Source organism: Mus musculus, chromosome 8 (genome assembly GCF_000001635.26).
Source record: "Mus musculus strain C57BL/6J chromosome 8, GRCm38.p6 C57BL/6J".
Taxonomy (NCBI): Eukaryota; Metazoa; Chordata; class Mammalia; order Rodentia; family Muridae; genus Mus; species Mus musculus.
In genome coordinates, this window is record NC_000074.6 from 60,161,731 (window position 1) to 60,305,909 (window position 144,179).

General features: G+C 38.7%; 1 long non-coding RNA gene and 1 pseudogene across 2 annotated transcripts; one reads left to right on the forward strand and one right to left on the reverse strand.

The window, feature by feature from the left end:
* The first annotated feature begins 34,107 nt into the window (after positions 1-34,107).
* On the forward strand, positions 34,108-82,455 carry Gm34623. 2 transcript variants are annotated; one of them, XR_870452.2, is made up of 6 exons: positions 34,108-34,285; positions 53,337-53,447; positions 78,500-78,686; positions 79,803-79,955; positions 82,160-82,231; positions 82,378-82,455. It is a non-coding gene; the product is annotated as a predicted gene, 34623 (long non-coding RNA). The 2 variants fall into 2 exon arrangements; XR_001778753.2 differs by having other exon boundaries at positions 82,189-82,231.
* Positions 100,532-104,155, reverse strand: Gm19230 (predicted gene, 19230; annotated as a pseudogene).

A 144,179-nucleotide genomic window follows, 5' to 3' on the forward strand; every position in this document is an offset into this window, starting at 1 on the left:
TTCTTCTCCTCCTTCTCCTCCTCCTTCTCCTCCTCCTCCTCCTCCTCCTTCTTCTTCTTCTTTCTTCTCTTTCCTCTCTCTCTCTCTCTCTCTCTCTCTCTCTCTCTCTCTCTCTATATATATATATATATATATATATATATATATATATATATATCACACACACACACACACACACACACACCTGGAAATATTTAAGATTCTGTGGTAGATTGAAAGTAATTGACTTCCATACACCCATAAGAGTGGCCCAATTAGATTGCAAGCTTGTACAACCACTCTGGAAATCAGTCTGGCACTTCCTCAGAAAATTGGACATAGTACTACCGGAAGATCCAGCAATACCTCTTCTGGGCATATATCCAGAAGATGCCCCAACCGGTAAGAAGGACACATGCTCCACTATGTTCATAGCAGCCTTATTTATAATAGCCAGAAGCTGGAAAGAACCCAGATGCCCCTCAACAGAGGAATGGATACAGAAAATGTGGTACATTTACACAATGGAGTACTACTCAGCTATTAAAAAGAATGAATTTATGAAATTCCTAGACAAATGGATGGACCTGGAGGGCATCATCCTGAGTGAGGTAACCCAATCACAAAGGAACTCTCACAATATGTACTCACTGATAAGTGGATATTAGCCCAGAAGCTTAGGATACCCAAGATATAAGATATAATTTGCTAAAAACATTAAACTCAAGAGAATGAAGACCAAAGTGTGGACACTTTGACCCTTCTTAGAATAAGAAACAAAACACCCATGGAAGGAGTTACAGAGACAAAATTTGGAAGTGTGACGAAAGGATGGACCATCTAGTGATTGCCATATCCAGAGATCCATCCCATGATCAGCTTCCAAACGCTGACACCGTTTCATACACTAGCAAGATTTTGCTGAAAGGACCCAGATAGAGCTGTCTCTTGTGAGACTATGCCAGGGCCTAGCAAACACAGAAGTGGATGCTCACAGTCAGCTATTGGATGGGTCACACGGCCCCCAATGCAGGAACTAGAGAAAGCACCCAAGGAACTAAAGGGAACTGCAACCATATAGGTGGAACAACAATATGAACTAAGCAGTACCCCGGAGCTCTTGTCTCTAGCTGCATATGTATCAAAAGATGTCCTAGTCGGCCATCACTGCAAAGAGAGGCCCATTGGACTTGCAAGCTTTATATGCCCCAGTATAGGGGAATGCCAGGGCCAAAAAGGGGGAGTGGGTGGGTAGGGGAGTGGGGGTGGGTGGGTATGGGGGACTTTTGGTACAGCATTGGAAATATAAATGAGGTAAATACCTAATAAAAAATGGAAAAAAAATATATAAACCATCAAACGACAAAAAAAAAAAAAAAAAAAGAGTGGCCCAATTAGCAGGTGTGGCCTTGTTGGAGTAGGGGCCTCCCCAATTAAATGTTTTCATTTATAAGAGTTGCCATGGTTATGGTGTCTTTTCACAGCAATGAAATCTAAACTAAGACAGGTTCCTTATGAAATAACCCAAAATCAAATAACCCATGAATCAGAGGTGTTTGTGCCAGCTTTGCCTATGCTACACATTCGATTTGACTACAGTCTTGGTTATGAACATATAGCATCCATCCCTTGCTCTGTGTTTACTACTATAACACATGACACCAACAACCTCCATCTCAAATATTTTGACTCAAGTTTGAGACAACTGAATTTTGTGAAATTTTTGCTGTGTAAAATTTTCTTATCTTATAAAAATCTAACAGTTTAATTATGAAAAAAGACTTTATTAATGTTTCTATACTCATTGCTCAGTATCTAAGTAAGAAATTAGTAATGCCTTAGAACGTATTTGGTTAGAAAGTTTGATATTTTTATATTTAGTTTATTTTTAAAAGCTGAATAGAGCTTCTTTTTAAAATGTAAATGAGTTTTAGCTTGCAATTAGGACAAAATTGACAACCACTTCTGAGAGGACCCTAAATATACTTCTGCCATTTCTGTGTTGAGTGTTTGTGAGAAGCGGTGCTTTTAGCAAAGAGAATAATAAAATCAAAATATTAGTGAACATGGAAGAAGTGCTGAGGATACTGTATTTTCTACATTGGAAACTAGTCTTCCAAGATTTGATACTTTGTGTAAACATAAGCATATTTATCCATTAGTATACACATTCATTGTTGTCTTTAATAAATTACATACACATATATACACAAACGCTATATATATATACGCATATATATATATATGATTTGATACAAAAGAATTGATTGAAAATGATGTTCTTTGTGGGTTGTTATCAGTTCACATTTATTTCTGTCTGTTCTTATTTGGGGTCGTATAGAAATTCCTTAAGTGAAAGGGAGCTGTGAGTAGATACAATCAGGCAGCTTGTTGAAACAGAGCAATGTGGTTCTGATATTGCATTTCCAAAGACTGCACCCAATATTTCTGACTCTCTAGGTGATCGAGGTAATTAAGAATTCTACTCAGGGAGATACTTCAATGGACCTAATAATAAGTGTGTGCCGATTATACTAGCTTTCATTCTTCGAAGATATGTAAACAGTCAAAGATAACCATAGGTTAAACAAAACTGTAAAGGAAAAGTAGTTAGATAATTATGTATTAAAAATAATCAGAGAAATAGAGGTAACTCAAGAAAGAGGTTAAATAAAAGTCTAATCAAATATCTAATCAAGAGATAGATATTTCATTCCCCCCCCAAAAAAAAGCCAGATGCAATAAGGAGAAGGCATAAAACAGAAACTAAGCACTGAAATGTTAAAACAAAAAACAAAAAACAAAAACAAACAACAGAAATGAGATCATGAGGTAACAATCAATGAACTTTAGACTCCTCTGAAATTTAAAAAAGGAAAGACAAATACATGCAAAGTAAGAACTAAATTATTATCAAATTATATAAAACTCTTTATTAATTTTTTATAGTCAACACCTTACCATGACATGAAAGTGTTAATGTAACACTGAATACCATATAAGTGTTAATGTCCCTGACAAAGTAAAATTAAATGAAAACTCTAGTTGCCAAATGAGCAAGAAACTTGGAAGACACACTAAAGTCAGCAACTCATTCAAAATTTCAATTGGTAAGATCATGAGCACAGGAGGGATAGATATGATAGCTGTTTACACACTAAAAGGAAACCAAAACTAATTATCATAATAATACACATATGAAGAACATGGAGAAAAATTCATTCTGATCAAGAAGGGGTGAGCTGAGTTCTTTTTCAGAGTAGGGAGGCACTAAGGCATTAGGAGTATTTTTAAGTGATTCAAGCAGAAAATTTGACATTAAACACACTGTCTACAGCCATGAGGGCAAGCATAAAAGGCAGAAAGGTAATAAGCATTTACAGACTCTAAGAAAGAAAAAAAAAGAGATCGGAAATTGGTTGCTTTAATCTAAAGCCATTTATGCTATACAAAGTACAGTTTCCCTATGCTGTGGTATTCTTTTAAAAATTAATAATTACAGGTAAATGTTCTTTCATATAGATAATCAGTTTTGTGGATGTTCAACATTGAATGGATCTGTCCATATCAAATTCCTTTAGGTTATGGATTCAGAAAACAATAGTTAACAGAGAACTTTTTAAATCAATGGAGTAAATCCCATAGACCACAATTTCCAAAACTAAAGTAGAAAAATCTGCAATTACTACATCTCTAGAAGTATTCAAGCAGTAGTACCAAGAGGTATATTTATGATATGCCATGATAGACAGCAAAAATGCTTCCAAGACTACAGCTTAGACAGAAAGTTTGAGCAAAGACTTGAGACCTCAATAAAAGCTGAAATTAGTAGAATGTTGCTCAGGAGACATACCTGAAAGTGAGGCAACCAGAAATAAATACTCTCCTACACCTACTAGTCAGTGCAAAACTCCTTTATCCTGTTTGTTAACACATTCCGTCATTCTTTGGGACACCATCAATTCCCTCCCTAAACCTCACTCTACCTGGAAGACTAGAAGGGAGAATGTCTTCCATTATTAAACTGTATCTGTACTCTAAAGGGAACAATGTCCTTCATTATTATATGGTATCTCTACTCTGCTGGACCATGTCCTTCATTGTTACATTGTATCTCAACTCTGAGGGAACAATGTTCTTCATTATTGCATTGTGTCTCTACTCTAGGGGACCATGTCTTCCATTATTACACTGTATCTTTACTCTGAGGGACCATGTCCTTCATTATTATGCTATATCTCTACTCTGAGGGACCATGTCCTTCATTATTACATTATATCTCTACTATGAGGGAACAATGTCCTTCATTATTATGCTATATTTCTGCTCTGAGGGACCATGTCCTTCATTATTATGTTGTGTCTCTACTCTGAGGGACCATGTCCTCCATTACTACATTGTGTCTTTACTCTCAAGAGACCATGCCCTTCATTATTACATTGAATCTCTACTCTGAAGGATCTCAAACTTATTCTCAATTTTTCTAGGTAACTGGAGTCAGGCCTCTTAAAAGAAATGGAGTGATCTTTCTGGTTAGTGGCCTTGGGAAAAAGAACAAGGTGATATTTATCATATGTATGATTATATAAACCTGTACATATAATCCTACATGCATATATGTGTGATTATACATCCATAACAGGAGACCCTGATACTCCCTATCTGCTATTCTTTGGGATCTACCGGTCTATATAAAATATGTCAAGGGTTACAATGGGGATTTGCCATTTTCCTGATGCTCAAGGGGGAATGAAACAGTTCATTATTTTAAGGAAACAACCAACTATTAACATTCTCTTTTCAAACTTCAGTGAACGTTTTCCTGTAGCCTTGTCAATAACAAAGCTCTCATTTATGAGTAAAGTTTCAATTATGAAAATGCTACTTGAAGAAAAATTCACTTAGCTCATGGACATATAAAAATCATCAGAGTTCCATTGTTTAAATATGAACTATCCACTGTGTATAAAATAATAATATGGGATTTTAACCTATAAAAATAGTGATAGAAACATGTTGGTGACCTTGGGTTACACCATTGTTTGCAACAGAAACAGGTATTTACTGAACCTTAGAGATGAATGCTGACATTCAATCACACCTAGATAGAATAAGCTTTTTTTTTTTTTTAAGATTTTTGGGGATACATTTTCTTTATTAAAAAATGGATGTTTTATTTATTTACATTTCAAATGTTATCCCCTTTCCAGGTTTCTCCTCTGCAAGCCCTCTATCCTATCCCCTCCTACCCTGCTTCTAGGAGGGTGCTCCCCCACCCACTTAGCCACTCCTGCCTCAACTCCCTAGCATTCCTCTATATTGGTACATCAATCCTTCACAGGACCAAGGGCCTCCTCTCTCATTGATGCAAGATAAGGCCTATTCAACTCCTTCAGTCCTTCCCTTAGCTCCTCCACTGGGGTCCCTGCACTCTGTCTGATGGTTGACTTCGAGTATCTACATCTATATTGGTCAGGATATTCTGTCTTGTTTCCCTCATGGCTAACTATTCTCAACAACAATTTTACCATAAATTACCACTAATATGCATTTTAAATGACCAAATAATATTAATATTAGCAACTAAATGCACTGGCTCAGTTATACAAATCCAGAAATGAGTTGATTCTAAGCAGTCCTTTGAACTGAGGGACTTATAAATAAAGAGCACCTTTCAAATTATACCAGTACAGACAATTGACAAGCATGTATGCATTTCCTCAATTCTACCCCAAAATGGGCACTCAGAATTTGATATGGCAACCAGCCACACAGTGAAGAGCAATAGAAAATGCTGATCCTACATATTTTAAATCCTCTTTTTATCAAGAAGGGAGCTTTTTATTAATGGACTAGGTAGCAACTTCAGTATTTAATTAGATCTGATTTAATCCCTTTTCACAGAGTGTCACTTCGCAGGCAAAGAGCAAGTTTGGCTTAATGAAGCTGCTATAGGAGAAAAAGTTAAGTTTCAAAAGCAATAAAGCATTCAGCTGATACTTATTCCACTGAAGACACCTCAAGGAACCTTTGAATTGAAGTCCTTTAGGAGGAAACATTCAGAACTCTGACCTTGTGAGTCTACTACTTGCCTTTGATAAAGAAAGAAAAGAATATTCTATTACGATGCTCTCATCCATCACTTATATTCTTTCTGGTGAGAAAGTGAGCAGGGAGGAATCAGAGGTGGGTAGACTGCAGAAAAGCCATCCATGGAACAAAGTGAAAATGGAGCTTAGATCAGTTCATGGAAACGGAGAAAGCTGTCAGGAGGACGGTTTCACTCTGTGACCAGAAGAAAGGAAAAAATCAGTGAGGAGGAAGGAGGGTGGGGGAGCCGCCACAGCACACTGGGCTCCTGGGGTTGTGACCTTGTGAATGATGGAGAAACCTGTGGACGTGTGCTGCCTGCAGATGCCAGGGAACTTGAGTGGCAACTGCAGCCTCCCACACATTTCAGTCTAAAACAGAGGGAACAAACTTGGCTGTGATGAATGTGTGTTGACATTTTCACCTGCTTTACACACAAATCAATTAAGGCAGGTGGGGGGACTCAGGGACATGCTGGCACTCTACTACATAATCAGAAAGCATTGATAGCATTAAAAATATTACGGAGTAAATGTGATCAGGAGGGGAACTGATCACTACATATGTTAACTGATGTGAGCTAAGGAAGTATGAGATTGAAAAATATTTTAGAGAGATGATAATCTTTTGCTATTACTGTAAGAAACTTTATTTCTCAGACAATGTTAAGCATTATAAAGGCACTTTTAAAAACTAACCATTATTAAAACATATTTTTCAATCTAGGAATGAATAAAGTATAAGAGAAGTTGATGTTCACAGTAATATAACTCCTTTGAACTTACAATTAAATTGAAATGTGAGCTGAGTTTATTTTCTTTTTTTTAAGACTAATTAAATTATTTTATTTATATTAGTACACTGTAGCTGTCTTCAGACACACCAGAAGAGGGTATCAGATCTTGTTACAGATCATTGTAAGCCACCAGGTGGTTGCTGGGAGTTCAACTGAGGACTCAGTGCTCCTAACCACTGAGCCATCTCTCCATCCCGAGATTATTTTCATATCAGCTATTACAGCACGATGGTAAATTTTTGCTTAAATAACAAGAAATTATACTCATATAAAAACTACATTCTTGGGCCCAGAGAGATGGTCCAGAAATTAAGAGAACTTGTTGTTCTTATGGAGAACTCAAGTTCAGTTTCAACATCCACATGTTGACTCAGAATTATGTGTTAATTCCAATTGCAGTGTTGCAATGTCCTCTTCTGGACACATAAGCATCAGGCACACACATGATGCACATGTGCAGGAAAAACACTCAGACACATAAAATTTAAAATATAAATTATCATAATATATTACTAATGTAAAGTATATTTTCAATTGTTATTCATCTATTATTCATAATAACTTAGTTATAGGTTTTTCTGGGTTTTCTACAATAAAATTGATAAGCTGTATAAAATAACCAAAATAAAGCATCAAAGAACCTCCACAGTTAGATCAATAGGTTTTTATTAAGTGGAAGAAAAAAATAAATGGGTATAGATAAAACTAAAATAACTATGAAATTATATAATTTTTCTAGTAAAATACTCACTGATAAGTGGATATTAGCCCAAAAGTTCAGAATACCCAAGATTCAATTCACAGACCATATGAAGCTCAAGAAGGAAGACCAAAATGTGGATGCTTCAGTGCTTCCTTTTAAGAAGCACTGAACAAAATTCTCACAGGAAGTATTATGAATCAAAGTGTGGAGAAGAGACAGAAGAAGAGACCATCCAGAGACTGCCCCACCTGGGGACCCATCCCATTTACAGCCACCAAACCTGGACATTATTGTGGATGACAGGAAGTGCTTGCTGATGGAAGCCTGATATGGCTGTCTCCTGAGAGGCTCTGCCAGAGCCTGCCAAATACTGAGGTAGATGCTTAGAGCCAACTATTGTTCTGAACAAGGGGTCCCAGTTGAAGGAGTTGGAGAAGGTACTGAAGGAGCTGAGGAGGTTTGCAGCACTGTTGGGGGAGCAACTGTGTCAAACAGCCAGACTCCCACACACACTTCCAAGCTCCTGGGGACTGGACCACCAACCAAAGAATACACATGGAGGGACCTATGGCTCCCTCCACATATGTGGCAGAGGATGGCTTTGTTGAACATCAGTGGGCAGAGCAGCCCCTGGCCCTAAGTTTCTTCAATGCCCCAGTGCAGGGAATATTATGGCGGGAAGATGGGAGTGGGTGGGTAGGTAGGGGAGCACACTCATAAGAGGCAGGGGGAGGGGTATTGCTAAAGAGGAGACCTGGAAAGGGGAAAATATTTGAAATGTAAGGAAAGAAAATATCCAATAAAAATAAAAAGTAAAAAATAAAAGATTAAAATAAAAGTTGAAATAATTTTGTATGAAGGAAATATACATATTCCAAATTAGACTTAAGGATTTTTGTGAATTTAGTAAATATGATTTACCTTACCTAAAACTAAAAAGGTGTGGCAGTGTGGGGGAGAGAATAGCTTAACAGTTAAGACCACCACCTGCATTTCAAGAAGACCTGGGTTGGATTCCTAGCACCCACATGGCAGGAAAGAAAAGATTGGTCACTCCAACCCTAAAGGGTGTGAGGCCTTCTTCTGACCTCTGTGGGCACTGCATGCATTTGGTGGTGCGGTTGCATACATGATACATTGTGTGTGTGTGTGTGTGTGTGTGTGTGTGTGTGTGTGTGTGTGTGAGAGAGAGAGAGAGAGAGAGAGAGAGAGAGAGAGAGAGAGATTTGAGTGTTTTCATTATCCATTCTTCTGTAGATGGATATCTTAAATCAGAGGGTATGAAAAGGGGTACAATCTGTGAGTCTAAATAGGAGATTATGAGACGGTGTCAAGAGTTATGGAGAAAGCAGAGAAGGGAAAAGGATGCATGTGATGTGAAAGTGGACAGGATATTAAGGAAGGTGAGGAGGAGACAGTGGAGATAGCAAAGAGAGAAATAGCAAAACAAATTTTGTCTGTAAATGTCATCATAAAACTTAATTTTGTTAATTATTGTTAATTATGTTAATGTAATGCTAACAAAAATGTATGCTAAAATCGGAGATTATAATAGATGTACTTCAAGCAGAAAGTGAGTGAAAGAGAAAGAACAAAACAGGAAATTTTACCTTGAAAATGAGGAAGAACTTTCATTTTAATCATAGGTATAAATGTGGTGCTTAGATGTAGTATATGTAGGGATACAGAGTAGGGATTCAGTGTAGAGAGGCAGAGTAGGGATACAACATAGCAATGTATCATAGGGATGCAGTGTAGGGGTCCAGCATAGAGATGCAGTGTAAGCATGAAGCATAGGGATGCAGTGTAGGGATACAGATACACTTTAGTTATGAATATAATGTGTCTGTGGAAATTATTTTTCTATTTTTTATTTTACAATTTTTAGTGAGAAGGGTGAGCAAAGTAATTAGCAGAGAATAATGTAAGGAAAGAACCTCAGGAGTTTGTGGAGAGATCAAAAGATATGATATATTAGTGTAGTAAAGCAAATGAAGAAATGGAGAACAAGATGTAATTGCTAGGCAACACCAGAAAACTTAAAATTTCTATCTGAAATTGTAGATCCAGAAGATAGGATGCTCTCTACTATCCTCCACAGGGACCCACTAGCACATGATATATATACACACACAAACACACACACACACAGACACACACACACACACACACACACACACACAAATAAAAATTTAACAGAAATTGTGAGATCCAGAAAAAGAGAGGAAGTTACTGAAAATTTAGAAGACAGAGGCTAGGGTAATAATGAGAAAGTGTAGGCTATATAGAGATTTTGACAAATCCCATGATATAATCACAGGGATACATGGCAAAAAAAAAAAAGCAAAAAAACAATAATAACTGGAGAACTATCATTGTAAAACCAGGGATGTGGCTGGGAAAATATTCCACCTGTATTTCAAATCATCCAGAAAAAGTGACTAAGAGAATGGCAATAATCAAATTACCCAATGTGTGAAAAAAATGGAGAAAAATAACTGGCATTGGAAGAAAGCCATCATAACTTGGCATAAATAACAGGGAACCCATGCTGAGTGCTTGGAGGAAGAGAAAAAGAAGTATGACCATCAGAGCTTTATGGAAGAGAGCTTCAAGGAGAAAATAGACACCCTATAAAAAGACTTCCTGGAAGTCAATCCCTGGGTGATACATGCAGTATATGGCTTGTAGTTTAAAAACTGAGACGGGGGGCGGGGGGTGGATAAAATAGTCACAAGAGGCAGGTGGAAGAAGGAAAATGGGAGGGAGAGGGAATGGGGAAGGGAATGGGGTGTTCAGGATCATGTGTGGGGAAGGACAGGAGAGATGGCAAGATGGCCATGAAAATGAATGGAAATCTGCAACTGACAGGGGTGAAGAGGTGGGGAGCATCTCCAGGGCAAGACTGAGACCTGGGATATGCAAGGAGACCAAGCATCAATATGGGTGACATTACCTGTGACTCACAACATTAGGGACATGGAACCAGAAGGGGCCACTGACTATATCCAGGCAGGAACTCCAATAGAGTGATAGAGACACCAACCCACCCACAAAACTTTCAACCCCGAATTTATCCTGTCTGCGAGAAATGTAGGCACAGGGGATGGAGCAGAGAATGAAGAACTGACCAACCAACAACCAACCCAACTTGAGATCTATCCCATGTGCAAGCACCAATCCTTAACACTATTAACAATCTTCTGTTATGCTTTCAGACAGGAACATGCTGTCCTCTGAAAGGCTCCACCCAGCAGCTGATCAGACAGATACAGACACCCACAGCCAAACAAGGTGTGGAGCTTGGGGACTTTAATGAAGGAATAGGAGCAAGGATTGTGGGCCCTGAAGGGAATAGGAACTCCATGGGAAGAGTCAACAAACCTGGACCTTTGGGGTTCTCAGAGTCTGAACCACCAACCAAAGAACATACACAGGCTAGACCTAGGCCTCCAGGCTCATATGTAGCAGATAGGCAGGTTGGTCTTCATGTGGGTCCTGAACAACTGGAGCAGGGACTATGCCAAAAGCTGTTGCCTGTCCATAGGATATGTTCTTTTAGCTGGACTGCCTTTTCTGGCCTCAGTGGGAGAGGAAGAACTTAGCCTTGCAGAGACTTGGAGTGCCACGGTAGGGGTATACCCAAAGGGACTCACCTGCTGAGAGGAGAAGGGAAGTGGGAGATGAGGAAAGTATTGCAGAGAGGGTGACCATGAGTAGGGCAGTGAGTAGGATGTAAAGTGAATAAATATAAAAATGCACTTAAATTAAATTTTAAAAAATACTGTGAGATCAATTCTATCCAAGAGGGCTAGGCATGGTGAACAAAAATTCAGATCCCTAAAGAAAATAAACAGGCCAGAAGGATAGTATGGTATCCCAGAACCCATGTTTTGGTTTGGGTTTGTTTGTTTGTTTGTTTTGTGTTTTTAGAAACTTAGCTTTAGTCTCAGTGTTGAGAAGGCAGTGGCAGGCCGGCCAACCAGCCTTAGCTATTCAGTTAACTCTAACTCAGGCCAAGGTGAGTCCCTGCCGTAAAATCAAGGTGAGCCACATCAAGAACAGCCAAGACTGTTCTGTGACCTACAAACCCTCAAGCACATTAACAAAGACGTTCATACACATGCACACACATACACATAACCCCCACCTGAAAAAAAATCTCAATTCAGCAACTCTCCTTGTGCCAAACCATTAGAAATTCATCCATAGGAGACTTAGGAAATAGTCTCTTTTTATAAGCTTGCTTCCAGAGAAAGGTAGTAGTAATGAGTAAGACACACTACCATACTATCCTTCTGGTCTAAAACCCACAGTAGCCAACATACACTATGTCATGCTGTACTGAACATATGTCTATGGAAAATTTCCATTTTCATCTATTGAGTCTATACCTGCTACATCTATTCAGTCCTCAGAGTCAGAGAGCACTTTAAGAGCTGCCTCAATGCACTTATCAGACACAGGCAAAAAGAATAATAGTCCTCTTAAGCCTTGCATGAGCCTTGCATGAGATAAATGAGCTTTTGAGAGCAGAGGATTGAACTGAAATGCTTACTTGACAGAACACATCAGGACCCCTCTGTGTTCCCCTCAGCATTTCCAATCTTATGTCCTATGCATGCTCCTTTCAGTTTCCTTCATATGTGAGAGAACCTTTCAACATAACTTTCCAACTTCCCCTGACTATGGATTAGTTACACAAATCAAAAAATAATGAGTGACAGTTGCATGGTATAGTGGTATTGATGATGGAACGGTAGAAGAAAATGTTGATATTTTATTCTGAAAGTTTAATGATTGTTTTTCCCAGAGCTATTCTTTCATACTCTATCTCCATAACAAAGACAAAATGTATTTGCTGCACCTCCTAGTAAAATGATAAGATATTCCAATTTCATAGTCTTAAAGGATTACTTCCCAATAGTGCTATGATAAATAATCCAACTTAACTTCCCTTTTAAGTTCTGACCACTTGCTGAATTGTGAATGAACTAATCCTAACAAGCTTACACAGAAACTTGAAGTTGTCTCTACTTCTCAAACCGTAAGAACCTCCATTTAATCAATCTACCTTTCTACTACCATGGATAAGGACATAATAACATATATATATATATATATATATATATATATATATATATATATATATATATATATATATTCTTCCCAATGTTTCAACAGAGGGAAATCCTGTTGTCATTTGATTTTTTAAAAAATTTTCCTCAACATCCACCTCTGGATATAATTCCAGGCAGCTTTATCATAGCTTTAAAAAACAGAAAAGAAACTCAAGGGAGGAACTTGCTCTAAAATTCGTAAACCATTTTTAAAGCTATAGAGTTTAACATTATCTTCCTGCAGGTAAACTACCTAGTGTTAAACTCAAAACTTTCGTCATCTGCCTTAATAAAATTCTTCCTTAACATCTTGCAACAGAAAATAAATAAACAGAAAACTTTCTTATCACTGTGATGCTTCCCACAATTCAAAATTGTTCCAATTAGGTTTCTGTTGCTGGATCAAAGCCATGAAGAAAAGCAATCTGGGGGGAGGGGAGGGGGAGGGGGGATGCCTAGCTTACACGTTACAGTCCAGCATCAAGGGAAGCCAAGGCATGAACTCAAGGGAGGCAGTGGAAAGCCAGAACTGAAGCAGAGACAAGAAAACCTGCTTTCTTTCTCCTTCACATCCAGCTTCCCTTCTTCTGTGACCCAGAACCATCTGCCCAGAATACCAAATCCCACAGTGGGCTTTGCTCTAGCAATTGGCAATTAAGAAAATGCCTACAGGTGTGGCCGCAGACCAATCTGATGGAGACAGGGTCCTTCACTAAGGTTCTAGGTTTTGTTCAACTGACAAAACCTAATCAGACAAAGACCTAAATTCAATTCTTATGGTGATTCGGAACTTCAAAGCTGTCAAAATAAAGACATTATACCACTTTTCTCTCTTAGATGCTTTAATCCCTAGCCAGCTTTTCAAATTAATTCTCTCAAAATAAAACAGGTGCAAATTTGTTTTAATAACCAGCGAGTCCTGTGTTAATAAACAACTGAGTGATAAAAAGCTTCCTGACTACTTTCTTTCTGAAAATATTCTGATCTATAAAAATATGTATGTGTGTGTGTGTGTGTGTGTGTGTGTGTGTGTGTGTGTGTGTGTGATCTTTTGTTAGTGTTTGTAGAAATTTTCCATCTTGATAGAAAATTAGTGTGAGGAGTTGCTTAATTTCCACTAACACGAGCTAATTATCAGTTACTACCACTTCAATGTTTCTAAAGGGCATGTACCTTAACTGTTTTCCACAAAAAAAATATTTACCTAATCACAAATCTATGTCATTTTCTTGAAACATGCCTATAGAATACCTAATTGAAAAAAGAGTATTTGTTCCACTACCAGAAAAAACTGTTTATGACCTTTCCTGATTAAAAAATAATATAATCTACTCATAATGTGAAAAGATAAAGTTTGCAAACCTAGAATTCTATAAATAATAGGCTGTTTCTTTAACATATAGGACAAAATTAAGCCACATTAAAATTCACTACTTGAAAGAGTATTTGTACAGATGCTCCTGCAGGAGGTATGTCAGTAAAGCTCACCTTTTATCCAGAAAAGATGTTCAGCTTTATACCTTCCAAATTTTGCAGCATTTTCTACTGGTGAAAATATAATATAGAGGTTGGATAATTTCTCCAGTATCCCTCCAAAATATGTTAAGCCAAAAGAAAAGTAGAACACAGAGAGTACAGCTAACTAGATTATTTTTTCACTTCAACTTTACAATATCTGTGCTGTTGTTTTTTATTCTGAATGTTTTTTTTTATTATAGGCATATCCAATTTACCAGGCATGAAATACTCTCAAGCTAGCCAGACATGTAATGCATGACTAAAATGAATACTGTACAGACAGATCTCAACTTTGACCCTATTCTGGGCTGTGTAGTATGACCATATCTCAAAAAAAAGCAAACCTAATTAACTATTAAAATTATTGTGCGTATTTATGTCCAGATTGTTACAGAGCTAGTTTAAAGCCAAGAGACAATTAATTAAGATGTGTTAATTTGACTGTTAAAGCATACAAATTCTGAAGAAGTTTAAGCCATAATAAGTTTGTTAGTGCTTCTATAATAAAATATCCTGAACCAGGGAGCTGAAATGATAGAACTTATGTTTTGCCATTCCAAAGTACAATGCCCAAGATAAGTATATGAGGAGGATTTCTTTAAGAGCCTTGTGTATTGGTTTTTATTTGTTTGTTTTTAATGTATTGACTTTGGCTCTGAGTTTGAGTATTTCTTGCCATCTATTCCTTTTGAGAATGATTTCCTCATTTTGTTCTACAGCTTTCATGTGTGCTGTTGTTACTACATGGGATCTCTCCAAAGTCACTTATTTTACCTTATGTGTTTTATTTATTTTATTTACAGAGGCACTTCGTGCTAGGCACCTCCCTCTTAGGACAACCTTCCTCATGTCCCATAAGTTAGAGTGTGTACTCTGCTTTCACTTTCATTCAATTCTTGAAAGCATTTGGTTGCTTTCTTAATTTTTGTCTTGACCTTCCATTCATTCAGTAGTGAACTGTTCAGTTTGTATGAGTTTGAAAACTCTCTGTTGTTTCTGTGGTTGTTGATATTCTGCTTTAGTGGTCATATAAAATACACGGTGTTATATCTAGTTCTTGTATCTGTTGAGATGTGTTTGTGTGCAAGTAGGTATTCAGTTGGAAAGCTTTTGAGATTGAGCTTCTAAGAATGCATCGTTTGTTTGTTTGTTTGTTTGTTTGTTTGCTTTAGTGAAATGCCCTTTAAATATCTGTCAGATCCATTTGGTTTAAGATATCTGTTAACTCCAGCATGTCTCTGTTTAGTTTTTGTCTGGATGACATGTCTATTCACAAGAATGATGTAGTGAAGTCTAACACTGTTTCATTGTGTGAGTCAATATTTGAATTAAGCTCTAGTAGGATTTCTTTTATGCACTTGGGCATTCTTTCATTTGGTTCACACATGCCAAGAACTGCAATATTTTCTTGGTGAATTTTTCCCTTGATGACCATATAATATTCTTCCCTATCTCTTCTGATTTGTTTTCATTTGAAGTCTATTTCATCAGAAATTAAAATAGCTATGCAGACTTGCTTTGTATATCCATTTGCTTAGAATATTTTTTTCTGAGCTTTGACCCTGAAGTGAAATCTACATTTTTTGAAGATAAGTTATTTAACCTCTTTAAACCACTATTTACTAATATGCGAAATGAATATAGTATCATCTCTTATAGGATTATTGTGAGAATTAAATTACTTAATGTTTGTAAAGTACCTCCATAATAATACTCAATAAATTGAATGCTGGTTCGATGATAATGACAGTTATCGAAGAACATGTGATTTCTATACTAAAATCATAAAACAAATATTCAGATTAATATAAATGAACCATTAAAAATAAGTAGGTACGGAGAATTAGCAACTTTCACAGTATAGACACATAAATCCTCCAAAACTGAGAGAGAACTTAATCCCAGGAGAAGTTTGAAGAAGCCTTGCAGGTTGTTTAAAGGGATTGTGGAAACCAAGGACCTTTATAAAATAGAGCAAGTTTTTTTAAAAATACAAAATCTGAGAACTATCGTTACTGACTTGAGACCTGTTACAATTACTACAATAGCCGAGAAAATGTTTTACTAGTGAAAGACAACATGCATAGATCAACACATACATCACAACTATTCAGTTCAAAAAGTATGACAGACGGATTAAAGCAATACCAAGATATTCAAGTTGAAACAAATGGACCTCAACCATACCTTCTATAGAACACAAGAAATGTATTTGAAACAGCTCATTGACCAAAATGAAAAGGGTAGAATTTTAAAAAGTTAAGAAAGAAATGTATAAGAAAAAGTATAACTTTGACAGACCTAAACTCTTTTTTAAAAACATACAGAATCAGTCTTTATAATTGGAAAAGCAACTGATAGGTTATACAACATGAAGTTTAAAGGCATATGTTAATTCAAATCACCATTAACAAAATTACAACTAAAACCATGAACTGGGAGTATGCATTGTAATCCATGCATCAAAGAAGTCAACTGTCCAGAATATGTAATTAACTCCTACAAATTCAATAAAGACAATCCAATTTTAAAGATGTTAGACTCAACAGGGAACTCATAAAAGACAAAGAAATACCATAGCCTTTTAAAATATTCTGAATATCTTTAAACAAACTAGAAACAAAACTACAGTGTAATTTTTCTATATAAACACATTACTATATAAACATGGTTACGTCCATGTGTGCTCACGCACACGTGCATGCACACACACACACACACACACACACACACACACACACACATATGTAGATAAATGGACTGAGGGGTGAATGGATAGATGGATATATTAGAGAAAGAGGGAGAGAGAGAAAGAGAGAGAGAGAGAGAGAGAGAGAGAGGCAAGCAGACAAAAAAAAAGCACTTACTTTACATACAAAACATGGGTCCCCTCTCACCCATATCCACCCCCCTTTTGCTTCCATTCCAAAAAGGGCAAACCTCCAAGAGACAACAGCCAAACAAAATAAGATACAGTAAGACAAGTAAAAAGCCCTCATATTGAGGTTGGACAAGGCATCAGAATAGAAGAGGGGGAAAACCCAAAAGCAGGCAAAGGATTCATAGACACACTGACTACCAGTGTTAGGAGACCCTCTCCCAAAAAAAAAAAAAAAAAAAAAAAAAAAAAAAAAAAAAAAAAAAAAAAAAAACTATCAAGCTCACAGCCATAACATATACACAGAGGATCTAGTGTAAACCCATGTGAGCCCTGGGCTTGTTATAGTTACTTAAGTCTCTGTGAGCCTATATGAGCCCTGCTTAGTTGATTCAGTGGGCCATGTCCTGGTATATTTCATTCTGTTTAACTCCTACAATTTTTCTATCCCTCTTCAGCAGGATTCCCAAATCTGCAAGTAGAGAGAGCCCATGAAGACCTTCAATGTAAACTCTGGCTAAATATCTGGCTGTGGGTTCTTATATGTGCTCTCATCTGCTGCAGGAGGATTAAGACAATTATAACTGTGTATAAGTAAACAAGGTGGCATATACAAAACATTATGCCAAAACAAAACAGAACTTATTAATGTCACTATTTGAAAGATTCAGAAGTGTATACATCTATATCTGATAACAAATCAATGTATCAGCAAAAGTACAAGTGTTAAATTAACACCCATATCTGGAAGCCAGACTAGAGATACCACTACATATCTTTCCAATTCTCTTTCATTTAAGACACTGGGTCTAAGACAACAAAGTGATATTTCTATTTGATTACTTAATTATATTTCTACTAAAAGTTAGAAGCTATTTTAAATAAAATATTAAATATAATAAGGTATAATTTATTATCTATTATTAAACTGGAACTATTAATTAAACTACAAAGTTTTAAACTCAGGATCTTGAAAGGCATTGCTATTTACACAGAGCATCTTGAGGAGGTGACCTCTGCCAAATGCACAGAATGAAGTTAAGACATAACTGTTACATGTAGCTTCATGGGTAATACTTTAGGCATTACATGCAAATCATAAAAATACTTATAAGCAGACACTGTCATGCTGGAAACCATCATGGAACTAATGTGACCATGGCATGCTGAGAATAGGGAGAATAGAAGTAGACACTAGACCAGAAGCATATCCAGATTATGTTAGGCTCAAAATACAACACAAGAGTTCTTCCTGGTCGTGACATTGGTTAAGGACAAAGGACTATGTTTCTTTTCTGTTGAGTTTTTACTTTGTTTATGTGTGTGTTTACCTGAAAGTTATAAATGTAAGAAGCCAGCTGACAGCTCCAAGGTTTCTCTTAGATTAAGGCCCTGAATTATAATGAGCATTTTTGTGTCTTAAGTAAATTTCTGGCTAGGTTTATCGTGTTCCTGGACATATTAAATTCTAAAAGTCATGTGTATATCTTCTGCTACATAGTGAGCTACCAAAACACAAAACATTTAAAAATATATTCAGGAATCAAGTGGATGGTCTGCAAATGTTTTATAATTCTTATGAAGCTATCAGCCATATCCTTTTAACATGATCTTGTATATTTGCATGAGTCAATAGAATAATCCCCAGCTTCCCTTTTGCCCTTGCTGTAGGATGCTGCTGTAAAATGGAATTGATTTTGAGTTGAACCTATTCTCTAAGAAACCTGAACCAAGCAACTAAAACAAAAATGAGAGTTTACTAGCTCATGGATCTATGTAATGGTCTGTATATGTTTGGCCCAGGGAATGGCACTATTAGGAGCTATAGCCTTGGTGGAGTAGGTGTATCACTGTAGACGTGGGTTTTAATACCCTCTTCCTAGCTTCCTGGAATCGAGTCTTCTCAAGGAGCCTCCAGACAAAGATGTAAAACTCTCAAATCCCCTGAGACATGCCTGCCTGGATTCTGCCACGCTCCTGCCTTGATGATAATTGACTGAACCTCTGAACCTTCAATCCAGCTTCAATTAAATGTTATTCTTATAAGAGCAGGCCTGGTCATGGTGTGCGTTTACAGTAGTAAAAGCTAAGACAATCTCTTTTTAAATTCAAAGGGAAATCACAGAATCAGATAATCTATAAAACTAATAATTTCAATAATAAATTTATTATTAACCATTAAACAAGCCAGTAGACTTAAAAACTCATACATGAAAACATATCAACCTGTAATGTGATTAAAATCCCAAGAAATGGGACTAGACAAAAGGCTCAACACTTGAGAGTACTGGCTGTTCTTTCAGAGGACCTGAGTTAGATTCTCAGGACCCATGTGGAAGCTCACAGCTATCCCAAGAAATGCAATGTCTTCTTCTGGTCACTGCATACATGTGGATCACAGACATACATCAGGCAAAAAAAATCTATTTTCATAGAAGAGAAATAAAGGGAAAAAGAAATCAAGCAAATCATTTGGTTTATGTTTAAACTCCTAAAACTGTATCTTTAAAATCTATAATACACAAGTCTACACCTACACACATTATATACCTATGAACAATAATCACAATACTAATAAGTATAAATAATACTGGTTATTTAATTATGTAACAAACTGATACTACATACATTATGTTTCTCTGTAAGATACTGGAGAAAAATAAGCATTAAGTAGTTAGTGAGGCCAGAAAACTACATAGGCAGTCCAGAGACCTCTTCTCTCTCTGTTCCCCCAGATCCACAGCCCCAGTCTCATCCCCAGCTCTTCCGCAGAACACCCTTGGTTACTTTCCCTGACCTATTCCTGGTCCCATCTCTTATGGTTCCTATAGGTCATCCCCTTCTAACCTATGTCCCCAGCAAGCCTCAGAAATGTGTCTCAACTAGAGGCCATAGGCTCTGAATATCCCAATATAGTTGAAGCAGACACTTGATAGGGTATTTGGTGTTTAGAAAGAGTATAAGTGCAACTTCACAAACAGTGAGAGAAGGCTCTTGCATTGATACACCATGCAATGATTTGCTGGTCTTCATTGGTCATCACTTAATGAAGAGAAACATGCCAAAGAACTTGTGGTGGTATTTCAGATGATTCTGGCCACTTAGGCTGACTCATGCCAATTCAGCAGAGCCTTGCAGCTTCTGCTGGACTCTGCCACCACTACTGATTCATGGTTGATGTTTGCTAACGAACTGGACTGCTGGTATCTTGACAACGACAAGCAGAATCACCCCAAGGATTTACTTCTAAACAGCGTGTCCATAACACCCTTTTCCTATTAAACATTCTTTTGCCTCTGCTTCTAGTCAGTAGGTTAGAAGACACATTCAAGTTTTTAAGAACCCTAAATAAGTTTTTGAAGAAATACTAAGTATACAGGATACATGGGTCAAAAAAAGTGTTAAATCTAAAAAAATCTTTGACACAAAACATGCAGGAAACCTGGGACACTATGAAAAAACAAACTATGATCCGTGCTTCTGGCAAAGGCCATGTTGATGTCCACGGTTTGTGCTGTGTTTGGAATGCATGTTGATGTCTGGATGTGCTGCTGCCAGAAGTCAGGTTAATGTCCATGACCTGTGCTACCACAGAAAACCATGTTGACATCAGTGGTCTGTATTGCCTCTGCAGATCAGGTTGATGTCTGTGATTCAAGATGTTTTCAGAAAACATGTTGATGTCTACAATCCATGCTTCCACCCAAAAATGTGTGGGAGTGCAGAGTCCATGTTGCTACCAGCTGCCAGGGGTAAAGAAGCTTCTTTTAAAGTGGTATAGATAGTGGTACAGACTGGAGACTCATAACTGAGAATGAAAGGCACTGAAGGCTTCTGGGACAACCTGCCCCATTCCACCCCCACCCACCAAAATATCAGTCCAGACAGGAATTATTGAAGAAAATTCTTTAAAATTGTGATAAAAAGTGATGAAGCATAGCTCTTAACAACTGATGGCTTCTGACATGGTATCCGGGGAGGTAGGGCTCAGTTTTCTTTAAGGTACTGGCCAATGGGAGTTTGACCATGCTCCCATGTGTATATGGGCAACACAAATTAGATTAGTGGGGTATGTTTGGAGAGAGGTGCAGGGAGGTATGAACCTGGGAGGAATGGGAAATAATGTGATCAGAGTGCATTGTATAAAATTCCCAAATAATTGATTAAAGAATATAATGTTGGGGAAAAAAGAATAATAGGAATAGAGAAAGGAAAAGAATCCTAACTCAAATGCACAGAAAATATTTTCAACAAAATTAGAGAAAAAAAGGATTTCTAACCTAAGGACGGGCATGCCTATAAAGGTACAAGAAGTATACAGAACACCAAACAGATTGGACAAGAAAAGGAAGTGCCCTCACTACAAAATAATCAAAATACTAAACATACATAACAGAAATAATATTACAAGCTACAAGGGAAAATGATCAAGTTACATATAATGGTAGACCTAAAAGAATTTAACCTGACTTCTAAAAGGAGACCCTAAAACCCAAAAGGGCCTCAAAGGATGTACTGCAGACTCTAAGGGACCACAGATGCCAGCCCTGGCTACTATACTACACAAAAATTTCAACTACTACAGATGGAGAAAATAACCCATTCTATGATAAGGGCAAATTCAAACAATATCTATCTACAAATGTAGCTCCAAAGAAGATGCTTATGGAAGTTAACTACACCAATGGAAACAAAGGAATAAATAGTCTCACCCCCAACAAAATCAAAACAATGCATTCATACACACAAAAAAACCACAGTCACACACAAACACACACACACACAACAAACAACAACAATAAAATAAAAGGAATTAACAATTATTGTTCGTTAATATTTCTCACTATCAATAGTCTCAATTCTTCAATAAAAAGACACAGACTAACAGAAAGGAAGCAAAAACAGGATCCCTCCTTCTGTTGTATCCACGAAACATACCTCAACATCAAAAATAGATATTACCTCATGGTAAAGGGTTAGAAAAAGGTATTTCAAGCAAATAAACCTAAGAACAAAGCTTGTATAGCCATTCAAATATTCAACAAAATAGACTTAAAACCAAAATTAATCAAGGGAGATAGGGAAAGACACTATATATTTATCAAAGAAAATTTCCACAAGATGGCATTTGAGTTCTTAATATCTGTGCCCCAAACACAAAGGCACATAAGTTTGTAAAAGAAACACTGTTGTAGCTTAAACACATATTGACCCTCACATGCTGATACTGGGAGGCTTCAACATCCTACCATCACCAGTGGATGGGTCACCCAGAAAAAAAAATAAACGGAAGAATACTGGAACTAACAGATATTATAAATCAGTTGGGCCATATATATATATACATATATATATGCATATATAAAATATTTGACCTGAACACAAAATAATATACCTTCTACTTTGTACCTCATGGAACTTTCTCCAAAATTTCCCACATACTTGTGCACAAAGCAAGTCTCAAAAGTTACAAGAAAATAAAAATTATTCCCTGTTCCATGTCAGATGACCACAGATTAAAGCCAGATATTAACAACAACAGAAGCTTACAAAATCATAGAAACTGAACAACTCTCTAATGAAAAAAAAATGGGTCAAGACAGAAATTAAAGACTTTCTAAAAGTCAATGAAAATGAATACAGAGCAAACCTAAACTTATGGGACACAATGAAAGCAATGCTAAGAGGAAATTTCATAGCACTAAGTGACAGCATTAAAAAAAGAAATACGTCATCAACAAAGGAGTACACATGGCTTGAGCTGCATATGTAGCAGATGTTGGCCTTATCATGCATCAATGGGAGGAGAGGTCCTTGGTCCTATGAAGGCTCGATGGATGCCCCAGTGTAGGGGAATCAAGGATGAGGTGGGAGTGGGTGGGTGGGTGGAGGAGCACCCTCATAGAAGCAGGGGAAGGGAGAATGGGATAGGGGGCTTCTGGAAGAGGGGAAACTGAGAAAAAGTGATAACATTTGAGATGTAAATAAAGAAAATATCCAATAAAAAAGAAAAACAAATTAAAGAGTTCTCAAACCAGAAACTTAACAGCACACCTGAAAGCTCTAGAACAAAAAGAAGCAATCACATGCAAGAAAAGTAGACAGCAACAAATAATTAAACTGAGGTTGAAATCAACACAATAGAAACCAGGAGAACACTACAAAAAATTAAGGAGACAGTAAGTTGGTTCTTTGAGACAACCCACAAAATAGACAAACATTTATCCAAACTAACTAAAAGTCAGAGAGATAATGGCCAAATTTTTTAAAATCAGAAACAAAAAAAATGAGGCATAATCAACAGACACCAAAAAAGTCCAGAGAACCATACCAATATACTTTAAAATCCTGTATACCACCAAACTGAAAAAAAAATCTTTTAAAAAAAGATAATTTTCTATATAGATACCACTCACCAAAATTAAATCAAATCCAGGTTAAATAGACCTATAACCTCTAGTGAAATAGGAGTCATTAAAAGTCTTTCAACCAAAATTTAAAAAAAAAAAAAAGGACCTATAGGGCCACAAGTGAGGATACTTCAATCCCACTTAGAAAGGGGATCAAAATAATAATGTGACACAGAGATAGGGAAGGACCTGGGTAGAAGAATGAAGGGGAAGAGGGAAAGGGAGACAGGATCCGGTATGGGAAGAGGCAGGAGATAGGCCTGAAAGGGTCTCTGAGGCGGAGGGGAAACTGTAGAAAGTCCCAGAAACCTAGAATATGAGAGGCTCCCAGGTCTCAGTGGGGATAACCTTAGCCAAAATGCCCAACAGTGGAGACATGAAACCTGAAGAGACTACCTTCAGTAGATAGTCAGGGCCCCCAGTGGAAGGATGGGGCCACCCACTTACCTTCAAAATTTTCGACCCAGAATTGTTCCTGTCTAAAAAGAATTCAAGAACAAAAATGGAGCAGAGACTGAAGAAAAGGCCATCAAATCACTGGCCCAACTTGGGTTCCATCCCATGGGCAGGCACCAACCCTTGACACTGTTACTGGGGCTGTTTGGGCTTGGAGACAGAATCTTAGCATGGCTGTCCTCTGAGAGGCTCTAACAGCAGCTGACTGAGACAGATGCAGATACAGCCAACCACTGGAATGTGGTCAGGATCCCCATGGTTGAATTAAAGGAAGGTGGAGCAACAATTGGAACGGACATAAGTAAAGTAATTAACAAACAAACAAACAAACAAAAAAATCCTAGGGCCAGATACTTCTCTGTGATTTCAAGGCCAGCCTACACTGTGAGACCGTCTCTCAACAATATCATTATATGAATACTTCAAAGACACAGTCTCACTTCAAATAAATAACCAGTTTTTCCTGTGTATCTCATAAAGAATTAACATCTCAGAAATAGACTTTGAAGAGTATTATGTATGCCATTAGAACTGCACAATATTTTCCCTAATTTTTCTTTGACATGCCTGTAACAAGAGAAGGCAATAAAATTTAAAACACTAACAATCACAGTACAGCCCCAATGTCTGCCATCACCCAATGGCAGAGTTCTTCATTGCTCTCTTCTTTATTTTGAAGTAAAAGGTTCAGCTTGTCACAATGGCCTACAATAAAGTCAACACATCTTAGTGTCCTTTGAAGCTCTTTGTGACTGTGAAGTTAATGTTTATAATGTCTAGCTAGTGGCACTTAAGTGGATCAACCTAGGATGCTTCAAAGAGCTTTCCTTTTAAAAAAAAATGCAGCAAATAGACTTTCTTTTCTTCTTTTCCTTCCTTTTCTCCAAATCTCTCTTTGAAAACAAACACCACCAATTTGGCCATGAGGAAACATTTTAAATCCTTTAAAAATGACTAGAAATTTAGTTAGAAGCAAGATATTTCATGTTTATATACCTTTAGGCTTCTCTGTGAACTACTGAGAGCTTCATTCTTAGTTGATCCAAAACACAATGTGGTTCTTTATGCTGTGTGCTCTGTGCTTCTGAGCTCATCTGTCTGAGAGTTGGCTTCTGGCTGAGCATCATCAAGAGGCTATTAGATCTTTCCAGTAACAAATGTGACTAAGACTTCCTGAGAGTTACTGGGTCTCTCTGGAAGATCTTTCCTAGTTCTCTGACTTCCCCAATATACAGTATTTCTTTCTTTGCAGCATTGATGAAAGGGGTCTGTCTCTATTCTAACTGCTAGGTTCTGGGATTTTTCTATCTCCCCTATTCTCAATCTCTGACATTGATCTCTGGCAAACAATTTCTGGTAGTTTCCTGCAAATATGAAGCTTTCTATGACATAATGAGATCTAAACACTGCTGTTATACCTATGTCTCCTGCTCCATTCCAACTCAGGTTTCTACTGATCCATTGGGATTCTGACTCAAGGGAAAGTTTCTTAGATTTACTAAATACTTCCCCCAAATGGCAGTAAAATGGCAACACTCATTTATCTCTTTCCCTCTTTCTCTTTCAACAGTTGTGCCTAGGGTCAGGCTTTCTAGTGGTAATGACTGGGCAGAGTGCCATCCAAGATGTTCTCAGATTCCTTCTCAACACACAACCAAAATTGAGTAGAGTGTCCCCCAAGCACCTCTTGCCATGTTGGTGACATTGCAGCCTGCCCTTGCTTATCTGCATCTATCTTCTTAGAAAAAGGCTCATTTGGCTTCCCACTCTTTACTCTCACAGACCTAAACTATAAAGTAAAATATAGTCTAATCCTGCACTCTAGCTCTTGACCTATTTGTGAGAAACTGTAGCTGAGATACCTTACCCTTCTTTTACACTTGGGTTCTACAAGCATCTACCTGACTGAAGCCTGGACATTTAGTCAGATGTCTACTTAGAACCTCTCAATTCTAGTCCTCAGTTCTCTATCTCCAAGAGGGTTAATAAGCTTTGCTTGTGATTAAATAATCTCACACTACTGACACATCTGCAATTAAATTCAGTCTGCAGAGACATGACTCCATAGAAATAAAAAATAGAGAAGACGGGGAAAATTCCAAACTAAGCAGTTTGAAATCCTGGAGAAGACTGGACTCAGAAACTCCCTGAATTGTGCTCAGCAGGATGGTCAGATCTTTAATTCATTTGCTCTTTCACTTGGTATTTGCAATCATGGATGTTTTATCACACACTTTAAGCTTGGTACTAAATAAAGAAGAAAAAGTCCTCTGACAGCTGCATGGGGAGCTTAATTAGGAATCTCTTGAAGTTTACTTTAAGATGCGTAATTGGTGTAGAAATGCATGAAGCACATAGCAGTACCTTAACATCCTCCAAATATCTTCAGTGTTGCTGATTGTCACATTTCTTTCATCCTTACTAGAAGATGTCATCCTCTAGCTCCTTTTTATCTTAATCCTAGACCATGTTTTACTTAATTCATTAGCTGTTCTTTAATGGTGTTGCCAGCTAAGCTTACTAAAGACTGATTAGCAGCTGTATCATTTCTAATATATATGTGTGTGTGTGTGTGTGTGTATGTGTGTGTGTGTGTGTGTGTGTGTGTGTGTGTGTGTGTGTGTGTGTGTGTGGTGTATGGTGTGTGTGGTGTGTGTGTGGTATGTGTGTGTGTGTGAGTGTGTGTGTGTGTACATATATTGCAAGTGTCATCTCCTGCTGGTTTGAATATTTTCTGGTTAGAAACAAATGATTCCTTTTTTTTCTTTTTCATGAGTTATTTTCTGTTTGGCCTGTGTATCCACCAACCATCTCTCTCCCATGGAGCATAAACAGTAAGGTTTGAGACCTCATGGGTCACTCTGCATCCACCGCTGCTTGTTTTAGTGCATACTACTATGTCAGAGGAGCTTCACTCTTCCATTATCAATGATCTCTAACCCAAGACAGGTATGCATTCCGTGAAATACAGCATAACTTGTCAACTCATGGGGATCGGTCAGGAGCCACCTGGGTTTGAGGTTTGCCTTCATTAATTTTTATCTGGTTGGTTTTAAGCATTTCTGTATTTGAAACATTGGCCCTAGGGACTGAAACATGGTCATGGAAACCTTTTGAAACTTTTATAAGCCTTGGTTTCTTCACTTGTAAGGTTCTAATAACTCTTTGCTAATATTTGTATGGGAGATAGTTGAGGTTATATTTGTAAAATAAATAAACATATAGCCAAAATTTTCTTAAAATTTTGTTTCATTTATCTTCTTCCTTTGGCTATTCCCTTTTCAGTTTAGCCAAATTATGATTAAGAAATTTCACTGGTATTTATATAAGATATATGGTGATAAGTTTCTGAAATAGTTCTTATCCTTATATTTGGCCCAGAACATTCTCAATTTTTATATATGGTGCCAATTTTCAAGTCCATTATATTAAGAGAATTCTGTTTTCTAAAATCTGTTCTGCAAGGCTAATGTTGATAACTCCCAAAGCTCTCTAAATTTCCATGCGCTTACTCATTACTTGACAGGTACTACTGAAATATGTCAATCATAAATATTCACAAACTCTGAAGTTTAATCAAAAGACCACTTATAAAAATAACATTCTACAAACTTTGGGTAACCTCAGCATAAGTCAACATTTGCATTAAATGTTGCAACTGAAGGCTGCTGACACCAAAGTTAGAAAATGGGGAATTTAAATTAAGTAATGAACTCTTCCAACTGAGATCTGTCTTTTTAAAACAATGCTAGCTATGAACCTGAATGACCCAGGTTTGTTTTTTTCTAATTTTACTATGCCATTTGTATTGTTGAAACTCACACTCCATAGTTTCTGAATTCATCAGAATAACTGCAATGTGTTTTCATTTTTGAACTGATAGAAAATTCAGATATATGAGAAAAATTGAAAAAAACTAAGCTTCATATATATTTGTACTTGTGTGTGTGTGTGTGGTGTGGTGGGTGTGGTATGTGTTCATTATGTGCATGTTTCTGTGTAGTATGTGAGTCCGTATGTGTTGTACTATGTGCGGTGTGTTTGTGGTGTGTGTATGTGTGTGTGTTTATTTTTTTGTGGTGTGTGTGTATGTCTGTGTGTGTGTATATGTGTGTGTGTATGTGTGTGTGTATGTGTGTGTATATGTATGTGTATGTGTGTGTATGTGTGTGTGTATGTGTGTGTATGTGTATGTGTGTGTGTATGTGTGTGTGTATATATGTGTGTGTGTGTGTGTGTGTGTGTGTGTGTGTGTGTGTGTGTTAAGGATAGAGGCTAGACTTAGAAACCTGGTTCTTTTGTTAATGCAGTGATACTTGTCATTTGAATGTATTAAGGAGCAGTGAATGTGACCCCAGTTTTAATTTAATAACTCATCTTAGCCAAGAGCCATTGCTGCAGAGGGAGCAGAGTATGCTGTATGAAAAAAGGTACAAGAGCACCATGGTAGAAAATAGTGAAGTATAGACTGGAGGTTCATGCAGGAAATCTCATATAAGACAACTCGAAAGATAAATGAAATGTATGCCTTTAAGTCATTTGTTATTGGGGGTTTGAATTTATTTTTGACAAAATTTCTAAGATGGGCTTAATCTGGTTGCTAGGATTACCTGCAGTTAAACCCATTTTCTTGCTGAAGACATCATTTCATTCTTTTTGGCTGAAAATGACCCACTGTGTCCCTATACCACATTTTCTTTATCCATTCTTCTCTTATTAAACACATAGGTTAGTATCATAACTCATTTATAACTTTGACTATAGTACACAGTGATGAATACTATCTTTGAGATGTGTTGACTTGGAGTCCTTTGGATACAAACTCAAGGGTAGTACAACTGGGTCATAAAACAGCTCTATTTCTAGTATTTTGTCAAATACCTTCTTTGGTTTCCATAGTGACAGGACAGGCTCATATTGCCACCAGCAATATGAGAGTGTTTCCTTTGGTGTACATTCTTACCTGCACCTGTTAATGTTTGTTTTTATAGTAAAGAAAACCCTAATTGCATTAAGATATCTCAATGTAATTTTGAGGTTGATTTTTGTATCTCTTGGTTTTTTTATATTTCATCTTTTGTAAATTGTTCATTTTGATAACCTATTGATTAATTGAGGTGCTTGATTTCTTATTGTGTAGTTAAGTCGTTATGTCTTCTATATATTAATTATATCTTAGCTGTATAGCTATCAAAGTTATTTTTTCTATTCAGTAGTCTGTCTCTTCATTTTATCCTTTTTCTATGCAATTTTTTTTAATTTCATGGAGTCTATTTCTCAAGAATATTTGAATTGAAATGTAAAGTGAAACTTTTGTTGACATAAAATAAGTCAGAGTTGGCAGATGCAGACTGTAGTGTAAATATGTTCCATGAGTTAGTTAACTCATTAGTTAATTATCTAAAGCTACATTTCCAGTGACTAATTCACTGTCTTGTTCTTCCATTCCTCTCTCCCACGGAGTTATGGGGGGGGGGGGGGACACAAAAGCATTCTGATCAAAACTGTTTAAGAAAATGTATTTAAATAGCAATATAAACTTTCCTAATCTGTAGAGAGAATCTCTTGTGTACTGTGTGGAAGAATCACCTGTCAACAAAAATAGCCAATGAGCTAAGGCAGGATTAAAAGGTGGAATATCCAACAGAGAGAGGGGACTTTGGGACAGAGTCAGAGACAGGAGGATTCTGCCCAGACTTGGTGGAGATAGAGTCCCATGCATAAAACTGAGGAGAAGTAACCAGCTATGTGGAACACATAGAATAGAATAAATGGATTACATAAGTCATGAGCTATTCAGAGAACAAACCTAAGCTTATTACCTAGGCATTCATTTATACATAAATATCCTCTGAGTTGTTATTCAGGAACTGGGCGCAGGTGAAAAGCCTGCAGTTATGCTAAATCTATTTTGGATCCAATGTAATCTTGGTTTCTTTAAATAAAAGAATAAAGCCCATCGCTTTTGCTTACTGGGCATGTATTTTCAATTGAGTTGAAGGCAAGGCTATGACTCTCCTTGTGTCCTTAAAACCAGAAAAACAAAGATTTGCCCAGGAGATACCTTGAATGGAGTCATCAGAGAGTTTAATATGTGTTGTGCAGATTTGAGGAAGAGATAAGGAAGTGGCTCATGCCTTTAATCCCAGCACTCAAGAAGCAAAGGCAGGCAGATCTGTGTATTGGAGGCCAGCCTGGTTTAGAGTGAGTTCTAGGACAGTCAGGGCTACACACAAAAAAAAATCTGTCTTGAAAAATTTATATATATATATATATATATATATATATATATATATATATATATTATGGAAGTGAATCTGACTGGAGTCTTTTCATTCAAAACAAACAAACAAACAAACAAACAAAAAAACAGGCAGATACACAGCTTAAAACCACCATCCCTATAATGATAATAATGTATACAGGAGAGTCAAACCTGAAGAAATTAGTACTTTTGTTTCAGCACAATAAAAATGCACTTGCTTCCCATAAGCTCAAAAATAACAGGAAAAAATAATCAAGTTTGATAAATGTTGAAGGAAGCCTTGGCCATATTTGCCATTAAGAGATTATGGAGAATTCCAAGGTGTCAGTGAAGACAGGTGATCTTGGAGGTTGCAAGCCTGATACATCACATGTAGACTTAAAAGTTCTTCAAAAATATAGGAGAATATGGGCTTGAAGAAACTAAGATCAAAAACAAAAAATGATGAGAACTAAAAACTAGAAGTTCAGACTCAGAAGGGCTAAAATATAAGGCCAAAGAAACAGTGCAGACATAAGACATTGGAATGAGCAATGAAGTAGTATAATGATTATCTCAAGAATGATTACATTTCCTTCCTCTCTCAGGCCACTTTCCAAGTCCCATCCCAGTTAGCCAGTCTTTCACTGAGTGTCCAGTTAAATCAAGTAGAGAAACTCAAGAAACTGAGATGTCTGACAATCAGAAAAGACTTCTGGATGAAAACATTACGGCTTCTAATCTCTTTTGCCTTTTGTTCTCTCCAAGTACAAGTATTATTTGCTTCTCATGTGTCTCCATATCTCTACAGAGCCATTTCATAATGAAAGATTGGAGATAATCTTGTCCCATTATCTGGAATCCATGGCACTTTGTTCAGGTATTTGAAGCCCTTGTCACTAGTAGGATTTAGGATCTGAAGCAGGGCCATTGAGAGAGGGTAACCAAAAAACAAACTCCCTGCTTTAAGTAGCATCAGAGTAGAAGGTCATACTTGCCCCTAGAAACAGTAATATTTGAAGAGATTAGACAGCTATCACTCAGCTTTGGTGAAATTCTTTCTTAGGTGTCTACCTGATACAAACTCAGATGTGAAGGTAAGATGAAGGTCTTTGCATCTACATCCCTGGCCCACCACATTTCCACATGCATTGTCCTTATATGATAAAAGGCATACTCAGATGATCTTCATGCATTTCGCTTCCTAGGCTCTTGGGGCTGTGTCTTCATTTATCATAGAACAGTCACTACTGCCATAAGAATGGGTCAACTACTCTTGGTAAGCTGTCAACAGCAACATGTTTCAATGCCTGTAGCTAAGAAATAGAATGAGTTAAGACCCATAATGACACAATGACTATGAGGCAAGGCTGGGACTACATGAGGGTCAGACTGAAGCTTGAGGGACAATTGGTTCAAAGAGGAGGGTGATTCAGATTAACAGGTGACTAGAGTCAGACTTTATGTCACAATCTATTTAGGAAACAAGATGTCTAGTTGCAAAAATATTCACACAATTAAACAAATGAACAGGAAAAACTGGGAATGTTAAATAACAGAAAAATTGCCCCAATTCAGGCATATGTAAGAATTATGCCAGTCTTTCATTTTTATCCTTAAAAGATCCTTGGGAGGTTGGAGGGGGGGCTAAACACATAAAAACACTCAAACACACACACATGAGGGCCAGCATTTAAATCCCTAGAATGAACATAAAGTGCTAAGTATATGGCCACATGTGCAGCTGTGATGCCAGAGCATGGGTCTAGTACAGGGCAGAGACAGAAGGATTGCTGGGGCTTGGTGGTGAGGGGCCTGACTTTAATATTAATCATAGACAGCTTTTCAAGTAAATAAGGTGGGTAGTGTCACACTAGGACATCCAGTATCCTCTTCTGGGACTTCGATAGAGATAGAGATAGAGATAGAGATAGAGATAGAGATAGAGATAGAGATAGAGATAGAGATAGAGATAGAGATAGAGATAGAGATAGATGATATAGATAGAGATAGATGATATAGATATAGATGATATAGATATATAGATATAGATATAAACATAGACATAGACATAGATATAGATGATATAGATATAGATACAGATGATATATAAATGATATAGATAGATATAGATATAGATGATAGAGATAGAGATAGAGATAGATGATATAGATATAGATGATATAGATATAGATATAAACATAGACATAGATATAGATGATATAGATATAGATACAGATGATATATAGATGATATAGATAGATATAGATATAGATGATAGAGATAGAGATAGAGATAGAGATAGAGATAGAGATAGAGATAGAGATAGAGATAGAGATAGAGATAGAGATAGAGATAGAGATAGACATACAGAGGCAAGCACAATACAGACAGATACACATACAACACACACAGATAAATGTGCACATACTCTCTCTCTCCCTCTCTCACACACACATACACACGCACACATACACACAAAGACAGGGAGATACATATGTACATACTCACTCCACCCCACAGATACACACACATACACACACACACATACACACACATGGCCTTATAGTTTCACCTCTAACAAAGCCAAAAGAGAACTAAAATTTGTGTTAGTGGTCAAAAGAAATGTTAGCATTATTACTAACTGTCTTAGTTAGGGTTTTGCTTCTGTGAACAAATATCATGACCAAGGGAACTCTTATAAGGACATTTAATTGGTACTGACTTACAGGTTCAGGATGTCAGCCCATTATCATCAAGGTGGTAACATGGCAGCATTCAGGCAGCATTATGCAGAAAACATGAGAGTTCTACATCTTTATCTGAAGGCTGCTAGCAGAATACTGGCTTCCAGGCAGCTAGGATGAGGGTCTTAAAGCCCAGACCCACAGTGGCACTCCTACTCCAAAAACGCCACACCTCCTAATAGTGCCACTCCTGGGCCATCACACTTGCCTTTTAAAAGAAACTATATAAGCATGTGATTGGTAAAAAATAAATAACAGTGATTAAAGAACTATTTAAATAAGACGTCAAATTGTTTTGACATGGGTCAAAACTACATAAAATACATGTTTTGTTCTTAGCATTCTTAAAATAAAAAAAAAATGTTTTGTGAGATGTTTAATGTTTTCAATGAGCTCAGTGCTTTTTCCCAAATGTCTTTAAACTTTCCATCTAGACGTATTTCTTACTGTGAACATTAAGTACTGAGACAGGGCCACAGATGCTGAAGACTCTTCTAGAAATGTTCCTGAAAGCAAACAGGTTCCTCTTTGCTGTCAAGGGAAAGTATAAAAGTCAAAACAGTTAAGTAAACTCTAGTGCAAGAAGAAGTAGATCAATTGCTTCATACCTACTTAAGAGGCAGGGCACAGTATCAAAGACTAGACTGTTTTATCATATGTAGAGAGACTCTCTTGTTTATTGTATGGAAGCATCACCTGTCGATAAGAAGTTGATAGCCTATCAGCGTAGGCAGGAAATGGGAGGTGGGACTTCTGGTATGGAGAGAGGAACTCTGGGATAGAGTTAGTCATGGAAACAGATTTTCTCCAAACTCCTAGGACACAGAAGCATGAAACTGGGGATAGTGGCACTCACTAGAATAAATGGGTTAATTAAGTTATGAACTAGTCCAGAAATGAGCCAAAGTCTGTAGCCTAGCTACTTAATTATAAATAATAAGTTCAGAATCATTGTTTTGGGAACTGGTGCAGACTGAAAAGCCTGCAGTTATAAAAGGCACACTGAACATGGAGTTAGAATCCAGGCTTAAAGCCTGAGCAGCCACTGGGAAGGAAAGTTTAATACTCTGCTCTGAGGCAGTAGGCAGGCTGCTCTGTGAGCAAACAATGGGGAGAGGAAACCACAGAGAGATGAACTGTGGAATAAGGAAGTGCAGGCCCCCTAACACCTCATTGTGAGTTGGAACATTAGTGAAGCAGCAACAGCAGCCTGCTAGACCAAGCCAAGAGGACAGAGCTGGCATAGACATGTGCTGGCTTGAGGAGCCTACAGACTCACCAGAAAGCATAAGGAATCATTTTCAGGAGCTGCATTGGGACTGAAAAGTAGGAACTTCTCAATTGGTAAGGTATTAATTTTGAAAACAATTGAGAGAGGAGGAGGAGAGAGAAAGAGAGAGAGAAGAGAGGGAGAGAGAGAGGGAGAAAGAAAGAAAGAAAGAAAGAAAGAAAGAAAGAAAGAAAGAAAGAAAGAAAGAAAGAAAGAAAGAAAGAAAGAGGGAGAGAGGGAGGGAGGGAGGGAGGGAGGGAGGGAGGGAGGGAGGGAGGGAGGGAGGGAGGAAGGAAGACTGGGTATAAAAAAAAAATCATAGGAAGGGCTAGAGAGATAGCTCAGCTGTTAAGAGCACTGACTGCTCTTCTAGAGGTCCTGAGTTCAATTCTCATGGTGGCTCACAACCATCTATAATGGATCTGATGTCCTCTTCTGGTGTGTCTTAAGACAGCCACAGTGTACTCATATGTATAAGATAAATAAATTTTAAAAATAACCATAGGAAGAAATATTTAGTTTGAAAATAAGACATTAAGTCCTTAAAAAGAGAGTTAGGAGATTAAAAGAAAAATACTTTCTGTGTTACAAAATGAAGAAAACCACCATTACAGAGGGCATCTGAATCCTGTATAATTTTGTTTTATTTATCAGCATACAAATAATTATTCTTTAAGGAACAATTACAATTTTTATATATCATTTTTAAGGGAGATCGAAAGAAGGCAGTCTTACATAAGGAAGAGACTAAAAAATTCTTGCTAAGTTACAAACAATAGAACAAAATTTAGACAATTGTTTGAATCATAAGAAAATTTTAGATGAATTCAATCCCAAACTCACAGTGCCATCTTGGAACAAGACTGCAAAAAAAGGCAGTCTATATCTGTTAAAAATTCTAAAATAAATTTTTTAGCCTTAATGGGGCAATTAGAACCAGGAAAACACGTGTACACTAGGTTATCAAGTATTCAGGCTGCAGCCTATAGAAACACAAGACTTAAGGAGATTTAAGGAAGCAGTAACAACTTATGGTTTACATTCACCACATGTAAAACAGACACTTAATAACTAGTCCGTGCAAAATCAAATAAATCCAAAAGAATGGAGGGATTTAATGACAACCATCTCAGAGCCTGGTGCTCAGGTAAGGGATAACATGGTAGACAATAAGGCTTCAGCCATGGAGCAATGAAATGGAAGTAGAAGCATTTTCATTGCCAAGTATCACTTACTAGGTGAAGGTCTATATTCCGAATTGAGAATAAACGTTACCTATTATGATGCTGTCTAAGAACAATAGTCTTAAATGCTTAAAACAATGTTGAACAGTGACATACTGAATTATTTACAAATAATAACAATAAATAATTACAAGATAACCCAGGGTTCAAATAAATCTTTAAATGACTTTTACAGAGATTAACTACAGCTCTGAATACAGAGCCAAGTGCTAGAGGACTTCTAATTAAATCTTTAGCTTTTGAAAATGCTAATCCTGAATGCAAAAAAAAAAAAAAAGGATATTAGGCCTTTAAGGGCCAGATCTTCACAATTTTATGAATGGATTAAAACTGTGGATATAGAACCTAATGCTTACAATTCAGTACTGGCTTGACAAAATATTACAGAAAACATAAAAACACAAAATGTCCATTGCTGTATGAAAATAATACTAGTAGTAGTAGTACATAGAGACATTTTTCTGTGAGATGGTAAATTATGTATTGAGGAAACTTCTTACAAATTATTTCTACTGGCTGTTGGATAAAATATTAGCATAAGGTAGGACTGTTCAACATTCCTAGTAGCAAGACTCTCCTATGATATCTCTTTATTGGACATCTTCTATTTAAAGTAGGCAGAGATTCAAACATCCTTCCTTGGGCCTTTTTCTTATTTAGCTTCTTTGGGTCTGTGGAATGTATCATGGGTATACGATATTTTCTGGCTAATATCTGCTTATAAGTGAGTGCATACTATGCACATCCTTGTGGGTCTGGGTTACCTCATTCAGGATAATATTCTCAAGTCCCATCCATTTTCCTGCAAATTTCATGATGTCTTGGTTTTTAATAGCGAAATAGTATTCCATTGTATAGATGTGCCACACTTTCTTGATCCATTCTTCAGTTGAGAGACATCTAGGTTGTTTTCAGTTTATGGCTATTACAAATAAAGCTGCTATGAACACAGTTAAGTCCTTGTGGTATAGTGAAACATCTCTAGGGTACATGCCCAGGAATTATATACCTGGGTCTTAAGGTAGAATTATTTCCAGTTTTCTGAGAAACAATCAAATTGATTTCCAAAGTGATTGTACAATCACTTTTCACTCCCACCAGCAATGGAGGTGTGTTCCCCTTGCTCCACATCTTCAAAAGAATGTGCTATCACTTGAGTTTTTTTTTAACTTAGTCATTCTGTAAGATGTACTCTCAGGGTCATTTTATTTGTATTTCTCTGATGTTGAAAACTTATTTAAGTGGGTCTCAGCCATTTGCATTGTACTGTATTGTATTGTATTGTATTGTGAATAAATAAATTAATTAATAGAAAAGATTTTTAAAAAAAACAGTAAGTACTGAAAAAGCAAACCTTTTCCCATGTTCATGTAATGAAATTGTAAAAGAACAACCTTTATTTCATTTTATTTTTTAATTATTCACTTTACATCCTGCTCATTGCCCTCCTCCCAGTCATTGCCTCCCACAATACTTCCCCCATTCCCCCTCACCTTCTCCTCTGAGTTGATGGGGACCCTCCTGGGTATCCTACCACTCTGATACTTCAAGTCTCTGTGAGGCTAGGCACTTCCTCTCCCACTGAGGCCAAAAAAGTCAGATCATCTAGAAGAACATATCCCACATATAAGCAATCTTTTAAATGAATCACTATAATAAGTCATGCCTTAGGTAACAAGAAAGGCAATGGAATTTCAGCCTTTAAAAAGTCCTTTGGCTGAATGATTTTATTAATTGCTCTCAGATCTGTCAACATCTTTCATTTGCCAGATTTTTTGAAGCTGTAGTTTCATTTCATTGAAAAAAAAAAAAAAAAAAAGGCAGCTTTGCCAATTCTTTCTTTTTTTTTTTTTAATTTTTACTAGATAGTTTCTTCATTTACATTTCAAATGATATCCCCTTTTCTAGCTTCCTCTCCAAAAGTCCCCTATATACTCCCCCTGCCCTGCTCCCCAACCCACCCACTCCTGCTTCCTGGCCCTGGCATCCCTCTGTACTGGGGCAAATAATCTTCACAAGACCAAGAGCCTCTCCTCCATTGATGGCCATCCTCTGCTACATAAGCAACAAGAGACACAAGCTCAGGGTGGTACTGGTTAGTTCATGTTGTTGTTCTTCCTATAGGATTGCAGACCACTTTAGCTCCTTGGGTATTTTCTTTAGCTCCTTCATAGGGGGCCATGTGATCCAACCAATAGATGATTGTGAGCATCCACTTCTGTATTTGCCAGGCACTGACATAGCCTCACAAGAGATAGCTATATCAGGGTCCTGTCAGCAAAATCTTGCTGGCATATGAATAGTGTCTGGGTTTGGTGGTTGTATATGGGATGGATCCCTGGGTGGGGCAGTCTCTGGATGGTCCTTCCTTCCATCTTAGCTCTGAACTTTGTCTCTGTAACTCCTTCCATGGGTATTTTGTTCTCCATTCTAAGAAGTAACAAAGTACCCACACTTTAGTTTTCCTTCTTCTTGAGTTTCATGTGCTTTGCAAGTTGTATCTTGGGTAGTCTAAGTTTCTGGGCTAATATCCACTTATCAGAGAGTGTATATCATGTGTGTTCTTTTGTGATTGGGTTACCTCACTCAGTATGATATCCTCGGGAACCACCCATTTGTCTAAGAATTTCATAAATTCATTGTTTTTAATAGCTGAGTAGTACTCCATTTCTTTTTAATGCAAAATACAGGAGAAATCCAGAGACTAATAGACTCTTCTATATGTTTAGCCTCTAGCTGCTCTTAGACTACTTGTTTTAGTGTCTGTAACATTTCTTTTGTCATTATATGGATGATTTCTTACTGGGTATTCAGATACAAATAACTTAGAAAACAAAATCCAATAAAGAGAATTTTTTCCTTGCGAGGAATTATAAGTTACTCCCTAAAAAATACAAAGAAAAAAATCTATTAATTGTGTAGGATATAAGATAGGCCAAAAAAAGTTTCAACCACAGAATGTACAAATCAGGATTAATGTACAAATCATGATTAATCAGTATTAACATACAAATCCAATTAAGAATTCTGATGATTTTCAAAAATTGTTGGGAGACATTAATTGGCTAAGTCCCATAATAGGATTAACTACATGAGAGCTATATAATGTATTTAAAAACTCATAAGATGATAAAGATTTAAATTATCAGCTGAAGTTAAAAAAGAACTGGGTCTTGTAAAATAGAAATTATAAGATTACATTTAAATTGTTTGTATGCAAAGACAGCTTGAATTTTGGTTATTTTGCATTCTACTTATTCTCTAACAAGAATTCTTATACAGTGAGAAGATATCTTACAATGTACATGTTTGGAATGCATACAAAGTAGAAAACTAAAGACCTGTGTAGAAAATTTTTCTGAATTGATTCTGGATGGAAAAATAAGATTTTTGTCAATTAGCAGAAATAGAACCAGTAGAAATTGTAGTCCCTTTTACTAAGGGAGAAACTGCCTCATTATGGGCAGAAAATGAATGTTGCCAAAGGGTTTACAATAATTTGCAGGAGAAATTTACAAAAATTACCCCAAAAGCAAGCAAGTTCAGTTTCAAAAAATACACTAGTTGTATTATCACTCATGTAGTAAAAGAGACACCAATTTCAATAGCCCCTACATTCCATACTAAAGTACATAAATCTGGAATGGCAGATCATAAGTCAAAAATAAAAAATAAAAATAGAGACTCAGAGCCCTTATAACTCAGTTCAAAAATCAGAGCTGTATGTCATTCTTATGGCATTATTAGATTTTCTACAATCTCTTGATATGGATACTGACTCTAAATAAAGAGAAATAATTATTTTGCATATAGAAACTTCTGGATTTATTCAGGGTAATTCCAAATTAACTGATTTATAAATAAATTCATTTTATTCATCTACAGCAAGTAATCAGAAATAGCAATCATTTACTGTATATAGCGTATATCAGATCCAATATGGGTGTACCAGGCCCCCTCTTAAAAAGTAATAATTAAATTGATCAGATATGAGTAGAAAATGCACTAGATGCTTCAGAATTTTATTTTTAAATTCCCAACATGTTAGCAGCAAATGTTTAAAGAAAGATTTTTCTATCAATTGTTAACAAGCCAAAAAAATTATAAGAAACTGTTCTTTATATTGCCAAACTCCATTATCTGCAGAGGATAACCTAGAAGATACTCAAAGAAATGAAACTTGACAAATAATGTTTCATTTTTCAAATTTTGGAAAATTAAAATAAGTACACTGTAACATAGTCACATATTCAGAATTTCAATGGATAATTACCCTACATTCTGAAAAAAAATGGTTGTGTAATTACATATGTATTAGAAGTTATGGTTTTTATTGGAATACTTGTACAAATTAAGACTGAGAATGCTCTAGCATATGTCTCTAGTAAACCATTTTTGTAGCCGGGTGTGGTGGCAGACGCCTTTAATCCCAGCACTTGGGAGGCAGAGTCAAGTGGATTTCTGAGTTCAAGGCCAGCCTGGTCTACAGAGTGAGTTCCAGGACAGCCAGAGCTACACAGAGAAACCCTGTCTTAAAAAAAAATGCATATTATAATATAAAGTACATTACAGGTATACTGTAGGCAGCCGACACCTAAAAGATGGCGCCGGTTTCTGGTACACCGTGGCCATAAACAACCTTACTGTGCCTGCACTAGTCACCACATAGCACCAACCCCTCCCGAGCAGGTGCATGCTAATGGAGTGTCGACAGGCCGACCAATCCCAGGAGGACACATAGCCCTCCTCAGTGCTGGGGTGTATATAAGCAGTCTTCCCTGGGTTCCCGGGGTTCCCTTAGCAGCATGGAGGCGTTCCTGCAATAAAGGCTGTTGAGAAGAATCTGACCATGTTGCGTCTTCCTTGCTGGCCGAGGTGGGTGCGACACAGTATACCACAAAATGCTATAGGACAAGCAGATATAGAGATAACGAATCATATTTTAAATGATGTGCTTAACAAATAAAAAGGGATAACAAAGACCTCTCAGAGAAAGATTGCATAGTGCTTTATTTTGAAGGCTAATGAATACAAAGCATCTGCGAAGAGAGATTGGATTATGAATAAAGATGCTGAACTAAATAAGCCTGTTTAAATTAAGGATGCCCTAACTTTAGAACGGAGGAAAGGAAGCATGTTGTGCTTGGGAAGAGGTTTGTACTTGTTTCCACAGGAAAAGAAAAGATGGGGATTCCTTCCAAATTGATAAAAATCAGGTATGACAGCTGGAGACCTGAAGATCCTAACTTCAGACTTAAAGAAATCAAGAAGCCCAGTAAAACAGATAACTTGTATTGGTGATCCCTCTACATGGGAACAGCTCTGAGACTGACCATGCATAGAACTTCAGTTATGCACAGCCAAAACATTGTGTTGTTGACAGAATCCTCAGGATGTATCATGATGTCCTCTCAGTTGTATAGATAAAATCTTATATTACAGTTTGCTTATACAGTCCAAACTTGCTTATAAAGAAAGACAGATGCCTTACCTGCTCAAAGAGCAGAAAAATCAATCATTTTCAACTGGTCTATGTACACCATATATTCCATACATATGTTATTTCAGAAATGTATGTTCCTTATAACCTTGTTTACAGACACCAGTGAAGTTAAAACAGCACTGACAAGATCCACCCTCCAGGATGATGAGAAGGATGCTGACACATCTTTATTACAGCATTCTTCTTGAGCCTACTTCAGACTGTCTCAAACTGTTTCCTGGAAAATCTGCATCTTGGACAATTTCAAAATGGCTAGCTAGATCATTCAGTATCATAGACTGTTTCAACTGTGACTTCATTTGAGTCCTCAAGTTTCTCAGCCTGTAGAGACTAGACAAAAAAATGTTACAGCTAACTTTCTTATGACTAGCAAATATCCCAATTTTCTTAGGGCCCCCAAAGGGAAAATAATGCCATCAGAGAGCCGAAAGCAATTTTAAAAGAGCAATGCCCACATTTCCAAGAGGTGGGGTAAGCAGTTTTGGTCATTCAATGGATGCTGGATGTTTATCATCATTGAAGAATGTTGTTACTAATTGTCATGGTCTTGGGCAGGGAGAGAAAAATATGGGAAGTTAGATTCAGGGATTTCTTTTTTCTTTCTTTCTTTTTATCTCTTCTATCCTTCTTTCTCTACTATTTAGTATTAGGGGAGAAAGGGAGGAGAAGAGATGAAAATAAAAAAGAAGTGATATAAGAATTTACAATAAAAGCATAGAGTATTACATATTTATACATATTTGATATTGATGCAGATTAAGGCTATGTTTTTGTTACAGCATACTTTGTACATATGTTTCAACTCTTTTTTATTAGATATTTTCTTCATTTACATTTCAAATGCTATCCTGAAAGTCCCTTATACACTCCCCCTGCCCTGCTCCCCAACACACCCACTCCCATGTTTCAACTCTTGTTTAAGGTATTGTACATATAGAGTTCTTTAAAATGCAATGTGAGTTCTTTTGTGAATGTGTTACTTCACTCAGGATGATGCCCTCCAGGTCCATCCATTTGCCTAGGAATTTCATAAATTCATTCTTTTTAATAGCTGAGTAGTACTCCATTGTGTAGATGTACCACCTTTTCTGTATCCATTCCTCTGTTGAGGGGCATCTGGGTTCTTTCCAGCTTCTGGCTATTATAAATAAGGCTGCTATGCACATAGTGGAGCATGTGTCCTTACCAGTTGGGGCATCTTCTGGATATATGCCCAGGAGAGGTATTGCTGGATCCTCTGGTAGTACTATGTCCAATTTTCTGAGGAACCGCCAGACTGATTTCCAGAGTGGTTGTACAAGCCTGCAATCCCACCAACAATGGAGGAGTGTTCCTCTTTCTCCACATCCTTGCCAGCATCTGCTGTCACCTGAATTTTTGATCTTAGCCATTCTGACTGGTGTGAGGTGTATTCCTCAGGTGAGAATTCTTTGTTCAGTTCTGAGCCCCATTTTTTAATGGGGTTATTTGATTTTCTGAAGTCCACCTTCTTGAGTTCTTTATATATGTTGGATATTAGTCCCCTATCTGATTTAGGATAGGTAAAGATCCTTTCCCAATCTGTTGGTGGTCTTTTTGTCTTATTAACGGTGTCTTTTGCCTTGTAGAAACTTTGGAGTTTCATTAGGTCCCATTTGTCAATGGATATTATCCCAAAACCTAGGATACCCAAGATATAAGATACAATTTCCTAAACACATGAAACTCAAGAAAAATGAAGACTGAAGTGTGGACACTATGCCCCTCCTTAGAAGTGGGAACAAAACACCCATGGAAGGATTTACAGAGACAAAGTTTGGAGCTGAGATGAAAGGATGGACCATGTAGAGACTGCCATATCCAGGGATCCACCCCATAATCAGCATCCAAACGCTGACACCATTGCATACACTAGCAAGATTTTATCGAAAGGACCCAGATGTAGCTGTCTCTTGTGAGACTATGCCGGGGCCTAGCAAACACAGAAGTGGATGCTCACAGTCAGCTAATGGATGGATCACAGGGCTCCCAATGGAGGAGCTAGAGAAAGTACCCAAGGAGCTAAAGGGATTTGCAACCCTATAGGTGGAACAACATTATGAACTAACCAGTACCCCGGAGCTCTTGACTCTAGCTGCATATGTATCAAAAGATGGCCTAGTCAGCCATCACTGGAAAGAGAGGCCCATTGGACACGCAAACTTTATATGCCCCAGTACAGGAGAACGCCAGGGCCAAAAAGGGGGAGTGGGTGGGTAGGGGAGTGGGGGGTGGGTATGGAGGACTTTTGGTATAGCATTGGAAATGTAAATGAGCTAAATACCTAATAAAAAATGGGAAAAAAAGTAAATTAGCAGGATAGGGGAGAAATTTTAGTCAGAAATGTGTTTGCCTCATAAGCAGAAAGTGTGAACTTCTAGTCAACTCCTCTCAGGAACCTAGAGATGACGTAATTCATCACCTGCCAACTCCCGGTGCACCAGATATGGGCTACATATAAAAGGATTGCCTGCCACCTCAATTCTCTCTCTCTCTCTCTCTCTCTCTCTCTCTCTCTCTCTCTCTCTCTCTGTGTGTGTGTGTGTGTGTGTGTGTGTGTGTGTGTGGTGGGGTGGGTAGGAGAGTGGGGGTGGGTGGGTATGGGGGACTTTTGGTATAGCATTGGAAATGTAAATGAGCTAAATACCTAATAAAAAAATGGAAAAAAAGAAATAAAGTAGCCTCAGTTGAGAAAATAAAAATAAAATAAAATAAAATAAAATAAAATGCAATGTGACATATTAGTCCTTTTGAAAGGTGCTATTACAAAATGTTTAGAAAAATTTTAAAGTTCAAATTAGTAATTAATCAAATGTATGGTTATGTTCAATACTAGTTTTGTTAGAGAAATATTCTTCTTACGTTAAACAAATAGTAAATAGCTAGAAACAAACAGGTGAGATATGCTATAGTAAGATAGTTCAAACACCTCAGAGATCTGCAGAATATGGCATTTAAAGATGTTTTATTAACAAAAGACTTTTTGACACTCAGACATATCAGCTCCTGGCAGCAGCTTCATTCTACTTCAGAGAAGATTATGAGCATCAAAGTACCCCCTTATGAAGTTTATTCCAAATCTGGCAAGAAACTGTCTTTGCTTTAACTGCTGACATTATGCTGTCCAAACAGAACAAACAAGATGCAGGGTTAACAAAATCTCAGGTGACAGCAGTGCCAGCAAGGAGAAAGAGGAACACTCCTCCATTGCTGGTGGGATTGCAAGCTTGTAAAACCACTCTGGATATCAGTCTGGTGGTTCCTCAGAAAATTGGAAATAGTTCTACCTGAGAACCCAGCTGTACCACTCCTGGGCATATACTGAGAAGATGCTCCAACATATAACAAGGACAAATGCTCCACTATGTTCATAACAGCCATATTTATAAGATCCAGGAGCTGGAAACAACCCACATGTCCCTCAGCAGAGGAATGGATACAGAAAATGTGGTACATTTACACGATGGTGTACTGCTCAGCTATTAAAAACAATGAATTCATGAAATTCGCAGGCAAGTGGATGAATCTTGAAAAATATCATCCTGAGTAAAGTAACCCAGTCACAAAAAAACACATATGGTATGAACTCACTGATAAGTGGATATTAGCCAAAAGGAAGCTCAGGATACCTACTATACAACTCACAGACGATATGACACGCAAGAAGAAAGAAAACCACACCAAAGTGTGGATGCTACAGTCCTACTCAGGAGAGGGAAGAGAATAATCTCAGCAAGTAGAGGAAGAGAGAGACCTGGAAGTGAGAAAAGAGAAAGAAGGAAAAAGGGGGACTGGTTCAGATACAGGAGGAGATGGGGGAGAAGTACATAGGGTCAGGAATTTGAAAGGAGGTGCGTAGCAGTGGGGAAGGGGAACTGGGGGTAGCTGCTGGAAAGTCCCAGATGCCAGGGATCCAATAGGTTTCCAGGAGCCAACAGGGAAGATATTAGCCAAAATATCCAACAAAGGGGAGATAGAACCTGTAGGAACTATATCCAGTGAATAGACATGGCCCCCAGTTGAGGGATAGAACCACCCACCCACCTCAAAAATATTAATCCAGAATTCCTCCTATCAAAAGGAAATGTAGGAACAAAGAATAGAACAGAGACTAAAGGAAATGCCATCCAGAGACTGTACCACCTAGGGATCCATTTTATCTGTAGACCCCAAATCCAGACACTATTGCTGATGTCAAGAAGTGCTTGCTGACAGGAACCTGGTATAGTTGTCCCCTGAGAGGCTCTGCTAGAGCTTGACAAAAACAGATGTAGATGCTCACAGCCAAACATCAGACTGAGCTTAAGGACCCCAAGGGAGAATTTAGGGCAAAGACTGAAGGAGCTGAAGAGGTTTGCAACCCCACAGGAAGAACAGCAATATTAACCAACCAGACCCCCTCCCAAAGATCCCAGGGACTAAAAACACCAACCAATGAGTACCGATTGATCCAGCTGCATATGTAGCAGAGAATGGCCTTATCAGGCATCTCTGGGAGGGGAGCCCCTTGGTTCTGTGGAGGCTCAATGATTCCGTGTATAGGAATGCTAGGGCACTGAGGCTGGAGTGGGTGGGCAGGTGGTGAGCACCCTCATAGAGGCAAGGGAAGGAGAGGGGATAGGGGGGTTGTGGAGGGGAAACTGTAAAGGGGGATAACATTTGAAATGTAAATAAAATAACCAATAAAAAAAAGATGCAGGGAAGTCAAGTGTCAAGCTTTGCAGAGACAAGATAGGCAAGTCTTTCATCATTTCTCTTTCACACAGTAGTCTGTCAGACATTATGGGCCATAATTCCAAAGATGGGTGCTCCTACAATGTAGAGAAAGCTTCGGTGACAATCGAGGCAGCCAGCTTCTCTGACAATTCTATAATTTTGGAAGCTGCTTGCTCTGCGCTTTCTGTATACTCAGGTAATATTTATTCTTCCTCAGGTCTCTTATGGGTTGAAGACTAGCTATAGTCTCACAAGCTTAGGTTGTTTGGGATTCAGAAAAATGTTTTAATGTCTAGGAAGATGTTCTTAGGTTGATAATGCAATTTAAGATAGAAATTGATTTAGGTATAGAACTCTGAACTCACCAGGATAGGATAGACATAGTAAACTTTCTTCAAGGTGGCCAAATGCATATGACCTGGACATTGTGAATATAATCTTTCCTGATGGTTTTCATAATTATTATTACTATTTATAGTTTATTATTATCAAAGAAACAACCTATTGTTGGACTAAAAGGGGAAAGCATAGAAAGACTCTCTTATGTACTATATCTTTCAAAAAAAGATGATGGCCTATTACCTGAGGCAGGAAATAGGAAGAAAGAATTCCAGCACAGATAGAGGAACTCTGGGATAAAGTCAAGCATGGAAACAGATGTGCCCCAATGTGAGGAGCGGGTGTGGCAGCAGTCCCAAGATGGTGCCCGGGACTGCAGCCAAGTCTTATGACTTGCACCTGACTTCCTCATACACCTGAAAATAAGCCGCGTCCATCGTGAGAACTGTGCAGGTGTACCATGATGCAAGATCGGACCATATGACGAGTGATGATTCTGGCCAATGGACTGCTGTTACATGGACTGGGCTGATGGGGCATGGTTGAGGGGTTATATAAGGGATTGCGATTGGGGGCAAGAGAGAGAGAGATTCCTGCAGAGAGATTCCTGCATGCATGTTGAAAGGTTCCTGAATAAACTGCTTTGAGAAGAACGTAGTGTCGTCGCTCTTTTCTGCTGGTCAGAGACAGAAGCGACACCCCAACCCCTGAGGGCACAGAAGTATGAAACTGAGAGATAACCAGCCACCAGCCATGTGGCACTCAGAGTAGAAGAAACGGGGAATGAGCCAAAGTCTGTGGCCTAGGCATTTATTCATAAATAATTTCTCAGAGTCATTATTCTGAAAACTCGGGCACCCATAGCTCATATGATTGAATGCTTGCTAGAGAGTGGTGCTACTTGACGTGGAATAGAGATTAAGAGGCATGGCCGTGGTGGAGTAGGTGTGGTCTCATGGAGAATGTGTGTCTCTGAGGATAGGCTTTAGGGTCCCAATGGTCAAGCCAGGCCCAATGTCTCTTCCTGATGATCCAGATGTAGAACTTTCAGCTTGTTCTTAAGCATTGGTCTGCCTACATGCAACCATGCTTCCTACCATGATGATAATGGACTAAACCTCCAAACCTGTAAGCAAGCCCCAATTAAGTGTCTTCCTTTATAAGAATTTCCATGGTCCTTGTATCTCTTCACAGCAACAAAACCCTAAGACAGCATCCCTTAGCTTTATCCACAACTATTTCATTTTATTATTCTTGCCTCAGTTAGCCTGGGTAAGTACCACCTATTTTCTGTTAGGATCTCCACTGGGGAAAAAGCTAAAGCAAAGCTACCCAATACCAAGAACTCATGATCAAAAGAATCCTCTGCTAGACCCTCTGCCTCTTCCCTAAGTTGCCTAATTATCAAGAGGGGATGCCATTGTAACCAAAGCAGACAAATCACTTTGAAACCTTAAAAGTCACAAAGGAAAACTCAGATTTCAAGTACAAAAAAATCTCCTTGATAAAGGATAACTGCTTTGTGCTGTCTCCTCCTTAATTCAACCTTTTTCCATTCTAGGAAGTCTATTCAACATGCAGAAAACCCTTCATTTATCCACTTATACATAAGACTACTGAAAAATACCAATTGTTATAAATTGAACTAATTTGCTGGAATTCAATGTTGCTGTAAGTTTAGATCCTCGCTCCTGGAAAACAGGCAGTTAATGGATGCTTGAGAATTTGCATTAGTCTGTCTCATCACCTTCCCGAAAAAATAGCAAGTTATTCATTTGAAATTTCAGCATTTGTTCTCTGAAGCCTTTTATTATGTTTGTAATACACATCCAATGTCAAAAGAGTACTCCCAGGACACTAAGACGGAGATTCATCTGATGGCATATTTAACAAAATAGCTGCTTTGAGAAAGAAAAGGTACGTGGTCCTGTAGAAGCATGGCGCTGTGTGTTTCATTTAGCTGTAACAAATGTTAACTCGGGAGCCATCTCCAGCTAACCTTATGCTTTATTTGCATTTTTTAGCTCATTAAATATGAGGGCATTCATAGGTTGAATGAAATTGTCAGCAAACTGTATTTTGTGTTGAAGATCAGCAGGGGCCTGATAGAGGGCTTCAGTGTTTTTTCTGAGTGTCAGGAAATCAGATCATTGCGCGCAGCTGCAAGCTGTTTGGATTGAACTGAGAGTCTGATTTAATTTGGTACAAATGGCAAATTACTCCTACCTCTATCCTTGAACTCCGTGTACCCATCAAGCATGTATCCCAGGATGGTCTTAAAAGTTTAAAGAAGATACGTGATTTTTCAAGATCACTTCTCTGTCTAGAGCACTCATCAAATTTTATCCTTATATTGTTTGTAGGATGTGTGGCTAACTCTATGGTTAGATGCATAGTGCAATAACCACATGAAGAGTCATCCTTTACAAAGTAGAACAAACTGGACTGCGTGTTTATCAGCATCCACATGCAAACAATGCATTTTACCATGTTTACTTCTCCTGCCTTTGTCTAACCTGGTCCTGCTCTGACCCACCCTCCCCTTCCTATCAACTTCAAGTCCTTTTTTTTTTTTTTTTAATAACTCACAGAATCAAATTCAGGATCCCAATACACTTTGGTTATGGGGCTAACCACTGGAGCAGAGTCAACTTGCCAGGAGCACACATTTAAACATAATTCATGTTTCTTCCCTTAGAAGCCATTAACTTTGGCTAGGAGCAGGGGATAGCATTCTTGCACTATCCATACTGGAATCTTAACTGGCTTGATCTTTGTGCTACTCTTAAATAGGTGACCAAGGCTTCTATAAGTTCCAGGGTGTAGCAGTCCCATCATGTCCAGAGACACTGTTTTACTGAGATTTTCTCTAAGTCCCGGTGTCTTTCTTTTCTCTCATGGTCCTTGAGCCTCAGGACAGAGTATGATACAAATGCTGTAGTTTGGGCTAAGCACTTCACAAACATTTAGGCCAATTACAAGTTTCCAGATAACTGTATCTTTCACCCCTCTGTGTGTGTGTGTGTGTGTGTGTGTGTGTGTGTGTGTGTGTGTGTGTGGCACATGAAGACTATTAACAAAACTCCACAACTGGTCAAAGGACAGAGCAGCAGTGTTCAACCCTAGATGATGCATCTACAGGGGAGCTCACCTTCTCCAAGTTCAAAGGGTTGTGTGAGTGTTATTTCATTTCTATAATCTGTTAACGCCAGTATTTCTGTGTTTAGTTTTTGTAGCAATTACCTGTCTATTTGGTGCAAGTATGAAGTATTGAAGTCTCCCCCTATCAGTGAGTAAGGGTCAATATGTAATTTAAGCTATAATAGTGTTTCTTATGCAAACCTTGGATAGCCTTGTGTTTGTGGGCATAGATGTTAAGAACTAAAATATCATCATGGGGGGGGGGGAAGGTTCAATTGATATGTTTGTAGTATCCTCTCCTATCTCTTTTGATTAGATTTGGTTTGAAAACTACACTGTTGAATATTGAAATGGCTATACAAGCTTACTTCTTAGGTCCATTTATTTGGAATATCTTTTTCTAACTCTTTACCCTGAGATTATATCTACCTCATGATGTTAAGATGCATTTTTTGGATGCAGCAGAAGGATGGATTTGTTATTTGCATCTATTGTTAGTCTGTGTCTTTTTTTTTTGGTTTTTTTATTTATTTACATTTCAAGTGTTATCCCCCTTTTCAGTTTCCCCTTCATAGACCTCCCATCCCCTTCCCCTTCTCCCTGCTTCTATAAGGGAGCTCACCCACCCACCCATACTGCCTCATTGCTCTAGCATTCCCCTATATTGGTGAATCAAGTCTCTGGCTCTAGCTGCTTATGTAGCAGAGAATTGGCCATGGGTCACCCCCTGTGTACTCTTTGGTTGGTGGTTTAGTCCCTGGGAGCTCTGGGGAGTCAGGATGGTTGACATTATTATTTTTTCTATAGGGTTGCAAATCCCTTCATCTTCTTCAGTCCTTCCCTTAACTCCTCCATTGGAGTCCCCATACTCAGTCTGATAATTGTTGACTGCAAGCATCAACATCTGTATTGGTCAGGCTCTAGAAGAGCCTCTAGCAAGCAGCAAGCACTTCTTGTCATGTGGATTTGGTGTCTACAGATGGGATGGATCCCTAGGTGGGGCAGTCTCTGGATGGACACTAGAAACTCCCAGATACAAGGAAATCAACAGGCTCCCAAGACCCAGTGGGGATGACATTGGATGAAATACCCAGCAAAGGGAAGAGAGAACCTGTAGAGATCATATCCAGAGATTTGGCATGGCCCCAAGGTAAGGGATGGGGACACCCATCCATCTCAAAAGTATTAACACAGAATTGTTCCTGCCTAAAGGAATTGCAGGAACAAAAAGTAAATCAGAGACTGAAGGGAAGGCCATCCAGAGATTGCCCCATCTAGTCTGTGTCTTTTCATGGGGAAATTGAGACCACTAATACTGAAAGATATCGGTAACTAAGGTTTGTTGATTCTTGTTATTTTGTTCGTAGTGGTGGAGAGGGGTTTGTTTGTTTGTTTTAGGGGTATGGGGGGCGCGTGTGCATGTGCTTACCTTCTTTTGATTTTGGTGGTGTGAGATTATTTTCCTTGTTTTCATGGGTGTAGTTAACCACCTTTGGTTGGCATTTTTTTTCTAGTTCCTTCTCTTAGGCTGGATTTATACATACATATTGTTTAAATTTGACCTTTTCATGGAATATCTTTTTTTCACTATCTATGATGACTGAAATTTTTTCTCAGTCTACTAGTCTGGGCTGGTATCTGTGGGGTCTTAGAGTATGCAATACATCTGCCCAGGTCCTTCTGCTTTTAGAGTGTCCATCGAAAAGTCAGGAGTAATACTAATAGGTCGGCCTTTATATGTTAGGTGGTCTTTTTCCCTTGCAACTTTACATAATCTTTCTTTGCTCTGTATATTTAGTGTATATTTGACTATTGGGTTGAGAGAACTTTCTTTTCTGGTCTAATCTGCTTCGTGTTCTGTATGCTTCTTGTAATAATCATCTACTTATTGAGGTTAGAAATTTTTTTTCTGTGATTTTGTTTTGCCTTTGATCTTTGTTTTTCTCCTTCCTCTATAGCTATCATTCTTAAGTTTTTTCTTTTCATAGTGTCCCAAATTTTCAGGATGTTTTGTGTCAGGAGTGGTTTAGATTTTACACTGTCTTCAACCAATGTTATATTATATATATATTAGTTATCCACCTCTTCTAGAATATCTTCAATACCTGAGAGTCCCTCATCTCTTTTATTTTGTTGGTGACACTTGCCTTTGCAGATTCTGTTCAAATTCCTAATTTTTTTTCATTTCCAGAATTCCCTCAGATTGTGATTTCTTTACTGCTGCTAGTTTCATTTTTAGGTCTTGGACAGTTTCTTAGGTTTCCTTCAACTCTTTGTTTGTGTTTTCTTGGCTTTTTTTAAAAAGGATTTATTATTTCATCCAATTGTTTGTTTGTTTACCTGGGTTTCTTTAAAGGGTTTATTAATTTCCTTTTTAAGGGCCTCTATCATTTTCATATAGTTGGTTTTATGATCTTCTTCTTTTTGTTGAAATAATCAGGGCCTGGTGAGGTAGAATAGCTGTTGTTAGTTACGTTTTTCTGCTGGCATCTCAGGATTTGGGTTTGGGATGATTCAAGGTCTAGTTGTTGATTTCTGGATTTCTCATTTCTGGGTGGCAATTTTGTTCCTTGGTTTCTGTGTTTCCTCTTTTGATTTTAGGAGAGTATAATAGTGTTGTCTATATTCTTGGCCTGTTCAACTGGAGTGTTCACAGGGAATGCTTACAGGTTTTGGAGGTTTGGGAACTGGGGTTTGCTGGAGAAAACAAGATTGAAGGAGAAAGTCTTTGTGATCCCTTGGGGATAAGGTCAGAAAGAAAGGAGGACCACAGCAGATTTCCAGCTGCAGTGCTGGAGATGAGACTGGGGAAATTGGATCTCAGGAACAGTAGGTGAGATGTGGTCTGCCTACAGGCTGCTTGTTGCCCTGGTAGGAGCTGCCCCTGGGTTATCATAGGCTCCCTGATGGAGACAAAGCAACAAGTAGAAGGAGAAAGGTTGGGGGGAGCAGTTATGGGTTTCATGGAACTTATGGATAGGGGAGCAAGGCTGCAGCTGCTGTTCTTTTGCAGTGTTATGGACAAAACTGGAGGGTTGGATCTGGAGGAACAGAAAGAGGAAAGTAGAAGGCAGTGTACCTGGTTTTCTGGAAGGTGTAGCCTGTAGTTTAGCAGGGGATATCTGTTGGACTTGGTGACTGGGATATGTGACTAGTAAGGGGGAGGAGCTTAGGAGGGGAGGAGCTGAGGTGTGAGGAGGGACTGCTGCAGCTAGTGTTCTGCTGCAATGCTCGCACAAGGCTAGGCTACTGGATCTGGGGAAACAGAGAGCTACAAGTTCCTAACAAATGAAAATTGCTTTGTGTTCATGTTCTAATGTCCACATTTATTTTAAGAAGGCCTCTTGTGATATTTTTCTTTGTGGTTATTTTAAAAACAAACAATGGGAAATGGGGATTAATCTAAGACCATTGGTTAAAATATACAGTTATCCTATTTTAACAACACAAAAAAATGCTATGTCATACATAAATATGATGTCATGGGGTTTCCATTCTTGTGGGATAAACTATTATTTATATGTTTTTAAATGTTATGCATTTTAAAGTATTGCTTGGAAAAACAGTAAGAACTATTAAGTTTAATGGTGCCTACCAAGTGTTTTTTTTTTTTTTTTTAAGAGAGTAATGATACTACTCTGATGTCTGGGAGAAGACTCAAGTATGGTAGTCTGTTAAGAGAATTGCAGGCTAATACATGCTAATAAATGCTGAGCTGATCTTATTAAGATAAAATGTTCTAGTAAATCAAATGATACTCATTTTCTTAAAAAATTATGATACCAGGTGTTCCAATCTGAGCCATTCATTTGCAGCATGATTTAAAATTAGCAAATGTCAACATGATGGAGGGTTGGTTTCTGAAAATAGAGATTATACAGAATATGTTCAGTGCAAGCATTGAAGCATAAATAATAATTCTTTACAGTGCTTCATGGTTACAGGATGCACTTGTACACATCAAATTTTTTGCAGCTTGTTACAACGTTGTAGCACACAAAACAAGACTATCTTTTATTATTTACATTTTTCAGATAAGGCAGTCTAGGCTCAGAAAGGCTTAATGATTTAACTAGTGTTATATCATTTATACACTATGAATTTCAGAACAAGAAACAAAAATCAAGTCTTCTGATGATCAGTTCTATACTTATTCCTATATAGGTTAAAATCTCTTCAGCACTTTGAAGATTCATTTACAAAGAATAATGGATACCACACACATACAAAGAAGGCAGCGTTCATGTCTGGTACATGAGAAGACAACCCACTGTGGTAAGAAGAGGCAGTTGAGGGAAAGATGATTCATGCTGGTCTCTGTGCCCTTCTTTTCTGTTGTTCGCTCAATGATTGATATTTCCAAATTTTATAATTGCAGTCAACCTATTAATTCTAATTCTATCATTCACATTGTGTTCTCTTGATTAATATTTTCATGCAGTTATTTTTGTCAAAGGAGAATTCAAAAATAGAATTTGGATCAGCTTTATACGACATATAAAAAATACCCTCCATTAAAACATAAATGAAAGGAATTGGATGTAGACGATGGCTTCTTGCTGTGGTTCAGTGTATAATAGCCCACTTTGACAGATAAATGGCCAATATTTCACAAAATTGTCTATTTTCTCAGTGAAGCAAGATATCTTTTCCTTACACATGGCTCACGAATAACAAAGCTGTTCTGATTGCTGGTAATGTTATGAACCTCATGATTAAAAGAACATTTGAATGATAATGCTTTTCTGTGCACAACCCAATATGAGTCAAGAAAGTAGAGAGGAAATGCATTCATTCCTCATTTACTGGTTTTGCATCAGAAAGAAAAGTCAGCATACTATTACTGAACAAGAGATGAAACGCAAATATAATAGGAATGACCCTGTTATGGAAATAAGAAAACTAACGTTCTTCTGTAAAGATTACCCCAATAGGAAGCAATGTTAACTCACCACAGAAATCAACATCAGTTTTGTGTATTAATGTTTAACTTGAAACATACATATCTTATATATACACATATGTATATACATACATATGCATACACATATATTGTTTAGATATGAAAATGAAGATATATATATATATATATGTATATATATGAAAATGAAGATCTAAACAGTGCTGCGCTGTCACCTCAGCACTGTAAAAATGGCCTTTACTAGAAAGACAAGCAATAACAAGTGAAAGCCACAGTAGAGGGAAAAAGGGAAACCTTTAAGTAGTAATGGTAAATATATAAACCAGCACAGATGGTAGATGCTCACCAAAAAAATTAAAACTAGAATGACTGTGATACAGAATTCCCCTGTATGGGTTCATACAAAAGTAAAGTAAATTAATACTCTGCAGAGATATCTGTACTCTATATCCACTACACCTTTATTCACCTAGCTAAGATTCAGAAACGACCTGAGTAACTATAGATATGACAGATGTACAACGAGGTCAACTCAGCACATATTTAAGTTACAGTACTACTAAAGCAAAGATAACTATGAAAGATGAGATGTTATTTATTTAGCCATAGTTAACATTTCACCATGATGTATGTTACGTACTTAAAATGCATAGCCAGAAAAGAATTTATAAAATAAAACATTATTAAAACCAAGTGTTTAAGAAAACAAAACACAGTTGCCATTCTTTACAATTTTTATGGATTAATCTTTATTTTTTAGTTACAGAGCAGGGGGTCTCAGGTAATATAAATATTTTTAATTGTCAATAAAAACTTTACTGGACTGATGAAGATCTGGCATGGATGGGAGAGGGTTCATGAAGCCACAACCCTAGATAAAGAATGACAGACAGTTAATATAAGAGAAACAGTATTTTTCTTTGGGGATGAGACCATTGATAGGTTTTCCCACAACCAAGTACATATGAGCAGTAGTAAATTGAATCATATTTTATTTTTAAATAATAAAATAAGAGTTTGAAAGGGAGAGACATGTTGGAATAGGGGGTTCCAAAGCAGTTATTTGGGGGAAGATATGACCAAATACATTGTATACATGTATGAAATTCTCCGAAAACAAATTTAAAAGTTGATCATAAAACAACTTTGTAGGACTTATTACAGTCCCAGGATTTTCACCACTCAGTAGTCCTTGTTTTAAGTTGAAGCATATTCTACCCAGAAGAACACCTATGAATTAAGATCAGAACCTTGGCAAACAGAAGAATGAGGTTCTCAAATAGACTTCACTTTCTTCTACAACTAACATTTCTAGGTCAAGTGGAGCAAGGAATGAAAGTAATGAAGATGATGTTCACATTTCCCACAACTTAAATAAACTTCTGATAGGCTTCTGCCTAACTCTAGGCTTTGACCTCCCCTTACTGCCACCATCTACTTGGAGGAAAATTGTAATTGCTAATTCTTTATCTTTTGGAGGTATAAATCTTTTTTAAGGCCACTTGCCAGATGTGTAAACGAGCAGTGTCTTTTGCAGAAGCTGGGGGCTATTCCTGTAAAATTGAATCATCAAGAAAGATAGCTCCCCAGTCTCCCAGGCACTGTGGGCACGGAATCTAACTTCCATGAGCACCAATTAGCAAACACAGATGGTCTAATCACAAAGCAAAACATTTGCAGTGTCAGAAATAACGATGTGTGAACCTCATGCCATTCATTGATCAAATGCTACTCTGACTTCTAGCAGTTTTCTACTAACTTATCCCAGACCTCCTAGCTTTTCTTTCACAGAGTCAAAGGGAGGAAGTTACTTATATACTGTTGAAAAATACTGACACTGAAAGAATTGCATATAATGAACTCTTTGTTAATTTAATTATTTAGTAGCTGTAGGTTTATGGTATTTTTTGTAGCCAAAGTCCACTCAATCCAGAGTCTCTATTTCCCAGGATTCTACTATTAAGCTCTTGGATCAATATGACGTATCTGTTATAGCTGAAAGGCCAATACTGACATGACCTTCTATAGTTCTTCATTTACATTAGCGTTCACTCTTTGTGATGTGCAGTTAGGTATCCCTACTGTCACTGTGGTCAAATATGTGATGTGAACAATGAAAAAGAGGTTTTATTTTGGATGATGGCTCCAAAGGGCTCAGTGCTTGATCACTGGGCCCATATACTTAAAAAATAAACGTAAACAGACAACAACAAAGAAGCCATGGTGGTTACAGGATCCTGTGATAGACAACAGTTCAAATCACAATGGTAGAGAAAGAGTACAACAAGAAGAGTTCACGGAAAATTCTCCCCCAAAGACCACCCTGATTTATCTCCTTTCTCTAATGACGTCCCATTGCCCAGCTGTTTCAAAAGCAACAACAACAACAAAACTAGACAAGTAGGAATATATCACATTCAAAAGCTTCTGCACAGAAAAGAAAAAAAATGAACAAAGTTCTGTAAGATAAGGGAAAGCACTCACACACTAAACCTCTCATAAATACATATCAGAAATAATACTCTTCAATACTGTAGCAGGCTACTGAACATCCATGGGAACACGCATGAAACAAGTCCCGAGGGCCAGCAGAAAGAATGGATATGGGCAACCTTGGGAGGTAGAAGGTGGAGGGGGCCCTCTAGAATGTACCAGAGACCTGGGAAGTGAGAGACTCTCAGGACTCAAAGAGAGGCACCTTAGATGAAATGCCCAAGAGTGAGGAGAGGGAACTCATAGAGTCCACCTCCAGTAGAAAGACAGGGCACCAAGGGGGGGGATGGGGTTGCCATCCCACAGTCAAAAACTGACCTAGAATCGTTCCTGTCTGAAAGAACTGAAGGGTTCAAAATGGAGAAGAGCCTGAGGGAAAGGAGGTGCAGTGCCCAGCCCAAATTTAGATCTACCTCAAGGAGACGCCCCAAGGCCTGACAATATTTCTGATACTATGGTGTGCTTACAAATAGGAGTCTATCATGACTGCCTTCCAAAAGGCCTAACAAGCAACTAAAAGAGTCAGATGCCGATATTTACACCCAATCAATGGACAGAAGCTGCTAATCCCTGTAGTTGAATTAGGAAAAAGCTAGAAGAAGCTGAGGAGGAAGGTGACCCCACAGGAAGACCAACAATCTCAACTAACCTGGACCCCTCAGATTGCTCTGACACAGAGCCACCAACCAGGCAGCATATACCAGCTCATATGAGCCCCAAAAACATATACAGCAGAGGTCTTCTGGGTCTTCACTCAGTGAGAGAAGATGCACCTAACCCTCATGAGACTTGAGGCCCCAGGAAGTGGAGAGGTCTGATGGGTGGGGGTTTGGGTAGGTACATCCTCTTAGAGAAAGTGGGGAGGAGGTATGGAATTTGGAACAGTCAGAGGGTGGACCAGGAGGGCAATTAAGACTGGACTGTCAAAAAAAGATTGACAAATGAAAAATCATATATATATTTTTTTCTTTCTGCCTCTCACATGCAAAGAAATCAATTCTAAATAAGCAATGGATGTTTTTGTAGATGTTCCTTGCTAAACTGAATATGTTATACAGTATCAATGTTTTAAATAAGCATTACTGTGAGAGTATATCTTAAAGGATATCTCTCAGGCACTTTTGCAGATATAGTATGTAACATATGTGGCAATAAGGAAATAAAAGTACTTTTAGAACGTATTTTAATTGTTTTCTGAACAAACTTCAAAAGAAGTTTTATTAATAAGGTTACCAATTCTGGAGATGTAAAAGTATTTGAGATAGGAGATTGGAGATTTGAAATATATGCGATAATTATACAAACTATTTACCTAGTATTGAAAGGCTGAGACATCATGCCTCAAAATTAGGAAATACAGTAGTCAATATTGCTATGCATTCACATGAGGTGGGACATAAGAGATGAAACCATGTTTAGTGGTCCCCCACAATCTGGGTGAATAACTGTGCAGTAGTCATTGAGTGAGAACGAAGTTACTGCAAAGGAAGCAAGCCTGCTTAAACATCCCAAAGACACCAGTTTACTGCTGCTTCTTCTTTCCAGGACAATTTCTACAAAATAATTTCTAGAGAAGGAATCCACCCTATACTTGTGGTCCCCTGTGTATGACTCTTTACAATCTTTCTCAGTAACTAGCACATATCCTCTTAGATAGCACATTGACCTCTTAGATAGAGCATGATGCTGCCTCCTAGCCATGTGCTCTTAACACTAGAATATTGCACGTGGTGAAAAGGAGGGAAGTGCAATTTAATAACAAGAGAACTATATCTATGCTTCAAAGTGAAAATAGATATAAATCTAAATATTGTGTATTCCAGCACTCTATTACAGGCAAAGCAAATAATAGTTTAAATTGTATTTTATTAAATTTATTAAATTATTTATTTACAAATATATTTTTATTTTTATAACAATTGCATATTAAATATTACTCATATTTATATGATTATAATTTATATTATATAAATACACATTTAATATTTGTATAAATATGTAATTTTTAATATAATTCATAAAAGCTAGATCATAAATTTATAAATGCATTAAATCATAACATAAATAAATTAGACCACTCTACATAATCACATATTTGCCCAAAAAATAAAAAATAAATGGATTGCTTGACTGCTTAAATACCATTTGCTTGGAATATTTTAATAAATTCGAATCACTTTCCGAACAGCACTTATATATGCAAAAAAGATAAGTCTCCTTCTGAAGCAAAATACAATGGACAAATGTAAAAGATTCCTTTTTGTTCTTTATAATGACCTACCATTAAATCTCATTTCAAGATGTCCCCAGAATGGAGGTAGCTGTTAAGCAATAAACTCAAAAATAAGTGAAAGATTGTTTCCTCCTGTAATTCTGGGCCTGTAGTGCTGTTCAATCAGAAATGGCAGATTCTTGACCTATGATTAGCTAAAAGAAATGTCTGCCTCTAGATCATCAGGCTTTCCAAAAGGTGAATCAGAGTCAGATTATCTTTGCATCCTACCTTTTCATGAGTGTAATCAAGACAGAACTGCTTCTCCCAACTATGGGTGGCAATACTGAGTTAAATGTCCTTTTGAAACTCTGTGTCACCACAGCCAGCTTGTCTCTCTTTACTGTGGTTCTAACACTTTAGTTATGAAACATTTAATAGTATGAAAGGACAAACTTCCAGAATTCATGCAAGCAAATAGGCAGGGTCCTCAAAACTTCAGTATGAGTTACTGTCCTAGGAAAGATCCCCCCCCCCCCCCGTCTTCCAGCAGATTTTAACAGTGTTAGTTCCACTGTAGGAAGAGATACTTTCTGAATTCTCCATGGAATGCAAGTGTCACTCCATATAAAAATCACCATCAGGGCTTAATGATAATGTGAAACCCAGACACTCCATTTAAAGATTCAGCTCCATATATGGGAGCAGGGTCCATGAGACTGCGAGACTAACCTCCACATATTTAAAGATTATTTTGACAATTTTTTTAGACCAGTGAGTGTTTATGCCATAAGCTTTTCCTGATGAGTATTAAAATGCCTACTTTAAGTGCTTATTATTGCCAGAGTCAATTATTAAGTAATGTAAAAACTCATTTTTTCTGAGTATTTTCAAAGCTATTGGCTAGATAGCTAAATATCACTTTTTAAAATAATTTTATTAAAATATATCTGCCATTTTAAAAGTAAGTGCAGATATCTCTGGGTCTAAATAATACCCCTAAGATTGGATGTAGTCAGCTCAGTGAGTGAAGCATAACAATTATACCAACAATAGATTAAAAATAATGATCCTGGTGGAATCAAGCTGTGTAGAATATTTTTAGATTCCTTAAAATGAGCATGAGCTGTTTACAAAGACAAATCTGAATTTTAATCTAAGTACAAACCATTATTTGCAAAGATAAATAATTGCTCTGTGGAAGAACTGAATAAACATGGAATGGAAATTGTGGATGAAAAAATTAAAGATTGTTTTTCCCAAAGGAGGTAACTTGAACTGTGGGATGCTCTCTTTCCTTTCTCATACAGCAGAGCATCTCCTTTCAATGTGTGGCTCAGTAGACTTACACAAAATCTTACTAAAGTATTATAGGCCTCCTTGTGTGATGATGTTTTACTCAGAGCAATGCCCTCTATACCACTGCATATGTCTGGATGTCTCTCCATCCCAGAATTATCCAACTACAGAGGAACTCTGGGAGTCCACCAATGTAGCTGATGTCTAAGATTGCCATGCAGTGAAGCTAATATGTGTTCCATTACTCTATGCATACATTATATAGCCAGAACATAGACATTACATAGCCAGCACTATGAAACACAACAGCAATGTCCTGTTGCTAACTGGCTTACCCTTAATCATTTGAATGTGTTCATCCATGAACTGGGGTATTCCTTGGAAGTCACTGATCACTGACCACAGCACACTGATTTCTGAGAAGCTAATCTTTATAGTGCCATGTGATTCTTCCCCATTTGTTCCATCAAATGCTTGCCAAGAACTCGTCTTATTTTTCTCCCAAACTTGTTTTGCTAGTTTTATTTTACACTGTAATTATCTAGATTAATTAAATATTACATAAGCTGATGAAATAGGAGTATTAAGAGAATCGTTTCCATGAAAACTAATTTAAATGTCTTTTATTAAATGCTTTGATTAAAGACAAGTCTCCAAAAATAATGGAGTCTCATTTGGGAATGATAAGGCAATTTATAAGTGGAGAGAAAGTCTTGGAAATTTAGGACTTTTTTTTCACTCTGTTTATATGGCAATCTTTTTCCCCTTACTTTGAGTCAAGACAGACTAGGAATGAAGGACAGTAGCTAGCAACTATACACAAAATAATAATCACAAAATTCAGCCAATGCATATAGATTCGGGCCAAAGTCCTGACCACAGCAATAAAGATTAATAAAATAAATTAATTAATGTGTCTATGTTAAAATAAAATAGTCGGCAAATACAACAACATGCATTATTCTCAGATATTCACAACATAGGCCAATTGTTTGTCATTTGACACTTTTAACTGACTTTTAAACTTACTGACCAGCTGCTACAACTTATTTCATTACATGAGTGAACACTTTTATAATTACATCATCAGCAACAAAATCCTCTGTAGGTTCAAGGTTATAAACCAGAAGCCTGCAAGATGAATTCAACTTGGGGGAGCATCTGTGAAACTCTGAAATATATAGGACTTGCAGCCTATGCTGGAAAAAAAAATGCATCTTCTGAAAAAGTGAATTGGGCAACTATGGACTTGAAGCCCCAGGTGCAATCACAGCAAGACTTGAGCAGCAAAAACCCCAGTAAGAAGGAAAGGAGTGCCCTCTCGGCCACACCTCTCTCTCAGCCATGCTGCCCTTCTATAGCCTACTCAACCCTTTCATAAACTCCCCAACACCTGCCCACTCCCCTTACGCATCTATGTTGGCTATCCCTTTTCTAAGGTCTTATTTATAAAAAGTGGGGATTTTTAATTGGCCTGTGGTTCTTGGTAAGAAAAGCAACCCCTTTCCAAAATATACAAGTTCACTCAGTAAATTTTCCCCAAGTTTTCATCTAGTATCATTTGTAAGAAACAAATATATTCACACACAGAGAAAGTGTTTTCCTTAGTATTTTCAAGTACTAAACACAAAAAAACAAATCAACCCTATTTTTAAAGTATGCCTGTGGTAAAGGAATATAAACTATATACTTGTATCTTCAACTACTACAAAACTTGAAAGGCTGAAATGACTTTGCACTTGAGTCTATAGTAGCTTGCAAAACTGTAATTATGGTGAAAGACTGCTATAACTTGAAGCAAAAATCTACCATCTCATTACACACCACCTGACCCACAAAGACCCATGAGTTAAATAAAGTCTTAGCCATCAGCCTATGCTGCAAACAAAGGGGGGTGGAACCCCCAGGAACTGAGGCCTAATGGAAATGAGCTGAGTTTTGGAGGAGACATACAGAACTCCAAACCCACCCCACTCTCACTCCCATGTATGTCTTCTCCTTCTCTCCCTTCCCTCCCTCTTCCCCTCCCTCTTCCTTTCTCTCTCTCTCTCTCTCTCTCTCTCTCTCTCTCTCTCTCTCTCTCTCTCCCTCTCTCTCTCTCTCTCTCAAATTCAATCAAACTCAAGGCTTTGTATGTCAAATCAATGTTCTAACCCTCAGCTACCCACTCTGCCCTATAAAGTCAAGTCATGAATCTCCCTATTGAGTGAACTTTTTACTCCTCTGTCTAACAGCTGGCAGGGGCTGAGGTGACATCATCCTCTATGCTTCTTTACTGTTGAGTTTTAAAGTCTCCCAGATCTCTCACCTAGAAGGGCACCCACTTAACCTCACTCAAATCTGCTCTTCTTCTTCTTCTTCTTCTTCTTCTTCTTCTTCTTCTTCTTCTTCTTCTTCTTCTTCTTCTTCTTCTTCTTCTTCTTGAGACAGGGTTTCTCTGTGTAGCCTTGACTGTCCTGGAACTCACTTTGTAGACCAGGCTGGCCTCGAACTCAGAAATCTGCCTGCCTCTGCCTCCTGAGAGCTGGGATTAAAGGCATTTACTCTTCCCTCATACATTACATCCTGACCACAGCACCCCTTCCTCCATTCAAACCAACACACATCTATTCTCCCCCAAATCCATTCCTCTTCTGTTTCCTAGAGACAGAGAGAGAGAGAGAGAGAGAGACAGAGAGAGAGAGAGAGAGAGAGAGAGAGAGAGCAGGTATCCCAGAAAGAGACAATGAACTGAAACTGAGCATGGCCTAACAAGTTACAGTAAGACTAGAAACAAACCCTTATACCAAGACTGGATTGGGCAATCCAGTAGGAGGAAAAAGGCCACCAGAGGGAACCCACACTTGACACTGCCTGAATAGCAAGGAGATTCATGACAGCCCAGGAAAGCAGAAAAGAACCAAACAGGACTTCAGTTAAATCTTACAGCTCCATTTCATGACCTGACACCCATCATCCAGGCTTAGTGTTTATAGGTTAAGTGAACACCTGGAGGTAACTTGATGGTCACAAAACTTAAATAATTCTCTGCCTCCCTCTCCCCCTCCCCCTCTTCCTCTCTCCCTCTCTCCCTCTCTCCCTCTTTCTCTGTCTCTCCTATTGCTTTCTAACTTTCATAAGGCACACCTTATAATACACCTCTGCCTTTTATTTACCTCATGGTATATTATAACACCACAGACCCAATACAAACAATGAAACCAAGTGGCCTCAGAACCTAACTTCTCAAACTAAAAGCCTTAATTAACTTTTTCCCTTCAAATTACTCATCTGATGTATTTTGTCACAGTTGTAAAAAGTTAGTTAATGGAAAGGCCCATAAACAAAGCACATAATGAATTATGTTTTAAATTCCAATAGCCTCACCTTATAATGTATGTTTAGAAAACGTACTAACATGAAATACTTAAAATGTTAATGGGTAATACTTGCTTATTTTTTTTGAAAGAATAAAATAAGTAATCTAGGGATCCAGGAATCCGCCAAAAGTAGTCTGCACAGGTGAGAGTGTGCACTACAGAAGCTAACAGCTTCTGGTACAGGCAGTAGCCATGGAGCTTCTGAGGCAGCCCCCTTTTCAGGCTCCAGACATCCGGACACCTTCCCAGCCAGAGGATAGGTGTCTGCCCAGCCCTGGAGGGCTCTGCCTTAGCATTGGTAGGAGACATCTTGGTTCGAGACTCCCCCTAAAGTAGTCTGCACAGGTGAGAGTGTGGACTACAGAAGCTAACAGCTTCTGTGACAGGCCAAAGCAACACAGCTTCTGGGACAGGTCCTGTTTTGGGCCTTCATCTTCGGGCAGATGGGAGGTCTGAACACCAGATATCTGTGCACCTTCCTGTAAGAGGAGAACTTGCATGCAGAGAGTGCTCTGACCACTGAAACTCAGAAGAGAGATCTAGTCTCCCAGGTCTGCTGATAGAGGCAAACAGAATCACCAGAGGAACAATCTCTAACCAGAGACAACTATAACAACTAACTCCAGAGATTACCAGATGGCAAAAGATAAACATAAGAATCTTTCAAACAGAAACCAAGACCACTCACCGTCATCAGAACCCAGAACTCCCACTTCACCTAATCCAGGACACCCCAACATACCCGATAAGCTAGACCCGGATTTAAAAGCATATCTCATGATGATGGAAGAGGACATTAAGAAGGACTCTAATAACTCACTTAAAGAAATACAGGAGAACACTGCTAAACAGGTAGAAGACCTTAAGGAGGAAGCACAAAAATCCCTTAAAGAATTGCAGGAAAACGCAACCAAACAGGTGATGGAATTGAATAAAACCATCCAAGACCTAAAAAGGGAAGTAGACAGAATAAAGAAAACCAAAAGCAAGGCAACGCTGGAGATAGAAACCCTAGGAAAAAAATCTGGAACTATAGATGCCAGCAACAGAATACAAGAAATGGAAGAGAGAATCTCAGGTGCAGAAGATTCCATAGAGAACATCGGCACAACAATCAAAGAAAATACAAAATCCAAAAAGATCCTAACTCAAAACATCTAGGAAATCCAGGACACAATGAGAAGACCAAACCTACAGATAATAGGAGTAGATGAGAATGAAGATTTTCAACTCAAAGGACCAGCAAATATCTTCAACAAATTATAGAAGAAAACTTCCCAAACTTAAAGAAAGAGATGCCCATGAACATACAAGAAGCCTACAGAACTCCAAATAGACTGGACCAGAAAAGAAATCCCTCCTGACACATAATAATCAGAACAACATATGCACTAAATAAAGATAGAATATTTAAAGCAGTAAGGGAAAAAGGTCAAGTAACATATAAAGGCAAGCCTATCAGAATTACACCAGATTTTTAACCAGAAACTATGAAAGGCAGAAGAGATGTTATACAGACACTAAGAGAACACAAATGCCAGCCAAGGCTACTATACCCAGCCAAACTTTCAATTACCTTACCAAAAACGAAAGTATTCCACAACAGAACCAAATTCACACATTATCTCTCCACGAATCCAGCCCTTCAAAGGATAATAACAGAAAAAAAAAAAAAAAACAATACAAGAATGGAAACCACGTCCTAGAAAATGCAAGAAGGTAATCCCTCAACAAACCTAAAAGAAGACAGCCACAAGAACAGAATGCCAACTTTAACAACAAAAATAATAGGAAGCAACAATTACTTTTCCTTAATATCTCTTAATATCAATGGACTCAACCCCCCAATAAAAAGACATAGACTGACAGACTGGCTACACAAACAGGACCCAACATTCTGCTGCTTACAGGAAACTCATCTCAGAGAAAAAGATAAACACTACCTCAGAATGAAAGGCTGGAAAACAATTTTCCAAGCAAATGGTCTGAAGAAACAAGCTGGAGTAGCCATTCTAATATCGAATAAAATCAATTTCCAACCCAAAGTCATCAAAAAAGACAAGGATGGACACATCATATTCATCAAAAGTAAAATCCTCCAAGAGAAACTATCAATTCTGAATATCTATGCTCCAAATACAAGGGCAGCCACATTCATTAAAGAAACTTTAGTAAAGCTCAAAGCACACATTGCACCTCACACAATAATAGTGGGAGACTTCAAGGACCCAGAAAGAGCTGTCTCTTCTGAGACTATGCCATGGCCTAGCAAACACAGAAGTGGATGCTCACAGTCAGCTATTGGAAGAACTACAGGGCCCCCAATGGAGGAGCTAGAGAATGTACCCAAGGAGCTAAAGAGATCTGCAATCCTATAGGTGGAACTACAATATGAACTAACCAGTACCCCCCTGGAGGTTGTGTGGCTAGCTGCATATGAATCAGAAAATGGCCTAGTCAGCCATCAGTGGAAAGAGAGGTCCATTAGTCGTGCAAACTTTATATGCCTCAGTACAGGGGAATGACAGGGCCAAGAAGTGGGAGTGAGTGGGTGGGGGAGTGGGTGGAGGAGTGTGTGGGGGACTTTTGGGATAGCATTGGAAATGTAAATGAAATAAATACCCAATTAAAAAAGGGGGGAAAAAGATGAAGGCAGGAGACATACATCATATCAAAGAAATGGAGAGATAAGAGTGAAGCAGGAATGGCCTCCAAGCCAAGAAATGTGAGCAGCCCCTAGAAGCTGCAAAAGGTATGGATGCAGCATCTCCATTAGAGCCTCCTGGAGGAATGATGGGGCTGCCAGCTTGATTTTAAGACTCCTGACTTCTTGAACTGTGACACAATAAATACATCTTGTTTTAAGCCAAAAAAAAAGTAATCTGTTAGATCAAAGAGGGGAGGTTAATTTGTATCTAAAATAAATATCATGATTTTTCTTATGGACAATAAGATTTTACCTGGTGAAATTGCCTTACTTTGCTTGGGTTTTTTTTTTCCTCCTTATAATAGAATGCAGCAGAATAGGAAATTTATAAATGCATTTTGATGAGCACTTCTAAAGGCTGCTAAATCCAAGACCATGGTGTAGGATCTAAAAAAAGGTCTTCATGCTATATCATACCATGTTAGAAGGGAGCTGGAATTAGGCAGTGAGGAAGCCTGAATTGAAAGCAGGCTTTGAATTAAAGACTGTCTCTACAACTAACCCACTCCATGATAGGAACGTTGTTATGTTCATGAAATGACAAAGATACTTCTTGAAGGCCCCAATTCTAAGTACTACTGTAATATCAGTTAACTTTACCAGGTATTTTGGAAGATACACACAACCCTTAGCAGAAATATAAATACTATTCCTAATAATTTGAGAAATGTGTATGAAGAGCTACTAAATTATAGACTAGAAATTGGGTTTTAAGTGTTAGATGATGGGGGTTAGGTTTCATGATGAAGGCAATGGGGAATGTCCAAATAATTTAGTCATATAGCAATTACATGAAATGTAGCAACAGCATACTTTGAGAAAGACTACAAGGGTCTGTTATAGTGGAGAGAGTACTTGAATTAGAGCAATGCCTGTTAAAAGAATATTACACGCACATTCAGAACACCTTAAATGTGCGCATTGGCAGGACTCAGCAAGATTAGAAAGTAACCAAGGAGGAAAACTTTAAAGATGTTTAGGTTTCACAAGTCTCAAAGTAGCTCTGTTACAAACAAAAGGAGCTGGAAAAGAAAACCCTATGCAAGGCAAGGAAATAATAAATCTGACTTTGAAGACTGAATTCTATTTTTTTTTTTTTTTGAAGACTGAATTCTTAATTTAAAAAATGTTCCAAGACTATTAGGAATAAGAATGTAGCTGCAATGCATAACAAATCACATCATTAAATACTTCAAATATTAAACAGTGAAATTCCTAAAGTTCTTGCAATAGATATAAGGTTTTTTTTAATTACATATATTTAAAAGTAGACAAACTTACATTAACGTGACAAAACTTTCTATTTTAAATTTAGGATATAGTGCACTTTTTGTAGAGATTATAACAAAAGCTAGATAATATATTTTAAATAAGTTTGTAAAGTAGTGTCAGTTACTTTACAAGAATAGAAAGAGGAGCAGTCATAATTATCAATTGCTACTATTTATATGCCTGTGAATGTTATGTATAGCAAATAAGACTGACATTCTATCGGACACTACTCTTTAAAAGCCAAATAATAAATAGCTAGAGAATCTGAAAGTTACCTTTTACCTACACTAAAGTTTAAAAATTGTATTAAAAATATACATTTAAGGATTTCAAATTACTGAAATAATGCAGTTAATTTAGATATTTTAAATATGTTTTTCTTTTAGTTTATTTATGTGTTATTTAATGATGAATACTTGTCTGCACCACATGTGTACAATGGCTGTGGAGGTGAGAATGGTATTGGATTCCCTGGAACTTGAGTTACAAACCATTGTGAGCTGGCATTGTGTACCTAAAATTGAACCTTCGTCTTCTGAAAATTGTAGTCAGTGCTCTTAGCTGCAGAGTAATGTCTTTAGTACCTTAATTTAGGCATTTTTTTCATTTTTTTAAACGTTTTTTATTAGGTATTTTCCTCATTTACATTTCCAATGCTATCCCAAAAGTCTACTGTACCCTCCCCCACACACACATCTATCCACCAACTCCCACTTTTTGGCCCTGGCGTTCCCTGTACTGGGGCATATAAAGTTTGCATGTCGAATGGCCTACTAGGCCATCTTTTGATACATATGCAGGTAGAGTCAAGAGCTCTGGGGGGTACCAGTTAGTTTATATTGTTGTTCCACCTATAGGGTTGCAGATCCCTTTAGCTCCTTGGGTACTTTCTCTAGCTCCTCCATTGGGGGCCCTGTGATCCATCCAATAGCTAACTGTGAGCATCCACTTCTGTGTTTGCTAGGCCCCGGCATAGTCTCATAAGGGAGAGCTATATCAGGGTCCTTTCAGCAAAATCTTGCTAGTATATGCAATGGTGTCCACATTTGGAGGCTGAATATGGGATGGATCCCTGGATATGGCAGTGTCTAGATGGCAAATCCTTTTGTCTCAGCTCCAAACTGTCTGTGTAACTCCTTCCATGGGTGTTTCGTTCCCAATTCTAAGAAGGGCAAAGTGTCCACACTTTGGTCTTTCTTTTTGTTGAGTTTCATGTGTTTCACAAAATGTATCTTATATCTTGGGTATTCTAACTTTCTGGGCTAATATCCACTTATCAGTGAATACATTTCAATTGAGTTCTTCTGTGACTGGGTTACCTCACTCAGGATTATGCCCTCAAGGTCCAACCATTTGCCTAGGAATTTCATAAATTCATTCTTTTTAAAACCTAGGTAGTACTCCAATGCGTAAATGTACCACTATTTTTGTATTCATTCCTCTGTTGAGGGGCATCTGGGTTCTTTCCAGCATCTGGCTATTATAAATAAGGCTGCTATGAACATAGTGGAGCGTGTGTCTTTCTTACTAGTTGGAAAATCTTCTGGATATATGCCCAAGAGAGGTATTGCGAGATCCTCTGGTAGTACTATGTCCAATTTTCTGAGGAACCACCAGACTGATTGCCAGAGTGGTTATACAAGCTTGCAATCCCACCAAAAATGGAGGAGTGTTCCTCTTTCTCCACATCCTCGCCAGCATTTGCTGTCACTTGAATTTTTGATCTTAGCCATTCTGACTGGTGTGAGATGGAATCTCAGGGTTGTTTTGATTTGCATTTCCCTGATGATTAAGGATGTTAAACATTTTTTCAGGTGCTTCTCAGCCATTCGGTATTCCTCAGGTGAGAATTCTTTGTTTAGCTCTGAGCCCCATTTTTTAATGGGGATATTTGATTTTCTGGAGTCCACCTTCTTGAGTTCTTTATATTTATTGGATATTAGTCCCCTATCTGATTTTGGATAGGTAAAGATACTTTCCCAATCTGTTGGTGGCCTTTTTGTCTTATTGATAGTGTCTTTTGCCTTGCAGAAGCTTTGCAGTTTTATGAGGTCGCATTTGTCAATTCTTGATCTTACAGCACAATCCATTGCTGTTCTATTCAGGAATTTGTCCCCTGTGCCCATATCTTAGAGACTTTTCCTAACTTTCTCCTCTGTAAGTCTCACTGTCTCTGATTTTTTTAAAATTTATTTATTTATTATGTATTTTCCTCAATTACATTTCCAATGCTATCCCAAAAGTCCCCCATACCCTCCCCCCTCCAATTCCCTACCCACGCATTCCCATTTGTTTGGCCCTGGCATTCCCATGTACTGGGGCATATAAAGTTTGTGTGTCCAATGGGCCTCTCTTTCCAGTGATGGCCGACTTGGCCATCTTTTGATACATACGTAGCTACAGTCAAGACCTCCAGGATACTGGTTAGTTCATAATGTTGTTCCACCTATAGGGTTACAGATCCCTTTAGCTCCTTGGGTAGTTTCTCTAGCTCCTCCATTGGGAGCACTGTGATCCATCCAATAGCTGACTGTGAGCATCCACTTCTGTGTTTGCTAGGCCCCTGCATAGTCTCAAAAGAGACAGCTATATCTGGGTCCTTTCAGCAAAATCTTGCTAGCTTATGCAATGGTGTCAGCATTTGGAAGCTGATTATGGGGTGGATCCCTGGATATGGCAGTCTCTAGATGGTCCATCCTTTTGTCACAGCTCCAAACTTTGTCTCTGTAACTCCTTCCATGGGTGTTTTGTTCCCAATTCTAAGAAGGGGCATGGTGTCCACACTTTGGTCTTCATTCTTCTAGAGTTTCATGCGTTTAGCAAATTATATCTTATATCTTGGGCATCCTAAGTTTTGGGCTAATATCCACTTATCAGTGAGTACATATTGTGTGAGTTCCTTTGTGAATGTGTTACCTCACTCAGGATGATGCCCTCCAGGGCCATCCATTTGCCTAGGAATTTCATAAATTCATTCTTATTAATAGCTGTGTAGTACTCCATTGTGTAAATGTACCACATTTTCTGCATCCATTCCTCTGTTGTGGGGCATCTGGTTTCTTTCCAGCTTCTGCCTATTATAAATAAGGCTGCTATGAACATATTGGAGCATGTATCCTTCATACCGGTTGGGACATCTTCTGGATATATGCACAGGAGAGGTATTGCAGGATCCTCCAGCAGTACTATGTCCAATTTTCTGAGGAAACACCAGAATGATTTCCAGAGTGGTTGTACAAGCTTGCAATCCCACCAACAATGGAGGAGTGCTCCGCTTTCTCCGCATCCTTGCCAGCATCTGCTGTCACCTGAATTTTTGATCTTAGCCACTCTGACTGGTGTGAGGTAGAATCTCAGGGTTGTTTTGATTTGCATTTCCCTGATGATTAAGGTTGTTGAACATTTTTTCAGGTGCTTTTCAGCCATTCGGTATTCCTCAGGTGAGAATTCTTTGTTTAGCTCTGAGCCCCATTTTTAAACGGGGATATTTGATTTTCTGGAGTCCACCTTCTTGAGTTTTTTATATATATTGGATATTAGTCACCTATCTGATTTAAGACAGGTAAAGATTCTTTCTCAATCTGTTGGTGGTCTTTTTGTCTTATTGACCATATATTTTGCCTTGCAGAAGCTTTGCAGTTTTATGAGGTCCCATTTGTCAATTCTCGATCTTACAGCACAAGCCATTGCTATTCTATTCAGGAATTTTTCCCCTGTGCCCATATCTTCGAGGCTTTTCCCCACATTCTCCTCTATAAGTTTCAGTGTCTCTGGTTTTATGTGAAGTTCCTTGATCCACTTAGATATGACCTTAGTACAAGGAGATAGCAATGGATCAATTCACATTCTTCTACATGATAACAACCAGTTGTGCCAGCACCATTTGTTGATAATGCTGTCTTTCCTCCACTGAATGGTTTTAGCTCCCTTATCGAAGATCAAGTGACCGTAGGTGTTTGGGTTCATTTCTGGGTCTTCAATTCTATTCCATTGGTCTACTTGTCTGTTTCTATACCAGTACCATGCAGTTTTTATCACAATTGCTCTGTAGTAAAGCTTTAGGTCAGGCATGGTGATTCCACCAGAGGTTCTTTTATCCTTGAGAAGAGTTTTTGCTTTCCTAGGTTTTTTGTTTTTCCAGATGAATTTGCAGATTGCTCTTTCTAATTCGTTGAAGAATTGAGTTGGAATTTTGATGGGGATTGCATTGAATCTGTAGATTGCTTTTGGCAAGATAGCCATTTTTACTATATTGATCCTGCCAATTCATGAGCATGAGAGATCTTTCCATCTTCTGAGATCTTCTTTAATTTCTTTCTTCAGAAACTTGAAGTTCTTATCATACAGATCTTTCACTTCCTTAGTTAGAGTCACGCCAAGATATTTTATATTATTTGTGACTATTGAGGAGGGTTTTGTTTCCCTAATTTCTTTCTCAGCCAGTTTATTCTTTGTGTAGAGAAAGGCCATTGACTTCTTTGAGTTAATTTTATACCCTGCTACTTCACCGAAGCTGTTTATCAGGTTTAGGAGTTCTCTGGTAGAAATTTTAGGGTCACTTATATATACTATCATATCATCTGCAAAAAGTGATATTTTGACTTCCTCTTTTCCAATTTGTATCTCCTTGATCTCCTTTTGTTGTCGAATTTCTCTGGCTAGGACTTCAAGTACAATGTTGAATAGGTATGGAGAGAGTGGTCAGCCTTGTCTAGTCCCTGACTTTAGTGGGATTGCTTCAAGCTTCTCACCATTTACTTTGATGTTGGCTACTGGTTTGCTGTAGATTGCTTTTATCATGTTTAGGTATGGGCCTTGAATTTCTGATCTTTCCAAGACTTTTATCATGAATGGGTCTTGGATCTTGTCGAATGCTTTTTCCGCATCTAAGGAGATGATCATGTGGGTTTTTTTATTTGAGTTTTTTTATATAATGGATTACATTGATGGATTTCCATATATTAAACCATCCCTACATCCCTGGAATAAAACCTACTTGGTCACGATGGATGATTGCTTTAATGTGTTCTTGGATTCGGTTAGCAAGAATTTTATTGAGGATTTTTGCATCTATATTAATAAGGGAAATTGGTCTGAAGTTCTCTATCTTTGTTGGATCTTTCTGTGGTTTAGGTATCAGAATAATTGTGGCTTCATAGAATGATTTGGGTAGAGTTCCTTCTACTTCTATTTTGTAGAATAGTTTGTGCAGAACTGGAATTAGATCTTTTTTTGAAGGTCTGGTAGAAATCTGCACTAAACCCATCGGGTCCTGGGCTTTTTTTGGCTGGGAGATTATTAATGACTGCTTCTATTTTTTTAGGGGATATGGGATTGTTTAAATCGTTAATTTGATCCTGATTTAACTTTGGTACCTGGTATCTGTCTAGAAATTTGTCCATTTTGTCCAGGTTTTCCAGTTTTGTTGAGTATAGCCTTTTGTAGAAGGATCTGATGGTGTTTTGGATTTCTTCAGGATCTGTTGTTAAGTCTCCCTTTTCATTTCTGATTTTGTTTATTAGGATGTTGTCCCTGTACCCTCTAGTGAGTATAGCTAAGGGTTTATCTAGCTTTTTGATTTTCTCAAAGAACCAACTTTTTGTTTGGTTAATTCTTTGAATAGTTCTTGTTTCCACTTGGTTGATTTCAGCCCTGAGTTTGATTATTTCCTGCTGTCTACTCCTCTTGGGTGAATTTACTTCCTTTTGTTCTAGAGCTTTTAGATGTGTTCTCAAGCTGCTAGTGTGTGCTCTTTCCAGTTTCTTTTTGGAGGCACTCAGAGCTATGAGTTTCCCTCTTAGAAATGCTTTCATTGTGTCCCATAGGTTTGGGTATGTTATGGCTTCATTTACATTAAACTCTAAAAAGTCTTTAATTTCTTTCTTTATTCCTTCCTTGACCAAGGTATCATTAAGAAGAGTGTTGTTCAATTTCCACGTGAATCTTGGCTTTCCATTATTTATGTTGTTATTGAAGATCAGTCTTAGGCCATGGTGGTCTGATAGGATGCATGGGACGGTTTCAATATTTTTGTATCTGTTGAGGCCTGTTTTGTGACCAATTATATGGTCAATTTTGGAGAAGGTCCTGTGAGGTGCTGAGAAGAAGGTATATCCTTTAGTTTTAGGATAAAATGTTCTGTAGATATCTGTCAGATCCATTTGTTTCATAACTTCTGTTAGTTTCACTGTGTCCCTGTTTAGTTTCTGTTTCCACGATCTGTCCATTGATGAAAGTGGTGTGTTGAAGTCTCCCACTATTATTGTGTGAGTTGCAATGTGTTCTTTGAGCTTTACTAAAGTTTCTTTAATGAATGTGGCTGCCCTTGCATTTGGAGCATAGATATTCAGAATTGAGAGTTCCTCTTGGAGGATTTTACCTTTGATAAGTATGAAGTGTCCCTCCTTGTCTTTTTTATAACTTTAGGTTGGAAGTCGATTTTATTCGATATTAGAATGGCTATTCCAGCTTGTTTCTTCAGACCATTTGCTTGAAAAATTGTTTTCCAGTCTTTCACACTGAGGTAGTGTCTGTCTTTTTCCCTGAGATGGGTTTCCTGTAAGCAGCAGAATGTTGGGTCCTGTTTGTGTAGCCAGTCTGTTAGTCTATTTCTTTTTATTGGGGAATTGGGTCCATTGATATTAAGAGATATTAAGGAAAAGTAATTGTTGCTTCCTATTATTTTTGTTGTTAAAGTTGGCATTCTGTTTTATGGCTGTCTTCTTTTTGGTTTATTGAGGGATTACTTTCTTGCCTTTTCTAGGGCGTGGTTTCTGTCCTTGTATTTTTTTTTCTGTTATTATTCTTTGAAGGGCTGGATTCATGGAAAGATAATTTGTGAAATTGTTTTTGTCGTGGAATACTTTGGTTTCTCTATCTATGGTAATTGAGAGTTTGGCTGGGTATAGTAGCCTGGGCTGACATTTGTGTTCTCTTAGTGTCTGTATAACATCTGTCCAGGATTTTCTGGATTTCATATTCTTTGGTGAAAGTCTGGTGCAATTCTGATAGGGTTGCCTTTATATGTTACTTGACCTTTTTCCCTTACTGCTTTAAATATTCTATCTTCATCATTTAGTGCATTTGTTGTTCTGATTATTATGTGTCGGGAGGAATTTCTTTTCTGGTTCAGTCTATTTGGAGTTCTGTAGGCTTCTTGTATGTTCATGGGCATCTCTTTCTTTAGTTTTGGGAAGTTTTCTTCTATAATTTTGTTGAAGATATTTGGTGGTCCTTTAATTGAAAATCTTCATTCTCATCTACTCCTATTATCCATAGGTTTGGTCTTCTCATTGTGTCCTGGATTTCCTGGATGTTTTGAGTTAGGATCTTTTTGCATTTTGTATTTTCTTTGATTATTTTGCCGATGTTCCCTACGGAATCTTCTGCACCTGAGATTCTCTTCCATCTCGTGTACTCTGTTGTTGATGCTCGCATCTATGGTTCCAGATTTCTTTCCTAGGGTTTCTATCTCCAGTGTTGCTTCACTTTGGGTTTTCTTTATTGTGTCTACTTCCCTTTTTAGGTCTTGGATGGTTTTATTCATTTCCATCACCTGTTTGGTCATGTTTTTCTGCAATTCTTTAAGGGATTTTTGGGCTTCCTCTTTAAGGTCTTCTACCTGTTTAGCAGTGTTCTCCTGTATTTCTTTAAGTGAGTTATTAAAGTCCTTCCTGATGTCCTCTACCATCATCATGAGATATGGTTTTAAATCCGGGACTATCTTTTTGGATGTGTTTGGGTGCCCAGGACTGGGTGGGGTGGGAGTGCTGGGTTTTGATGATGGTGAGTGGTCTTGGTTTGTGTTAGTAAGATTCTTATGTTTGCCTTTCGCCATCTGGTAATCTCTGGAGTTAGTTTTTATAGTCGTCTCTGGTTAGAGCTTGTTCCTCCGGTGATTCTGTTAGCCTCTATCAGCACACCTAGGAGACTAGATCTCTCCTGAGTTTCAGTGTTCAGAGTACTCTCTGCAGGGAAGCTCTCCTCTTGCAGGGAAGGTGCCCAGATATCTGGTGTTCGAACCTGCCTCCTGGAAGAAGTTTTGATCCACTCACCAGAGGTCCTAATATCCCATAGAGAGTCCTGTGGGGTTGGGGGGGTGTCTGCAGACTCTGTGCCCAAGGTGCTCAAGTACTGGCGTGGACTGGAAGGGACTTGTGACCCTGGTCAGGCTGGGTTTTCTGCTTCCCTAATTAATTCAGTCTCAAGTCCCGTGCGATTGGATTGGTGCAGAAGTCGTGTTCCACTCACCAGAAGTCTTAAGATCCCGTGGAGGGTCCTGTGGGGACCTTGGGAGTGTCCGCAGACTCCTAGCCCAAGGTTCCTTGGTGCTGTTGTGGACCAGAAGGGCAATTTAGGCATTTTAAAGGCTTGATTTCATTGTGCAATGTGAGGCTACAGGACCAAAATATGTGTCATATGTAAATTACTTCATTGACTATTACTTTATTAGCAAAGTTGGTATTATCTGAGAGCAATAGATTCATAAGCTCAGAAGCATAAGCTCTTAAATACAGACTGCCATTCCACCCTCATCTATGGCGGGGTTAACATACACAGCAGATTATCCAAAGCAAGACTTGAGATTTTAGTGATAAGAAGGCAGGATGAATTATGTAAGCTATTCAAACTGCCTTGGTAATGAAAGAACTAAAAATCAATTTCTCCCTACAGGAACTCGTGGGAGGGCTAACGAATTGTGTTATAAATAACCAATGTTACCTTCTTCCCCTACTGTGAGGAGGCTTTCTAGAGTGACTGGGGAGCATAGTCAGCCTCTCGACTCACACCCCCATCACTGAGGCCATCAGAAAATGAAATGGATTCTCAGGAAGCAAATTAGCGAAGAAGACATTTCAAATGCTCATCAAAAGCTAGAGCTCTGTGGGATCTGAAGTGTCTACCACATTAAAAGGACAAAGTAAACAAATATAAAATCCTGACAAGTATGGTAAAAGCTATAAAACGGATACATGGATGTCTTCAAGCCCAAAGAAAACAGATTTTCTATTTAATATTTTATGGTATTCTTTGTATGTGTGAGAACACATGTATATGCATATTTGTGTACAGATCAACATCAGGTGCCTTCCTCAATTGTTCCTTCAGTATTCCTTGCTGTTTTGTGGCAGTGTAGCTGTCCTGATGGAGAGTGAACAGAAGAGTAAGGATAAGGGTTGCAGTTTACAAAAACACTGATGCTAATGTGTTGCCCTCTCTCTCTCTCTCTCGATACACTTAAGAAGATGTGCCAAGATGGTTGCACACCACTGAGATAGAGTCGCTGGCTGAACCTGGAACTCAGCAATTCTACTATTTGTCTCATAGAGGAACCCCAGGAATCCCCTGTTTCTGTGTCTCCATTATTAGGATCACAAGTGTATGTTGCTGGACCAGACCTTCTTTCCAAGAAGGTGGTAGGGATCTAACATGAGATACCATGATAATACAGCAAGTACTTTGCCAAGTGAGTCATCTCCCCTACCCTGTTCACTCACCTCACCAAAACACACATTGACATCTGGTCATCTGAAAAACAGTAATTGCCCTGGCTTACATATTTATCTTAAGTAAGATGATGTCATTAATACAGTTGTAGAGAATTGACATGTAAATATTTTTAAAAGGCATATACCAGAATTATTTCCTTTAGATATATATGTCTATGGCATTAAAGGAAACCCCTGCTTAAGTAAGAGGCATTTAAGAATAAATTTGTGGTGAAAGAAGTAATTCATTGTACATTTATGTCTATTTATCATGTCTTATTTTTTATTCCATAAGAAAAAGCTCAATGCAATACTATGCCATTTTTTTTCACTTTAAAAAAAAATTTATTGATTCTTTGTCAATTTCAAACCATGCATCTCCAGTCCCCATCATCTCTTAATACTCTCATATCTGCCCTTTGCCTGTGCAACCTCACCCCAAAATAAAACACACATAGACACACACACACACACACACACACACACACACACACACACAAGCAACAACAAAAACAAAGCACAGAAAACAACTCATCATGGAAGCTGTAGTATGTTACAGTGTGTTCCACAAATCTTCTCTTACAAATGTTCATTGCAGTGAATCATTGATCTGGTTTGAGATCTCTGTGACACTGTCAATATTGGATCTGCACCAGAATTCCTCCTGGTTATCCCTTTATTGCCCTATGTCATGAATATCCTGCAGCTTTGGGACATGAGTCCTAGCCCTTTCACAGGTCTCAAACATTGCAGATGATACTAATTTGGGGGTAGGGCAATTTCTCACTTTTGCAATGAAATTGTTTTTGAGCACTTTGATCATAACCACTCTACATGTAGTTCAGAGCAATGAAAAGACCTGAGGATCCCTTTGAATCCAGGAATCCAAGTAAATCTCAAAGTCTGAAGATATTGTTGGTTGTCAAACCCTGTCTGGGATAAGAATAAAGAGATGCTCTACTGGTTCAGGTTAGTGACTTTGATGAACACTGCAAAGCAAAGACTATATAACTGAAAAGGTCAATGTTGTCAGTGATCCTCTTGGACTTTTCCATAGACTGGAGGCCAATAGCACAATGGAGTCCTTGGGAGGTTGTTTGCTCATCAGTGTACAAATAAAAAAGATACCCATGAAGTGAGATTTTTTTTTTCTGGTCCAGGTTTACATAAAAGGGATTCACATTAAAGACAATAGGCATTCCCTTTATGAAAACCTTAAAGTCGTTTCACATTTGCCTACTTTCATTGTAGCTCACTGAAGAGATACCCATGAAAGCATATATTATTCAAAATAAAAACAAAAACAAAAACAGAAAACAAAAAGCAACTCATAGATTTCTTTCTTGATCAACCCATGCTGCTTCTGCTATGAAATACCACTGACTTGGTGTTTTGTAAACAACAAAAAATCAATTTTTCACAGTTATGAAAACTGGAAAGTTCAGGACCAAGGCACCATCTGCCTCAGCATATGGTGAGGATTCTTTTGAGATGTTGACTTTAATATATGATTCAGTGTGTGATGAGAGTTCTTCTGAATTATTGACATTTGATTGTGAACACTGTGTCTTTACAGGACAGAATATTTGAAGAAACAATTAGGGAAGGCTGAAAGAAGCTGAGAAGTAGGACTTCCCTGTAGGAAGACCAGCAGTCTCAATTAACCTGGATCCCCGAGATCTCTCAAACACTGAACTACCAAACAGTCAGCATATATGAACTGATATGAAGCCCCAACACACATACAGTAGAAGACTGCCATGGTTAGTGTTCATTGAGAGATGATGTGCCTAACCCTCAAGAGAATGGAGGCTCCAGGGAGTTTAGAGGTCAGGTGGGATGGGGGATGGGGACATCCACTTGGAGATGTGGGGGGGGGGGGTTGAGGAGGAGGTAGGAGATGTGGAACAGTCAGAGGGTGGATGGGGGAATAAAATATGGAGGGGAAAAAAAGTAAATAAATGAATTTTTTAAAAAAAGAATAAGAGAGAGAGAGAGAGAGAGAGAGAGAGAGAAGGTTGGACTTGCTACCTAAGCCTTTTTGGAAGACCTTTCCTAAACTCTCCACTTGCAAATCCTGTCTCTTAATATTGGAGCTTCAACATGAATTCAGAGGAGACCCATACATTTACACTATAGTCATTTCCTTTCCTCATTGTTCACAAACTGAACATACTCTGCACTCAGCATATGCCACATGTCTTGCTTATGATGTCCAGTGTAAATTTTCCTATGTTCATGAAGTAAAGGTATACCCTTCTCAAGGAAACTTCTCTTGAAATAATAATTCCAGTTTACCTTTAGACTCTTATTCTTGTAAGAAACAAGCTATTTTGAACATCATTCACAAGCAGATCTATGGCAATTTTGTGAGAAATACAGATACAAATCTTTGGAATTTCTTCAGTGCCTTTTTTATTAATTTTTTATTAGGTATTTATTTCATTTACATTTCCAATGCTACCCCAAAAGTCCCCCACCTGCTCCCCCACCCACCCACTCCCACTTCTTGGCCCTGGCATTCCCCTGTACTGAGGCAGATAAAGTTTGCACCACCAATGGGCCTCTCTTTCCAATGATGGCCGACTAGGCTATCTTCTGATACGTATGCAGCTAGAGACACGAGCTCCAGGGGGTACTGGGTAGTTCATATTATTGTTCCACCTATAGGGTTGCAGATTCCTTTAGATCCTTGGTTACTTTCTCTAGCTCCTCCATTGGGGGTCCTGTGATCTATCCAATAGCTGACTGTGAGCATCCACTTCTGTGTTTGCTAGGCCCCAGCATAGTCTCACAAGAGACAGCTATATCTGGATCCTTTCAGCAACAGTCTGAACTTCTCTGTTTCTTCTTTCTATCTCTTGTATTTTGAACACCAGCCAGGAGCCTATGCCTGCATTCCCTGACACTGGGTGAGTCACTCATTCTACAAAACTACTCCCACCCCAACACTACTTTCTGGTCAGCCATAAAGATGCTTGTCAACCTCCATTGCTGAGCCTGCCTGCTGTCTAGGACTCTTTTTCTAAGTGGTATGATTTTCTCTCTTCCTCCCCTCTACCCCATCCTCCTGACAGCTGCCAAGATTTAGCTTAGTTAGCTTGTTCTGTTGTTTTCCTTCAAACTTTGGTAAAACTTGTACTAAGATAAAAAGGAAATAAGAAAAGAGAGAAACTGAAAGAAAGAGAAAGGGAAAGAAAAAAGCTGGAAAAATTTCTCCAGAGTCATCTGCTGGCTTCAGGAATCACCACACAAACCATATGAACACCAATCTCAGTCCAGAAACAATAGTTTATTGAACACATATTAATACTGATCAGATCAGCAACCAGATTGAAACTAGGACAACAAAGATCTTTTTCTGTCCACTTATAAAGGAAAAGGAAAACGAAAACACACAAAAGGCCCAATGAGCTCATACAAAGGTGTAGGAAGGACTTCCCAATGGTTAGCTCTGGCTCACCATTTTAGACATAACAGGTCATATTGATCTTTGATTTGATAGTTCCTACATAAAGTTTTGTGGAATTTCTTAAGATTAAGAAACTTCAGGATGTACAGAACAGAACTGAACAGAACTGAACTGAACATGTGATCAGCATGACTTTATTTTGAGTCAATTTAGTTTTTGTGTATGAGTCAGTGACTAGCAGGTATATATATATATATATATATATATATATATATATATATATATATATATATCGAGAATATTAAAGAGCTGGCAGGCATGGAACAAAATGGCTACAGCTATTCTGGTGGGGAGGGGAGGGTCAAACCACAACAGCTTTTCCCCATTACCTAAGTTAATTCTCAGAATCAACTTTCTCATATATAAAATGGGAATATTAGTACCTATCTTGCAGGCATCTGTGAACATATAATGAAATAATGCATGCAAATGTCTTAGTAAATTTCCAGTAATGAAAATCTCTACATAATTATATCGTCATGATACAGTTACTCATATTGCTACCATCCCCATTTCTGTGTCAAGACAAGCATTGGAGGTAAAAATTGAATATATAGCTAGGTTGTTTAGCTTGTGGGTTTTGTGGGACTCCTAACTGTAGGAGTGAGATGTCTCTGCCTCTTTTGTCTGCTTCTGTGACCCTATTCCTCTTACTGGGCTGCTTTGTCTAGTGAGGATTTATGAACATTTTGTCTATATGAGGATTTATACCAAGTTATATAGAATTTTGTTAAACCTTGTTCAACTGATATCCCTGGGAGGCATGCTCTTTTCTAATGTGAAACAGAGGAATAGTGGGTGTTGGGGAGTGGGAGATGTGTGGAGAACTGGAAGAAGTAGAGGGAGAGATGTTGTGGTTAGGATGTATTGTATAAGATAAGAATAAATAAAAAGGCAACAAAAACAAAGAGCTAAGGATTAACTATTTTAGTTATGCTCACACCAGAAACTAAGCCTCCAGTATCCCAGAATTATCCATTTTAGTCTCAACTTCTAGAATAATGCCTGGCATATGACTAAGTCTTGCCAAATTCAAATGTATACTCAAAATATTGAATTAATCAACAACTAAACACTAAAATCTATAATACTTATGAAGCATGCATCTTACTTCACAAGAAACGTGTTGGGATTTCTACTCATTAGCTTAGCAAGGTATTTCGATAAAATTCTACTTCTATAAAATACCTAGAAAATAAAGAAATCTAAATGATTCAGTGTTCCACTCAACACATATTATAAAACCTGACATCTATAACATGAATATTGTTTGCATGTGTGTATGTACACATATATATGCATAAAAGTAAAAAGTAAAATATTATATACCCCAATAAAGTGACAATGATTGCTATTATTTAAAGATTGCAAGGTATTTTTTCTAGATATATAAACCATTACATATCAAGAAATAATGTTCTAAGAATGTAACTTACAAAGAACTTATAGTGACATTGTAGCAGATGTGCTATAAATAGCAAGAGTAGAGTCTGAGACCAGCAAAGAAGCATGTTTGGGCAGCTACAATAAAAGATGGTAGTGATTAAGACCAAAGCATTTCATTAAGATAAGGTGCATATCCTTTAGAAATCAACAGTGAGGGAGGAAATAAAGTAAGAAGATTAACCAAGGAAAGCATCAGGGTATTTTAAACAAGGTAAAGTGTGAGCAGTGGCACCATGAAGAGCCATGAGTTCAACAGGAGAAACTAGATTACCTATTAGACTATATTATGATTTGATCACTAATTATTCCTTCCCTCAGCCACCAAAAATTCTGTATTTCCCCTTCAGAGGACAAAGCTGTCTCTTGGATGCCGTTTGATTGTTTCTCTGGGTAAGAACCATCTCCCTCCCTCCCTCCCTCCCTCCCTCCCTCTCTGTCTTCCTCCCTCTCTCCCTTCCTCCCTTCCTCCCTCCCCTCTCTCCATGCTCTTTCAGTTTTGTGCTTTACTCCCTCTTATCTTTTCTGTTCCTCATTAGTGAGCTAAAGGTTTGGAAGAATATAAAAGAGAGATGTAGATTTCACATAAATTCCTCTCTCGGGAAAAGGTCATTGAGCCCAGAAGAAGGAACAAACTACCTTGTAAAACTCATCATTAAACTCAGTTTACTTAGTCCCAGGGCACTATTTATGGCAAGTCACTAAAATGCCAGCCTATTCCTCAATGAAATGACTCACTCTACTTTACAGAGATGCTTCTCATATTTTGTTGGATAATGTCTAAGGGATACATAACTACTTTATTTTCTCAGAACTAAAAGTTTTTATACCAAAACATGGGTTATGGGAAAAGCCATTCAACAGTAATACTCTTAAAACCATCTTGCATGGATTGATTCTTTTTTAAAGATTTCTCCATAAAGGCAAGAGACGGAAGGATCATGTTCACTCCTTGAGCAGTTGCACTAGGGTGCTCATTATTGGCTGATGGGAATGCTGAGTTAATGAGCCTTAGGATCAGCCCTTGAAACAGAGTGGATAACTTAGCCAGATGCTTTCTCAGCATCACTTCTCTATCTCCTCAGCAAACATCAATAATAATGCCTATGAAAATCTTTAGAAATGCCTTCAAATGGATGATGGTTAGAGATACATCTGGCAGAAAAATGATTTCAACTTATCCATGTTAAAAGTTCAACAGAAATAAAGGAAGAGGGGGCCTCTGATGTTCAATCTCTTCAACAGTTAAAATATTTAAGAAGTGCTGAAGGACCCACCTCAGACTTGTTTGTTTGGCTGCTGTGGCAGAAGTTTTAGGAACTGAATCCATAGTCGGCTCATGCTGTATGAAATGCTAAATAAATAGAGTTCTCAGGCCAGAAGAGTGCTCTGAAGTGAGACAGTGACCACACATGGTGGATAACAAAATGAGCAAAATTGCTTTCCCATTTCTCAGCTGAAAAGATCAGCAGCACAAAGGTAGCCTCATCTTAGTATGCATTTGGGGGACTGCATCAGTTATCCCAGGATAGCTATGGACCAACTCCTGTTATTCTGCTAGCTCCCTGCTGAAGGAAGACAGAACAATTTTCATCTTCTCTGAAAGTTTGCACGCCACCTGGGAACTCATTATGGGACAAATATTTTGCAGTTGAAATTGCTGAATTAATCATTGGTACAAATCCTCACTCAAAGGGAAAAGATAAGCTTGGAAATCAGATAACATGATGAAGACATTGAGCTACCCATATCCAAACCTATAAATCATACGAATTATTAAAACACCAGAGGATCTGTGGGTGTGACAATATAAATCACTCCACAGTAAACTGTCAATAAACCTCAGAATCACTGAAGTCAGTTTCAGGAACTAGAGAAAATATATCTTTTGTGAGTCTCTGTCTCCCTGAGAATGAAATATTTATATGATATCTTCGCTCTGAAACCTAAGTAAAACTCTGCTTCTGAGCAAAACTGGGCCAGTAAATAAGTGCAACAGCAAAATGATTTTTTCTCTTACTACTTGTTCACATTAGTTTTATAACATTTTTATGTTGTTACTTTACTTAATCTACAAACTTTTAAGGCACAGTGTTGTACCAATAGAAAACATGGCTGTCCCCTAAGTCAGTGTTGTGAGTGTTTTATTCTTCCTCCTTGCAACCCTATATTTCATTATAACACTTCTCTCTCTCTCTCTCTCTCTCTCTCTCTCTCTCTCTCTCTCTCTCTCTCTCTCTCTCTCTCTCCCTCCCTCCCTACCTCTTCCTCTGAAATTTCTCTGATATGAGCTCTTTCCTTCCTTTATCGGCAAACCCTGACTTTGGATACATTTTGAAGGTGAAACATACATGGGATTAGTGCTGGGGAAATAGAATATTGAAAGAGTGATGAAAGGCAATGCTTTAAATAAAATGGAAAGCTGCTCTCGGAATGTATTCAGTAACAATTCTCAGGATCAAGGTCTTGAATTCCAATGGCATCTACCTAGGTGTGATTCTAAAGAAAAATGTATATAATATTTCTAGGAGCTAACCCTAGAAATTGACACAGTTGTCATTTTCACCATTTCTCTCATACTTTAGCACATCTCTTACATCTCACCTTTCATGGGTTACTGATGCTATGTGCAGAACACAGATGTCTTAGTGTTCTACAGTCAAGGACACATTTATATAGTAAGAATTCATACTTCAGAACAGTGGTTCAATTGGAGGTGATTATGTCCCACAAGGGACATTTGTCAATGTCTGCGGATAATTGTCAGAAATACTGCTGGACAGAAGCCAGTGATGCTATTTAATATCTTGCTGTGTGCAGAGGAATGGTCTCCAAGAACAGGTAGTTGCCCAAATGGAAATGTCAATAGTGCTGTGCTCTAGACAATTGGTAAGAAACTGAAGTAATGGCCATACTCTTTGTCAACAAAGTCATATAGAGATGGAGACCTTTTCATGTTTCCTGAGTAAGTTGAAATTCTGAACACTTCAATAGAATTTTTAATCAGTGGTGGTTCAACTTTCTCCTTATGCTTTCCCTGTATTCTGTTCTTATATCCCTCATGGTTTTTTTTTTCAGTGCAATAGTCCTGCTTTAAGAGAAAGACCCTACTTGTCAGATCACCATATCTTTCACCTCATTGGCTGTAATGTAAGAAGTGTGTTGGGGTGTTTTCAATCTGAAAAACTCAGATGCATGACATTATAAGTTGATAATCCAATTAGCACATTAAGTTTCTCACTCAAACTTCTCCAAAAGTCAGTTATAGAAAGCTTTGTTAACCAATGATGAACCATTTAGTCAATTTAAGATTGTTTTAGAAAATTCTACAAAAATCCATGGATAGTTCACTCTTTAGCTGTTTTGACTGGGGGACCTTTGTCTTTTCTCTCATAGATTAGAATCCTACTGTCATGAGAGATATCTGGACTAGGTCAGCCTATAGACCAACTGTCATCTACTGATGAAACCTCAGAGATTTAGTCTCAATTTACTCCTTGTAGGCAACTCAAGAAAGTTGCCCCAACTCATTCAAATATCGAAATTCTATGTTCATTCTTGTTCTCCTCTTCTCATTCTGTGTCAGCCAATTTCCAAGTTTTCCCCTAAACACATGTAAAGAATTATGCTAGTTAGTTCTTGTCAACTTGACACAAGCTTGGGTCATCTTGGAAGGGGAATCTCAATTGAGAAAATGCCTCCATAATATTAGCCTGCAGGCAAGTCTAGGGTGGGGGCAACTTTCTTGATTAATGATTGATGCAGGAGAGCCCAGTCCACTGTGGGTAGTGCCACCCCGTAGGCAGGTAGTCCTGGTGTGTGTGAAAAAGGGAGTTGAGTGATGACCTAGGGAAAGCAAGTCAATAAACAGCACTCTTCCATGGCCTCTGCTTGAGTTCTTACCTCCAGGTTCCTGCCTTTTTTCCTCAACATCCATTCTTGATGTACTGTATGATATAACAGAAAATAAGCCCTTTCCTTACCAAGCTGCTTTCATTCATGGCATTTATTGCAGCTAAAGAAAGCAAGCTAAGACAAGGCTCAACTTCTCAGCATCAGCATTAGAGTGAAGGTATTTCACTATCTCTCTTTCCCTGATGCCTCCTTTGGCCTTCTCCAGTGCACTGCCAATATACAAAGCAGAGTCCTATCCAAGATAAAGGGCACAGAGACACCTTCTGGTCACACATCTGCTGACAGATTTGATGATTCTAAGTCCCCAAGTACAGCATGTCCTTTAAAGCTCTTTCTTGGTGACATACACCCTGGCACTCTCTCTTGTTTCCTTCTTATCTCACCAGTGCTTTAGCCAGCATTGGCATACTCTTAAAGCCAGAACCTTGAACTTTGAAAGCAGAAAGGTCAGTATTTCCTCTTTCATTGCTCCTGGGCTTACTATGATGCCAGTGGCAGTGATAGCCAAGTTCTAGTTACTCTTTGTGTATAGTTTCAAAGGAAATAATGTAAGTCCCCAGGAGGGGGGGGGAAGGGGGAGGACAGTGGAATCCAAACAATCAGCCTATACTTTATGATGTCATCTTACCATTAACAGCTGCAAATAGCTACAAAACATAATTTTCACCATTGTTATCATTGTTCTTTTCAATTTATAAAATATATTTTTACATTTTATAGAATCTATTTTATCATGTATTTAGATTCAAATACAAATTATAATTCATTTCATATTATGTTTAGTCAGGAATCTCTAGAGTCACAGAACATTCGAAATCTCTTTATATACTAAGGAAATTTATTGGAATGACTTACAGTCTGCAGTCCAATTATCCCAAAAATGGGCAGCTGTGATAGAAAGTCCAAAGATCTAATAATTGCTCAATCCCATGAGGATTCAACTAGTCTTCTATATACACTGGAATCCTGAATAAGTAGGTTCCCACAGATATAACTGCAAGCAAGCAAAAAAGAACAAACCCTTTCTTTTTCTATTGTCCTAATATGGGCTTCCAACAAAAGGTATGACCCACACTAAGATGACTAGAACTAAGCTTTTCTTTTCTTGCAACTTGCTCTGTCTTAGGCTGGCCTTGAACTCAGAGATCTGCTTGCTGCTGTTTCTTGGGATTCAAGGTATACCACCTTGCCTAGATCTAAGCTTTTCATGGCCACTATGCCTCAAGATCTGGATCAAAAGTGTATGTCTTCCAGTCTCAAGATCTGAATCACAAGTGTGCCCTCCACTTCTAGATTGTAGTTCATTCCAGATATAATCAAGGTGACAACAGAGAATTGCCATCAAGCATATACTTAATGATAGCCACCTTCCCAGCATCTCAAAGAAAAGAAAATTCTCCTTAATAACCACTTAAATATCTGCCAGGTATTCAAGCCTTCAGTGAAACTTAATTCATTTATATGTCTTTTAGACCTTGGGACAATATGACTTTACCTAATATACATGAAGAGGGATTCTTTAGTACCATGAACTAGTCCAACAGTTTTACATCCATTAATTCATGATCCTCCGAAGGTCCTTGTATTCAACCACTGATGTCTTCACTTGGCAGAGAAATCTGAGACCATAGGATAAGCAAACTATCTAGAGCCAAGAAACAGTGGAACAGGGACTCACATCCACACAATCTTAGCTAAAAGACCAATATCTTAAACTACTAGCAATCCAATCAGTTTCTATTGTGTGGACTAGAGCTAGCCAGTAAGAATGAAGTGAGAAGGTCACAGATCTTTGTGCACAGCATTTGTCTTTACTTGTTTAATGACTTAAACAAGTGATGGAAAATACAAATACATTATGATGTATCACCTCATTAATATTTCTTTTTCCTTATTCCTCCAAAGAACAGAATAAGAAGCCTTAGGGGGGGGTTCAAAACTACCATGTGAGCCAGTTGAGTAAAGCACACAGAGTAGGAAACTCCAATTTCTTGGTTGAACTTAGCAAGACTGACCAGGATTGGTTCATAGACCAAGAAATTCACTGTGGTTAGAGGCTACATATTAACTTAAACTAGCAATAAAATAGGCATTTGCTTGATACATTAGGCTACTATTCCAAGAACCTGCAAGATATTCAACAGTGAGTCAAGACTTGAGAGTTCAGTGACCTGACCCAAAGCCTCTGGCGGGGATTCAAAGAAGACTGAGTAGTTTTTATGAATAAAGAATGTGCATGCAGCAATGATAACAGGAATCCTCAATGATTACTCTCTACTTCCACTATTAACTGTGGCTGCTTCCCTGTGGCTTGCAGGCAGTGATACCCTGAGATGCAAGCCTTCTTCAGACTGATGATAAACCAGTCGGGTGGAAATAGCAGGCTGGGAAAAACTCTATGCACACTTGAGCTCATCCCTTGAATGAAAGGTCACTGGCAGCAGGGTGGTTTGTTTCCTAGAACCTCCCACAGGCATTCAAGTCCGAAAATCTTGCATTGCATAACAAATGTGTTCTGGAGACAAAGCAACCCTGGGCCAGCACATGCAGGAAGGCCCTGTGGGTTAAGCTCTTCTATAGGCAAGACTTAAGGAGCTGGCTTTGCTGTTTTCAGAATATAACCAGTGAGTTAGTTTTATCTCCTCTTATATAAAACCTCTCACCAGAAAATTCAATCAAAACCTTAAGTTCATCTACCAAAAAGAATGGGACCCATAGATTGTATTTTATTACACTGGGAACAAAACTCATTTTGCTGGAACAATAAACACTGTCGGCGTCTTTTTCACCTGTTCTAAGTTGGAAATAAAAGAAAAAGTTTCCCCTTGGGATACTCATTGCCTTTCTTGGAATTTAATACAAATTCATTCACCGTCCGCATTCCACTTCGCTCCTTTATTTCCTTCGCAGGCCATGGATTGAGGCCATGGATGCCTAGGATAAAGTATGTGTACTTTACCAGTTCCAAAAGTGGCTGGAATTTTTATTCTCTGTCTCTCTGAGAGAATCCTCTGATTGCTGACTCTGTGGGCTCCCCTCCAGGGCCTTCCCTGAGGAACAGGCTCTTAAGTCAGCAGGCCAGCAGACCCTGTGCAGCTTCATAAGCACTTCAACTACAGACAGCAGGAAGACAACGAGGGCTTGATTTGGATTGAAAAGCACAACATTTTTGTGCCAAAAGCGGAGGCTGAAGTCACTGAAATAGATTTTTTTTTTTGTAGAAATAAATACAAAACTTTCAAAACTGCTCCTGAGAACTTTTTATATAAAGATGGCATGTTATGTCTATACAAGTTGGGACTATCAGACTTGGACTTAAACTTATAGAAAAAAAATGGAGAAGGTATAAAAAGAGATTTTTTAGAGGAAAGAAGGGATAACTGAAGGAGGGAAGCAAAGAGAGGGAGGGAGGGAGAGAGAGAGGTATGTAGATTAGGTTATTTGTCAACTTGACTCAAGCTGAAGTCATCTGAGAAGAGTGATCTATAATAGAGGTAATTCTACCATTATATTGGACTGTAGGCAAGTTTTATAAGGCATTTTTTTGATTGATGATGGATAACATGTGTGGATGGGTGAAGGCCACTGGGGGACAGTGCCACTCCTAGGCAGATAGTTCTGGTTGATTTAGGGAAAAAGACTTTAAAAGCCACAGGGAGCAAGCCTTAAGTAAGCAGCATTCTTACTTAACTAAGAAGCATGGTTTCTACTTCCAGATTCCTGCCTTGAGTTTCTGCCCTGAACTTCATTTCACTATAACTGTAAACTATAACATGAACTAAACCCTGTGCTCTACAAGTTTCTTTTGGACTTGTTATTTTAGTACAGCAGTAGAAAGGAAATTAGAGGGAAGAAAACAGTAAGGGGAAGGGAGGGAGATCAGAGAAGGAGAGAAGGAAGGAGGGAAGGAGAGAGGGAAGAGAGGAAAGGAGGAAAGGATGGACAAAGAAATGGATTGGAAAAGGAAGGAGGGAGAGAGGGAGGTGAGAGGGAGGGAGGGGAAGAAGGAAGGAAGGAACTTGGTCTCCCCAGGAAATACTTTCTCCTCCTGTAGACCCTACAGAGATCCAAATATTAATTAAGATAAAAAGACAACAGCATTTCATGTATAATACAGCAAACAGAGCTTCAAAAAGTATTACATTATAAGGCAAACATTCTGGCACACTACACTCTGTATTTTCTTAAAGGCCCATGTCTGCTTCACAAGGCAATTCCAAAGGTCACATTTCCTACTTCAGGACTGTATTCATATATCCATGCCAGCCATTCCCTAACAAACCCGTAAAACCTCCGCATTGGAGAAAATCTGGCATGACTGTACAAAGCATCAGGAAAAGTTATACCCTCTCCTTGGCCTCAGTGAATCCCTGCAAATTTCCACATGGCACAAGAGCTCTGCTCCGTGGCTACTATGGAAAGTTAGTCCATCTGTAATAGCATGTTTAGAATCATGTCCTTGTTCGTCACTTAGAGACATCCTACTCCTGCACCCGAAGTGCAGTGATTTATGGTGTCCACTTAGAAAAGTTGGTAAGCAGCATCTTCTGACCAAGAAGACAAACCAGGATATGTCCTTAGGAGGCCAGTAGTGGTAGGAAAGGGGGAAGCACATGAGAAGAAGAAAATAAGAGCTGTTGGGTCTTGTGAAAGACAAAGTGAGAGAGGAAGGGACAATTTCAGCCTGGCAGCGGCAGAGAAAGGTCAATACCCATTATGATCTAGCTAAATGTGAAGCTCTTGTCTCCATCCATGCAGAAAATCTCGACTACTGAGAGGATCAGGCTAAATTCCACCTACCACAGTTCTATCCTTTGACACAACCTCTGTCTATTGACAACACAGTCATCCTCAAATATCAATATCTGTGATATAAGTTTCACAGAGTTTTTGAACATTTCTAAATTCCTTAAATCCTTCCATAAGCTCTGCCAAATCTCCCCTAATACCTCCTGAGCCACCACAACCTCAGTACTGCAGTCTTCAGGGGTATGATGCACATGCTTCGAACACTTCTTGCTAGGAAGGGGAGAGATTTCATGAGCTTTCTTATTATAAAATAAGAACACATATAGCTTCGTCCTTTATTGGACTGGGTGACATGTAAATGTTTATGAAATCCAGAGCAGTCATTAACATCTCATTTGACTATAGGAGTATTCACACTGAGCAACAGTGCCCAGCACTTTCTCAGAGTTCTGACTTGAATTGTAAAATAAATGAGAATTTTCCCTTCTAAAGAAAAACCCATAACAGTCTTATTCTTCCATTAGGTATTAACAATAATTATGATATTTTAACATGCTATTTACTTGCACTATCACTAGTCTAGCAAAGCCTTTTATTTTGTATTTCATAATTTTATTTATGCCATATTTAATTTTAAATATTAAGATAATTGATAAACTGACTTACCAATATATGACATTATTTTTGTAATAGATCCTGTGAGGAGCAAATGAAGACAAATATCATTGTAGACATAATTTGAACAACAGAATTGGTCAATACTGATATCAGTATTCCTCCAATTCACATACAGGAGAATTCTCTTATCCAAGAAGAAAAATTAAAAATAATAATAATAATAATAATAATAATAATAACCTCTCTATACAAGAAGAATTCTTCACAATCTTTCTCCCAAGTGCCATGAATAATATGCTCCTATGAACTCTTTTCCAATTAACCTCAGGGGTCCTCCTCTATGAGACAAGTTCTCTCACTAAGCATGAAGCTTGCCGTGTTGCTGTCTAGCCAGTGAAGTTCCTGGATCAACACAGGAAATTCAGATTCAGACAAGCATGGCCCAATTCACATGTATTTTGTGGCTTCAAACCCATGCCCTCAGGCTTCTATAGCTAAGGCTCTTAACCTGGAGTCATCTCTCCAGTCACTCACCTGTGCTTTAGAATAATGCTTAGTTCCTTGATACCTTTACTTCTCATGTGAGTGATTTTATAAACGTTTTTATAAATTATTTTATTTGTTTACATTTCAAATGTTGCTCCCCTTTCCTGATCTACCCTTCACTACCCCCGCCCGCTCCCCCTCCTTTTTGCCTCTAAAAGGGTGCTCCCCCATCCACCCATCCACCCCACCCACCCACCCCCTCCTGTCTCACCCCTCTAGCATTCCCCTTCTCTGAGGCATCAAGCCTTCACTGAACCCAGCATCTCCCCTCCCACTGATGCCAGCCACATAAGGCAGTCCTCTGCTACAGATGTAGTAGGAGCCATACACTGGCCCATGTATACATACACACTCTTTGGTTGATGGTTTAGTCCCTGGGAGCTCTGAGGGGTCTGGTTAGTTGATACTATTGTTCTTCCTATGGGCTGACAAACCCCTTCAGCAACTTCAGTCCTTTCCCTAATTGTTCCACTGGATTGCCTGGGCTCAGTCCAATGGTTGGCTGTATCTGCATTTGCCTTAGTCAGGTGATTGTAGAGCCTCTGAGAGGACAGCAATACAAGTCTCCTATCAGTAAGCAGATCTTTCCATCAGCAATGGTGTTGGGGGTTGGTGTCTGCAGATGGGATGGGACCCATAGTGTTGCGTTCTCAGGATAGCCTTTCTTTCCTTCAGTCTCTGCTCCAATTTTGCCCCTGTGTTTTGTTTAGACAGTAGCAATTCTGGGTTAAAAAATTTTAGGATGGGTGGGTGTAATCCTAACTTTTATCTCTGCCTATATAAAATTGTGTGTTCCTCAGTATACAAAGAACACCTCAATACTTGCTGTCATGAGGTCCCAGTAACATTATGAAAATAAAAAATGAATAAAATTGCAAAAAAATGCAATCCATTTGTGTCATATATCTCCCTCTCTCTGCCACACTAGAATATAAAAAATTAAAATATGAAAAATCTTCACTTTATAAAAACTCATGTGGCAACAATTTAGAAAACAATGTAGAATATAGTGTGAAAAGAAGAGTCAGTTATTGGTTGATATTTCCTATTAATTCTACTATGGGAAAAGAAAGACAAAATCCTCAAATCAGGCAAACTTTGAAACATGACCCTGGAAAGAGATAAAAATGTGCTCCTGACAGGGAAGTAAGGATTGACTTCAAATATTGCCAGTCCTCATCATCTTAAAGACAATTCCTTCTGCGTACTATGACAAAGCATATCCTGAGCTCATAAAATGGAGCAGACCCACCAGCTTTGAACAGAAGACTAAGTCCCATCTGACAGGGTCAGGATGTGTGGCTGATTTACCAACGGCTTCAAAACATGGGGATATATGTCTGGATTGAGGCAGAAGATCTTAAATAACAGTCAATGTAAGGTCAACAGATGAGGCAAAGGCAGAGTTCACCAAATTGATTAAGTTACAGGCCAGAGTGCATCAAAGTAGGCCTTGGACCCTCAACCTAAACCAAGCATCCAGAATTTCTCTCTTGGTGGAGGCTCCAATAGCAAAGATTGAAGCAACTTGTGCCTTCACCCAAATTTGTTCCTAAGTTCCTGGTTAGAGTCAATCAAAGACATAGCATGCAATGACTTACATTGGAAAATAATGGTATATTGGAATGACTACCCAGTGAGTCCTCATTTATTTTTGAGATTGTAATTTAACTACATTTCCTCCTTCCTTCCCTCTCTCCCCAAACAAACATGTAACCGTTTGTGCTCTCCTTCACATCCATTGCCTCTTTTTTCATTAATTGTTATTGCATGCAGAAAAATATAGATATAAATATAAAATATATATTTCATTTACACATATAAATACATATATTTATGCATGTAATAACACATGCACATATACATACATACATATATATTCTCATATATAATGATAAATAAATATAAACACATATGTTTCAGAATATACTTACATATATTTTATATTTACATATATATGTAAGTATATATTCCTAAATATAACCTGTTGAATCTATATGTTAATCAAAATCTAGAATTGTGGAGCCCAATCTCAATCAATATACTACAAAACACTCTCACACCTAGGGTTCTAGGAACATTGACGAAGACGAGGTAGAGATACTTCCTTTTGAACGTGTGAGATCATGGAGGACACAATGTAAGTACGAATAACTCACACCCACCCACCCACCCACCCCGTTCAGGTGGCAGATCCGCCGGGGATCCACTACTGTAGGATTTATAACTTACAATAGCTTACAAATTAGGGTGCTAGTTGCTGCACCCAGCGATTGTATTCACCTGTTGAGTCTAGACTAAGATTGTGTGGTGATTTCCTTCACGTGGCGACTCAGCTGGGTTCCAGAGAAAAGTGTGCTTGCAGGGAACCCTGCCAGTCACAGGAATTTGGAAGCATCGGGCATGCATGGCAGTGGCTTGCCATGGGAACTTAGCAAGCTGGGTGGAAAAAATTCGGAGCTCTGAGTCAGAGAGTCTGCAGGGCTGAGAACAGGCCCGGCCTGTCCACGGGTGCTATGCTGGTGGTAGCGTGGATTGTTTTTAATATTTCATGCTACAGAAACCAAGATAGCCCCTAGCAACAGCTGCACCTTCCTATGAACAACTACTCCACCCTTAGTGACAACAAATCAGCTCTCAGGAGGAAAGTACCTAATATTCCAGATGTCTCAAAATAGATTGTTCAAGTTAGCCACAATTGTATATAACAAGCTGAAATCACTGTTATCCCCCCCCCCAAAATGCAACAAGCTGTAATTTCTTAAACGTTAATCAACCGCCATGTAACTGCCACGTTGGAAAGCTCCTCCCACTGCTGAAAACGTGATAAAAGACAAGATTGTATTAACCCAGGACCTTCCACCCCCATCCACTGTGTTAGAGAGGTTGGACAGTTGAACTCCACCTTGAACACTCTGCTTCCGAGTTGGCGTGGTCTCTAGTGGTTTGTGAGGAAACAAGTCATGTGATCCTTTTGTACCTCATAAAGTCTCTATCAACTGTTTAAAAGTAGCTGAAGTTCCTACAGCTTCTTATGTAGAAGGTGAAAGAATTCCTTTGCACTGTGTGGGAGCCATTCTACGTGGTCCAAATGTTTAAATATCTCCCTAAACTTTTGTATTCTTGGCTATTGAAGGAACTCCTTGAACTTTGCCGGCAAGACTGTCAAAAATATCACTGCCCTGTCAGAACTGGATACATTAAGCCAGAAATATTCTTCATTTCCTCCAAGTCAACAAAAAAGTGAAAAGAGACTATAGGCATGATCAAAATTTTAAGAGAAATATTTAAAAACTCCAAAGACAGGAAAATCATATGCTGGTTGATTAAAGGCGGCGCTGCATTTATAACTGGTTTCACCATTGCATATTTTCGTCTATATGGTTTGGCTCATGGATGGGGAGTCACTACAATGAAATGGACTTCTATGAATAACAAACTCATCACTCATAGAACTTCTAATCTAAATAATCATAAAAGAATTATGCTAGGTAGTAGTTTAATTTTTATAATATTTAATATTTTGTGGCACATTAGGCTACAGCTAATATAAGAAAAATATAAATAACTGGAAATTAAAAGGAAATTAAAAGTTAGTAAGATGTGAATGAGTCTACAACATAGATCCATGCACTTTTTGAAAGTTTCATCTCACTCATATACAAAATAATTAGAATTCTTTTTCCAAGTTAGTTAAATGTAACCATGAGGAAGTAACCATAAAAGATGCCAGCATTTTTATGACAAGGAACGATATGAAGCCAGAACACATGCAAACAAACTTTAATCAGGAAGTACTGTTTACTTGCCAGGGTCTGAAAGGGTTACATAGACCTATAAAGATGACAATTTTCACCCTGAGCCCTAGTTTTCTTAGTAGAGGGAATGGACTCAGCAAGGACAAAGCACTGGCCTCTCTACGGAAGAGCTACACTTCTGATATTACAGCTTTTTTCTAATATTAATTAAACGTAAGCAACTAGGAGCTTACAGCTCAGAGTTAAAAATCAGTCTATTAATTTGAAGGGTTACATGAAACTACTTTGATCCAAATATATAAAGAACTCTTAGTTAGCACTTTGGTCCACTTTCCCACTCGCATTTGCCCATACTTTTGCAATAAAGACACTAAAAACTCCACTAAACTGCTCCTACAACAGGTAAGCACTTTCAGCAAAATAGCAAGACAAAATTGGCACACAAACATCTGTAGCTTTTCTATAAACTAAGGACAAACGTACTGAGGACAAAATCAGAGAAATAGTATCTTTCACAACAAATTCTAAGTGTATTGGAATAAATATAACTAAATAATTAAAAGATTTATATAATAAAACGTAAGTTAAAAATCATACCAGAAAGACTTCCTATGCTAATGAATCGATAGAATAAATATCGTGAAAATTCCTTTCCCATCCTACGAAACAGAATTTACAAACTCAATTGCAATCCCCATCAAAACTGCCAAGTTTTCTTCAGAGAAATTGAAAAAGTAATCCAAACCTTCATATGTGAACCCAAAGAAACAAGCATAAACTAAAACAAAGATGAAAAAAAAAAAAAAACTGCTGGAGGTAACAGCATCCCTAGTTTTAAGTTACACTACAGACCTATAGAAATAGACAGCTCGGTGCTGGTATAAAAGCACACACTTGGATCAATGGAATAAAATTATCAATATGGACATAAAACCACTCACCTCTCAACACCTGATTTCCGAAAAAAAAAAAAAAAAAAAAAAAAAAAAAGCGAAACATATCCACTGGAGAAGAGCAGCATATTCAATGAAAGTGCTGGTCATACTGAGTAGCTACATGTAAGAGAATAAAAATAGATTCATAACTATCACCATGCACACCAAATCTGGCTGAACATGGATGTAGAAGGAGTTGGGGGTACATACATTGTATGAAATTATCAAATTACCAAAGAATTAATAAAAATATTATTTAAAACAAAGTATCTCAATTTTGTGTAGAAATCATAGTGGCCATATGCACATGTCCATGTCATAATATATGTGAGTAAATTCTACCACGGTATCACCAGAGCCCCTGCTAGAGAAATGGACATGAAGTACAGCCCCTACCTCTGTGAGTGTGCCTGGTGTGACCAGAGGCTACCCAGAAAGTAGAGACTGAAAGGATGTAGGTGATGCTTCAGGTGAGGTAAACACATGAACACGTACTTTATGGAAAACAGATAACATCTCTGTGGACACAGTGAGTAAGATACATACTATTGGAGACAGTGGGTGGATGGAGAAACACGAGGTTATGGAAAAGCAAAACAAGACTTAACCAAGAAGTGGGCCTCAAAGAAACAAGAGTAAAAAACAACAGATTTTGGGCTGGGTGAAGAGATGGAAATGGAGTTTGTTTTGTGAATGAGAGCTTTGTAGAAAAAATAAGTTTGATCCCGCAATACCTCTCCTGGGCATATATCCAGAAGATGCCCCAAACGGTAAGAAGAACACATGCTCCACTATGTTCATAGCAGCCTTGTTTATAATAGCCAGAAGCTGGAAAGAACCCGGATGCCCCTCAACAGAGGAATGGATACAGAAAATGTGGTACATTTACACAATGGAATACTACTCAGCTATTAAAAAAATGAATTTATGAAATTCCTAGGCAAATGGATGGACCTGGAAGGTATCATCCTGAGTGAAGTAACCCAATCACAAAGGAACTCGCACAATATGTACTCACTGATAAGTGGATAATAGCCCAGAAACTTAGGATACCCAAGATATAAGATATAACTTGCCAAACGCATGAAATTCAAGAAGAACGAAGACCAAAGTGTGGACACTTTACCCTTTCTTAGAATGGGAACAAAACACCCATAGAAGGAGTTACAGAGACAAAATTTGGAGCTGTGACGAAAGGATGAACCATCTAGTGATTGCCATATGCAGGGATCCATCCCATACTCAGCTTCCAAATGCTGATACCATTGCATACACTATCAAGATTTCGCTGAAAGGACCCAGTTATAGCTCTCTCTTGTGAGACTATGCCGGGGCCTAGCAAACACAGAAGTGGATGATCACAGTCAGCTATTGGATGGGTCACACGGCCCCCAATGCAGGAGCTAGAGAAATTACCCAAGGAGCTAAAGGGAACTGCAATCCTATAGGTGGAACAACAATATGAACTAACCAGTACCCGGGAGCTCTTGTCTTTAGCTGCATATGTATCAAAGGATGGCCTAGTCGGCCATCACTGCAAAAAGAGGCCCATTGGACTTGCAAACTTTATATGCCCCAGTACAGGGGAACGCCAGGGCCAAAAAGGGGGAGTGGGTGGGTAGGGGATTGGGGGGTGGGTATGGGGGACCTTTGGTATAGCATTGATAATGTAAATGAGGAAAATACCTAATAAAAAAAAAGAAAAAAGTTGTTTTTGTTTTTGTTTTTGTTGTTGCTGTTGTTTTTTAGGAGAGGTGTCTTAACTTTAAAAGTAGTTTATTTCTTTGTTCATAAACTTACAAACTTCTGACAAGATACTCCAAATTAAATAAAACCTTAGAGTGTATTTGTGAGACATGATTCAAGATAAAGTAGATTTTAAAGGCAAATTGGTATAAGTTATGGGGCTAGGAGCAGGTGGGCACTAGCAAACAGGGGTATACATTATTCTCATGATCATTAAAATCATTAATAATCAGTATGTGTTCATCATATAAGTATTTATCCCCAATTGGCATGTTCAGGGATAAGATTATGTCTCAGCTTCTTTTGTATCTATAGTAAAAATGTCAAAAGCATTTCCTTAAAATTTGAAACTTTTCCCTTGGTAGACTTGGTCCAAGAAAGATTGCGAAAAGTTTCACATAAAATCTTCATAAAGAGGACAAATTTATGCATGTTTTAAATTCAAATTCGGGCTGGATATTTGGAAATTGTTAATAATAGTAATAATAATAGTAATAACAGTAATAATACCACTATTTCTTCCAGTGTTTTTTTTTTATTTTTATAAATATATACCCAGCTTTCTACTTCTTTAAACATCCTCAGAATTCATGATTTGCTTTGGGAATCATGGCTACCTTTCAGTGGTCTCAGTTAGATTTCCTTCCAACTTCAGGTAGGAGACCTTCCCCATTTCCCTTAGGACTTACTCTAGATCATGAAAGTGTTGACCAAATCCCAGTATAGAGATGATACAAACACAGTTTTGTGGAAAGAAGGCCAAAGAATAATTAGGAACCAATTTGTCTTAGTCAGGGTTTCTATTCCTGCACAAACATCATGACCAAGAAACAAGTTGGGGAGGAAAGGGTTTATTCGGCTTACACTTCCATTCTGCTGTTCATCACCAAGGAAGCCAGGACTGGAACTCAAGCAGGTCAGGAAGCAGGAGCTGATGCAGAGGCGCTCTCTTATAAAACCCAAGACTACCAGCCCAGAGATGGTCCCACCCACAAGGGGCCTTTCCCCCTTGATCACTAATTGAGAAAATGCCTTACAGTTGGATCTCATGGAGGCATTTCCTCAACTGAAGCTCCTTTCTCTGTGGTAACTCCAGCTGTGTCAAGTTGACACAAAACCAGCCAGTACAATTGACCCCTTGTCAACTTGACACACAAACACATCACTAGTAAGCCTCAATCCTTAATTTCTTATTCATCCCCAAGAGCTAAACGACTTTAAAAGTCCCACAGTCTTTACATATTAAAAGTCAATCCTTTTAAAATGTCCAATATCTTCTAAAATCCAAAGTCTTTTTACAATTAAAAATCTCTTAACTGTGGGCTCCACTAAAACAGTTTCTTCCTTCAAGAGGGAAAATATCAGGGCACAGCCACAATCAAAAGCAAAAGTCAATCTCCAACCGTCCAATGTCTGGGATCCAACTTACGATCTTCTGGGCTCCTCCAAGGGCTTGGGTCACTTCTCCAGCCATGCCCTTTGTAGCACACGCATCATCCTCTAGGCTCCAGATGCCTGTACTCCACTGCTGCTGCTGCTCTTGGTGGTCATCTCATGGTACTGGCATCTCCAAAACACTGCATGACCCCTTCAGTCCTGGGCCTTCAATTGCAACTGCAGCTGCACCTTCACCAATGGCCTTCCATGGCCTCTCACAGTGCCAAGCCTCAGCTGCTTTGCATGACCCCTTCATGCCTTCAAAACCAGTACCACCTGGGTGACCCTTACATATTACCAAGTCCCACTGCAGCAGGAGTACAACCTTGGCCATATCTGGAACACAGCCTCTTTGTGCTTTCAGAAAACACTTCCCAGAAGATGTCACCTCAATGATGCTGGTCTCTTCTTAATCACCGCTAATTTCTTAGCTCCAGCTAACCAGCATCAATAGTCCCAGTAATGCAAAGTTTTTGCTTTGGTAGTTCTGGTATCTTGTTAATCACAGCTGATTCTTCAGCCCCAGCTAACCAGAACTACACAGAATCTTCACAATCAAAACAGCAATGGCCCTGAAAAGAGTCTTAAATTTTCCCTCTGAAATTTTACAAACCAGACCTCCATCTTCTGCAGTGTTCTCAACGTTATCTTCCAAGCTCCTACACAACATCCGACAGAGCTTTTAACAACGGATGGATCTTCAAGCCCAAAGTTCCAAAGTCCTTCCACAGTCCTCCCCAAAACATGGTCAGGTTGTCACAGGAATACCCCACTCCACTGGTACCAATAATTAGGAACAATTCCACATGATCTTGGTACAAAAACAACCAGAAAATAGGAGATTACATTTCATATCAAAAGTCCTGACCTCAATTAAAATGACACAGATTTTGAAGGGGCAAATTTATGCTTCAATCAGAGATGAGGTTTATTCCAGTACCAACCATTGTACAGCCACATCCCAGGTCAGTCTTCCTACAGGCTGTCTTAGTCACTTTTGAGGTAGATGCCGATGGCTTGAAGAAAGGTAAAGTCAAAATTTATTTTCAGTCTCAAAGACCGTTGCAGCTGCCAATTTATAGCCCCCAGCATGGTCAGGATTGAGGGCAGGTAGAGTAATACTGGATGTAGGAACAGACACAGATCCCCCAGGGTTTATGCCTCCAGAATCGATGTAAAACCATGACTGGAGCAATTCCTAAGTCAGGAAGATGATACCAAACCAGGGCAAGAATTGAAACACATCATCAGTAGTGTCTGGGTTTAGTGTCTGCAGATGGGATGGACCACTAGGTGGGGCAGTCTCTGGATAGCCTTTCCTTCAGTTTCTGCTCCACTCTTTGTCCATGCATTTCCTTTAGACAGAAGGAATTGTGTATTAATATATTTGAGGTGGGTGGGTAGCCCCATCCCTCAACTTGGGACTATACCTATCCACTGGATAAGGTCTCTATAGGTTCTATCTCCCCTATGTTGTGTATTTTGGCTAAATTCCTCCCTTTTGGGTCCTAGGAACCTCTTGGGTCCCTGGCATCTGGGACTTCCTAGTGGCTACCCCTTGTTCCCCCTCCCCCACTACTACACACCTACTTTCAAATTCCTGACCCTCTGTAGTTCTCCGCTTTCTCCTCTGCTTGGAAGGTCCATATCTGAACTGGACCCCCTTTTCCCTTCCCTCCTCTCTCACTCCCAGATCCCTCTCTGCCTCTCTTTCCCAGAGATTATTCTCTTCCCCCTACTGAGTAGTACTGCTAACACCAAACCCAGACACTATTGCTGATGCCAAATGTTCTTGCTGACAGGAGCCTGGTATAGCTATCCCCTGAGAGGCTCTGCCAAAGCTTGACCAATATAAATGCAGATGCATGCAGCCAAACATCGGACTGAGTGCAGGGATCCTAATGGCAAAATTAGGACAAGGACTAAAGGAGCTGAAAGGGGTTTGCAACCCTATAGGAAGAACAACAATATCGGCCAACAAGAGCCCCCAAAGCTCCAAGGACTAAACTACCAACCAAAGAGTACACATGGGGGGACCCATGGCTCCAGTTGAATATGTAGCACAGGATGGCCTTATTCAGCATCACTGGGAGGAGAGCCCTTTGATCTTGTGGAGGCTCGATAATCCAGAATAGGGGAACGATGGCAAGAGTGGGAAGGTAGGTGGAGGAGCATCCTCATAGAAGCAGGGGGACGAGAGGAGGGAATAGGGAGCTTGTGGAGGGGAAACTGGGAAGGGGGATAATATTTGAAATGTAAATAAATAAAATAATCAATAAAAAATTGAAACACAAATACCAGCCCTTTTCCACAGTTGTTGGACCTTTCCCACAGTATCTGTAGCACCCTATCACAGCACTGTTAAGCAGTTTGCTCAGCCTTGGAAGCCACCTATAATCTAGTCTTGATAACATCAGCAGGGGTCACTAAAGATGCTACAGGCATACCACCTGCATCACCAGCTAAGAGCAGGCTTTCCAGGCTGCCCATCTTCATTGCAAAGGCCAGTCTTCATGGGCAGGCTGATCTGCCCATCTTCATTTGCAAAGGAAGCCTGCTCACCATGAGCATAGTGTGGGAAGTAGATGGCTGAGAATGACATGTCCCACACAACGCCTGCTTTGGCACTGTATAGAAGCCAAAGATCCCCAGTTGTTAACACCACTGGCTCTAGGGCATGTGGTAATCTCTCCAGCCACTTGCAGGCTGATCTTGATGATTCCTAAAGAATTTGTAAAAATCGAAGCCTCATATACAGCCTCCTTCAAAAAATCTCTGCTGCAAGTAGAACTGAGACATCTCTGTGTATAAACGTGTTCCGCACAAAATCATTCACTATAAGCTTTAGGGCTTTCTTCAGGGTGACTCCCAGTAACTGTAGCAGCAAACCTCTGCACAGTACAAAGAAGCCTTCAAAACAGAGCATATTCTGAAAATAGTCAAAGCCGTTTTTATATATGTATTCTCCCACAAATGGCAGTTGATCATTGATTCTACATTTGCGTTTTTACAAGATCAATCAGAGACTCAGCCGTGATTCCTGCAGCTCCTGCAGTGCAACCCAGATGAAACCTGTGGACTGATACCACAAGCAGGACAAATAACTGAACCACATCATTTGAGGCTTTCTACTGCCTCTGAGCCTCAGTCAAGTTGAAAAACCAAGTTCAATGAATGCATGAAATTCTTAGGCAAATGGATGCATCTGGAGGATATCAGCCTGAGTGAGGTAACCCAATCACAAAAGAACACACACGGTATGCACTCTCTGATAAGCAGATATTAGCCCAGAAACTTAGAATATCCAAGATACAATTTGCAAAACACATGAAACTCAAGAAGAAGGAAGACCAAAGTGTGGATTCTTCGCTCTTTCTTAGAATGGGGAGATGCTCACAGTCGTCTATTGGATGGAACACAGGGCCCCCAATGAAAGAACTAGAGAAAGTACCCAAGGAGCTGAAGGGGTCTGCAACCCTATAGGAGAAACAATGATAAGGTACCGACTTTGTCCAATGAGGCAATACTCAAACCGGAAAGAGTCACAGCCATTGATTTCCAGGACATTATGGTCACTATCTGCCCCCATGTCCTGACTCCTTTTGTTGAAGAATGCTCAGAGACATTGTATCCTGTCAAGTTAGTTTTCCCTATTATAATGGATTGAATTTGCTTCTTAGCAACATGAAATCCATTAGAATTGTCCACAGCACTCAGGCAGGCAGCAGGAAAGATGTGGAGTTGACTAAGGAGGAGTTTGTTCTGGCAGCCCATATGGTTGGTCAGGTTGTGCCCATGGAGTTTGATATCTTAAAATTCAGATTTATGTGTGCCAAGGGGACACATGACTTCAGGAGACATTGAACAGACCACTTCCCTGGAAGAAGGACCTTGGGTTTTCTTCTCTTTTCTTTTCTTTTCTTTTCTTTTCTTTTCTTTTCTTTTCTTTTCTTTCTTTCTTTTTTTTTGTTAGATATTTTCTTCATTTACATTTCAAATGCTATCCCCAAAGCCCCCTATACCCTCCCCCTGCCCTGCTCCCCAATGCCAAGGCCACAAAGCGGGAGTGGGTGGCCTTGATGTCCTGGAAATCAATGGCTGTGACTCTTTCCAGTTTGGGTATTGCCTCATTGGACAAAGTCGGTACCTTATGTCCTAACTGTATTTCCAGCAAAACACAATGAACGCTGAGTAAGTAAGGTGCTCATTTCTTTCTTTTCCAAAATGTAGTTATATAAATTGTGAGTCCCAGTGAAATTATAATATGTTAATTGTTGTCTGTCCAAAAATTTGCTTAACACCTTCAAAAGTAAGTTCTCCTTCACCTCCTCTGTTTCCAAACAGCTATAAGGCCATTATAAAGAAGCCATCTGGGCAACACAGGATAGATTCAAATGCTACAGATATTAACCCATCCTTGGTCTGATCCAATACAGTGCTTAAAGGTTCTACATATTTGGGATAGACTGTCTTTCACCAAAAAACTCAGCTACCAAATGACAAAAGTCATTGGGAGACATAAAAAAATGTACTATTTTTCAGTTGTTTGCACACATCAAAAATATTGTTCTAAGCTCGGCTGGATCTGCTCTCTGGGTTAAAGCCAACCTGGAGTCTTCCCTGCTTCTGCCTGGGTGTGGGTGGCTGAGGGACCTGCTCACAGCTTGTCTCAAACTGGGGACTCTTGCCATACATTTCCGATCCCAACCTCTGATCAGGCAGTGCTTCAGCCTGCCCTTTGAAATGTATTTTATGTAAGTGACTAAGCAGAAATGGCTTGAAACTAAAAGGTGCCCAGGTCTTTTGTTGTGTTCTGGCTGGCAACAATATATGGATGAAACCCAAAATCTGGAGGAGTGAACTAATCTAACCTTTGCCTACCATTTGTATTAAGTTACTTTCCTTGTTGCTGAAACAAAATAACCAACAAGAAACAGCTTTAAAAGGAAGCACTTCTGGCTTAAGTTTGAGGGGTTACACAGTTCAAAATGGCAGAAAATACAAAGCTTCAAAGGAGTAAGGTTCACATATTGGAACAACCAGGAAGTAGAGAGCAAACAGTGCTAATAAATTGTCTTTAATATAAATATTACCAATGAATTAATCTGGCAGCTGTATATTTTTACCTTGAGCTAGTCCCCAGTAACCACACAGAGAAACAAAGGTTTATTTAAAACTGAACCTCAATACCTGAGCCGTTAAATGAGCTACATTAACCTTATATGCTAATCTTCCTACCTCCCAGCGCCATCTTATGATACTTGCAGATTGCTATTGATCTGATTCTTGGGGTTTTTAGTGTGTTTCCATGAACTCTCTCTGGACCCCTTTCTCATAGCTCTAATTCCTCCATCCTCTCAGCTTATCTGACCTCCCTCTCTCCCTCTCTCCCTCTCTCCCTCTCTCCCTTTCTCCCTCTCTCCTTCCTCTAGCTGGCTTCCTATTCTCTATTCTGCCCAGTCATTGGGTGATCAGCATTTACTGACAAGGCAGAGAATTAGTGGTACGAATTGTTTACACAAACTGGGGACAGGAGATTCATGATATAAGCATTACAATGCTATGTCTGGATTGAAACAAGTTATGAAGGCAGAGAAATCCACATTTGAATAACACAGGGGTAAACTTTGCACAGTTTCCAAAAACAATATGTCTACAGGACAGGAAATGGGAAGATTGTAAGCCTCAAAGCCCTACTCTAGTGACCCACTTCCTCCAACATATTTCCTCTTAAAGGCTCACAACCTTCCAAAAGTACTACCATTAGCTGGGGTGTGAGTGCACCATAACATGAGCATTGCATCATCTCACATTCAAATGTCAACAGCATTTAGGGATACAGTAACAATCATTGTCCTGTACCCCCAATTGGGTTTGGTGGTGATGGTGGTTGTTTGGTTGTTAGGGTTTTTGTTGTTGTTTTGATTTGTTTCTTGCTATCAGGTGAAGAGCCCTCTAGTTTGTCAACTATGGGCATAAAAAGAGAAAATAGTTTTACTCCTCTCTTGACCCAAATCTCTCCATTTCCATCATTTTTCCCACTCTGACAATGACTACATAGCCATAATTAGTTCAATAATCATATAATCCAAAGGCAGTTTGGAATACATTATTATTCACTTGAAGAAAATATCAAACTAGTTCTAGTACTCATCTATTAGCTCAGGAATAAATGGAGAACTCAAGATTTTCTTTACAATTATGATGTTTAATGTTGGTTGCTGACTTGACAGTATATAAAATCTCCTTAGAGACACCCCTCTGGGCATGTCTATAAGGGAATATCCTTAATAAGATTTAATGAGGTGGGAACACCCATCTTAAAGTTTGCACATAGTCTGGAGTCCCATGTAAGTGTCACTTTTACTTCCTCAGATGAAAGAATGAGAGTCATGCCCAAACTTTAAGAACACATGGCTTGTTGAAGATATTTACTGGCCCTCTAAGCTGAAAATCTTCATTCTCATCTATACTAGGGCCCCCAATGAAGGAGCTAGAGAAAGTACCAAAGGAGCTAAAGGGGTCTGCAACCCTATAGGAGGAACAACAATATGAACTAACCAATACCCCCCAGAGCTGTGTCTCTAGTTGCATATGTAGCAGAGGATGGCCTAGTCGGCCATCAATGGGAGGAGAGGCCCTTGGCCCTGTGAAGGTTCTATGCCCCAGTACAGGGGAATGCCAGGGCCATGAAGCAGAAGTGGGTGGGTTGGGTAGCAGGGCAGAGGGAGGGTATAGGGAACTTTTGGAGAGTAAACTAGGAAAGGGGATAGCATTTGAAATTTAAATGAAGAAAATAACAAAAATAACAAAAAAAAACCCACCAAAAACAAACAAACAAAACCAAGAAAAGAAAAACAAAAAACAAAAAAATCAACAACAACAACAACAACAAAAAAAAAAAAAAAACCCCACATGGCTTGGACTGAGCCCAGAGATAGATAGATAGATCGATAGATAGATAGATAGATAGATAGATAGATAGATAGATAGATAGATAGATAGATGGATGGATTTTATCTAACTATCCCCAGGCTTAGGCCTGGAAGCTTCCGGCCTCTATACAATCTAATCTTCTGCAAACTCCTTGAAGGCTTAAGCTTCCAGCCTCCATCTGCTAACCTAGGCCTGGAATTTTTCAGCCTCTGAGACTTAGTGATGATAAATTCAATCTCTCTAGCTCTTTCTGAACTCTGGCTGCCTGGTTCAATTCATCTTTTCTGACTCAAACTCCTCTTCAAGCTGACTGATACAAATTAACTTCTCTTGGCTTCTTACTGAATTGTTCTGCTTGGACAAACTGCTTCTGAACTCCACAAACTGACTACACTGACTACACCAACTGAAGGGAACTGAACGGAACTGATCAAACTCAACTGAACACAACTGCACTCAGTTGAACTGCTCCAAACTGAACTACACTCCTTCTCCCTGCACTGCTCTTTTTTTTTTCACTTTTTTTAAATATATTTTTATTAGGTATTTTCCTCATTTACATTTCCAATGCTAAAAGTCACCTCTTTCCTCTCTGTTCTCATGACAGTCCTATCTCCGACTCATTCTATCGAATCTTCTCTGATTCATCCTAATCCATCATTTTGTCTTCTCCTCTATTAGACTTCCTTGCTTGAGATTAGAGGTGTGTACTAAAGGTATTTGTGCATTCCAGCCAGAGGGATTGAAGGTGTATACTCCATACAGAAGGATTAAAGGTGTGTACCGAGGGCTTGTCTGTATTCCAGCCAGATCACACAGACCTAGGTCTTTGGATACGATCCCTTGCCAGAGCATCCATATTGCTGGATTCAATTTAAAATTTCTCCACAGTCCCAGGCTGTCTAAGGAGTAGAGAGCTAGCTGAGCAAGGCCCTTCGCGACTCACTGCCTCCTGATTGCACATGCAGTGTGAACAGCTGCCTCTGGCTCCTGCACCTGCAAACTGTGAACTAAAACTAAACTTTTTCTTCAAGTTGCTCTGGTCAGAAATTTTATCACAGCAGTAAAAGGAGCCAACACAGCACTCATTCATGTTATCATCTCATTTTAATTCAAGCCCAGACGCTGAGAATACCTTTTCCTTATTTATCTAGAATGTTTCCATCTTCACCTAAGCTATTACATTAACTTCTATTCTAGGCCAGAGATAATCCTCCTGTGATTTCTGAAAGTGCATACACACACACACACTACATAAATATACACACCAACACACACACATACATACACACACCCATATGCAAACCACATACATACACACACCACATAAATGCACAAACCAACACACATGTAAACACACACCCATATGTATATGACACACACTCACACACACACAGAGGAACTTAAATCCAAATGCATCTATTTTCTTGAAAAAAAAAATCCTTCCTCTAGTGTCTTGTCTTCATCCCAGTTCTGCTGAGAGCTCCCTTATGTCCAGCCTGTAAAACTGTGTTTTCTCTCATTTGCTTTTGCTTGCCATTGGTCACAGAGCCTCATAAAAACTAACATCAATACTTTCATTCAGAAGAGCAAGGTTCTTTTGAGATCTAAAACAATACATCAGAGGGCCTGAGGCTTAGTAGGCACAATACTTGTTATGCAAGCATGAGGACCTGAGTTCAGGACCTTATTACCAATTTTTAAGTCTCAGGCATAGTCATGCATGTCTATAACCTGAATGCAGAATGGCTGGGGGCAGAGGATAAGAGATAAACTCCCCAGACTTGCTAGCCAGCCTGTGTAGTCAATCAGTGACCACTGGGTTCAATGAGAAACCTTGCCTCAAAAGATAAGAGAGTGATGCAAAAAAAAGACAGCCAACAGAAACCTATGGCTTCTCTGTGCCTGTCCCTCCCCCACACAAAAATTACATCAGATAGGGAATGGCTCCAGTAAGAGAATTGAGAGCTGCAGAGAATGAGAAGAGGCAAGCTTGCTCTTTCCTGATTATATTTGATCCTTGTTGTGTACCATGTGAACAAATAAGCAAAACTATTGAAACTGGAAAACTTGTGCAGAATCTTCACAGCTGGCTCTGCCGCCATCTCACATTTTTCACAGACTAACAAAACTCTTACTTGAAAATATCTCCGAGCAACCAACTGTAACTGCTAAGGTACAGTCAAAACTACCTCTTAATGGAAACACAGCTTTGTCCTTTCCCTTAAGAATGTATCTACTTTGGGCAAGACTAGGACCCAGCTACAGGTCCACCCCAGCTACAGGACCACCCCAGTTACAGGACCACCCCAGCTACAGGACCACCCTAGGTGTAGGACCACCCCAGCTACAGGACCACCCCAGCTACAGGACCACCCTAGGTGTAGGACCACCCCAGCTACAGGACCACTCCAGCTGCAGGGAAAGCACAGCTATAAGGTTATCCTGCTGCATGACAACCCTGGTTACAGAACCACTCCTAGAAAGGATACTTGGCTTTAAGGCAATGGGCTTTTCCTTCTCAGGATTCCTTGTACAGTCCACAGAGCTATGAAATTTTCCTGAGTTCTATTCTTATCCCTTTTTCATCTTTGCTTGTTGTTGTTGTTAGTGGTGGTGGTGGTGGTGATGGTGGTGGTGGTTTTGGTTGTCATTGTTTGCATTGTTTGCCAGAGCCTAAGCCTGCTTTTAAATTCCCCAGTATTTTGGGCTTCTTAGTCTCTTTCAAAAGCTCCCCTCTATACCATGTGGTTAACCTTTATACCTGTTTATCTAAATGTCATAGGTTTGTGGGTCCTTCCCCTTTCTGCACCATTTTCTTCTTCCTATGAGACACAGAGCTTAACTGTTCTCAGGCAGTACTATTAAGTTCAGCTAGAGGTTTCCTTTGAGTCCATTCTTAATCTGCCATTAATTAATCTAGACACACCAAGAGGGATCCTAAGTTCCTAGGCATCATAAGGGTGATTACACCAGGACTCCCCAAGAATTATAGTAGCATGTGCTTTCTGCATTTTACTTATTTAATAGGCAAATAAAACAACCCTGAACCTGCATTTCTGGGCAGCATCATAACTCTTAAACTTCATCATGGTAAAGAAAAAAAACCTGTTCTTAGCTGATCTTAATGCGATGTTTCATTTTACCATTTCACTAATCCTAACAGAAAACCCAACTTCTCCATCTTTCAAATTGGCTACTACCTACACTCTGTAAAGAAGGGACCAAAGCTCAGAAAGACTGAGTCACATTCTTCAAGCCATGTAAACCAAAAGTATTGGAGCTGAGACCAGAACTAAATCACAAATGGCTTGAAGATCTTTTATGATTTATTTATTTTCCTTTTTTTTTTGTTTTCCCAACCCATAACAATAGCAAGAGTTGACTTTCAAAGTAGAAGAATACCTTCTCATCGCTCAACTTTTATGGTGGCTTTCATTTTCTCATATATTAGTGATTCTCATATTCTTCCAGAACTGCTGGTATTGAGGCTAGATGAGTATACTGAGAGGGGGGAGGGGCTATCTTGAACATCTTAAAATTTACCAGCATCCTTAGCTTGTACTGCTATAGCACATAAGTATGAGTACACCAAGTTTAGACAATCATGACTTTCTCTGTTATAGCCATGAAGGGGAAGAGTATCTATGAATATTTTCTAAATACATTATGAATGATTTGGTTTTGATATAGAAATTGTGTTATTAAAAAATAAAAATAAAAGGCAAGTGTTATCCTGAGAATTACGAGGAATAGGTAGCAAAATTGTCTTTGAAGTGACTTCCTCAGTTGGCAGATGCTGGACAATACCATCGAGAAACTAAGTGCTCTCCAAATTGTTACTTAAAAAAAAAAACAAAAGTAAGATCGAGAATTGACAAATGGGACCTAATGAAACTCCAAAGTTTCTGCAAGGCAAAAGACACCGTCAATAAGACAAAAAGACCACCAACAGATTGGGAAAGGATCTTTACCTATCCTAAATCAGATAGGGGACTAATATCCAACATATATAAAGAACTCAAGAAGGTGGGCTTCAGAAAATCAAATAACCCCATTAAAAAATGGGGCTCAGAACTGAACAAAGAATTCTCACCTGAGGAATACCGAATGGCAGAGAAGCACCTGAAAAAATGTTCAACATCCTTAATCATCAGGGAAATGCAAATCAAAACAACCCTGAGATTCCACCTCACACCAGTCAGAATGGCTAAGATCAAAAATTCAGGTGACAGCAGATGCTGGCAAGGATGTGGAGAAAGAGGAACACTCCTCCATTGTTGGTGGGATTGCAGGCTTGTACAACCACGCTGGAAATCCGTCTGGCGGTTCCTCAGAAAATTGGACATAGTACTACCGGAGGATCCAGCAATACCTCTCCTGGGCATATATCCAGAAGATGCCCCCAACTGTTAAGAAGGACACATGCTCCACTATGTTCATAGCAGCCTTATTTATAATAGCCAGAAGCTGGAAAGAACCCAGATGCCCCTCAACAGAGGAATGGATACAGAAAATGTGGTACATCTACACAATGGAGTACTACTCAGCTATTAAAAAGAATGAATTTATGAAATTCCTAGCCAATTGGATGGACCTGGAGGGCATCATCCTGAGTGAGGTAACACATTCACAAAGGAACTCACACAATATGTACTCACTGATAAGTGGATATTAGCCCAAAACCTAGGATACCCAAGATATAAGATACAATTTCCTAAACACATGAAACTCAAGAAAAATGAAGACTGAAGTGTGGACACTATGCCCTTCCTTAGAAGTGGGAACAAAACACCCTTGGAAGGAGTTACAGAGACAAAGTTTGGAGCTGAGATGAAAGGATGGACCATGTAGAGACTGCCATATCCAGGGATCCACCCCATAATCAGCATCCAAACGCTGACACCATTGCATACACTAGCAAGATTTTATTGAAAGGACCCAGATGTAGCTGTCTCTTGTGAGACTATGCCGGGGCCTAGCAAACACAGAAGTGGATGCTCACAGTCAGCTAATGGATGGATCACAGGGTTCCCAATGGAGGAGCTAGAGAAAGTACCCAAGGAGCTAAAGGGATCTGCAACCCTATAGGTAGATCAACATTATGAACTAACCAGTACCCCGGAGCTCTTGACTCTGGCTGCATATGTATCAAAAGATGGTCTAGTCGGCCATCACTGGAAAGGGAGGCCCATTGGACTTGCAAACTTTATATGCCCCAGTACAGGGGAACGCCAGGGCCAAAAAGGGGTGTGGGCGGGTAGGGAAGTGGGGGTGGGTGGGTATGGGGGACTTTTGGTATAGCATTGGAAATGTAAATGAGCTAAATACCTAATAAAAATGGAAAAAAAATAAAAAAAAATAAAGTAAAGTAAAATGAAAATCATATAAATTAAAGAAGAATCTACTTCTACTTGGTGAGGGATGTGAGTTGTCCCATACATAACAAAGAACATTTCAAATGACACAATCGGAAGAAGAGCATTCTGGGGGAGGGGGGAAACTTATCCCAGAAGAAGATGCTAAGGGCAATGGCTCTGCAGACTATTCTCAGAGAAAGGTCTCCCTAGATGATGGCTGATCTCATCAGTGGTTCCTCCAGTCAGCAGTAAGCCCAGGAGGCTCTTACAAGCTGTCTGAGACAGCTGGCCCTGAGACTCTAGAGCCTCATGTTGTTCAGAGAATTGTTCCTCTATGACTGGAAAGTAGGAAGTCTCTCAGGTCTTCATTAACAGTCAGTACCTGAAGCTCTCTGTAGAAAGCCACAGGGAGCATCACAGAGATATATCCAGAATAAAAATCCAGACTTCTCAAAGTTGTTTAGATCCTTTGAAGCCTCTAGTCACTATACTACCTTGGAGTGTATGTAGCACAGATCATTGTCTCTGTTAGCTTCCTTCATCTCTACAGATATTATTCAACCCAGAGATTTTTCCCATGTTACCCCAGCTTTTGCTCTAACTGTATAAGTATTTAAGATACCAATAATCCTCAGACTTTACCTTCTCATAAGTCACAGTGACATGTAGACAAAACAAAATATAAAAATATTCCTGGATAATATCTTCAACTGCTTGAAGATGAGCACTCAAGAACTCTTTGCAGCCTAAAGTCCTTGCTGAGACAAAACTAACCCTTCACTACTTGAGAGAAGTTGAACACATAGAGCAAAAATTTCTAGCAGGATTCCAAGGACTTTAGTATCACTTTGCATTAAAAGTCATATACTAGAGCAGGAGTCTAGAGAGATGGATCAGTGTGTAAAATCACTTGCTGTATAAGAGTCCAGGTCTGAGTTCATATCCCCAACATTCATGTAAAATGTCAGGCATGGATGACCATATATCACCCCAGTATTGAGGGAAGTAGATGGGTAGATACCCCAGCCTAAGTATCTCAAACAGTTAGCGTCTGGTAAAGTGGGAGATTCTGACTCAAAGCAATAAGACTACAAGAGAAGAAAATCTCTGATGTTTTATTTGGTCTTGGCATAGTGTGAATATACAATGTTTTCTCTCTCTCTCTCTCTCTCTCTCTCTCTCTCTCTCTCTCTCTCTGTGTGTGTGTGTGTGTGAGTGTGTGTGTGTGTGTGTGTGTGTGTGTCACACACACACATACACACACACACTCACACACACACTTGTGCATGTACTACTCAACAAACAGTATTGTAACTACGACAAGAGAAAACTTCTAATTATTGTAATTGTTTGCACACAAAAGTGAGCTGAAGCAATGTGATCATCTTAAAGACACAGAGGAAACACAAAGCCAACTCCAGCACTTAGCTGAAATTGGCCTAAATCTCTTTTGAAAATAGAAGTACAATAAAATGTGAAATAAGTTAAATATATCCACTTTAGAAAATAGCTTGGCATCCCCTCAAAATATGAAACAGGCTCTTATAATCTGAACCCCATTCTTAAGCTAATACTCAAAAGAAATGAAATATGGTCAAAAACTGGCACACATTCTTAACAGCATAACCCATAATAGCAAAGGGTGGAAATAGTCAAATTCCTGCCAATAATAGAGTGGGAAAAAGTGAATATAGCTTAGGCTTTAAGGGGTTATTATATAGCCACATATGAAGAAATTTCTACATCCTACAAATGTAGAACTACATTGTACAATGTGGATGAGCCTTGAGAGAATCTTATAATGACTGAAAGAAACAAGTCACAAAATTATATTTATATTATTGTATATATTGTAAAAAATTGTAAAACTATAGATTGAATAAATAGTTGCATTGATACAAAATGTACTGAGTTTACAGACACAGAAAATTGGTTAGTGATTGCTGAGGGTGAATAGATGAGAAGTGACTAATAATTGGACTGAGATTGCTTTCCAGGTTTATGAAAATATCCTAAAATTTATTCTGATGATGGTTGCAACACTCCATCAATATATTTAAAACTTCAAATTATACAGCAACTTCAAAATGTCTTCAAATGCATCAAGATTATCACAACAAATAATAGGTGCCCATGGGGCAGCCAAGAAAGAACATGTCTTGAGAACTTCAAAATGTATTAAAACTTGTACTGTTGAATTTGAAGTATCAACTTAGCTATCATCAAATTTCAGTGAGACATCTTTAAAGTGTATTCGAAGGCTTATCAGATGTTGTTGAGAGTAGATTTGCAGTTCTCTTTTTTAACAAGTCTGAACCTCACTTAAGATGATTTTATAGACAGCTGTCAAATGGGTCCAGATGATCAGGTTCACAATTTGTCATTAAAAGAATATTGTGTTAAAACAAGTCCAAATTAACAATTTCTAATTTTAAAAAAAGTTACTTCAAACCATCAAGTCTGAATGTATTTTTAAAGACAGGGCCTCTTTATCCCAGGCTAGCCTCAAGCTCACTGTTCTGCTCAGAGGTCACCTTCAACTTCTGATCCTCATACCTTCACGAAGCTCTGAAGTGCTGGGATTACAGTATGCACCCTTGTTTTGTCTTCAGTGTTTGAGATCAGCCCCTGGGACATGTTGAAGTGTTCAATTTTTTCTTCCTAGATAATAGCTAGATTCTCAATGTTTCAACTGAAAACTACATCATGCTTTGAGAGCATATATTTTGTTTTTGAAACATATTCAGATAATGGTATTCTGTGCCCCTTTGGACAACGTGGTAAAACCTAAGGTAAACAAAAAGCAAATAATTTAATTTAGTTCTCTTTATTGCTGAAGAGATCAATCCAATGAGCATAAATAAGATGTTGACCATTCATTAAAGAAAAATTTAGTTTAACAAATTGTCTTCCAAATATAAAATTCCTAAGACTATGACTAGTTAAAGTTGTCTCACCTTTGATTTTGCTTTTCCTTGTTTGCTTGCTTGGTTATTTGATGAGTCAGTTAGTTGATTGACTTTGGAGACAAGGTCTTTTTATGTAGCTGAGGGGTAGGCATTGTGCTCTGGCTCCTTCTCCTGCGTCAGTTTGTCAAGAACTAGGATCACAAGCATACATCACCAAGGTCTTCCTAGCCTTTAGTCCTAAAATAGAAATAACAATGCATGTACCTCAGTAGAAGTATGAAATCATTATTCCCAGTGTAGCACACAAAATAATGGGCAAAATAATTGAGTAGAAATCAAATTGACCTCTTTAATTTCTGAGAGTTTACCAATCAGCATAATTCTTTGTGTTTGAAAAGTGTTTCGCAATTATGTAGACAAGCACATTGCAAACTAGCTGTTCTATTTCACTGAATCTTTTGTTGGTGTGATGCCTATTAATTCGTTCTCATCTTATAAGTTTATTTCAGTAAGATACCCACTATCCTCTACAAAAGGTGTGAATTGAGATCAAAACACCAGTCTGTTTCAGCATCCATTGCAATGAAGTCACGCAGGAGATCAAACCCACACAAGTTCTCCGTATTCTTTTATGTAAAGGAAACAGACTGGGTTGTCTCCTTCAGGAAACAGATGAGAGATTTAAAACTTGAAAAAGGAAAAGGAAAATTGCACCTAGGGACAAGAATAAAATGGCTGCTAAAAAGAACCAAAATGGGGAAAGCTAGACTGTCATTCAAGTCTCCTTGCTAAATAGGAGATCAAACCCTGGGTTTCTCCATTTGGCTTCATCCTGTTCTCTTTTATGTCTTTCAGAGAACATAGAAAGCAATTAAACCCAGGGCTGCTATAACCACAAAGGTTCTGGATGGCCTGGCACTCAGAGCATCAGAAAGAAATGACTTCAGCACAGTGGGTAGATTTTTTTTTCAGGTATCACTTAGCCTGGAAGCTGTTCTTTTCCTGCCAAAAAGCCAGGTCTATCTGTGACGACTTCTTACTGCCAGGCAAAGAAAGGGGGACACAAAGCCAGGAGAAATTTCAAAGAGAAAGAAAAGCCCTATCTGGCAACTGGCAATGGGGATAGCATTCTCTAAGCCTGCTCTGAAAGAGAATAAACTGTTGGTAATAAATTAGGACCTTAGGGAATTAGAGCTATAGAGTGCAGTTGAAAAAGATTTTATAATAATTAACAGCAGGGTGCTACAACAGAGAAAGAATCAGAACTGTCTCTGTCATGATAAATGTTCTAATAGAGAAATATAGGGCACGGGAAAGTAAGCAACATAAGATTTGAGGTCAGACCCACCTGTCATGCCCCCAGACTCAGAAAAGCCTCTGTCTGCCTGGCATAGCTGCAGTGAGATTATCCAGCTTTCAGGAATATATAAACATAACCGGGATGGGCTAACAATGAGAAGAATTCGTCAGTTTCCTCAGTGAACACAACCTCTGAGAGGTGTATATATTCATACGCAACTCATTTAAGACAGATAAATGCACTAAAAACTGATTCAGCACATTTTCCAGGAATGCAAAGACACTAAGGAATGGTAACTTGGATGTTTATTTTAGTTTAGAGAAACCTAAATATAAGTGCATGTGTGGAAGAAGAGACAAATTTTCTGAAGTACAACTTGTAGCAAATGTGTGTGTGTGGCTGATTGGTAAACTAAACTCTGCCCCTCCCACCTTCACCTTGATACTAACAGTCTTGCATCATTCCTCCTATACTGTCTATGTGATTTCAAAACCACAGTGATGTCGATTTAGAATTAACAGGAACAAGAGACCATTTCTCTGTAAGTATGTGTATAACATACAACGTTTCCTTAAGAACTGCATTCCAGTGTGCCTTGTCCTGTTCAGCATCCTTGTCCCTAGGAGAGAGACCCAAAACAGGTTCCTGTAGAAATCTTGATACCTTTACTCTACAAATGAACGTGGTCCAGGTCAAACCATATACAACTTCTCCCAAGCCATACTCTCAAGACGTGAGATATTTCAGGCAATTTGTGTTTGCTCGTGTGGTTAAATCACATATTAGCATTAGGGTCTTAAAGCTGAAGTTACAAACTGTTGCTATTAAAATAATAATGGCCACATGAAATTTGCTATATATCTGATATAAGTTGGGCTTTGTAATCACTAACTTCTTGTTACTTTATTTTTTATTTTATATATTCAGGTGTTTTCTCTGCATACAGGTCCTTGCACTACTCACATGTACAGTGACATGGGACCAGAAGAAGACACTGGAGTTACAGAAAGTTGTTAGCTACTATGTGGATGCTGGGAAGAGAATTAAGGTCTTCTTAGAGAGCATCCGGTAGTCTGTTTCATTGAGTCATCTCCCAGTCCAATAATAACTTCTTTCTAACAAGGACTGGAACTCATATTTACCTTAGGCATATATAACAAGGATCCAGGTCTAGTAGTAGTTTCTATGAATCCAAAGTACCTGTGCTCAAAATAATAGGAAATAACAAAAACATACTTCCTGCCCATTTCTTTTTTTTTAATTTAAACTATAATAACATTATATTGTGTCAGTTAAACAATGTTTTGTGTTATAGATTAATTTCTATATGTGTTTCTAGCTCTGAAGAAGAAAAATACTTAAGTAGACTCAGAGGATTTTAGCTACTGGAAGTTATTTCTCTGTGTAAGTTCTTGTTCTGGACCCTGCCAAGAATCATAAAATGATTCTTCTGGGGTTTAGCTAAGTCTTGCTTGTGCTCCAGCAGTTTGGAAGTCCTGACCACACTGTTTTAATGTACTAAATGAAGAGGATTCAATGAATATTTGTCATATTTGAGCTGAGACAAATATGAAATATACTGGTCATGATGAGTAAAAAGGATATTCCATGGGCCAAACATGCCATATCAAAAATCTAGTAAATTTCTATATTTAAAAAGTCATGGTTTCCTCTAAGGTATAGCACATCTCATTTGTTGTGTATCTAAAACATAACAGTGGTACCAAACCAGACACTGACAAGTGTTTGTTAACTATCTGTGGCTTAATTACATTAAGGAGCTGATAAAGTTTCTAGCCAACTCTCTTTTTCTTCTAAATGCTTCCTTTCCAGCTTTTAATATCGATTCATCATTTCTCATCACTAGTCATCAGTGTTGTCCTAAGTGCCACATACATATTATACCATGTAATCCTTATGACTCCTTAAATCAAGCCTTATCTCTAGGTTATCAGTAAAAGACGAATGTAAGAGAAAGGTAAATGTTTTGCAAACATAACCAAGCTGTTCTTAGAAAACTGAGCTTGAGAGCCCCAGTCTAGCGCCAGAATCTAAGCTCTTCCCTCAGGCTTCTCACGTCCTCTCTGACCTTCAAATACAGCACAAGTCTCAGAAGAGAGTGGACTTCCTTAACTCGCCTTCTCATATATATATATATATATATATATATATATATATATATATATATATATATTCTTTTCTTTCACAGAATACAGAAAAACAAAAGAAGAAACAAAAATTTACTACCATGAAAGATATCCCAAGACAAGCCCAATTGTTTTAAGACATCACTTTGTCTCAGTCTTGTCCACTAAAGCCAGACAGACAGTAATTCCTGGCGCTCTGTGACTCTCTTCCCAGCCTTGCATAAGCCCAGATTTATGACTGCAACATCAAAAGTGTTTCTTGAACAGAAGCTACTGTGTTTCCTCTCCCACTAGGAACACTTGGATGCCAAGAAGCGTTCTGATTACAGCAGTATGGACCTACCAATAGAGACAATGGATGCTTTCAGTACCCTGCCATGTATAAGATACCTCCCCCAAATAAAATAGCTGGTGTGACATGTCAACAGCAACTTTCCTGGGGACCTCTTAATTATAATGGTCAAACTACATGAGTACTAATAACTGCAGCACTGTCTTGATTGGCTTGTGACTTCACTGGACTAAACACAATGTACAAGGCTAATGAAATATAGCTTCCCAATTGCTCATTTGCCCAGCCATCTCACATACCTTCAAGTGGGTGACATAGCTTTGAGGTCTAAATCTTGGAAACATCTCTGGGATTTGTTTTTAATTCAGCTACATTTGTAACATAATTTGTCAAATATCTAAGAAAGAGTTCTTTGACAAGGTGACATTGTCAAATTAAAATGAAAACAATTTGCATTTATTTCCTGTCATAAAGAGACATAGAGATTTGGCAACCATCAAAGATTGTTGTTTTCAACCATCAATGTCTAAGACATTTTTTTTAATTACAAGAATACATTTGTTTCACAGTTTGATTTTTGGAATACATATTGTAATGGTAAGTATGAATAAAAACCATGTCCATCAAGTTTTAAAAGGTTACAAAGAGGATTTTTGCCTTCATAGAAAGAAAAAGGAATTTTTCTGTAGAATGTAGCTTGTAGAAATGCCCTTGACAACAAAGCAATTTTAGGATTTTTCTCATTCTTTGTACTATTTAGAAGTACAAAGAAGTCAGGAATGGATATAAATCAAAACAATTTCTTTTTAACACTATGGTTCATACACAAAATACTGCCACTAAAACACCAGCAGTATGATGGGTGGCCTCCATCATTCTTGCTACCCAGTCTACCCACTAGCTAATATGTCACCAACTCACATTTTTATGAAAAAGCCTGACCCCTCTAGGATGGGAGTTTCAAATAAAGAAAATTGACACTCACAGGAAGAGACATATTAAACTGCCTTTTTAGTTTTATGCTTTAACCAATGATGTTAACCAACATCACTCAAAAGGCTTCTAAAGTGTATGTACTTCTAAATGAAAGTAGACAGTTGTGTCTATGGATTCAAGGACCAGCATCTAACACAGGTATAAGATAGTCAATGCGGGCACAAGTCCCTTCCGCTCGACTCGAGACTCGAGCCCCGGGCTACCTTGCCAGCAGAGTCTTGCCCAACACCCGCAAGGGTCCACACGGGACTCCCCACGGGACCCTAAGACCTCTGGTGAGTGGATCACAGTGCCTGCCCCAATCCAATCGCGCGGAACTTGAGGCTGCGGTACATAGGGAAGCAGGCTACCCGGGCCTGATCTGGGGCACAAGTCCCTTCCGCTCGACTCGAGACTCGAGCCCCGGGCTACCTTGCCAGCAGAGTCTTGCCCAACACCCGCAAGGGTCCACACGGGACTCCCCACGGGACCCTAAGACCTCTGGTGAGTGGATCACAGTGCCTGCCCCAATCCAATCGCGCGGAACTCGAGACTGCGGTACATAGGGAAGCAGGTTACCCGGGCCTGATCTGGGGCACAAGTCCCTTCCGCTCGACTCGAGACTCGAGCCCCGGGCTACCTTGCCAGCAGAGTCTTGCCCAACACCCGCAAGGGCCCACACGGGACTCCCCACGGGACCCTAAGACCTCTGGTGAGTGGACCACAGTGCCTGCCCCAATCCAATCGCGCGGAACTTGAGACTGCGGTACATAGGGAAGCAGGCTACCCGGGCCTGATCTGGGGCACAAGTCCCTTCCGCTCGACTCGAGACTCGAGCCCCGGGCTACCTTGCCAGCAGAGTCTTGCCCAACACCCGCAAGGGTCCACACGGGACTCCCCACGGGACCCTAAGACCTCTGGTGAGTGGATCACAGTGCCTGCCCCAATCCAATCGCGCGGAACTTGAGGCTGCGGTACATAGGGAAGCAGGCTACCCGGGCCTGATCTGGGGCACAAGTCCCTTCCGCTCGACTCGAGACTCGAGCCCCGGGCTACCTTGACAGCAGAGTCTTGCCCAACACCCGCAAGGGCCCACACGGGACTCCCCACGGGATCCTAAGACCTCTGGTGAGTGGAACACAGCGCCTACCCCAATCCAATCGCGTGGAACTTGAGACTGCGGTACATAGGGAAGCAGGCTACCCGGGCTTGATCTGGGGCACAAACCCCTTCCACTCCACTCGAGCCCCGGCTACCTTGCCAGCTGAGTCGCCTGACACCCGCAAGGGCCCACACAGGATTCCACACGTGATCCTAAGACCTCTAGTGAGTGGAACACAACTTCTGCCAGGAGTCTGGTTCGAACACCAGATATCTGGGTACCTGCCTTGCAAGAAGAGAGCTTGCCTGCAGAGAATACTCTGCCCACTGAAACTAAGGAGAGTGCTACCCTCCAGGTCTGCTCATAGAGGCTAACAGAGTCACCTGAAGAACAAGCTCTTAACAGTGACAACTAAAACAGCTAGCTTCAGAGATTACCAGATGGCGAAAGGCAAACGTAAGAATCCTACTAACAGAAATCAAGACCACTCACCATCATCAGAACGCAGCACTCCCACCCCACCTAGTCCTGGGCACCCCAACACAACCGAAAATCTAGACCCAGATTTAAAAACATTTCTCATGATGATGATAGAGGACATCAAGAAGGACTTTCATAAGTCACTTAAAGATTTACAGGAGAGCACTGCTAAAGAGTTACAGGCTCTTAAAGAAAAGCAGGAAAACACAGCCAAACAGGTGATGGAAATGAACAAAACCGTACTAGAACTAAAAGGGGAAGTAGACACAATAAAGAAAACCCAAAGCGAGGCAACGCTGGAGATAGAAACCCTAGGAAAGAGATCTGGAACCATAGATGCGAGCATCAGCAACAGAATACAAGAAATGGAAGAGAGAATCTCAGGTGCAGAAGATTCCATAGAGAACATCGACACAACAGTCAAAGAAAATACAAAATGCAAAAGGATCCTAACTCAAAACATCCAGGTAATCCAGGACACAATGAGAAGACCAAACCTACGGATAATAGGAATTGATGAGAATGAAGATTTTCAACTTAAAGGGCCAGCTAATATCTTCAACAAAATAATAGAAGAAAACTTCCCAAACATAAAAAAAGAGATGCCCATGATCATACAAGAAGCATACAGAACTCCAAATAGACTGGACCAGAAAAGAAATTCCTCCCGACACATAATAATCAGAACAACAAATGCACTAAATAAAGATAGAATATTAAAAGCAGTAAGGGAGAAAGGTCAAGTAACATATAAAGGAAGGCCTATCAGAATTACACCAGACTTTTCACCAGAGACTATGAAAGCCAGAAGAGCCTGGACAGATGTTATACAGACACTAAGAGAACACAAATGCCAGCCCAGGCTACTATACCCGGCCAAACTCTCAATTACCATAGATGGAGAAACCAAAGTATTCCATGACAAAACCAAGTTCACACAATATCTTTCCACGAATCCAGCCCTTCAAAGGATAATAACAGAAAAGAAGCAATACAAGGACGGAAATCACGCCCTAGAACAACCAAGAAAGTAATCATTCAACAAACCAAAAAGAAGACAGCCACAAGAACAGAATGCCAACTCTAACAACAAAAATAAAAGGGAGCAACAATTACTTTTCCTTAATATCTCTTAATATCAATGGACTCAATTCCCCAATAAAAAGACATAGACTAACAGACTGGCTACACAAACAGGACCCAACATTCTGCTGCTTACAGGAAACCCATCTCAGGGAAAAAGACAGACACTACCTCAGAGTGAAAGGCTGGAAAACAATTTTCCAAGCAAATGGACTGAAGAAACAAGCTGGAGTAGCCATTTTAATATCGGATAAAATCGACTTCCAACCCAAAGTTATCAAAAAAGACAAGGAGGGACACTTCATACTCAGCAAAGGTAAAATCCTCCAAGAGGAACTCTCAATTCTGAATATCTACGCACCAAATGCAAGGGCAGCCACATTCATTAGAGACACTTTAGTAAAGCTCAAAGCATACATTGCACCTCACACAATAATAGTGGGAGACTTCAACACACCACTTTCTTCAAAGGACAGATCGTGGAAACAGAAACTAAACAGGGACACAGTGAAACTAACAGAAGTTATGAAACAAATGGACCTGACAGATATCTACAGAACATTTTATCCTAAAACAAAAGGATATACCTTCTTCTCAGCACCTCACGGGACCTTCTCCAAAATTGACCATATAATTGGTCACAAAACAGGCCTCAATAGATACAAAAATATTGAAATTGTCCCATGTATCCTATCAGACCACCATGGCCTAAGACTGATCTTCAATAACAACATAAATAATGGAAAGCCAACATTCACGTGGAAACTGAATAACACTCTTCTCAATGATACCTTGGTCAAGGAAGGAATAAAGAAAGAAATTAAAGACTTTTTAGAGTTTAATGAAAATGAAGCCACAACGTACCCAAACCTATGGGACACAATGAAAGCATTTCTAAGAGGGAAACTCATAGCGCTGAGTGCCTCCAAGAAGAAACGGGAGACAGCACATACTAGCAGCTTGACAACACATCTAAAAGCCCTAGAAAAAAAGGAAGCAAATTCACCCAAGAGGAGTAGACGGCAGGAAATAATCAAACTCAGGGGTGAAATCAACCAAGTGGAAACAAGAAGAACTATTCAAAGAATTAACCAAACGAGGAGTTGGTTCTTTGAGAAAATCAACAAGATAGATAAACCCTTAGCTAGACTCACTAAAGGGCACAGGGACAAAATCCTAATTAACAAAATCAGAAATGAAAAGGGAGACATAACAACAGATCCTGAAGAAATCCAAAACACCATCAGATCCTTCTACAAAAGGCTATACTCAACAAAACTGGAAAACCTGGACGAAATGGACAAATTTCTGGACAGATACCAGGTACCAAAGTTGAATCAGGATCAAGTTGACCATCTAAACAGTCCCATATCACCTAAAGAAATAGAAGCAGTTATTAATAGTCTCCCAACCAAAAAAAGCCCAGGACCAGATGGGTTTAGTGCAGAGTTCTATCAGACCTTCAAAGAAGATCTAATTCCAATTCTGCACAAACTATTTCACAAAATAGAAGTAGAAGGTACTCTACCCAACTCATTTTATGAACCCACTATTACTCTGATACCTAAACCACAGAAAGATCCAACAAAGATAGAGAACTTCAGACCAATTTCTCTTATGAATATCGATGCAAAAATCCTCAATAAAATTCTCGCTAACCGAATCCAAGAACACATTAAAGCAATCATCCATCCTGACCAAGTAGGTTTTATTCCAGGGATGCAGGGATGGTTTAATATACGAAAATCCATCAATGTAATCCATTATATAAACAAACTCAAAGACAAAAACCACATGATCATCTCGTTAGATGCAGAAAAAGCATTTGACAAGATCCAACACCCATTCATGATAAAAGTTTTGGAAAGATCGGGAATTCAAGGCCCATACCTAAACATGATAAAAGCAATCTACAGCAAACCAGTAGCCAACATCAAAGTAAATGGAGAGAAGCTGGAAGCAATCCCACTAAAATCAGGGACTAGACAAGGCTGCCCACTTTCTCCCTACCTTTTCAACATAGTACTTGAAGTATTAGCCAGAGCAATTCGACAACAAAAGGAGATCAAGGGGATACAAATTGGAAAAGAGGAAGTCAAAATATCACTTTTTGCAGATGATATGATAGTATATATAAGTGACCCTAAAAATTCTACCAGAGAACTCCTAAACCTGATAAACAGCTTCGGTGAAGTAGCTGGATATAAAATAAACTCAAACAAGTCAATGGCCTTTCTCTATACAAAGAATAAACAGGCTGAGAAAGAAATTAGGGAAACAACACCCTTCTCAATAGTCACAAATAATATAAAATATCTTGGCGTGACTCTAACTAAGGAGGTGAAAGATCTGTATGATAAAAACTTCAAATCTCTGAAGAAAGAAATTAAAGAAGATCTCAGAAGATGGAAAGATCTCCCATGCTCATGGATTGGCAGGATCAACATTGTAAAAATGGCTATCTTGCCAAAAGCAATCTACAGATTCAATGCAATCCCCATCAAAATTCCAACTCAATTCTTCAACGAATTGGAAGGAGCAATTTGCAAATTTGTCTGGAATAACAAAAAACCTAGGATAGCAAAAAGTCTTCTCAAGGATAAAAGAACTTCTGGCGGAATCACCATGCCAGACCTAAAGCTTTACTACAGAGCAATTGTGATAAAAACTGCATGGTACTGGTATAGAGACAGACAAGTAGACCAATGGAATAGAATTGAAGATCCAGAAATGAACCCACACACCTATGGTCACTTGATCTTCGACAAGGGAGCTAAAACCATCCAGTGGAAGAAAGACAGCATTTTCAACAATTGGTGCTGGCACAACTGGTTGTTATCGTGTAGAAGAATGCGAATCGATCCATACTTATCTCCTTGTACTAAGGTCAAATCTAAGTGGATCAAGGAACTTCACATAAAACCAGAGACACTGAAACATATAGAGGAGAAAGTGGGGAAAAGCCTTGAAGATATGGGCACAGGGGAAAAATTCCTGAACAGAACAGCAATGGCTTGTGCTGTAAGATCGAGAATCGACAAATGGGACCTAATGAAACTCCAAAGTTTCTGCAAGGCAAAAGACACCGTCAATAAGACAAAAAGACCACCAACAGATTGGGAAAGGATCTTTACCTATCCTAAATCAGATAGGGGACTAATATCCAACATATATAAAGAACTCAAGAAGGTGGACTTCAGAAAATCAAATAACCCCATTAAAAAATGGGGCTCAGAACTGAACAAAGAATTCTCACCTGAGGAATACCGAATGGCAGAGAAGCACTTGAAAAAATGTTCAACATCCTTAATCATCAGGGAAATGCAAATCAAAACAACCCTGAGATTCCACCTCACACCAGTCAGAATGGCTAAGATCAAAAATTCAGGTGACAGCAGATGCTGGCGAGGATGTGGAGAAAGAGGAACACTCCTCCATTGTTGGTGGGAGTGCAGGCTTGTACAACCACTCTGGAAATCAGTCTGGCGGTTCCTCAGAAAACTGGACATAGTACTACCGGAGGATCCAGCAATACCTCTCCTGGGCATATATCCAGAAGATGCCCCAACAGGTAAGAAGGACACATGCTCCACTATGTTCATAGCAGCCTTATTTATAATAGCCAGAAGCTGGAAAGAACCCAGATGCCCCTCAACAGAGGAATGGATACAGAAAATGTGGTACATCTACACAATGGAGTACTACTCAGCTATTAAAAAGAATGAATTTATGAAATTCCTAGCCAAATGGATGGACCTGGAGGGCATCATCCTGAGTGAGGTAACACATTCACAAAGAAACTCACACAATATGTATTCACTGATAAGTGGATATTAGCCCCAAACCTAGGATACCCAAGATATAAGATATAATTTGCTAAACACATGAAACTCAAGGAGAATGAAGACTGAAGTGTGGACACTATGCCCCTCCTTAGATTTGGGAACAAAACACCCATGGAAGGAGTTACAGAGACGGAGTTTGGAGCTGAGATGAAAGGATGGACCATGTAGAGACTGCCATAGCCAGGGATCCACCCCATAATCAGCATCCAAACGCTGACACCATTGCATACACTAGCAAGATTTTATTGAAAGGACGCAGATGTAGCTGTCTCTTGTGAGACTATGCCGGGGCCCAGCAAACACAGAAGTGGATGCTCACAGTCAGCTAATGGATGGATCATAGGGCTCCCAATGGAGGAGCTAGAGAAAGTAGCCAAGGAGCTAAAGGGATCTGCAACCCTATAGGTGGAACAACATTATGAGCTAACCAGTACCCCGGAGCTCTTGACTCTAGCTGCATATATATCAAAAGATGGCCTAGTCGGCCATCACTGGAAAGAGAGGCCCATTGGACTTGCAAACTTTATATGCCCCAGTACAGGGGAATACCAGGGCCAAAAAGGGGGAATGGGTGGGCAGGGGAGTGGGGGTGGGTGGATATGGGGGACTTTTGGTATAGCATTGGAAATGTAAATGAGTTAAATACCTAATAAAAAATGGAAAAAAAAAAAAAAAGATAGTCAATGCTTAGTCTAGAATGTTTCATTTTCTAAAAGGAAATGACACAGCTCAGAAGTACTGATTCACATATCACAAGACTGTTCTCTATAGTTTTAATATTAAAAAGGAATGCAAGAAAATGTGTACAGAATAACTAAAATATAGAGAAAAGTTGTCTTCTAAAAATGCATACCCCTTGTGTTCCTGACTTCACAGAGGTAAAAATAGACAGTGAAAAAACAATCTCATCATCCCATCCTTAAGGGAGAAATGAAAATCACTATCCTATATAAATTGAGAAGCTCAGATCACTTCAGACTTGTCTATGTGGTTCATATGCAAATCTGCTGGGTCTTTTGTGTGTGTGTGTGTGTGTGTGTGTGTGTGTGTGTGTTTATTTTAGTTTCCTGTTCCCTAAATTTATTTTCAGGATTGCTCACTGTCATAGATGTGTTTTCTGTACCAACTAGTCCATTTCTCATAAATAAAAAGCTAAAGAAGTCTACTACTGATGGTTGTCACACATGGTGGCCCTGGCTCTTATAAAGGCCACCAGCTGTTAATAGAGAGCATCTCACATTCCAGAAAGTTTACTTGTATGAATTCTCTACGACGGGATAAATGTGCATTCCCCCCCCCCAAAAAAAATGTGCTTTGGCTTCTACTAAAAAATTTTCAACTCTAGTATTTCATTCCGTGTGTGGCACTGTGGGATGTATTTGTATTAGTATGGTATGAAAACAGCAAGTATATTATAATCAATGAAAAACTCAGAAAATTTAAATTTTTCTCACCTTTTCTCTTTAAAGACATCATGCTAATTCCTATCTGACCCTGGTAACAGTCCCCTCAGAAAAGGGAAATATATGTTCTGATATTTTCCTACCATACTCTCCAATGTGTGGAAACCCTGGTCTTCGTCTGCTAAGGAGATCCTGGTGTTTTAGTCCCAGTCTATTCTAGATGAATGTCCGTCCTTACAGAAAAAGCAACCCATTGTTGCATTTATCTCGCTGCGTTTTCTCTTCAAGCCACTAAGATTCTGAATGCTTTTTCTGGACACCTTTTCAGAACAGAGCATGGTATTTTATTCAGCTTCTAGTGAACAGCTTACCCACTCTGTTACTGAGCAGAGACTTCTCTGTTAAAGTAATTGTGATCTGAGTTGGTACTCATGTCTTAGTAGAAAACTGCGCATTTGGCAGAGCGCACATGGAATTGCCTTCTACCAAAAAAAAAAAAAAAATGTAAAACTTACAGTAAAGACAAAAATAAAATAACTCACAATGATAAATAGACTGGATAAGCTATTTCTAGGCCATACAGTAAGAGAAAGTGTGTTTATTGATTAAGAAAGTAAACATCTTTCAATTTTCTTTGTAGTGCTAGTGATCAAAATTCAAAGCCTTGGACACCCTAGATAAGAACTATGTCAATAAATCAATTCTCCAGCTAAGATTGATCATCTTGAATATTTCTAATTGCCCTTTTCCAAGGGGCAAGGAAGTCCAAGTTTTGAAAAAAAATATTACATTTCTTTTATGTCCATGTGTGTTGTGGGGTATGAGTGCGTGCCATGGCAAACACTTTCCTGGGAAAATTGAGGTCTTTCTGGTCATCCAAGAAAAGCTTTAGAGTCTGACAACTTCATGGCTGTCTTCACCTGATCAACCTAAAACCAAGCTTGCCAGAGAACAAGCCCTACAGAAATCCCCATGGAATGCCAATTCGGGGAGATTTCTTTCAAGAAGGGATAAACAAAAAGAACTCACCACGCTATATACCATTAACCATTTTATGTTTAAATACAAACTGACAAGTAAGAATTACAAACTATGCAGAAAAGCAAAAGGTTAAGTAAGAGTAAAGTACAATGGGCTGACAGCAAATGGGCAAAGGAGATGGCTGTCTAAGAATGGGGATCTGTTCTTAGTCTAGACTGTGGTGAAGGCAGCATGATCTGGGAAGATCACACATCAACTAAAGCCGTTTTCAAAAGACAGTAGATGGCTTAAAAGCAAGAGTTAATACAAGATTCTACAACATCATCTTAGTTAAATCGTAGGGAAAACCTTTCAGAATATTCCCACAGGACAGAGAGGTCACTCATTCTCCCAGTGTTTGTTCACCAAGAGTCCTTATCCAAAGCAAATGAAAACTGTCTGTGCTTATTAGAAAGATTGAGGCAGTGAAAAGGCAAACTGAGACAAATTACCCACGAGAGAAGCTTATTAGAAGAGTTACAGCATCATGGCTTGTAGTTAGAGAGTAAACCTTCTGGTCCCGGAAGGAACTTCAATTAGAAGAGGCAGAGATTACAGAAAGCATGATGAGGATATTGAAGGGGGAGACAGACCCTTAAGACCCAGCACATAAAGTTAGTACAGAGTACAGTTGTCCCAACAGGCACCATGATGGGATCTTGAAGAGAGGACCCCTCAGGTCTATATGAAAACAGATCTTCTGATTCTTATCATCTTTGAACAGGAAGGAATCTCTACACCATGTGACATAGTCATGTATTTACTTCATGTCATAAGTCACAAGACAGAAAGGCATCAGATAAAAGGGAAGTTTTAATTCAAAATTGTCTTGAGCTTGCTCCAAACAACAAAGGGTGAGAGACACTTCAAGGCCCATAGCAGAGTATACTTTTTTTAAATTCAGCTTTCTATCTAGGAAAAGAGAGCTCACCTAATAAGAGTGGCCTGATCCCTTGGAGAAGCAGCTGTAGACTATGTGATCTTAACAGGCACATCATAAGGATAAGAAGTACTTTATATGTGGGAGCACAATGTCCATTAGAAGGTATAGTCCCACTCAATTACAGGATCTAAGGGAAAAGGTACCTATCTTTCTTTACATTTTTTTCTTACTGAATTTATTGCATATATGTGTATGTGCACATGCTACTATACACATGTGAGAGTCAGAAGACAACTTGCAGGAGTCAATTCTTTCCTTCCACACTGTGGGTCCTGGGACCAAACTTAGGTCATCGGGATTAGCAGCAGCAGTCAACCACTTAGTAGGTATACTGAGCAATCTTGTCAATTTCTATAATTCTTGATGAATACATTTTCAAAGAATAGTGGCCAGAGCTCTGATAACGACACTCCAAGTCCTAAGATTGGTGAGTAGTGATTTAAAAGATGTGTATCTCAAAGCAGCATAGAGTTAGTATAAAATGACCAGTTTTCTACAATAAGAACTCTAAGCAAAGGTGATCAGAGGCTGAATGTCAACAAGAACCCTGCCTGGAGTTTAACCAAAGACAGCCAATGCCAAATGCCAATTGCCAGAGGCAGTATTTTAACAGGTAGTATTTTTTTTTTTTTTTAGTTGAAAGATGACTGGTTCATTGTTACATTTCTTTTCCAACCCCTCATTGAATTTTACTCATATTTAATGTGTCCCTACCTATTCCATCACCTTCCTTTGCCAAACTCAGGATTTAAAGCCTTCTTCACCATAAGGAAATCAATGAAGGGAAGTAATTGGCCCCTACAGCAAAAGAAAAAAAAATCACAAAAACAATGGAGCAAAAATGACACTTTTTAAGTGTCTTAAAATTTTTCTGAGGTGTCATTAAGTTATTATGTCCTTAGGATGAGACTTCAAAAAAAAAAAAGCCAGTGCTCTTATACCACTCCTAAAAGAATGACAACAGTAAATTCATGGAGGTGGAGAATAAAGAAAAGGTGTAGAAAGACGATGATAGAAAATGTGAGTCTATTAGTTTCTGGACCCTTCAAATCCCCCAAAGCTGTAAACAGAAAGTGCTGAGAAGCTGCAGAAAAATGCAATTCTATTACTAAGGAAAATGTGAGCTGCACAAACTTTTAGTTTATGTCCTTGGCTTTTCACAGTATTGTTTTTTTAAAAAAAAAATGCAGCTCATTTTTCTGTGCTAAGCCAGGGAATAACACAGTAAGAATAGACACTGGGGACATTTGTTTTATTTTTTAAGAGGTAAAAAGCTACAGAAAAGAACTTGAGCTCTGTGATAAATATTAACATGTTATTAAATGAACTTGTAAATTTTTTCACACTCCACCTGTTATTTGACCTCAAAAAATATTGTCTGCAAGGTGGCTCTGTCCAATAGCAGTCAAATAGCTAAAACTAGATTTATTAAATCACTTTTAATTAAAATGTTTTGATTACATTTTGCTATTTCTTTCAGTGGCGATGCCATTTCCTTTTTAATATTCTTTTTCTTTTTAATTTTCTATCTTTTGTTATTTCAACTGAGAAGTGTAATAAAAAAGTAAATTACATTAGGCAAAATATAATCAAGAATTTTTAATATAAAACCCAGTTACATCACTGATCTAGGAAATGCGACTATTTCCTCGATATTGTGTAGGCAGAGGCCAGTAGTTATTATGAGAACAATGTAATCATCTGAAATCTCCACAGCAACAACCTGACAAATAAAAATGCCAAAAATGACAGCTGCCAAAACAAAAAATTAAATACAAACAAATGAATACAGAAACAAACAAAGCACCATTGCTTTGTATCAAGTTGGGCTAAAGTGTCCAGGAAACCAGGGGTGCAGTCAGTCAATAGGATGGTTTTGCATGAGGAGGGAAGATCATCCAGGAATTGGCAAAAGTTGTTAGATACTCTAGTGACAGACATGAATGATAGAAAAGGGAAATGACAGGGGAAAGGTAGGAAGAAAGGCCCTGACAGATATCCAAAGTCTGTAAAAGTAATCCAAGCAGGAAAGGAAGGTGGCAGGGTTCTGATTTGCTCTGGTGATTCTGGAAGCCACCATTGGAGAACTGGCTTCAGACTCTAGGTCAAATATCTGGGCACCTTATAAAAAGACCCAAATAAAAACAGACCATCTACTAGAGAGCAAAGACTTTTTATTTATCTCCCCAGGTCAGCTCTGAGCAGACCAAATATAGTCTCTGAACTCCAACTAAAGTCTCTGAACTGACGACAGATGCATTCGCCATTCCTAATGGAAGAAACTGTTGTCAGTCTCTGTTTCCCAGTTGGTCTCGATGACAAAGCATCTGTTACCTGACTTCTCCTTGGGAAAACACTGACCAAATATGTGTTTAGCAAGATAAAGAACCAATGGCAGCAAATAAATGATTCTACCAGTTTATCCTGGTGAGCATGTGAGTTTATTTGGGTCCATTGGGGAGCTACATCACCAAAAAGCTCAAGGCTAGCACGGGTGAGGGCTTGTGAAAGCTCACCTTTCTAAGCCACTGTTTATCAGTTCTATCACCTATCCAAAGCTTTCAGAGTACTGCACCCTTCCTGTTGAGTTTTATCAGTTTCTTATGAAGGCCTTGAGCCATCCCATTTTCTCCAAGAGGAAATGTTTCAAGTCAGAGGAAATAGCCACTCTAGAGTATCCATGCCCCACTAAAGGATAAAATGCCATATTACACAAACCTATGTTCATGGAAATTAAATAGTTGCAGCATTTGAAAAGACAGAGAAAACAAATACCTTAAAGTGAGTTAATTTGGAGGTCAGAAAGACCAACTAGAACATATGTGGTTCAGATGGTTTTGTGAGTACAGCCTTTTACTAACACACCGACCATCACTTTCTTCAGCACTTACTAACACACTAATTACTGATAACTAATTACTAACACATATACTGTCACCTTTTTTCATCAATCTTGAATGGCTACAGAAAACTGCTCCTTTCTCTCAAGCACAATTAGCAGAATTTTTCCCAAGCTAAAGCAATGAACAATAGGCTTCCTCCCTGTGACCTGTTCTAACTAACCCTTGCCTGAAGAAACTTTAGTCTCACAATTAGCCTCTGATTGACTAGAATTTCTGTTTAATCAGTTTACCCAGACTAGTAAATTTTAACTATCTGTTAGCTTTTCTATAACGGTGACAAAATAAAGACTTGAAAGAAATCTACTTAAAAGAACAAAAGTGTCAATTTTTAATTTAATCTTCTGAGAACTTGGTTCAAAGCTACTTGGCCCTGTGACCTAGTGCATTACTGTAGGAGTTATGATCACATTATGGTGACCAAGAAGTTGAAAAGGGGTGAAGGAGCAAGAGAGGAAGGGGGCAGGCAGGCAGCTAGATAGAAGGATAGAGATAAGGTGGGGTTGTGGGTTCTGCATCTGTTCCACCACATAGGACCCTGCTGCTTGGGGAGGTGGGATGCAGGGAATTTGACTGTTCTTATCCCATGGCATCACGGGGTGGGTGCTGGACTGTAAGGAAGCACCTCAGGGTGGGAAAAAAGTGCACTCTGAGGTTCAGAACACCCTGAATTCTCTCTGGCATCCCCAGGCCTGTAAAGAGGCTGGGACTGTGGAACCATTCCTCTGTTGAGGGGCATCTGGGTTCTTTCCAGCTTCTGGCTATTATAAATAAGGCTGCTATGAACATAGTGGAGCATGTGTCCTTCTTACCGGTTGGAACATCTTCTGGATATATGCCCAGGAGAGGTATTGCGGGATCCTCTGGTAGTACTATGTCCAATTTTCTGAGGAACAGCCAGACTGATTTCCAGAGTGTTGTACAAGCTTGCAATTCCACCAACAATGGAGGAGTGTTCCTCTTTCTCCACATCCTTGCCAGCATCTGCTGTCACCTGAATTTTTGATCTTAGCCATTCTGACTGGTGTGAGATGGAATCTCAGGGTTGTTTTGATTTGCATTTCCCTGATGATTAAGGATGTTGAACATTTTTTTCAGGTGCTTCTCTGCCATTCGGTGTTCTTCAGGTGAGAATTCTTTGTTCAGCTCTGAGCCCCATTATTTGATGGGATTTTTTGATTTTCTGGAGCCCACCTTCTTGAGTTCTTTATATATATTGGATATTAGTCACCTATCTGATTTAGGATAGGTAAAGATCCTTTCCCAATCTGTTGGTGGTCTTTTTGTCTTGTTAACAGTGTCTTTTGCCTTGCAGAAGCTTTGCAACTTTATGAGGTCCCATTTATCAATTCTCGATCTTACTGCACAAACCATTGCTGTTCTATTCAGGAACTTTTCCCCTGTACCTATATCTTCGAGGCTTTTCCCTACTTTCTCCTCTATAAGTTTCAGTGTCTCTGGTTTTATGTGGAGTTCCTTAATCCACTTAGATTTGACCTTAGTACAAGGAGATAGGAATGGATCAATTCGCATTCTTCTACATGATAACCGCCAGTTGTGCCAGCTCCATTTGTTGAAAATGCTGTCTTTTTTCCACTGGATGGTTTTAGCTCCCTTGTCAAAGATCAAATAACCATAGGTGTGTGGGTTCATCTCTGGGTCTTCAATTCTGTTCCATTGGTCTTCTTGTCTGTTGCTATACCAGTACCATTCAGTTTTTATCACAATTGCTCTGTAGTACAGCTTTAGGTCAGGCATGGTGATTCCACCAGAGGTTCTTTTATCCTTGAGAAGAGTTTTTGCTATCCTAGGTTTTTTGTTATTCCAGATGAATTTGCAGATTGCTCTTTCTAATTCTTTGAAGAATTGAGTTGGATTTTCTCTATTTTGTCTAAACAATGTACTTTTTTCAGTCATCTATATAAACATGTATATAGACATCTATTATAAACAAAGGCTTTTTATTTGTGTATGTCTGCTGAAGTCTGAAGACATTTTCTTTCAGCAATCAATGAGTTTACAGTGAATTGTAATGAAATATGATGAAAACATTAAGTAGTACAGATGTAAATAAATACAAAATCTGTCTTAAGTTCCTCCCTATCCTTTGTGGTATCTTGGCCACACATCACATAATTCAGTAGGAATTAATTTGTTCTTGAATTCTTGAACTTTGTCTCCATACAAGCAATGCTCTAACCATTCAATCTCATCAGCTTCTATCATGTTTCCTAACAATATTCCACTGCATAAAATACATACAGATGTCATAAATAAGTTTGAGGATAAACACCTCAGCCCTGGGAGACAAATGATCCTGCTAGGGCAGAAAGAAGCACAAACTTGGTCACAGATGATCCACTGGTTTTTGAACATTCAACGTGCTTTGGTTACATATTAGATGTTTCCTAGAAAACGGAGACTTCAGACTTCAGTGAGTCAATCCAAATGAGGTAGATTTGCAGAACAGGGAGTGGTTCTATCTGATGGCTATATCAGCATCTTTGAAATGACCACCTGCCCTTCTAGCTGGGTTATAAACTTAATAGGTATGGAACTCCCTGAGAAATTAGTGCTTGGTGCCCACTTCACAAATGAAAGAAGCACCAGGCAATTTTCAATAAAATGTGCTTTAAAGTACATCCTCAGCAAAGCAGTGAAGTAGTGAATCTCCATAACTGCAGCACTGCAAATCCCCCACTCAAAATCATTTACATCTCTGTTTTTCCACTATAAATGATGTTATGCTTAAATATGTTTTAAGAAGTATGCAATAATATGCTTGGGCTGTAACTAAAATGAATTAGGTGCAGGTTTGTAAATGATCTGGAAGCCTTTTAGGACCATAGCAGAGAGACCCAGCAGAGTAGTTTTAATGAGGAAAACATATATATTTTTTCAAGTTAACAATAATACACTCAAGTAAAAGACCATTGGCAGAAAGCAACAGGAAAGCTGGGGGTTGGGGTGATAAGGGCCAGAAGAGAATTCTCACAGAACATCTATACAACAGGTCTTCTCCCTTCTCGAGAACACAGCAGGACCTTATTGGTTCCTTTGAGATGTCTTATTATAGAACATCAGCTAGTCCACTCCCAACCCTGATTCCTGGGTATGTGAGTGTGGGCACATGTTAAAATGCCCAATGATAAGGGACTTTCTAATGAGGAATGCTGGAAGCTGACAGCACTCAGCCACTGTGAGCTAACAGCTAAGAAGCTTGAGCAAACAAGTCTTGGTTTAAACAGAAGACAGCTGCTGTCTTTGGGATGTAAAAACACAGGTGCTAAAAAAAAAAAAAAAAACAGCAGCTTCAGAATGAATTTGCTTCACTGAAGTCGAGATGGTGGTGTCAGGAGCTTCAAAAGGAAGGAATGATCGCAGGAATTAGATGTTTTCCTACACATTTTCAAGCAGTGTTCACAATTTTTTCAATCTTACGTTTTGTCTTTCAAATTTTTTTTAGTTAATGTTGTTTGTTACTGACTCATTTTAACAGCTTCACTGAAGCCTAAATGGATATAAAGGAAAGCAGTAGATGTTTAATATATGCAATTTGAGTAGTTTGGGCAGAAAACATATCCAAATGTGATACCATCACCACAACCAAGTCATTAAAAGGATTCATCACTTCCAAAATCTTCCTTACATCTTTTTATATATCATTGGTTTGTTTGTTTTTTTTTTTTCATTTTATTCTGCTGGGGACTTTGTGATGAAAATGCTTAAAATGAGTGCACAGCATCATATTGTTAACTGTGGGCAGTGTACAGTATAGTTATTATCACAACCGTTTCATCTCGGATGACTGACGCTGTATGCCCATTTGTAAATCAGCCATTTGTCACTCTCTGATAAATAGAAAACAAAGAATTGTTAAAGCTCAGGCATTCAGAGATTTTTAGTCTGTGACCAACTAGCTCCATTGCAGAGGCTGATGTAAGGCAGAACATCAAGTCTAAAAGAATGTGTGGCAGGAAGTGAGCACATAGCCCAAATAGATTGTTCTTTACCAGGTATACACAAAGCCCTGAGTTCTATTCCCAGTACCACACAAACAGGGCACAGTGGCAAATACCTGTGGTCCCAGCACTGAGGGGAATGAGGATATGGGAAGATCAGAAGTGTGAGGTGATGCCAAATCTAAAAGAAGAATAGGAGGAGGAGGGGGAGAAGAATCGTAAACAAAGGGGAAAAAACAGAAAACTATGTGGTAAGCAAATTTGTTTCCTCATGGCCACCAAGGAGAGAGAGGATATGGTTGCTTTCTTTATTCGCTTACTCTACCCAGGCCCCAGCCTATTGAATGGCTGCCACACTCAAGGCAAGCTTTGCCCACTTGTTTAGCTATGTCTGAAAACGTCCTCACAGACACACAGAAAAGTACGTTGCTAACCTCCTACCATTTTAAGAAGGAATAATTCTGATGATTAAGAACAACCACCACACCCACCGAACAAGAGCTCGCCTCCTTCCTTCCCTCTGGTCTCTGCTTCTGTGTGTTTTAATATTGTTGATGTCTATCATGAGTGGAAAGTATGAACCAGGAGGATGTTGTGCTCAGTGCAATAGGCCAGTCACAGAAGAAACACTGTGTGACTCCACACCATTATCTCAATGAAGAATCAGTAGTTTTCATGGCAAAAATCTGAATGGACATATGGGTTTTCTATGTATTATCAGCGATGTTACCTGTCATGGAAAATTGTCCCAATTCCAGACAAAGTTACAAGAAAAAATACTACTGATAAAGACGTGTCAAGATGGAAACAGCCAAGAATCAGCACACAGGTCATTCAGGGACTTGTTCTATTTCTTGATTTCTTGGAAATGTCTTAATATAATTGGAATTATCTTCCTAGACATATGTCCAACTACAGTCACACAGGTTAAAGACACTTTAAAAAAGACAGAAATTATAACCCAATAAGCACTAATACAAACCCTAAGAATTAAGCTAGTTTAATATTAAGCATGCTGTCAACACCACTATCAAAAGAATAAACAATACTTTAAAACAAGCTTTTGCTGAGGTGGTTTAGAGACCTCCCTTTTTATTGAATTTTATTTATAATTCATTTTTACACTCCATATTCCATTCCCTGCCCCTCCCCATCTACCCTCCGACTGTTCCATGTTCCACACCTCCTCCCCACCCCGTCCTTTCTCAATGTGAATGCCCCCACCCCCACCCTACCTAATTTCTAAACTCCCTGGGGCCTCCAGTCTCAGGGCTAGGAACATCATCTCTGAATGAACACAAACCTGGAAGTCCTCTACTGTATGTGTGTTGGGGGTCTCATATCAGCTAGTGTATGCTGTCTGTTTGGTAGTCCAGTTTTTGAAAGATATTAGGTGTCCAGATTAATTAAGACTGCTGTTCCTCCTACAGAATTGCCCTTCTCCTCAGCTTCTTTCAACCTTCCCTAATACAACAACAGGGGTCAGCTGCTTCTGTCCTTTGGTTGGGTGCAAATAACTGCATCTGACTCTTTCAGCTGCTTGTTGGGTCTTTTGGAAGGCAGTCATGCTAGATCTCTCTTTGTGAGTGTTCCATAGCCTCAGTAATAGTGTCAGACCTTGGGACCTCCCCTTGAGCTGGATCCCACTTTAGGCCTGTTGCTGGACCCTCTTTTCCACAGGTTCCTCTCCATTTCCATCCCTGTAATTCTTTCAGACAGAAACAATTATGGGTCAGAGGTGTGACCGTGGGATGGCAACCCCATCCCTCACTTGATGTCCTGTCTTAGAGACCTCCTTTAATTGATGCAGAGGGCCACAGCACAAAAAAAAAAAGGTGAGCATGAGCAATAGTATCAAGTAATCTCAACTGCACTTGAAAACTCAACACTGTAGATATGGGTGGATCACTCCAACATGGGAACATGCATTCTACCCTAATGCAGGTCTCAAGTGCTTCTTCAAGTTTATTGGACAAGTTAACTCCTCCTTTAGAGAACACTCTTTGATTCTAATGCTGCTTGTTGAATGGAAATCAACTGCAGGTAGCCCTTCTTGGAAACACAGCTCTTCTATACCACTCTTTTAAACACACCCACATCCCACATCCCACATCCCACATCCCACATCCCACATCCCACATCCCACATCCCACCAACACACACACACACACACATGCACGCACCCATAAACTTGTCATCAAATTTAGTCCTTCAAAATAGCCTCCAGGGCCATGGCATCTTCTTCGTCTCTCTGCTCACACACACTCAGTTTATCCACGTTCCTCTTAAACTGCAACTGATCCACTAAAAGTAATCAGCAAAGTGCTGCCTGACAGGAAAAGGAAACCATGGCTCTCTTATTCTCTAAGTCACAACTCTATTAATTTATCTAAAATTGCCCTAGCCTCTATGACAACTACATCAGATAGGAGATTTATCTGAAATGTGTTTTCAACTGAACTCTCAGTTCCTCCTTGCAGACCTGGTGCCATGCCTGCCCCCACCCTCAAGGATTTGAGATCACAAATGTAAGCATCCTGGATAAAAGTAGTATGATCAGGCGGAACTTCTGAGACTGACAACTATTTTAATGGCTCCTCAGTAGAATCATTCACCTTCCAAGCTGCATGCATATCACTTTCTTTTAAAATTAGAGATTGTATAAATACGTATTAATTTAACAGCATATAAAATGAGCAAGGGCAGAGCTATCCTTATGTGAATAGATTTTTTTTTCTTCTGAAGACAATATTTCATTTACAGAGACTCTATGGACATAGACATTTGATTATCAGTTAACCTAAGAGGAATCTGTTTTATATTTATATGTCTTATCCTCAGATATACAAGAGGTAATTCTGATCTGCAAAGTGCCTTGATGAGGCCTAGATACTAAGTGTATCTGTTTTTTTTTCCCCTGATCTATCAGAGTAGGTGTTGTGTCAAAAAATAATGAGGCAATTGCATCAATTGATATTCATGAATCTGAAAATAATTGCCATTTTCTCTCCAGGGGAGATTGGATTACAATTAGCAAGATACTGAATACCTGAAAAGAAATAGAGAGGTGGTACTTGAAATGGAATAAAGGAGCAAATAGAAGCAATAAAAGTAACTTCATCTACTATTTGATTTCATACCAATTAGCCCCATCTACCTAAACACTTCAGAGGAAGGCACAGAATCTTACGTGTTGTGCTTTGAGTGTTGACTACCCCCACAAATGCATGTGTTTGAAAGCTTGCTCCCAGGCTGAAAGTGCTATCTTGAGAGGTTATAGAATGTTTCAGAGGTGGCTGTACATAGCTAGAGGAAGTGGGTCACTGTGGGCAAGGGTCTAATGCTTATAGTTCATCCCTGGTTCCAGCCCAATCTACCTGCATCCTGACTGTTTACACAAGGGAAACAACCACCTCACATTTCGCCCTGCCCATTTCCAGTCCTCATGACTTTCCCTCAATGACACACTCTGGAGACATGAGCCAAAGGAAATCCTTCCTTCATTAAGTTGTTTCTGTTGGCTATTCTGTCACAGCAACAAAAGCAGCAATATATAACGCATGACAGATGTTCTGTTAGTAGGTCCTAAATATATCCGAATTTTACGAGAATATTAAATTTTTCCGTAGCTCATTAACTTGTATAAATTATGAAGACAGTTTAAAGAAGAATGTTGCGATAAACATTTTTTCTAGTTTCACTATTATTCTCGTTACTCATCCAAATATTTTACCTCAAAATCCAAAGAAGCAGAGAATTCAAATGAATCTTTTGAGAACTTTAATCAAGTAAAAAAATACCTTTTTAGAAACAGAGCGACTCTCATGTAGTAAAAATAATAAAGCCTTCAGCTGGAGAGTTTATCTTTCCCTTCCTCAAACCTAAGACAATAAAAATGAAATAATAAAGAAACAAACTTTTAATGGCCTATAGATAATCACACCCCTGCTAAGATACTAGTTCAGTATCCTGCCGTTTAAACAGCTGCCATTTGTCAGATAATTGCTTGTGTTATTTCCCATCCTTGCATTAAAGCAGAATGCTAGGTTCGCACTTTCAGCCTACTTTGTTTTGTAAGCTAAGGTAATGCGTAAGAATTGTAAGAATCATTGAAATAACTTATCAAATTACCCTTGCTGCTTGGAAGGCAGAAAAGGAGTCCAAAGAAAGCTCAATATTATGACAAAGAGATTTGATGCATTATAACTTAACTTTGCATTTTACCTCTAGAAAAGCAGTAAGTCGGCACCTGGAAAGTACAGTGGGATAATTATGTCCATTGTCCAGGAGCTCGTGATTGTTGTCAGTTTTCAAAACAAATCAATCTACTCCAATAATTCCCTTTGTTTGTTCCTTAAACAATCATTTGGTATAGATTCAGCCCAGGGGAACCTCTCTTGAAGGTCCGTTCTGTAAACTCAAAGAGAGGATGTGTACATTGTCTAAATGAAAATATGATGCCATGTTCCATTTCACCATTTATATTGAATTTGGGATGGCTGTATTTCTCTGTTGCTTCCTTTCACCATGATTCTCCAGCCCATCCTACGTCAAGAAGTAACTTCAACAAAGAAACAAATAAGGGAGATTTTCTCCAAGAATTGTGCACTAGGCTTAGTATCATAACAGTAAGGCAAAGAGACTAAACTCAATTCTGCCCAAATCAGTGGTAAGAGATCAGTCGAGTGCCAAGAATGAGTTAGGAGGGAACTGGTGAGAGCAGCTGGTCAATGTCATTAGGCATCTGTACTTGTGAATAGAAGTTAGGCTCCTTACCCTCTCCTATCATCGAGAAAATGGGATGTTATCGTTCTTCATTTCTAAGAAATCCCCTCCAAGTTCATGAGAAAGGCATTCCTTGACAGAAAAACTAAAAAGAAACATTTTTAAGATGTGCATTTCTCTAGAAAAGAGAGTATTTAATCATAAATTTTAAAGTAGATGCTGTAGGTGAATAAGATATTTTGATTAAAGTCCTCAGAAGATTAATTTGAACTCTTTTATTATTTCGACTTTGGGATGAGAAAATATTTGAATGATTAACATATAATAGTGAAATTAAAAATCCTTTATATCAACATTCTTATTATCAGAATTATCTTCAAAAGTTATACAAGTTGTTGAGTAATTGGAACAATTTAACTTACTTGTAACACTGAGAAATATTTAGCACCTAAGAATAGAGCATTCTTCTCACAATCAATTTTCAAAGCTGACCTACTCGAAAAATAAATCCCTAAGTCAGGGAATAATAAACAATGAGGCCATAAGATAAACAGAAGGCTCCCTCTGCTCTTATTCACATAACTTTATTCACCCAGCTCTACACATGAGTCACCTATGCAATCACAGTTAAAATAACTTCTGATAGAAATAAAAAATTTTATTATTATTTTATACATGCATAGCAGTGTCTGAAGGAATGTGGCAAGATATGATGGAGTGTATCATTTCTCTCCTTCCTGTTAAATGACATTCTCCCCAGGCAGGAAAAAAATAAAAAAGACTAATAGAACTTCCATTTCCCTAGCAATCCCTGCAATATCATAGAACTCATACCAAAAACAACAGGCTAACATCTGGCATTTCAGCAGGACACAGGCATTGCCACTGGAGGCTGCTAGCTGAGGAGCTGATCTTGTTCCAAAGACACCGTGATCTATAATGCCACCAAGCATACCTCCGAGAAAGGCACATTAAGAAAGATAATACTGCAGAGATTTCTTCTCAGTCTTGCCTTCATCCCCCTCTTATGTTAGGATTCCCTCCAATCCGACTATTTCAATTCATATTCTATTCGCTCAATTTCTAGCTAAGCAACTCGGTTTATGCATCAGCAGCCCTCTGCTCTCTGGCTTGCCTCCCACTTTACCACTCACCAACCACTTCCTGGGAGTAGTACAAGTATCCACTAGTGAGCCCACCAGGCTCTCATGGTTACTGTGCAACTCAGGATCACACACTGAGCCTTAATTAAACTCTGTGGGATACTAAATAAAACCCAAACTAGTAAATAGAAGAGACTTATATAAGAGAGGGGCGAGGAGAGGTGGGAGAGAAATGGGAAAGGAGGGAAGGGTTGGTGAAGAACCAAAATATATAGTGTGCATGCTTGAAACTGTGAAAAGAACAGAAGATACCAATAAAAATGCATACAAGGAATCTCATAGTTAACCAGTCAGTCTCAAATACTTCCTGGAGATGAGGACTCGAAAGCTGAATAAGCTCCGGAAGCCTGATTATGTTTCAGAATTCCCACCATCCCAAGGTCTGTATGTATGTGGGTGTACATGCATGCAAGTTTGCTTCTATGTTTGCCTATAGAAACTTTTTACCACAACAAAATAAAAACTAAGGGAAGAAAGTTGTGTTCCAGGCCAGATAAACTCTTCTCTGTTATCTATGTCCCTGAGGATGTAACCAGCCTGGTAATTAAGCTAGATCACCTTATGTGTAGTTCCCAAATTTTCAAAAGTAAAAAAGCTCAACCTACTGTTGTAGTATGTAACCTACTTTACATATGTAACGGAAGCTCCCACACATGTGTTCTTTTTTACAGCAGAGATTGACATTAATGAGAGGAGTCAGGTACAACATTCACTATGCTGCCAAATCACTTCTAAGATATCTGACCTTTAAAGGTGGATAATGTTGAATATCTTCACCACTTCTTATCCTGGAGATCACTAATCTTGGTAAGTCCATGGAAATAAGTCAAGAAATGAATTAATAAATAAAGCCAGACTGCAGCATATTTTCTTCCTTCACGATGCTATCCTATGAGTCTGAGACTTAATACCACGCAGGTACGTTACTGAAGGACTCAATAAGGGAAATGTAAATTTGAACAAGGGGTCTTTAAAATTTGAACTTGGCCAGTAGGTCCTCTACTGTGCATCCCTTGGCTCATGTAAGAACATACATTCCTGAACAGTAAATTTCTACCCACAAATGTGACCAGTATTTGATGTTGTCACATAAAATGAAATATCATGTTTCCTTTCGCCTTGCTGTCAGGAGAAAATGCAGGGTAAAATTTAGCCTTTCTTTCATCCCAGTGGGTTTATGCTGTTTTACATTTATCGTACTTATATAAGTGTTTAGGCAAAATATATTATAGATAAGTAAACGGTGTAAATTATTTATATGGAACTTAATGAGATATGAAATAGGCACAAGTGAGCAAACTAAGGCTGGCAACTCAGAAGCCACCGGGAGCAGTTTCTTGGTCACAAACACAGAAAGCTGATCAGCAAACACCAACAAAGAGATTTACCATCCAGTAGCCTCCCTTCCTTCCTCTTCACCCATTTCCCAGGGGCCACTTGCTAAAACCCAGGGAAGCTTCAATGCAAAGGTCAGTTTCAAACAGAACATTCAATGCTTTGATGGGATGACTCACAAGCTGTCTGAATCCTTTAATTCCTTTGTATCTAAATCCTTTATTTCAATTTATTTTTTTAACCTAAAATACTCTACTGGGTTTCTTTCTTCATTTTTTTATATTTATTTTTACTCTTTGGGAGGAGAAAAATGTAGAGAAATTGAAAAATCAAAGCAACATAAAAAGAAATGTGAAATTGAAAAAAAGAAGACAAAAAGGAACTCTGGGCCCTTTAACAATGGAAACTTTTGATTGAGCAGGTTAATTGGCTGTCCTGTGGTGCTAAGTTGCTGCAGTTCACAGGGGCTACTTCACTCTGAAAAGAACAGGATTTGGTTCCTTGATATTTTTTTTTGTCTTCTCCATGAATTTTGATGTAACTTTTCAACAACGAATGTTGTTTTTGTTGTAAAGAAAATAACAACCATATACAACTGCAAGAGGAACCAACATTGCTGTATTTTCTTCTTTCTTTGTAGGGTAAATAGTTATACAGCTTTAAATAATTAGAGGATCAAATAGTACATAGATTGCAATATAGGTTAGTAGAAAAACACCCTACATTGGCATTTTTTTCAATATGGTGGTATGTTTGG